At 41.0% G+C, this 102,431-nt stretch overlaps 3 protein-coding genes, 2 long non-coding RNA genes and 1 pseudogene across 26 annotated transcripts; 3 read left to right on the forward strand and 3 right to left on the reverse strand.

Annotated features, from left to right (window-relative positions):
* The first annotated feature begins 2,044 nt into the window (after positions 1-2,044).
* Positions 2,045-26,652, forward strand: Scyl3 (SCY1 like pseudokinase 3). 7 transcript variants are annotated; one of them, XR_005492254.2, is made up of 15 exons: positions 2,226-2,364; positions 5,923-6,137; positions 7,477-7,662; positions 9,685-9,798; positions 12,572-12,628; positions 13,557-13,659; positions 14,774-14,885; positions 17,216-17,293; positions 18,154-18,293; positions 19,496-19,680; positions 21,127-21,298; positions 22,331-22,489; positions 23,465-24,144; positions 24,889-25,260; positions 25,715-26,652. XR_005492254.2 is itself a non-coding variant. In NM_001191828.1 (14 exons), exons 2-14 carry the CDS (start codon positions 5,973-5,975, stop codon positions 24,943-24,945), a joined length of 2,208 nt encoding a protein of 735 aa, NP_001178757.1. In that variant the 5' UTR covers positions 2,045-2,364; positions 5,923-5,972; the 3' UTR covers positions 24,946-25,333. The 7 variants fall into 7 exon arrangements, 5 of the variants coding, with proteins under 5 accessions (NP_001178757.1, XP_008767883.2, XP_063128561.1 ...); NM_001191828.1 differs by lacking the exon at positions 25,715-26,652 and having other exon boundaries at positions 2,045-2,364; positions 24,889-25,333; XM_008769661.4 differs by having other exon boundaries at positions 23,513-24,144; positions 24,889-26,652.
* Positions 19,151-21,250, reverse strand: LOC120096301 (uncharacterized). Its single transcript, XR_005492603.2, has 2 exons — positions 21,110-21,250; positions 19,151-19,758 (listed from the first exon to the last, which is right to left on the reverse strand). It is a non-coding gene; the product is annotated as an uncharacterized LOC120096301 (long non-coding RNA).
* Positions 25,531-69,472, reverse strand: Firrm (FIGNL1 interacting regulator of recombination and mitosis). 9 transcript variants are annotated; one of them, XM_008769673.4, is made up of 24 exons: positions 69,255-69,464; positions 65,909-65,948; positions 64,886-64,974; positions 62,827-62,931; positions 61,954-62,094; positions 60,450-60,612; positions 58,783-58,867; positions 57,955-58,093; positions 55,138-55,218; positions 52,441-52,505; positions 48,423-48,571; positions 48,064-48,178; positions 45,805-45,991; positions 44,670-44,752; positions 44,030-44,081; positions 42,045-42,134; positions 36,847-37,032; positions 34,626-34,748; positions 32,733-32,828; positions 31,901-32,014; positions 29,983-30,087; positions 29,306-29,386; positions 26,898-26,984; positions 25,531-25,861 (listed from the first exon to the last, which is right to left on the reverse strand). In XM_008769673.4, exons 1-24 carry the CDS (start codon positions 69,462-69,464, stop codon positions 25,667-25,669), a joined length of 2,781 nt encoding a protein of 926 aa, XP_008767895.3. In that variant the 3' UTR covers positions 25,531-25,666. The 9 variants fall into 9 exon arrangements, 6 of the variants coding, with proteins under 6 accessions (XP_008767895.3, NP_001017493.1, XP_008767896.1 ...); NM_001017493.1 differs by having other exon boundaries at positions 26,862-26,984; positions 69,255-69,419; XM_008769674.4 differs by lacking the exon at positions 64,886-64,974 and having other exon boundaries at positions 26,862-26,984; positions 69,255-69,472.
* A 30-nt stretch (positions 69,473-69,502) lies between these two features.
* Positions 69,503-71,676, forward strand: Mettl18 (methyltransferase 18, RPL3 N3(tau)-histidine). Of its 2 annotated transcripts, none has more exons than XM_006250155.5 (2): positions 69,503-69,636; positions 70,352-71,676. In XM_006250155.5, exon 2 carries the CDS (start codon positions 70,540-70,542, stop codon positions 71,626-71,628), a length of 1,089 nt encoding a protein of 362 aa, XP_006250217.1. In that variant the 5' UTR covers positions 69,503-69,636; positions 70,352-70,539; the 3' UTR covers positions 71,629-71,676. The 2 variants fall into 2 exon arrangements, with proteins under 2 accessions (XP_006250217.1, NP_001020839.1); NM_001025668.1 differs by having other exon boundaries at positions 69,549-69,728.
* A 3,110-nt stretch (positions 71,677-74,786) lies between these two features.
* LOC102555981 (uncharacterized) lies at positions 74,787-90,655 on the reverse strand. Of its 7 annotated transcripts, XR_010057276.1 has the most exons (6): positions 90,524-90,655; positions 83,416-83,531; positions 81,903-81,993; positions 77,001-77,147; positions 75,205-75,307; positions 74,787-74,924 (listed from the first exon to the last, which is right to left on the reverse strand). It is a non-coding gene; the product is annotated as an uncharacterized LOC102555981 (long non-coding RNA). The 7 variants fall into 7 exon arrangements; XR_005492602.2 differs by lacking the exons at positions 74,787-74,924; positions 75,205-75,307; positions 77,001-77,147 and adding exons at positions 77,733-77,982; positions 81,706-81,835 and having other exon boundaries at positions 83,489-83,531; XR_010057275.1 differs by lacking the exons at positions 74,787-74,924; positions 75,205-75,307; positions 77,001-77,147 and adding exons at positions 77,733-77,982; positions 81,706-81,835.
* On the forward strand, positions 84,247-88,927 carry Ppid-ps19 (peptidylprolyl isomerase D, pseudogene 19; annotated as a pseudogene).
* Positions 90,656-102,431: the final 11,776 nt, after the last annotated feature.

The raw sequence follows: 102,431 nt of genomic DNA on the forward strand, positions 1-102,431 counted from the left end.
AGACTTCGTTTTAGTTTTGGCAGGTGGTGCCGTCTACACTCTGAGTCTTACAGCCTGGATGTTGCTTCCATCACGGAGTCAGCTGTGCTGAGGTCTGGGGTTGTTTTACAAGACCTAGACAACTCAACACCAACACATCCATTATTTTCCCCTAACCTGTCTCTTAAACTCTGAGGTGATTCATGCACAGCTGGGGGCTAAGAAGCATTTCACACTTGGATTGGCATCAGAAGGATTTAAATCAGAAACCCATTCTTCAGAGATAGATACTACAGCTAATGCCCTTCTCATGTCTAATGTAGACTAATAGTGCTTTTAAGGATGTTAAAAAGGGGGATTTTCATTGCTAAAATGAGTAACTTCAAAATAGGTCAAATAGACTGAAAGGTTGCAAGGTACCAGCCTTCCGTTCAAGTATAAGAATCTAGGGAGCCCAACATCTACACAAAGACTCATATGCAAGCAATCTGGTGGGGAGGGGCATTAGGAGATGGCTCAGTCAGTAAAGTGCTCGGAACCTGAGTCTGGTCCCCAGAATTTATGTTTAAAAATGCAGAGTGTTGGCAGAAGCCTGGAATCCTAGCACTGGAAAAGCAAAGGCGAGTAGATTCTGGGGCTCCCTGGACAGAGAGCCTAGATTAATCAGAGCTGCAAGCCAGTGAAAGAGCTTGTCTCCAGACCTCCATGAGGAAATCACCTGTGGTGGTACTTTGTCCTCCACACACTAAGTTTTGTCACCCAACTCCAGTCAGGACAGTTGAATCTGTATGTGCCAGTACAACACTGATCTCTTTCCTACAGAATCCAGTGTCCACTGGACAGAACAATCAGCATACCCTATTGAGGGGGAACTGTACAAGTTAATCTGTGGCCTCGAATATGTGGTCCTTAATCCCGAGATGTAAGAGATGGTTTATTTAGAGACTGCAGTGACACCAGAGGTAAATGAAGTGAATACATAGTGGGCAGGGAAAGTACTGAGGGTGTCTCTTCCAATCCTGTCTTACACATTCAGCAGGAAAGTCTCTTATCGTTAATTTTAGAGGAAAAGGTAACTATAGTGTTTGGGAAAATAGGATACAGGCTACCCAAGATCCCATCCACACCTGGATTTGGATTAGTATTCAAAGAATGGATGAGAATGCCAGCAAGCACTCAGGACTAAAGATACAGCACGATGGCGAGTCAGGAAAGCAATCATGTTCTCGGTAGATTTCAGGTGCTGCTTAAAGTGGCTCGATTTTACTCCTCCAGGAAAAAGAGAGCAAAACAAATTGACCAAGGCAATCCTGGTCTCATGCTGACTTGCCTTACAGAACATGGTAGCTGCTATTACTTTATCCGTGCCCACAGTCTCTACCAGGAAGGCGGAGGCTGCGACCTCCCACACGCAAACGGTTTGAACATTTAGTCTTTGACTATTGTATCGAAGGTAAACATGCGAGGAGAACAAGAAGTCAGCGGATATTGGAGCCGGTAACACTATCGCACGTGTAGCCTTCTCTTCCTCCTTTTCTCTCCCACACTCCCTTCCCCTCCTCTCACTCTTATCTCTCCTCTCCTCCCATCCCCATTTCTCCTCTTCACTTTCTTCCCTTCCGTCCGTCCTCTTCGGTCTTGAATGAGATTCCTTACTTTTCCGCTGAATTATGATTCCAGGTTTTCCATTTGAAACCTTAAGCATTAATTCTTAGTCTTAAGCGTCAATCATCAGGATTTCTGACAACTTCATCAGCAGTTAAAAATAAATAAATAAATAAATAAATAAATAAATAAATAAATAAATAAATAAATAAATAAATAAATAAATAAATAAATAAATAAAAATCTCGTGCAGCACAGCCAATTAAGGTGGCTAGGACGCTGAGGGAGAACCCGGAAAGTTCTGGCTCAGCCCCAAACTCCTCTCTCCCCGCCCCTTACTGTAGTACTTGTCTGAAGCCAGAGGCGGCCATTTTGGCTTCGGGCGGAAATGAACTCAAAAGTAGCCGGTTAAAAACCCAAACATTAAAACCAGGACGCCCCTGCAGTCGAGCTGGAAATACACGCGGAGGTTTCCCGGCAGCCAAAGCCGTCTGCCGGGAGCAGGCGTGAGGCGCAGGCTTCCCTGGCGCACACACCTCAACCCGGCACGCGCCCTCGCAGCACCTGTGCGGCCGCTCTAGCTCGGTTCCGGGTTCGCGCCTCGGTGGTGGCGTCGGAGGAACTGAAGGCCGGTCTGTTGACCCGCTTCCGGGCCCTTGTAGAGCTGCCTGAGCCCGGGCGTCCGGGGTGACTGTGGGTGGAGGAATCGTGGTCTGAGCGTCGGAGCCAGCCGCGGGCGAAGAGGGAGCGGAGCCGCCAGCCTCCTCCCGCCGCCCGCAGGTAACCGGGAGCCGTGCGGCCTGGGCGGCGGGGCGGGAAGGGAGCGGAGGCGCCCCTGGCAGGACAGCCCGGAGCGACCCATTGAACGCTGCCCCGGTTGGTTCGGGGTGCCCCCTCTGCCCGGCGTCTCGGGTGACCCCAGCCGGCGGAGGCCCGTGGAGAGCCAAGACGCCCGGCCTGGAGTCCATCAGGAAGGCGGTGGTGCAGGGTCCCAGGCAAGCGTCAGCCCTCAACCCCGGGGGCTTCATGTGCCCAAGGTTGTTTTTTTTGCTGAGTTCTGGGATCACTGTTACTGCTGATTTGAGGGACTGGTGAATTGAGCTGAGGTCAGACCTCGGAGTACTTTTAGTCCACAGAAACTAAATGTTTTGCTTGTCAGCCAGCACAGTGCGGTTGACTTCCTGACAGGGAACATACATGACTGAGACAGATCAAAGCACAGGGGTGCTAGTAAGATTTGTCACCCAATACCTAAGTGCCAACGAATAAATATCCTTAGGACTCTGGGGCAAGTCATAACCTTTGGCTCTTTGACGCTAAGGGAACTAGAACCGAAGAGAATCTCCCTGATAGAAGAACTAAGAGGGACATATTTTTCTCAGAGGATATGTGGTGTGTGGTTGAATACCTAGGCAAGGGTGCACCCAAACCACAGATGGTCCCTTCAGGAGCCTCGCCTGAAGCTAAAGAAATAAAAAGGATGGAGGGAAATAGATAAAAAAACGAAACAAACTATGGCGTATAGTCACCATATAGTCCTAGACTGTCGACTCGACGTTTCCTTATAGAAATTATAAATGCTGTGTTCACTAAAATGCCTGTGCTACGTTAGAATATCCTTTTCTACCGCTGTGTGACTTTCGGAGCTACCTGGAACTATTTCATATTTTCCTTCTTACTTCCCAAACCAAGAAAAATACTTGGGAGTTGGGAGTCTTATTTACATCCTGCATTTCAGTAAGTTTCTTTCCGCTCCATTCAGAAGTTTTTAAAGCACTGTTGATATCAGCCGTCCTACCTCTTAGATACCCGTGTGGGAAGAACCAGAGTGACTGCTTTCGGTGTTCTCGGATCCAGTCCTCAGCACCTTTCCCTACTGGATTGGGCACAGACCTCGATACAAGGCATCCCTTTCGCTTCAGGAGAAGTTGAGCCATCCCCTTTTTAAGGTGCTCTTTCTTAGGATCATAGGCAGCATATATCACTGTGAAAAAGGCCTGGTTTTCGTATCTTCCTAATATTTGTGTAACTCTAAAGGTATCACTGTATTTATAGCATTGAGTTAGGGTTAATAGGTAATTTAGGTCTAATTTAGGTCAATCTTCAGATAAGGACTCGTCCTGCTATTGGAAATAAGCTAGATGCTCACCGCCCTGGCCTCTGCCAGCAGATGCAAGGCTCTGCCAGCATAGCTCATGATTCTCAGTGACCGCAGTATCTCTTCAGGTCTAACGGAATTAAACTGATTTTTTTTCTGCCAAGAAGATACTTACCTGCTCTGTTTCTCCTTTATTGTTTATTAATTTTGAAAACGTCTATTTTGAAGTGAGCCAAGAACACAGGCTAGCTCCACAGACTTCAAAGTAGCCCTTCCCAATCTCATACCTATGGTCTCACTGGTGTTTCAAACAGGATTAGAGTAGAAGTGTCAGTTGGTTTCTAACAGTGTAGGTCCACTCAAGCCACGTCAGGGAAGCTGCAGACTCCAGGAAGGTTAGCAGTGGAAAAACTGGCTTAGAAGCCAGCCGCTCATGCCGCAAATGTGAGGCAGGTCTGAGGTGGAGGGTGCCTGTGTGTCTATAAAGCTGCTGTTCCCCCAGCCTGTACCTCTCATTACCCTGTTGACTGCTCACTTCCTTGGTGCCTGCCACGTGTTTGCTCCCGTGTGGCCTTCCTTTGCCATAGCCCCACCTCATGGTGCCCCCAACTTCAGGTGTGCTACCGATGATGAAGGAAAATGTTACCCAGTTCAGATTTGTGGAGGAAACAGTGGTCTGCCCCTTCATTCGGCTGTGGACACTGAAGACACTTAGTCTGTGACTTGACCGCTCTTCGGCCAGGGAGCAGGAGGAAGGCCCTCACTTCTCAGGGACCACTGCATCCATCCCCACCCACGGAGCCGAGCTGCCCTCTGTAGCTGCATGCACGGCTTTCTCTGTTGTTCCAGTAAGACGTGACTGTTTCTTATCACGGATGCCTGTTGGGTTTTTGGTATTGTTATTGATGTTATTAGCTTTTTATATGTTTTTTTAAAAACATTTATTTATTATATATAATAAATACAGCTTTCTGCCTGCATGTATGCCTGCAGGCCAGAAGAGGGCACCAGACCTGATTATAGATGGTTGTGAGCCACCATGTGGTTGCTGGGAATTGAACTCAAGACCTTTGGAAGAGCAGACAGTGCTCTTAACCTCTGAGCCATCTCTCCAACCCTTATATGTTTTTTATCTTTGGAATTACACTTAATTATACCATTCCCCTCTTTCCCTGTCCTCCTCGCCATTGCCTTCTCAAATTCATCGTCTCTTTTTCTTTAATTATTACATATGTGTGTGCTCCAAAATACATAAGTACAACCTGCCCAGTCTGTACAATGACCTGTGCGTGCGTGCCGGCATGCGAGCCTGCGTGCGTTTGTGCTCCCAGTGCTGACACCTGGTACTGGATAACCAGCTGGGCTCCTCCCTGCTTCTCAGCATTCTCCAGCCACCTGTGGTTCTTTGGCTGGGGGTGAGGTTGTGGGAGAGTTCACCCTTTTGAGTCAGCCTGTCCATCAGTGTCTCATTTGGGTGTTATTTAGGCAGCCATGTTGGTGAGACTGTCTTAGTCTCTAACTTTGTAGGAGCTACAGTCTCACAACAAACTTGTCGTTCCTCTGGCTTTTACCAGGCTGATCCCTGAGCCTCAGGTGCAGAAATTGTGTTGCAGATGGGACTGGGCACTGCATGGTCTCGTGTCCTCTGCATTTGGTTCTGTCACAGTTCTTCAGAGAGAGAACTTGAGCTTGGTGCATTCGCTAAAAAGCAAAATTCTTACCTGTATCTTCCTAGATTTTGAAAAAGCAGATATTCTGTATCTTTTCACCCTCATACCTTTCTGTTCCTCCTATAGTAACGTGTGTGCATATAGACACACTTCAGCTCAGTGACAGGCACATGTTTTTAGCAGTATTGCATAGATAGATGGTATCTGTAACTTTTCTTCCAAGGAAAATCCAAATGGAAAGATCTGTGTTGTGATTATGGGATTTGCATTTCTCTAAAGGCTACTTAACTTTAACGGAAAGCGTTTACAAGCCTTTATAGATATGCGTGTGATTGGGTCTAGGGAAGGAACTACACAACTAGTAACACAGTTTCTCTGGAGTTGTTGTTAATTAACAGGCATTCCTGATAACTGGCTGTCCATTTCCAGTTTGTTTTCTCAGACACAGTGGTGAGCACAGCGGGATTGAGGACCTGTTACTAGTCACTTCGGGGTAACTTGGCTTAGCCAGCCTGGCTTATATTGCAGGAGAGATTTACTGTCTCAGTATGTTTTCTGCTTTGTGCGTAGAGCTGTTTGGATTTGAGGAGGAGCAGCAGCACGGCCTCACGGCAGCAGGGATGGGATCAGAGAACAGCGCTTTAAAGAGCTACACACTGGGAGAGCCTCCATATACCCTACCATCTGGACTTGCCGTTTATCCCGCCGTACTGCAGGATGGGAAATGCGCTTCAGTGTTCGTGTACAAGCGAGAAAACGAAGACAAGGTTAACAAGGCTGCCAAGGTACCGTGCTGCGACTGTCCCAACAGCACCTTCAATGCAGGAGTAGTTTGTGACTCAGAGTTATATAAAAACAATTGTCCTGTCTCCACATACCTTCACCACAGCCAGAGACCTTTGCAAGGCTCTCTGTAATGTTTTTACTCACATTTGTATTGAGAAAGGCAGGCAGCCATTCCATATGGCTAATCTGGGAGAGACGAGGTTACTCCAGCTTAACAGAGATACTGCTCACTGTTGATATTTTAACTAACGTGTCGATGCGCTGACAATAAAGTATTTTAGGAATTTAATTATCTTCCTTGCCTCGAAACACCATAATGTCACAGCATTTTAAAAATATTTTTGTTTTTTGTGTCTGAATGCTTTGCCTGCCTGCGTGTCTCTGGTGCCAAGGGCCAGCAGAGGGCAGCAGACCCTGGAACTGGAGTGACAGGTGGTTCTTAACTGCCCTGTGGGTGCTGGAGTCAGACCCGGGTCCTCTGCTTGAGCAGTCTTACCTGCTGAGCCACTGAGCCCTCAAGCCCCTGTCCCAGCATTTTTAATTTGTGTGTTAGAGTGGACGGCACAGAATCCTGCCTCTCAATTGGATGTTTACCCTGCCTCTGGTTGTTGGCGAGAGACCTTACAGGATCCTTGACTTCTGGAGGCCTCCATTTTGGCTCCAGTCAGAAAGTCCTTCTTGGCCCCTGGTCACTGCTGCCTTTGGTTGAGATTGTCAGTGCAATCAGTTTGCTATTTGGTTCCATTTCAGGGGATATTGACAGCTTAGAAGAAAATGACTTGGGCTGATGATATGGCCCAGTCATGTAGTACTCAAATAACATGGTCTACCTCAGCATACACACATCAAAAAGGAAACGAGAAAAAGGAAAAATACCGTAGAAAAAACATGACCCCCATCTTGTAATAGTATTCAGTAAATTGGCCAGTTTTCTTAAAGAAAGCAAGGCCACATTTGGTAGTTCCTTGGATAACCTATTTTTCGTATTATCTAATTCACATCATCTTGAAAAGGTTTCTAGAGAGAAAACTATGGCTGTGTTTATGAATTAATCCTTCAGTATTTACTGTAGTAGGAACTGGTTTAACCGAGGTTAACCGAGAGCTTCAGGTTTAACCGAGAGCTGCTTTGATTGTGTCATGTCTGAGTCAGTATGAGCTCCTTTAGAAAAGTCAGTAGATGTAGAACGTCTCTTTTGTCCTTCCTGAAATCTGGGGGAGCATAGGGAGGATGAAAAGACCTTCAGGGAAAGCATAACTTCCATTACAGCGTGTGTGAGGCTGTAATTACTTGATTTCAGTCATTAACTTCAGCAACTCTTCTATTTGTGTTTTAAAGCACTTAAAGACACTCCGTCACCCTTGCTTGCTAAGGTTTTTATCTTGTACTGTGGAAGCAGATGGCATTCACCTCGTCACCGAGAGAGTGCAGCCTCTGGAAGTGGCCTTGGAAACCCTGTCTCCTGCTGAAGTCTGTGCTGGGATCTATGACATATTGCTGGCTCTCGTCTTCCTTCATGAGAGAGTGAGTGATCTGATTCTCCCTCACAGGCGTTGCTGGGAAGTGAAGCCACTGTCTGGGCAGTGGCGCTTGGATAGCACGGAGGGAACTGAGAAAGAAATGGGGAGGGATAAGAGGTGCCACAGGTGGTTTGTGGGATCAGTAACTAGTTCTGTGTCCCTGAGCAGTTCCTTACGTCATTGCATTTCACCTTACTGTCGTACTTCTTACTGCATTAAATAAAAACTGCACCGTCCCACACCGTCACTGGCTACTCTCTGGCCCCAGCGGTCTCACTGCTTCCGTGGCTAGCCAGCCCCCTGTACCGACCGCCCATCTCAAGGCTCTCTTGCTGTGGACTCTGCTCACATTCCCAGCATCCGCCCCCTGTGGTTATTGTCACAACTCCCAGTAACCTAGAAAAATCAAAACCCTAGAAGCTTGTAATTTGTCAATCAGATTATATCAGTAAATTCTCACTCCACAAAACGTCCACACAATGAACTCAGAGCCAATTGATACTGCTATAAACTGCCCACCTAGATAAGACGAATTGTCCTATAATTATCCGTCCCTTATAAGATGTTCATAGCTACCCGTGGCTATTTAAAGCCACACGGATTCTGGATGGTCTGTCTCTTCCTCCATCTTCCTTCCCTCTCCCTCCCTCCTATCTGTCCTGCCTCTGAAACCTCTCAGCCTGCCCTCCTCTTCTACTGTCCAATCAAGTACTTGTAAGAGAAAGCTTTGGCAATAATGTTACTATAGACCGAAGTTCCTGTTTGTTTTTAGAAGTTCTACTCCATTTTAGCTTTCAAAGGAAGAAATAACCATTCCTTAGGAAGGAACACTTTCCATTTGTGTGGCTGATCCAGGGGTGAGAGCTCACAACAGGGCCACTCAGCTTTGTGCTTGGCTCTGGTGACATCCGGGTGGAGGATGCTTCTGCTTCCTCGGGCTCTGTTGTCAGTATGGCTGAGTCACTGTTTTGTGGTGCTTACATTCTGAAGGCTTAGGTCTTCAGCAGTCATTGTTACACACACTGCCACCAGGCTTATCTTAACATCTCATGTCTGTCTGTCTGTCTGTCTCTTTCTCTCTCTCTCTCTCTCTCTTACTCTCATTCTAATAGATATTAATAGAAAAGCAACAAGATGAGAGGAGCAGGTTAAATATGTCCCATCCTTGGATCAGAGACAACCATGGTACTCAGTTTATTATTCCACTGCAAATATTTATATGTCTTTCTTTTTCATTCCCCTGAGTGGAAGCATATCATACAAACACTTGAGAGTTTTCTGTATAAAAATGCATACACACTGGATCTTGGGAGTAGCATATTTAGTGTACTTTTTGTTTACTAGAATGATTTCCAGTTTGAAAAAGAAACTTAGCCAGTCAAACTCTGTTCTCATTTTCTCTCTTCTCTGTATTTGACTCTACTATGGATGTTTGTTTGTTTTGTTTTGTTTTGTTTTGTTGTGTTGGTTTTTTTTATAATTTTAAACTTGATTGTTTTGTGGTCTGTGGGAAATTTCTGGTGGTTCTTAGTCATTCCATTTTCACCTTCTGATAGGTTTTCATTATTGCCTCCTGACTAGCAAGCTTTCAAAGTGGATCTGGGTATATGATGGATTCTAGACCACAGGGACTTTAGGAGAGAGGGCGACTTAATCTTTGGGGGCCAAGATACTTTTGTGTAAGGTGTTGGAAGCGAGGGGTCCAGGCTTTGAAGATTTGTGTATGTTTAAGAACATGTGTGGCTCCTGATCCCTATGAAGTGGGACTGACAGCATCTATGCGTTGGCTCTGATGTCTCCCTTGACCTGCCCGCCGGGCAGGGGAGCTAGCTGGAGCTCCCTGCTGTCTGCCTGTCCCGTTTTAACCTCGTCTGGTTTGTTCTTTTAAATGCTGCTCCATCTGCTTTGCTGCAGGTGCCAAGGATCACACTGATGTGCCTTCGGTGACCTGTATTTAATTGTTTAAATCCTTCAGATCTCGGGGTGCCAGTCTCCTTCCTGTTCTGTTTTTGTCTCTTCCCCCCAGGGACATCTGACACACAACAATGTCTGCTTATCGTCTGTTTTTGTGAGTGAGGATGGGCACTGGAAGCTCGGAGGCATGGAGACTGTTTGCAAAGTTTCTCAGGCCACACCAGAGGTGAGCCAGGTGGCAGCTCTCTTCCTCAGGGAGAATGCAATGGTGACTTGGGATGGGGTTCTTCCCCAGGTAATTTTCTGCACAGTTACCATGATTTTAGACTTGAAGACATGAACTGTTTGTTAATGCCCAAGTTCAGAAAGTTAAATTGTAATGGTTATTCGTCAAAGAAGTATGAGGTTCATGTGTTGTGGTAAAAAAAAAAAAAAAAGACTTCTTTTATCCCGCACTAGTGCTGGCACCATAGGGCCTCATGACATCTGGTAGACATCTTCATCTCAGTCAGCAAAGCCTCTCACCCGCTCTGCTCCATCCCATATCACACTGCCAATGGCTTCTCTCTGAGCCTGACAGCAATCTCTCTACCCGTCTAGTTCCCAAGGCAGGCTGCCACAATGCCAAGCATACACATCCCAATTCCGTGGCGACCCAGTGTGTCCAGCCACCACACACTGTCTTGAGCTCAATTAAATTGCTACATGAAAGAACACAGTAACCTCTGATCCAATTGATAAGATATAATTGCCTACCTAGATAAGACATAGTTTGCACATCTAGATACTCAAAATCCTGAACACATCCATCCCTTAAAAATAGTAATAACAACCTATAAATGTGCAGAGAGGAATCTTAACAGCCACCTCCATGATCTCTGGACTGCTCTCTCTCCTCTTGCTCCAGTCTCCTCCTCCTCTAAATCTTTTCTCCCGTCCATCCTTCCTTCTCGTCCAATGACAGGTCTCGTTCTGTCCTGTACCTGCCTTCACCTGCACAGTGACATCATCCTACATTCATGTATTCCCTTCTTAGGTCAGGAGCCTAAGGCTGAGACGTAGTGGTCTATTCAGACATGTAAGGAGCTGCCTGCCTCTCTTCTTTATAAGTACTTGTGTGTCTGACTTAGGCCTACTACTGGACTCAGCTGTCTGAGTCTCTCTTCCATTTGAGCAGTTAGGTGCCTTGTTTTTGTAGCTCTTCCTGGAGTGATACCTGTCTATTGTGAGGCCAGAGGTATTCATTGAACAATGCCTAGGGTGCTGTGTCAGTACACTGTGTTCTGTTGGGATTGTGGGTTGAGTTGTTGCTGCCAGGGTACTTCTATAATTGTCTGACAAGTCTATACACTCCCCCCCAGTGTACAAGCAACACTATTCATGGTTTGTTTCTTTTCACCATTTGTACTCTTTAAAAAAAAAAAAAAAAGCCGCCCCCTTCATAATGTCTCTGTGAAAGTATTGGCTCCCTGTCTTTTTAAAAAGGTATAGTGAGTGTGTGTGTGTGTGTGCGTGCACGTGCGTGTGTGCGTCTGGGCAGGTGCCTAGGGAAGCCAGAAGAGGATGTCAGATCCCTGCACCTGGAGCTCAGCAGCTATGAGTCAGCTTACCTGGGTGCCGGGAACTGAACCTGGGGTGTCTGGCAGATGAGGAAGCTCTCTTAGCTGGCCTCGCTGGGATGTCTTCATGGCTATTTCTACACTTAGGCTTGGTAATGGGCACCTGCACGAGCTGGTACCCCAACCCGATGCTGCCAGTTCTGTGAATATTCTCTCATTACTTCTGTCTGTTGCACACTTTCTGCTCTGAACTCACCTCAGATCTAATTAGCATGTAGTTCAGAGCATACATGCTTTACCATGGCATATGCACAACGCCCCTCACAATGCCTGCCCATGCTACCTCAGCTCGGGTTAACACCCACAGTTGCTGAGCTGCTGCTGCCTGTGCGGGGCAGCTCTGAGGCTCCCCTCTCTTCTCTGATGAGGTTCTGCTGCCAGACTGTCTTCTTCCTTCCCATTGTCCCCTAGAAAATGGACACGCGTGTAAGGTGGAGCCTAAGTCCCATCTCTGAACCCTTCCCTATCTCTAGACTTCGTGGCACTCAACACATTTATTAGAATCGTTAGCTTCTCTGCAGGTTATGAACACTGCTTGGAGACAGGGGAGCTATCGCGTTCGTTTCATAGTCCTTGTGCCTTTCCTAAATGCTTTTCAGAAGTCATCGTGGACAGGTGACCAGGTGTACTGTTCCCTGGTGTAGGTTTTATCTGACAGCCCACAGGAGCCTCAGATTTCATGTCTTGACAGCAGAACTTAGGATTCCCATGATGCAGTGTTAAGTTTGATCAGTGTGTGTTCTGTGATCAACAGTTAGCTTGCTTGCTCTTGTAAAACAGGCCCTCACTGTGTTGTCTACGTTGGTCTTGAACTTACAGGCTCAAGTAATCTTCCTGCTTCAGCGTCCTTACTAGGGAGCACTGCAGCATGCGCCACATCTGCCCAAAGCACCTTCTAGTCACTAATGTCTATGTGGGAAGGGAGTAGTCAGGAGCCTCTCACAAAGGGAGGAGGAGCTGAGCTTCATTCTTCTCCTCAGCCCCGTGCTGTGCTGGGAACCATGCTCACAGTGAACCAGAGAGGTGTGAACTTTGTGGAGTGACTCTAGCATCGATTGAAAGGTTTCACCTGGGGCTGGAGAGATGGCTCAGTGGTTGAGAGCACTGGCTGCTCTTCCGGAGGTCCTGAGTTCAATTCCCAGCAACCACATGGTGGCTCACAACCATCTGTAATGGGATCTGATGCCCTCCTCTGGTGTGTCTGAGGACAGCAATGGTGTACTCATACATAAAATAAATAAATCTTTAAAAAAAAAAAAGAAAGGTTTCACCTGCGGCTTCGCTGTCACTGCTTCTTACTTTTTTAAATTGAGCTAAGAGGTTAATTTACCAAATATGTATGTATATGAGTTATTTTTCTTAACTGTCTCTTCTGTCTAGTTTCTCAGGAGTATCCAGTCAGTAAGAGACCCAGCATCCATTCCTCCTGAGGAGATGGTAAGTAAAGGCCCCTTAGTGCAGCTGTAAGTCAGACTCAGTTGTGCAATGGATTTAACCTTTAGAAGGACAAACCTTACCATTTCCTCTGATACCTCGTGATGCCTCTAACATTGAAACTGCCTGAGATTAATTTTACTATCCCAGTAAAGGAACAGCTTACAGTTGTGTTTGTATGAAGCTGGAGTTGATGGTGTTAATAAGACGGGTGTTATTTTATGATAAACCATTGCTGCTTTTCTGGACACCATAATTATTGGGGGGCAGTGACCTCATCCTTTCCTGTCCGCTGTCCCAGTCACTTCCTTCCTAGCTAGTCTCTAGCTGACGTGGAAGAGTGCTTGTTAGTATCATGGTGAAGACCTTTTAGTAGTAAATTCAGAAGCATTGCCCCTTACAAGCCCTAAAATAAGTGCCAGCCTCCAGATTGTTGATGTTCTACAGGAAATGCAGGCCCAGCTAGAAACTTAAGGTTTGTAATCTCAGGATCAGCCAAATCTGTATCACTGGGCATGGAAGATTAAGAGGGAAAGCATTGTTTTATGACCTCTGTTGTCATCGTGTACATGTGTACCTATGTGTGTATATTAGACTGTGTAGAATACATTGTATTCTGGCTTATGGTCAACACATTTCTGAAAGCCACTAATGTGTATTATGATTTTTTCTCTTTGTTCATATACAGATTTTTTTAAGTCTTTGATAAGCCCATCAACTAGTAGTTCCAAGTCTCCCGTTTTGGAGCGAGACCTGCTATTTCATTGGCATGCAGTGTACACGTATTTGTCATACACTTTGAACTAATAATTCCTAAACCTGTGGAGTGTGGTGCTGTGAATTTAGGTTTGAGAATAAATGCAAACATGGGAGAATGTTAGAGACGCTTATAAAGCGGGGCCTCTCGTTCTAATAGTCTTTAATACATTAGTCTCCAGACTTCGCGGCCCTCCCAGAGTCCCACGGACACGCCCGCGATGCCTATGCCTTTGGAGCTTTGGTGGACAGCTTGCTCCCCATCTTTAATGAGCAGGGTGAGTTGGCGTCGAACTGCTACCTGCACAGACGAAGGAGGAAAGGCGTCCCTGACCCGCTCTGCGTGGGAATCCAAGGACTACAGTCTTTGGTGTGGTGGGAGAGCTGCTGCGTACCACGCAGACAGAGAGCAGCAGCAGAAGTGTGAACAACAAAGAGAGTTTTAAGTAGGAAGCACTTGGACCAGTGGCTGCCCCTGCGTATGTGGTTAGCTCCTGGCTCTGTTGCTGAGTTGTCTTGCTCTGAGTACAGGCCCTAGTGGCTGAGCTGCACATGTCCGAATAGTAGAGCAGGACTCTGCTTTTATTAAATTGACTTCAAAATCAGGCTTAAATTTTCTTTATGCTTTCAGAGCCATTCATGTTTTTCTATTATAATTTACTTCATGTTTTTTCTTACATGCCCTCTTAAGCCCAGGCTACTTAAAGACAGTTCTCTGCTCCCTTCAGTGTTCTGTAATTGCATGCTGGGCAGCCTCTATCAGCCTCTTGAGATGGACTCTAGGACATTGACCCTGCACCTGTGACGTCACTGCAGCCGGTGCCACGTTTGATCCTGTAGTAGCCTGTCTCATTCTGCTGACACTTCCTGCAGTGCCAGTATGACTTCTACCAGAATGTGCAGTATCTGCTGTTAGAAGTGCCTGTTGGCTGTCAACTTGAACCTTCCCTCCTAAATGTTTGAGAATTAAACCCTAAAACTTTAGGGCAGTGTTAGGTTTTGTTTTTTTGAACTAATACACCTATAATAGTGGCAAATGTGTAGATGAATTGGAAATACAGGCATTTAGTTAGCTCTCTTGAGAAGGGTCTACCCAAAAAGAACCTTTCAAGCCTTCCACCTTCTGAACCATCATTTTGGATCAGAGGTGTGTTAACAATCAGGAAATAGGAGTATATAGACGGGAGGCACTTGGGCTAATGTGGGCTGTGCCAACCAGACAGCTTGGCTACCTGCCAAGGCACTGGCCTAAAGGAGCAGAAGTCATGTAGCAACAGCCAGGGCTCTGTGTGCTTGGGCTTTTGCAGGTCGGTTTTTGCTCTCATCATCTCCAGCTAGAGAGGTCCGGAAGGAGGGAGCATGCCTGGGACTAACTGTAGCTCTGGGTTTCAGTTTCAGCGGACGTTCTCTCCAGCTTCCTACAGACCCTGCACTCAGCTCTGCTCAGTCCCACGCCAACATGTCGGCCAGCACTCAGCACCTTACTGTCCCATGATTTCTTCAGGTGAGGGCATCATGCGACATGCTACAGAGCGGGTTTCTATCACAGAAAGTTGTACAAATTCTTAGCTGTCAAGAGGAATTATATCTAGATTCATTAGGAATTTGATTATAAAGAAGCTCGCCTGTGTCAGGTAGTTTACAGTTCAGAGTTAACTGAGAAAGTAGATAAAGATAAACGCATCCTCGCCTTTCACTGCCCCTGCATTATGGGTATGTGTTCCCTGGGTTTGTCTTGGTGAGGAAGCAGGTTTGTTTGGTCTGGCAGTAGACAGCGCCCTTGTCTCACAGTATGTAGACCTTGTCAGAGGGAAGGGCACAGAGTCAACACTTTCCCGGCTTCACAGATGGTTTTGAACCTTCAAGGTTAGTTTTAATTACATTTTTCATTTCTGTAGCCACAGATCTTGTGCCCAGGTTAGTTCCATGTTTAAGTTTTATTAACAAAGCTAATGATGTTTCTTAAACAAAGTATCTTTATGTGTTTCTACTTGGAGACTTGGAAGGAATGAGAGCAAAAGGAAGAAGGCTACTGCTGCCCTAGGAAGATGAGGCACCTCAGAGGGGCCCGTGTGTGGGGTGCTGCTGAGTTAGTGCCTGTAGTTACCACAAGGACAGATGGCATTTGTGTTTCTGAGAAAATGTTTTGAACCTTTTCCAATCTAACAGGCTCCCCCCTCCACTTATTTCTTAAATTGGCAAATACAATTGTATATATTTATGTTTATGTCTTTCAGAAATTATCATTATTATTATTTTCTTGTATTTGTAGATGACCTTTAGAAATACTTTATTTCTCACGATATCATAGTCTGTATGAAGATAATTCATTATAGTAAATTGTTACCATTACAAGTAATGCAAGTTCTTTAAGAAATGTGTAATGGTGTAAAGGGAAGAAAGTCACCAAAGCCCATTCCAGGCCACACCTCAGACCATGCCTCTGTGTGGCACGAGGAGCAACAGGATGGAGCAGGCTAGCCTCCCTCCCTGAGGCAGCACAACTGCGTTCCATTACAGCCCGTGTGCATTAGCTCGCGGCAGGCCAGTGGTGAGACACTGCAGGCCGAGTGAGCGGCTTTGGGATGCACAGGTTCACTTCAATCTGACAGGAGTCTTTAAAGGGTTGTTTTTTTTTTGGGGGGGGGGGCTTAAAAAAATTGAAATTCTTTGACAAATGTTACAGCCTAGAACTATCAAAGGAGGAAAAAGATGTGAGCACATTAAATAAATGTAGACAATCTGTTTGTCACTTATGGCCATGAAATGTAAACAACTTGTCTCTTACAAGAAGTTTATGATTGTGACCACATGCATTTATAGCCCACGTATGCCCATTTGCACGAGAAATGTAAAGACATAAAGATATGGTATTAAACCATAAATGCAAAGAATTCATTGGAGCACATATTGCTGGTACACACCAGCATTTCAGGTATCACCCTAAAACAGCACACGACACAGGTCATCTCGACAAAAGCAGAAAAGTGCCTCACATAGTGCAAAGTGGTTTCGTGAGTTTCTTGTGCATTTTCCACTGTCTTTTAATCTATCCACCGGAGAAAAGTATGTGTTAATAGACTGTTTTCAGTAAAACTACTGATCAACAGCAGCCTAATGGAAATTAAGTTTTGACAAAGTTAAGAGTAACATGAATTTTTATGTGGAGGAAATCATGGAAGGCATGGCCTTAATGAGTTGTTCAGGAATCACGTGTAGTGGCCAGCATGAAAGAGCAAGCAGCACTTGTGCGTGCCATGTGGCCTACCGAGCTGTGTGCTTCATGCCAGGCCGTATAGCGGGGTTCATAGGGATACGGTAGGATACAGTAGGGATATGGTAGGACATGGTAGGCTGGGTGCCATGCTGTCTTAGAACAGAGTGGTTTACAGGTTTGGGACTGTCTGTGGACTCTTTAGAAACTGGCCTTGCCTAGGTGCAAAAGTCAGAAAAATGAGAAACACTGGTGGCTTCTATAGACATTCCATTTCCCAGGCCCTCTCTGGTGCTTTCACTTTACCACGGGGACTTGGGAATCAGCATCTTCTCGAAAGGGTAATGCCATGTCTCCCAGGGTAGTCACTTAACCAGTGTCCTGTGACAGTGAAAACATTGGAAAAGTGTGGTCTCTGCTCTGTTTCTGTCCTCTCACAGATGTATCAGGATTATTAAGGCAGTAAGCTCCTAGGTTTGCTCTGTTGTCTTTTCTCGTAAGCTATTTTGAATCTGTCATATGACTTAGGGGACATTTCTTTGTTGCACGTCTGTCAGTAGTGATGGCTTCAGTATTTAACATGCCTTTTAACTAGTTGTCCTACTTTTTTTCACATTTAGAAATGATTTTCTAGAAGTTGTAAATTTCTTGAAAAGCTTGACATTAAAGAGTGAAGATGAAAAGACTGAATTTTTCAAGTAAGTTCGGAAAAACACACAAATTCACTCCCTTGAGTCAAACCTATGTAGTCATGTGAGTGCTGTACCGGGTGAGTTAGATTTCTGAACTCAGTGGCTGTTGAACTTCCCCACATATTTTCTACTGTGCTTCAGAATACACTGTCCTAGTAATGCAGACACATCTACACTGGTAACTTAAACATACAGATGGGTGCCAGGTTTGCTTTGCTAGGAGGTGGGTAGAGAAAAGCTCTTCTGGACAGAAACAAGAGAGTGAATGCACCAAGGTAAGACCCACTGTGGTTTGTGTAGAAGATGGCAAGCACTTGATTCCTGCTGACAGGCAGATTTCAAAGCAAAGGTAAGTGGTCCTTGTATGACAGGCAGACTGTTGATGCTACTTGTAGACAGTGAGCTTCTTGCCTTGAAGCCACTGAGAGAGTGAATGGAACTGTGAGATGGCTGGACACCTCTTGCTGATCACTGTTTGTGGGGAGAGTTCGGTCTCATGGAGCTTGGATTGGTTAGTATGTCGTAGTTCTGTCACCAGCGAGGAGCTGATGTGAGAGCCGTGATGGACCAGTGAAGGAGATACGGAGATAAGACAGACAGACATGACAGAACGAGGGGAAGGGAAGGAGCACTTGGGAGATTAGCCAGTGGGTGGGAGAGGAAGAGGATGTTAGAGCAGTGGCCAAGGAAGGCTGAATGTTAACAGGAAGTGTGTAGCAAGGAACAGATGAAGCAGATGCACAGCAGACACCATCAGCCCAAATGTTTACAGCCTTCGCCAGGCTGTGGGAGAGCCAGAGTGAGAAAGCAAGCAGGTAACATCACCAGATGGGAGGCTAACGGCATCTGTCCTCATTTGTCCTTAGATTTCTGTTGGACCGAGTGAGCTGCCTGTCAGAAGAATTAATAGCTTCAAGATTGGTGCCTCTTCTGCTTAACCAGCTGGTGTTCGCTGAGCCAGTAGCTGTTAAGAGTTTTCTTCCCTATCTACTTGGACCTAAAAAAGGTGATTTTTTTTTCTAGTGTTAATAGTTATTAAGGAGTTTGGCAATTATTAATCCATTTTTTTGAGTGGGGTAATATTATAGTATCCTAAAGTTTAGCACTAAAGGCACAGAACAGTTACTCCTCCCTTACATGGTAGCTTTAACTCAGGCACCAAACCCACAGGTAAATATGGAACATCTTACATCTTCCTGGAGAACCATATTTACTACAGTAAGTGGTTTTACACACACACACAGCGTGGTACATACATGACCTTTGAATAGGTTAAGGCACATCTTAAGGTTATCTTTTCAGTGAATCCTTAGGCCTTTGCTTCCTAAGTTACTGAAAGCAAACCATGTGTTTTTAGTAAGTTTGAAAATCTCCAAGATGACTTTATTTTTTGGAACTATGGGCTGCTGCTTGTAGTGTTGGTTTTTCCTGAATGTGAAATGAAGCAGTTGCTTTGAAAGTTTGTCTTTAGGTGGTGGTAACATATCAGGTTAGAGAATGTAGTATTAATATACTAAGGAATTTAGAGTTAGGTTGGATCCTGTTTTGAGAATACATTTTCTTAAAATAAAATTTTAAGGAAAGATGTAGTTTCTGTGTATGAGTGTTATACTTGCATGTATGTACGTGCCTTATGTGCATGCCTGGTTTCCAGGGAAATCACAAGAGAACACTAATTCCCCGGGACTAGAGTTAGGGATGGTACTATGAGTACTGGGACCTAAACCCGGTCCTCTGCAGTCGGTGCAGGGCTCTTAACCAGTGAGCCATCTCTCCTGCCCTGCAGGAGAAAATGGTTTTCATTTTCTTAAATGATGTCACTCCTGCAGATATCATGGGTAATTATTTCAGTTTCGAATTGCATTTTATCTCTGGATTGAACATTTTTATTTTAGTAATGAATTTTCCTTATAGCTTTCCATCCTCACTGTGGATTTTAGAGAGAGAAGCCATGAATCACATCAGTGCTTGTTAAAGACTTGCCTTGTGGCAGACTCACTAAGCAGGAAAGGAGCAGGATGTAGAGAATGCTTGAGACAATAGAGTCTGGAAGTTATTTCAACCAGCAGAAGGAAATACCTTCAGATCGGGGCTTAAAATTTACAGATACATAAAATATGTATAAGGTTCTGGACTCAGTTGATGAATTATGTTCTTTACTCTTTTCACTGAACGCCTGTTCTGTCTGTACCCTCTGATTTGGGGTAGAGAATGCACCAGGAGAAACTCCTTGCTTGCTCTCGCCAGCGCTGTTCCAGTCACGAGTGATCCCTGTGCTTCTCCAGTTGTTCGAGGTCCACGAGGAGCATGTGCGGATGGTGTTACTGTCCCACATTGAGGCCTATGTGGAGCACTTTACTCAGGAACAGCTAAAGAAAGTCATCTTGCCACAGGTCAGAACCAAGTTGGCAGTGGGGGTGTGTCAATCCTTATAAAAGCAGGATGAGGAGAGACTGAGAAAGGTGCTGCCGCTGTAGGGAATGAAAGGACAAGGTTCTCAGATAACAACTCACAAAGATTTGAGACAGCAGGTGAATTTCAAAGTTACTAGAATGGGAAGGGCTGAAATGGTATTTTCAGTCCAGTCTTCTTGTCAAATGAAGTAACAGGTTTAGTCTTACTTAGTCTGTGAACAATTATGATTCTTGGAGGTAAATGAATGAGAAGACAAAAACAGGCCTAATCAGACTCCTTGCCATTCACTAGCAATTGTGGGGTGCTTGATCTTACATCAGTGAGAATCAGCCACAAATATATGACTGATTAGTTCAGTCATACTGAGAATTACTAGTAAAACTATGGCAGCTCAACGTTCTTGATATCAGGAGCCAGGTACCCTGGCCCTGCTAATCCAGCTTCTCTTCTGATACAGAACAAAACCTGCCCCAGTATCTTCTCCATGGTTCTCCTTGTTTAAGGTACTTTTGGTTGCATATAACTAAAATTCACACAAAGCCAGCTAAACACAAAAGGATAATAGCTAAAAAGTATAAATAATAAAAGGAAGTCAAACTACCTAACCTGGCAGTCAGTCAGGCTGGGTTGTGATTCTTTCACTGTTTCTTTGCATCTGTCTTACTTCTGACTCTGTGAACACAAGCTTCTCCTTGTTTTGGTGTTACATGACTGCATGTTCCATAACTTGCCATAAGGTTTACTGTTCTTTAAGCATCCAGACTAGTTCTGATTGCAGTTGGATGACTGGTGAGACCATAATTAACTCAGCCAGTGGGCAAGTGTTAACTACATTATATACAGATATCTTGTGGGCTCCTCCCATACATATAGCTGAGAATGAGTTTAGACCAGCCACAGAGAGCTCCAGTCCCTAGAATGATCTAAGGACGCCTTGCAGAGCAGTGTCACTCCTGAACTGTTATGTTCTATAATGAAGAAAGTATGAATACTTATACTTAAAATTGTCATTTGAAGCAGTTGGGAGTTGTAAGTTTCCAGTTATTCCAACGGGGCTCTATATTAAAACACATTTATGTGTGTACATACCTTCCACAGCTCATGTGTGGAGATAAAAGGACAACCCATGGGAGTTCTCTTTCCACTATGTGGGGGAATCCACATGGTTTTCAGGATTTTAAAGCAAGAGCGTTTACCCACTGAGCTAGCTTGCCAGTCCTGGTGTTTTCTTTTCTTAAATAGCCATCCGTGGTGGACTGGGAGGGATGGATATATTTCCTTAGAAGATCAGAGAGCCGCCACGTTAGAACTGTTTAGGAAAATGCCGTTCACTTGAACAAGCGTTGTATTATGACTGCAGGCCAGTTGGTCCTTCCCAGGATAAAGAGAATGGTTGTGTACACTCACCCCAATTCTGCTTGTAGGTACTGCTGGGCCTTCGTGATACCAGTGATTCCATTGTGGCGATCACTCTCCGGAGCCTGGCAGTGCTGGTGTCTTTACTTGGACCAGAAGTGGTTGTGGGAGGACAAAGAAGTAAGATCTTTAAGCGCACTGCTCCAAGCTTTACCAAAACTAGTGACCTTTCCCCTGAAGGTAAGATTAAAAATTATTAGGTTTTTGTATTATATAATACAGGTTTATGTTGAAGTTAATGGTCAAAAAGCACGAGGAAAGTTTAATTTCCTTTTCAAACTCATAGTAGGTACAAAGTGACCCTTAATGGCTCAGTGAGAATCCTTTTTTGTAAACCCACAAGACAGATAACTGTTTACATAGGATTATTTTAATAATGCTGTGCACAAGATTATTTTCATGTATTGCATATTAAAGATGTTTCTAGGTTAATGCATAAAAGCTACCTCACTTTTATACCTGCCTAGTATTTCACTGAATCGAATCTGCTGCTAGATTTTTAATCAGTATGTATTCTTACTACTGGGTAAAAGGTACTTCTGAAGTCTTTCTTTGGTTTGTTCCCACTGTATTCTATGTGGGAGGTAGCACAAGAATTTTGTATCAACAAAATTGCCTTTTTGCTACTTTGTATGACCTTGAATAGGACCATAATTTCATTACAGAATTCTGGGTCTCTAATGCAGTTCCTTGGCTTAGAGTGCTAGACCCTGAGAGCTGAGGTTGAAGAAGAGAGGTGCTGTAGAGAGCTGGAGCCTTATAATGACAGTTGGCTCCCCTTACCCTAGCTTTAAGGTAGGGAAAATATTCAGCTGTAATTTATACATCTTTCTGATCAATATACAACCTTGAGTGTAAGCTTTCTGGTAAATTGTTAATGTATAGTTTTGTGGTATTAAGTCATTAATATTGTTAGGCTTGTATTCTTACTAGCTTTTTATTCTTAAAAGGAAATTAGAATTGTGGTCTTACACTGCTACCAGAACAATTTTAAGGACCAAAATTTTATGTATGTATTGCTTCATAGTTCTGTCCCATCATCAAGTGGTGACAGAGCTGGTCTTTAACCTCTGGAGACAAGCAACCCATTTAATAGTGATTTTTTTGGTCAACTATTTAATAACGTTCTTTTATCTGTGCTACATACACCCATTCCCTTGACTGTTGCTCACCAATCATGTGCTAGATATAAGCACATTCCTCTTCCTTCAGGTTCCCCCATGCATGTTGTGTGCAGCCAGCAGAGTCGGATCTCGAAAGTCTTGGAGAACCCTTCCTCTAATGTATTCCCTAAATGGTTTTCTGGCAACATGTCCATCAATAGCAGGAAGCACATACAGGAAGAATATTACAGTACTCTTTTACAGACAGGTAAGAATTTCAACTGTGTTTCCCACTATTCCTGAGAGCTATTCCTGAGAGAATATTAAGCTTAAATTTTGAAAATCAAGTACACTTTGGAATTCCTTTTTCATCGTACCTCTCTAAATGGTTGGCTGTGTATCTAACCCTTCCACATAATAAATTAACATTACTTGAACTCATTTTTATATCAGAAACTTTGGTATTCTGATGCCGTCTGCACTGTAATACACCAAAAATGAAGAGTTCTACTAAGATGTTAATAAGACGTGTAGTAAAAAAATCACCTGTTAAGTAGGATGGGGAACTTGAGTAAACCTAAAATCTCCCAACACCTGATGACATTTGAGAAAATCTGTTTCAAACTTAATTTGGGGGCCAGACAGATGGTTCAGCAGTTAAAAGAATAAATTACTCTTGTAGGGGGACACAATTTTGGTCCCCAGCACTGGCCTCGAACTGCAGCTCCACAGCACCCAATTCTATGGCTTCTGTGGGCACTGTACCCACATGCACACTCACACATCACTAAAGATGACTCTTTGAACAGTAAGTGGGCTGGGGAGGTGGCTCGGGAGGTAAAAGGCTAGTTTTCAGTGTCTGGAACACACATAAAGTAGAACCAACTGCACACTTGTCTCTGCCTGTACACCTATACACCTGCACTATCCGTCATCTATGCACCAACCCCCACAGTAAATAGTTATAGAAGAGCTTACTTGAGCACACGTTTCTGGGTGTAATTACTACCAAGGATAAGACTGAATCTGTGTTTACTTAAGAGGCTTATGTCAACAGGTGTTTGGAGAGTTAGTCAAAGATCTAAACATGGTGTGCCTGAGTTAAGTGCTGGGTGTACGTGGAGAACGTATTTGGCATCTTACGTTCTACCTGACTTGCTAGTGTACACAGATATTTCCAATTAGACCTACTTATTGCTTGCCCTTAACATTTCGTGAGACTAATTCTTGCATATACTCATAGGTGATCAGTTTTCTCACACTATTAAATTCCCTATGAATGGACTCTCAGATGTGAAGAACACTTCAGAGGACAATGGAAGCTTCCCTGCAGGGTCTAATAAGCCTGAAGAGTGGCCTGACTGGAGTGAGCCTGAGGAGCCTGAGCACCAGACGACCAGTATTCACATATGGCCCCAAGAACCCGGTGACGTGGCAGAGACCCAGCACACAAGTCTGAGCGCACAGGAGTTGTCCTGGGATGACTGTGAGTCTAGCTTTGGCCCTGAAGTCAACACAGCAGCCAGAGCCTCTGCTCCCAGGCCTGTTACCTCAGGGGAACAGATGCCCACTGCAGCTTTGCTTCCTCTCACTGAAGAGTCAAAGCCTGTGCAATCCAGGCCTTCCTCAAAGACCAGTCATAGACAGCAAGAGGAAGTCAAAGCACCCCAAATGTCACAAGAAAGACCCCCACAAGTTCGATCAGAACTTGGTTTAGGAGAAGAGTTTACCATTCAAGTGAAAAAGAAACCAGCACAAGATCCTGAGTTAGACTGGTTTGCAGATATGGTCCCAGAAATTAAGCCTTCAGGTACTTTTCTTATCTTGCCTGAACTAAGGACAGAAGGGATGGTTCCTGACAAAGATACTGTCTCACCAGTGATGCAGTTTTCCTCAAAGTTTGCTGCAACAGAAATGACCGAGGTAAGTTCATTCTTTGTATTAAATGTGCTAGTCTCTGTCAGAAGTCCTAGCTAGCAATAAACAAGCAGTTTTATCAATGATAGAACAGAGTACAGAGCTGGCTAAAAATGATTAAAGTAAACCCAGAAACAATACAACCAGTCCCTAGAAAGGCCTGGTCTTTCATACATGACACTACCATGCTGTCATCTAGTGTTCATGGTCCAGACAAACAAAAAAACAAATTACCAAAATAAAATCTTGGGGTTGTAGGAAGGCTCCGTGGTTAATGGTACTGACTATTCTTTTAGAGGCCTGGTTTGATTGCCAGCTCTCTCATGATGCTTCCCATGAAATGGTCTTTAACTCCAGTTCCAGGAGATTCCATCCTTCTGACCTCTTCAGGCACCAGACACAAGTGAGGCATAGATATTCATGCACATCAGATTAAATAAATGCTTTTTAAAAATACAAACCCATTTTACATCTTCTGTGTTGTGCCTTGTATGTAACTGTCCTTGGCCACAGCAGACCACACCTGGGTCCACCTACTGCATGAGCAAGTCCTTGATAAAGGAGATGATTTCACTGTACTGCACAGTTACTGTTAACATCAGAACCAGTGCATCTTGCTTTTAACTTTTGGTTACAGCTTTATCTTTTCTTATCATAAGGCATTCTCTCTGCATCACTGTTAAATGCTTGGCTTTTCAGATGTACATATAATCTGCCTCAGAGAGCTAGTGTTGGTGTGTTCTGTTGCAGGGAGAGGCTGAAGGCTGGGAAGGAGAAGAGCTAGCCTGGGAAGATGACAACTGGTGACAATAAGGACGAACTTAGACTTCAGGAAGAATTCTAAAAGAATTAATACCTCAAAGGAAGCTGCATGGACATAAAACCCCAAAGCAGCTTGAGTTCCCCATGCCTGGAGCTCTTTTTTGCAGTCTGTGCCAACTCAAGCAGAGACCAAGCTCAGGTTGCTGACTAAGCCCTAGGTGGCAAAAGGCTCTCGGTGCCAGATTCCAGGAGAGAGTGCCTGTGCGCTGACTGCGGCCAGTTTCCATACAGGCAAATAGCTAAAGAAGTGCTTTTTTCCAGGACAATTCTGGAAGTAAAGAAATAAAAAAATTGAAGCTGGTAAGCTTAATTTTGTGCCATTTCTTTACAAGTAAAAGAGTAAGCTCTATTATGAAATAACAAACTGGGGGAAAAAAACTAGCTGTAAATTATAACTTCCAACTGCTAAGGCTTCTTAGGCAGCTTATTTGTTTACAGTTTGTCATCTGAGAAAAGAAAGGTCTCTCCCCTTTGGACCTGAGCAGTTACTGTTTCACCTGTATTACACTGTACCAAAGCTCTCAATGAGAAACACCCCACCCCATTGCTCTCTATGTCAAATAAAGATTATTTTCACATTTACAAAAGCTCTTTTATGTGCTATGAAAATATACAAGCATAATTTATATTCACAATTTCATTTACAAAAACATCCAGGTAAGGCATTTGAAGAGTCAAACCCAGTTCTGTCCGATACACAGTCTATTCAACCTCTAAGCACACAGCATTTTAGCTTCTCAATCCTTTCTTGCAGTGCCCCCAGTTCCGACAGCAGCCAGGCTGGAGCACGAGAATGTTTGAGTAAAGCCTCAGTTGTCTCCAAAGCCCTTGTTGCAGTCTGAAATGCTGATCTGTATTCTTCTTCAAGGAGCAACTCCTGGCGGGCTCTCTTTGTGCAAGGCTGGAAAATAAAGAAAACATGAGTCAAGTGCTGCATACTCCTTCTCAGAACAGCGGAGAGAGGCGGTAGTCACAGGGCCACAGAGGGCAGCCTCCCATTCTTATCCTTATCAGTAATGACCCTAACGTGCTAACTGCTTTCCATGTCCTAATGGAAACGTGGCAGACAAGCACAATCACCCTGTGTTAGGGTTCCCAATGATAAATGCCGTCTTGCCTAACAGCTATCCATGAATAGTCTTTAAAACGGCATAAGGAAATAAAATGTGAATTTCCTAATAAGTTCGTAATCACTGAGAACCATAATAGTTTTCAGTGTGCTTTTGGAGCTAGCGAAGGGAAACAGGCTCAAAACGTCTTGCATAGAGGGACAAGAGGAACTGAGGTGAAACCCAGACATGTCTAATAATTGGTTTTTCAAAGGGAAGTCACAATTTAAATTCACAGGGCTCACAAACACCATGATTTAAGGTGAACTTTATATACATTCAGGCCTACAGCTACATCTAAGAAAACATTCCTATTGCACTGTAAACCTACAACACTGCTTTTCTTATGGCCCTACAATTCCCAATTACCTATGTTCAAAACACAATTCTGAATGTATGTAGTGTCAAATTTCTGCCAATTAATAAGTACACGTGATATTTGAGAAAAGTGATTATAAGGCTAGTTGGACAATGAGATGAACTGAACAAACTGATATCTGTGGGTCAGAAAATGCATTTATGTCATCGTTGGTACAATATGCAATTACCAATAATAAAAGTATATTTGATATAAAGGTTACAACTATTTCTTGTAGTTCTTGTCTGTGTTGGTAACATTTCTGGGGAAGGGTATGATTTTTGGTTTTGGGTTTTTATGTACAACTAACATAAAGTGAGAATTTTACCTATCTATATTTGAAATTCAACATGAGGACAAGAATCAAACTAGTTTATTAGTAATGAGGGCAGATTCCCTTGTTTGACTAGTACATGCTTACAAGCAGCCCATACCTGAAAGGCCGACCCCTTTGCCTCTTCCAAAGTCACCTTAGCAACGGGTTCCCAGAAAGTGTCTGTCTTCTGTTCCCCACTGTTGTCCGCTGTGGCAGCCTCAGTTTCACCTACAGATTCTGTCTGCCAAAGAGCACCAAAGAACACTGACACATTGCATTCTCTACTAGAGACCAAGTGGTACGAAATACAGAAGATGAAAACATTGACTAGTTTATGTGTATGTCTGTAAATGCTAAGTGTCAAAACTGCTCTGGTTTAACCTACGACCAGGCAAATTCTAGGTTAGGTGGACTCATCTTAGTGTAGCCTAAATACAATTCCCTTAGAGCAGTGCTTCTCAACCTTCCTAACACTCCAACCTGTTAATACAGTTCCTCGTGTTGTGCTGACCCCCAACAATAACATTTCCTTACTACTTCATAACTGTAATTTTGGTACTGTTACAAATTGTATATATAAATATCTGATATGCAACACTCAAGTTGAGAACAACTACCTTAGATTCTTCACTACAGAAGAATTAGGAGTTGTCGTTGAAGAAAAAGTCTGTTTAACATTCACCTGACTGTACAGGGTATGATGCTGGCAAAACAACTACCAACAAATAAAGTCCTTAACTGTAACGTGTTTGGTAACAATGCATATAAGTTTTATACATTCTATAACTAGAACCCAGTTAAGTATGTGCTTAAGTATATTTACATTTTCTGTATTCTAAGTGTGGTTTGACAGGTCTGATTATTAGTATTTCACTTACTCCCTAGAGCTAACATCAGTTTTGATACCTATACTTAAATGTTTTCTGAATATATACATATATATGTGTATGTATGTATATATGAGATCCCTATACTTAGAATCTGATTTTACTGAACTGTAGAAGTACAACTAGGATACCCTTAATTCCAGCACTGAGGAGGCAGAGAGGAAGGAGGATCTGTGGGACCATGAAAGGCACCCTGCTTCCCAGCTGAGCAAAGGCTTGAAACCCCAGTGACCCTGAAAGGTGTTGTGCCTGACTCCCAAGAAACCAGGCCCCATCACTAGCCGCAGCCCTCCATAGATTTGTAGCTATCAGTCACATAAGGGCACCACCACAAGCCCCTCCACAGGTAGAGGACATAACCACAAGTATAAGCTCAAGACAGACCTCCATTATAATGAGGAACCTAAAGGCCTGGAGACTTAGACAATGACCTTTCCTTCCCAGACACTCCTCCCTGCAAAAGGTATTTAATCTCCGGGCCACACTGAGAAGTGGGGTACAGTTTTACTCATCCACTTTCTGCCATGACGATTAACGCCTTGAAACCATAGACTGCCTCTTTTCATTGGGTCTGCCATGGAGAGCCACAGAGAAGGCCTTTGCCTACAGAGCTGTCATCTAATAGATGGCCTCCCTGCACTCCCAGCCACCACCACCAAGCCTGCAGCCCACCACTGTCAAAACAAGAACTATCCCCATGCAACCAGCTAGACCTGCTTTTCTCCCTCAGCCCAGGGCTAGATATACTCGAGGGACCCCAAATCTGTTCTCAGCTCTTCCACAGCTTGTAGCGGTGCCTGGATGCCCAAGAGCCTGAGAACCAGACGGCCCTGGCCTTCTTGCAGGCCTGGGGACCCCCAAGCCAGCTCCGGCCGTGTCGCTCACTCGGGGACACAATTTCCCACCCCCGAGCACTGTCCTGCAGCTGTGGCTTCCTACCACCGGACAACTGCCCAGACAATGCCTCAGGTAAGCGAGGTCAAACTTCTGCATCCTGCCTCTTCAAGCAGCCGAGCCCTGCAGCAGAGCAGACTCGGAACCCCCACCTTAACCCTGCAGACATCATACTAAAATATAACAGAAACCAAGATCCTAGTTTTTGTAGTCAATTATGATCAACAATGTTAGGGATCCATGTTTTCATTTTACTGCCAAGGTAATCAAGGCTATTATGTCTCAAATGTAGAGGTACAGTGACTTAAAGTGATTTATTTCTTTGATGTATGCTCTTAACTGATTCATACAAATTCTGTTTCCTTCTACATTTATACAAAATGCTTCCGATTTCTTCCACAGATAATCACACTGTGGGGATGGGATCCAAATATGAGCATGGAGTCCATGTGACATCCCTAAGACGGTAATGTAAAATATTCTTAATATTTTTTATGCATGAATAAGGTTTTACTGCATGCTATTTTTTGTTTTTTCCTCACATGGGTGGTTCAAACTATCAGATTTTGGAGTACTTTGGATTAGGGATGTTTAGCCTCTGTGTATTAGCACTGTGCAAAACACCCTTTAGGTAAAGTCTGGGGTTATAGCTTAGTGGTAAAGCAATTATATGCAAAGCCCTAGTTCAAACCCTGGGACCAAGAAGAAAATGTTTAAGCTGAGGTGCTTACAAGTATATAATTTGAATACAACATCGACCTTCCATATAAATAATAAATACCTTCTCCAAAAAGGATACAACTTTGTTCTTGATTTCTTCAGAACCGAGACACTGTGAAACTATCTCTTCATGTTTTGTCCCCTATTAAAAGATCAGTAAATAGACGGATTATAGTTAAGTAACTTGGTAAGCCAACCAGTTTTAAAACTACCTTAACTGAAAACTCATTTATAAAGAAAGTAGTAACCAGGGATTCTCAAAGGCGATACAGTCAGTTTGACAGAGCCTGACATGTAATGTAATTGGGTGTCTATATACTTAGTTATGCAAGTTCTAATTACCTGAGTCACTCTTAAACCAAAGGCATGGCTGCACAAAACTGGGTCAGAGTAGAAGCATTTCCATTTCTTTTTTAAGGATTTGACCTTGAAAGAAGGAGGTCACTTTTCTAGAACTGAGCAAAGGGTTTTCACTTAAAGAACTAATCCCCCAGTATTGCTGAAGGCAGTGTCTGAGTCAGGCAGTTGACCCTGAATAATTAATCCTGGCTGATCAGAGAACCTTGGGAAAGCCACTTCTTTTCTCTAGACTCACGATAAGGCCTTGTAAACATGATTAATAATACCTCCTCAGCAGAAAACTTTACAACTGAGATATATAAGCAATTCAGTATTTTTAATGTTACAGAATATTAGAAATATTAAAATATAAAGATCAATATGACAAATTGGTCTTACCTCAGCAAACTGAGTAAATGCCTCCAAAGTGTGTTGCTCTAGTAACCAATTCCTGTTGACCATCAGGGAAGCAACAATGCAAGACAAGCTGGGCAGCACCTTGTCCTATGAAGAGACCAAACTTTGCTGGAGAAAAAACAACTTCAATATAGGATATTGTCAACTTTTGGGACACATTCTGTCCTATTTCCTTGCTTAAATCCTAATAACTTCCAATTTCCTTCAGGGTATAACCAGAGTTTACAATGAGCTGCAAAGCATCCCTGCCCATGGCTATACAAGATACCCTGAGCAATCGGGCATGGTCCTGCCTACAAGGCTTTGCCCTTGTTATCCGTTCCCTGCTCAGAACTCATCCACAGAGATTGCATGGCTTTCTCCTTCCCCTCTAGATCTGCACTCACTATCACTCCAGTGAGGGCTCCTCAACTTTATCCCCATTTGAAACTCTTCCCCCATACTGCCCACTCTTCTGCTTTATTTTTTCCCATAGCACTCATCACCAAAACACCTCACATATCTGGACTTTGCTGTCAATGCTTCAGGGGGCTGAAACTGGGTTTTAAGTTAACAAACCACCAGGAGTGAAAACAGTCCCCATAGCAGGTACTTATTTGAACCTGTGTTATGGCTTTCAGTGTGGCATACGCCCATGAATCTCAAACACTTCTTCAGGACTTGCCCTCACCCTGGCCAAGTCTATGAGGCACAGCTATTTCTGACAAGAGCATTTGCAGCTATGCATCATCTACAACCCTGCAGGAACAAACCAGACTCTCAAATAAACCTCTATAGTAAAGAGTACATATGTGCAAGAGCAGCATTCTAGGCTAAAATAGGATTGCAAATTTGAAACCAGCTGACGCTACCTCTTGAGAGCCTTTCCAACAGGAAGGATGACTGAAAATTCAGTGCAAGCTGATTCTGTCAGCTTCCAGCATCTGTATAAATCTCATGAAACAAGTTTACAGGATGGAAACATGATCTGGCATCATCTTCTTGTGAACAAGAAAGTCGACCTCAAGGGCTGGGGATTTAGCTCAGTGGTAGAGCGCTTACCTAGGAAGCGCAAGGCCCTGGGTTCGGTCCCCAGCTCCGAAAAAAAAAGAACCAAAAAAAAAAAAAAAAAGAAAGTCGACCTCATGGATTCTTTTCCATACGTACTGAAATATTATCTGTACTTTCGGAATACAGAAAAGGTTCTTACCAAGGAGCTCTTTTTACAGTCTCCCCTTTGAAGGTAAAGCAAAGCCAAGAATCTAGAAATACTGAGATTTTATTACAACATTAAGACAAAAGCTCCCAGTTTAGGAGAATCTATTTTTGTTAAAAGGTCTTAAAATTTGGTAGGAGTCTTTCCCTAGGCCACTAGAATACAATTTTGGAAGCAGAATACACATTTGTCAACTACACTTTGCAATATCGTTGTTCTCTTAAAATAAATGCTGTTTCGTGAACACATGAACACAGTAACTGTAATTACTGGATTCCCTCCCTAGACATGCCTAGTAAAGGGTGAGTGTCTTCTTCCTTTAGACACTGGGAACAATTACTCTACTTTAGAATATACTTGATAAATTATTTGTATGACAACTCATTTTTTAAAATAAAGTGACTTGAAATGTGGTTTTGACAACCACCCTTCCTATCAGAGAGGTTTTCTCCACAACTTAGTTATAAACTTAGATTTTAGAAACTAAAAACCTGTACCCATGTAGCTCAGCCACAGTCACAGCCCTCAAGGAGGCTGCAGCAGAGTTACCTCAGTCTCAGAGCAGGGCAGGCTATGCAGGGAGACCCTGCCTCCAACACATAACAAAACAAGACCAAAAGCTTAAAATTCCCTGATCACTGCAGAGATTTTTTTTTTTTTTTTTTTTTTTTAGATTTTTGTATTTTTGTTAAAAGAATGTATTACCCGGAGAGTTTGAGATATATAAAGTTTGCCCAGAGACGATAAAAAATCCAGCACTGCCAAAGAGACATGGTCGGGAGGCTCTAGTTTAATTACCAAGGTCAGGACATTTACAACCTGCAAAAAATGAAAACAGAGAGCTGTTATAAGCAGAACCACTGCCAGGGTGTGCTTGTGTGTGTGTGTGTGTGGGGGGGGGGGTTGGACGGACAAAATCCAGAACAGCCAACAGCAGGTCTACAAGCCTCAGCTGTGAAAGCTGAGTGAAAACATCAGATGAGAACTGTTAGCATTTCTTCTCACCAGTCTTTTGCCTCCAACACATGCGTGTTTTACCATTGAGTAGTCAAAATTGTGTGCAGTGGCTAACTAGCCAGGATATAGCCAAGCAGCAGGAACATAATGGAAGGAAGAAAGACATTAGGTGACAACCTTGATGAAAACAAGTGACACTGATCCATTCAGTTTATGAGGAAAACATTACAGAAGCTGGAGATGTAGTGTGGCTGGTAGAATGCTTGCCTAGTATGCACAAAACCCTAGATTCAGTACCCAGCACAGCATACAAAATTTGGGATGCTGCCACACTCTTCTAAAGATCAAGGCCAAGGGATGAGAAGTTAGTTCAGTGGCATCCTCTGCTTAATAATGAGTTTGAGGCCAGTCTGGGCTCCATAGAACTTAGTGTCATTAAAAAAAAAAAGTGGAAGGAAAGAAGTAGAGGAGGAAGGAAGAAAGGAAGGAGACAGAAAGAAAGGGAGAAAGGGGTTACAAGTAAACAAGATAGACCACAGCAGGTTCACAAACAGTAAGAAGTAAAGAACCACTGTCTTACCTGACTTATCAGCTGCAGATCTACAGTTTGGATGAAAAATGCCAACAGCTGAAGTAAAAGGCTAAATGCCTGTTGAACATGGGGTTGACTGATTATCTTCAATAAGAAACAAAAGTAATTTTGGTGAGAATTTAGAATTACGCAATGTAAGACTTTTTCATCAACTTGACACAAGCTAAAGTTATTTGGGGAACTGTAGAGGCCATTTTCTTGAAACACTATCAATGTGGGAGGCCCAGCTCTCCGTAGGTGGTCACACCCCTGGGCAGGAGGTCCTGAGTGCTGTAAGAAAGCAGGCTGAGCAAGTCATAAGGAGCAAACCAGTAAACATCACTCCTCCAAGGCCTCAGCTCGAAATCCCACTGGGTTCTTGTCCTTTCTTGCCCGGACTTTCCTGGATGGTGGGCTAAAAGATGTAAAATGAAATCTTTCCTCCTCAAGTTGCTTTTGGTCATGGTGCTTAATCACAACAGAAAGCCTCACTAAGACACAGAATAACTACAATACCAGTCAGTATTTTACTAAGCACTTACTATATACCAGCCAATGTATGTGGTTTATAATTACTACCTCACATCACATTTATGCTTTATATCAACAATAAGTGGTAGATAATATCATTCCCACCTTAATAAGAAAACAAAGAAAATATTTGCTCAAGATCACATGGATAAGAAACAGAGGAGCCATCCATCCAATCCAGGTGATTTAAAGTGGGTCTAATTACTGCCACTTACAATTTGTGTATCTGTTGGTGCTGGTAAAACCCCACCTCTTCAGTCAGTGCTTATGTTACACTACACTGAAGTCACATGCCAGCCCAGGTGTGCTGAATGGCCACTGAGCGATATAAATATCAGTAGCACCCTCTTGCGGAAGTGACACCACTGCAGGATGGTAATGTGACCATAAAGCCTGGTCTTGTTGCAGGGCTTAGGGTGTAGCTCAGTGGTGGAGCAAATAAAAGGCTCTCCAGGAAACCTGAACCCCCAAAAATGCCACTATTTGCAAAATAATTTCTACTATGTCCCCAAAAGTCTAGGTTTGGCTCTCAGCTCCCACTGGTTGCCAGATGTCACATGTTCAGCCAGAGAAAACATACATTGTATTCTGGTCTTTAGAATGAGAAATCTAAGTTTACAACAGTATGTAGGGGGTATGTTCTAATTTTAGCTTAATATAACTTGATTTCCTAGCTTTGTATTTCCTAGAGGAATACAAATTAGCTATATTTACTTGCTAGTCTCTTCACTTTTAAGTCAAATCACTCCTACCATCTGCATTGTTTTATTTAAAAAAACAAACAAACAAACAAACAAACAAACTCAAAATTACAGACAGACATTAATTCAACAGGGGAAAATACAAAACAAAACTCACTTTTTTAAAAGGGTCCAGCAAGTTCATAAATATAGGTAGATGAGCTGTGTCTAATAGTAAGGTCTAATATTAGTATTTTATCACACACTTCAAAACCAAACAAACAATGAAACCTGCCTGAGAGGGCCTGAGGAGACGGCCCAGCCTGTGAGCCGCCTGAGGCCTCATCTGTAACCAGCATTTGGGAGAAAGGGGTGACAAACATGGGATCCCTGGATCTCAATGCAGCTCCAGGTTTAGTGAGAGATCCTATTTCAGAAAATAAGGCGAGGCACAGTAAAGAAGACACCCAACGTTAGTTAGCCTCTAGCCTCCACACATGCCAAGAATGCACACATATCCTCCTTTCTCCCCACATACACATACAACAACTGCCCAAGAGAGAACACTTATGTGAATTCTAATCACAACTTTTACACATCACGTCAAGAAATTAGAAAATGTATTCTATAGGGAAACTGCAATATTCTCATCAGTAATTTACAGTTTTAGAGAAATGAGCGGCTTCCTTACTTGTTCCACGTTTATAAAAGCCCAAAGCTGACCCACAACTTCAGTAACCGCAGTTAGTTGTCTACTATCCAAAGCTTCTCCAGCAGAATTGCATACAGTAAGCAAAACGGAGAGTGCTGTGTTCTAGATGGGGGAAAAGAGGATAGCTTGAGTTTACAAATCTAAAGGACCAGGGACCCAATTATAAACACTGTCTGAGTTACTGATAGCATTGTATAAAAACTCACACAGATTATAAAGCTGTCATTTAAGATAGCAATAGTATTGGATTAGACTCTGTACATTCCATGTCCTGTCTCTCTCTTGCTGCAGCTTTTTTGGTTTTGTTTTGTTTATGTTGTTTTGTCAACTTGACATAAGCTAGAATTCTCTGGGAAGAGGAACCTCAATTAAAAACATGCCTCAAACATGCCTCCATCAGATTATGTGTGAACAAACATGTAGGGCATTTTCTGGACTGGTTATTGGTGGGAGGACCCCGCCCACTAGGAGTAGCCTATTAGGTGCCATATATGAATGAGCAAGTGGTCCTGACATAGATGAGAGCAGGCTAAATAAGTGACGGGGAGGAAGGCAATAAGAGCACTCCTCCATAGCTTCTGCTTTAGTCCTGCCTTGAATGCCTGCCCTGAAGTTCCTTTATAATGGACTCTAGCAAAAATAAACCCTTTCCTCCCCAAGTTGCTTCTGGTCATTGTGTCTGTCACAGCAGTAAAAACCTAACCCACGGTGAGCAGCTCACAATGCTCATCAATAGAAAGCTGTATGTTTTCACACTGTACACCCAGAAATCTGTAAGTCACTACATTTTTACTATTTCTGGTGTTTTACCATGAGATGCTACAAAAACGCTACATTCTGTAAGCCAATAAAGTACTTAAGAAATATACTGTCTAGAATTTAAACTGAAAACAACCTTTTTCCTGACTTATTCTTGCATGTACAACACACACTCAGATGTAAAGTGTGGGGCGCTGTGACCAGGATGAAGGCCACTGGGATCTTCTGGTCAGCTGTACTGTACTTCAATACCACACTCACGTTGCCATTGCCTTACAGCATCTCATTCAAGATTCACCTACTTCCCTTTACAAATAGATACATACGGGAGTTTTGGCAATTGTTTAAGGAGTTACACAATTTTAGAAAATCAGTGATTTTACCTAACACGCCTAAAATATTATTTATTATAAAAATGTAACACATATTGAAAGCCTGATTTGAGTTTGCTGAACAATTAGAAACTAGTGCACATTAATATAAATGCCACATTAGCCCACTCATGTGAAATAAAGATACACCATAAAAAGACAACAACTTCTTTGGTTTTATGTAAATGTCCTAAACTACCTTAATAATTATGGCCAGCGGCCATTTCACAACAGCACAGAAGAACAACTCAGTATGAAAACATACGCCCTGAGCAACTTTCAATCAAAATTTAAAAGAAAGCCTTCAAGTCCTTGAATGTATCTTTATCTATGTTAAGTCTTTGCATACTTACCATAAAGAGGTATTTATATACTGGTTACTGCTTAGCAAGAATACATATCTGTAACAATAGGTTTTAATTGTTTCCTGTTGTACCTATCCCTCACTGACAAAAACGAAACCTACTGCATAAGAGCACGCAAAGTGTATCTGTTGAATTAACGAAGTAAGCAAGTGAGGACTGAAGTGGAAAGTTCAACTGTATGTATACTATATCTATTCCATCTTAAAAATTCATATTTTCTACTTATAGATGAATCTCTGGTTGTGTTTTATAAGGAAGCAAACAGACAGATGCCTAGAGCCTCAGAACAGGTTTCTATAAAATGCATATTGTACTTTATCAAATAAAAGAATCATGTCTAAGCTGGTTATAATGGTACACACCTATCATCCAGCACTAAGGAGACTTAGGTTAAGATGCTGAGTTCAAAGCCATCCTGGGCTATGCAGTAATGAGATTCTGTCTAATGGGAAAGGAGTGAATCATATTTGCTTCATCTAGACAGGTGCTACCCACCTTAGTAAATGAAGGGCAGTCTTGCTTTCCAAATGTCTTACCCAATGGAAGATAACGTTCCCACTCAACAATACAACTTATGTTAATCGATATAATTTTCTCAAAGATCCTTTTATAAAGTACAGGGTTTTGAAAAAGAGCATATACACAGAGTGTAGCTAGTACTTAAAACAGTGCTCAGTAAAGTGCTTATCAATCAAACTACCTCACCAGAGAGTCAAGTTCTGCCAAGGTATGACTGCCGCTCAACCACTTCCTGCACTGTGCTGTGCATACTCCGGTCACTTCACATGTGACTTGCTTCCTGAGGTCAGCAGGTAATGCCTGGAAGGAAATATACTGCCACAAATGCAAGTTGTCTGCTTCTCTTGGAGAAAATTTCTGGATAAATTCCACCTGACATAAATTGAGGAAAAAAATAAGAAACTTCAGATTAATGGATAACTGAATATACAAGATCTAAATGTAACTTCAACATTTACACCAGGAGTGGTGGTGTGCACACACACTGAGGAGGGAGAGGCATAAGGACCTCTAAGTTTTAAGACTGCATAATCTACACAGTGAATTCCAGGGCAGCCAGGCAGGGCCACATACTGAGATCCTGTCTCAACCAACAATTTTATTTTTAAATATGCTTCTTAAATGCACAGGAAGATTATCACTGGGTACAACACTAACATAACACAAATGAGCGTGACTCTTTATTGCTGCTGTATTTGTTTCCAAAATGAAAAGTCATGTTTAAATGAAGTATGATACAAAAAGGATTATTAAATAATGTATTTCATTATTATTCACACTAGATATGTTATCTTCTTTCTACCCACTAAATCTGCTATATTACAAGTACTCAGCACCTTATATAATTAAATCAAACTAGTATCCCAGATGACAAAATTAATTCACCACTCTCCTGACTTTTATCTTATCTTACTGCATTTGAGAATATGAAGCCAAGATCATAGGTCCACTTTTCAAATGGATTAGCTGGCTCTGCTCTGCCTTAGAGGACACAGTAAATTAGTTTCCCAAAATGATTGTGTTTGGTAAATCTGTTCTTCCATTAAAATATAATCTATTTGTTGAAAATGCTATCTTTCTTCCATTGGATGGTTTTAGCTCCTATGTCAAAGATCAAGTGGCTATAGGTGTGTGGTTCATTTCTGGGTCTTCAATTCTGTTCCACTGATCTACCTGCCTGTCTCTGTACCAATACCTGGTTCAACTGGAGGTCAGCATGTAGACAAGAATGCAAATCAATCCATTCTTATCACCCTGTACAAAGCTTAAGTCCAAGTGGATCAAGGACCTCCACATCAAACCAGATACACCCAAAGTAATAGAAGAAAAACTGGGGAAAAGTCTCAAACAAATGGGCACTGGGGAAATTTTCCTGAACAAAACACCAATGGCTTATGCTCTAAGATCAAGAATCGACAAATGGGACCTCATAAAACTGCAAACTTTTGTAAAGCAAAAGACACTGTCATTAGGACAAAACAGCAATCAACAGATTGGGAAAAGATCTTTACCAATTCTACATCTGATATCCAAAATATACAAAGAACTCAAGTTAGACGCCAGAGAACCAAATCACCCTATTAAAAAATGGGGTACAAAGCTAAACAAATCATTCTCTGCTGAGTATTATCAAATGGCCAAAAAGCACCTAAAGAAATGTTCAACATCCTTAGTCATCAGGGAAATGCAAATCAAAACAACCCTGAGATTCCACCTCACACCAGTCAGAATGGTTAAGATCAAAAACTCAGGTGACAGCAGATGCTGGCGAGGATGTGGAGAAAGAGGAACACTCCTCGATTGTTGGTAGAATTGCAGACTGGTACAACCACTCTGGAAATCGGTCTGGAGGTTCCTCGGAAAATTGGACATTACACTACCTGAGGACCCAGCCATACCTCTCTTGGGCATATACCCAAAAGATGCTCCAACATACAACAAAGACATATGCTCCATTATGTTCATAGCAGCCTTATTTATAATAGCCAGAAGCTGGAAAGAACCCAGATGCCCTTCAACAGAGGAATGGATATAGAAAATGTGGTACATCTACACAATGGAGTGCTACTCAGCTATCAAAAACAATGACTTCATGAAATTCATAGGCAAATGGAATGAACTAGAAAATATCATCCTGAGTGAGGTAACCCAATTACAGAAAAACACACATGGCATGCACTCATTGATAAGTGGATATTAGCCCAAAAGCTCAAATTACCAAGATACAATCCACAGACTACATGAAGCTCAAGAAGAAGGAAGACCAAAATGCAGATGCTCCCACTCCTTCTTTTTTTTTTTTTTTTTTTTCTTTTTTCTGGAGCTGGGGACCAAACCCAGGGCCTTGTGCTTGCTAGGCAAGCGCTCTACCACTGAGCTAAATCCCCAACTCCTGCTCCCACTCCTTCTTAAAAGGTGGAAAATATTCATAGGACAGGATATGGAAGCAAAGTTTAGAGCAGCAACTCAAGGAATGGCCATTCAGAGCCTGACACATGTGGCCACATATATACAGTCACCAAACTAGATAAGATTGATGAAGCTAAAAAAAATGCATGCTGAAAGGGACCGGATATAGATATCTCCTGGGAGACATATCCAAAGCATGTCCAATACAGAGGTCAATGCTAGTAGCAAACCACCGAACTGAGAATAGGACACCCTTGGGGGGAATTAGAGGAAGGATTGAAAGAGTTGAGGAACTTACAACCCCATAAAAACAACAATGCCAACCAACCAGAGCTTCCAGGGACTAAACCACTATCAAAAGACTATACATGGACTGACCCAGGGCTCCAACTGCATATGTACCAGAGAATAGCCTTGTTGGGGCACCAGGGGAAGAAGCAGCCCTTGGGTCTTGCCAAGGTTGGACCCCCAGTGCAGAGGAATATGGGGAGGGCAATAAGGGGGATGTATTGGGGGAATACCCATATGGGGGAGGGGGAGGGAAGGGAACGGGGGCTTATGGACAGGAAACTGAGAAGGGGAATAATCTTTGAAATGTAAGTAAAGAAATATATAATAAAAAATTAAAAAAATACAGTCTAAGTGCTTACTGTTAGCAGAAAAGCAATACTGTTCTGTTAGAATAAATGTGAAGAGGGAATAAAAACAGAAACCCAACGTTCCAAACAATAATCTAAATGTTAGTTATTTAGTTAGATTTTGGTTGAAAAAATAATGTATGTAATTTTGCTAAGTTTATAGAACCCAACTAAAAAAGCACACTAGTGTATTTTGAAATAAGGTAATTCAATTTATATCTAAACTTCACTGAATATATGAAAACTCAAACATCAAAAACTAAACAAAAAAAATCCCTTCTAAGCCCAAAGCAATACAACTAACTTGACAGTCAGACCTTTGTATTGTATTATATATGAACTCTATTTCACTTGCAGCAAATTCTAACTGACAAAACAAGCAAGGGATTGTGTGGTCATCGGCTGTGACAGAAGACTGGTGGAAAAAATGGGTCCCTCAGGAGCTGAATGTCAATTATAATAATAAGTGCCTTCAGCAAAAAACTAAACTGTAAAACTAAACTTTATAGCAGTAAAGCCATGATTTGGTTGACTAGAGAAAGCAGTTCAAGAACCATTCTTCCTTAGAATAAAAGTTTAATGAATCAATGAATTAAAAAATAAATGACATCTAACAATGTCCAGGTTTTACAAAGACTGATCATTTAAGAGTTCAAGTGGTGGCACACACCTTTAACCCCACAGCAGAAAAGGAAAGTGGATCTCGGTGACTTTGAGGACAGCTAAGTCTATAAAGCTAAATTTGGGACATCTAGGGTTACACAAGAGAAACCCTGTCTTGAAAAACAAAACGACTCTACCCTAAGGCTGAAACACCATTTTAAATATTTAAAACTGACAGAGCTGACAATTAGAGCAGGAAGTGTGACGTGTAAGGAAACACTATGCAGAGAATTTAAATTCCTCCTTAAACTAAGAAGGAAACATACCTGTGGTCTTAACATGGAAAGGTGGTCCTTTTACCTTACATAGAAACAGTGACACAATGTGAGGTTACCTCTGTTTGTCCAGCTAAGCTAAGCTACAGCTAGCTGGGCAGAATCTACACTACGTTATGTTTACACTAGATTAGCCTGTAGGGCTGGCTGTCTTAATTAAGTCTCTAAGATGGGGAAATCCAGCTGACTATGGAAGGCACTCACTATTCCTGAGGCAGGGAATCCTAAACTGTGAGAAGAGTGGAAAGCTTGAGCTAAGACTAAGCAAGCAAGCATGTGTGCACTCATTTCTCTGACCCTGACATGAACGGGATATGACTAGCTGTCTGAGCTCCTGCCTTATCTTCCTGCAATGATAAACTTTTACCTGGAATTTCAGCCAAATCAATTCTCTTTTCCTTAATGTTGCTTTCTGTCAGTGTTTTATCACAGCAACAGAAGTGAAACTATAACACACAATTATTAATATGTTTAAATAAGGCATATTACTTTTCCCTCAATCAGGTAACAAGTAAATAAGAGGACTGAGTTATAGAATATATTCGACTTTTTCTCCCCATAGAAACAGAAACACATCTCAGCATGTGTCAGTTTTTAGTAAAACATATCCAATCTGATGTGTGCTAATGATGTATTACTGTTCTTACTCGGGATTCAAGCCAAGGCCAAAGGGCTTTACAGGCAAACTGTTTTCTATCTCGTGAGTTCCAAGCGTGACTCCATGTCAGAATCACGTTAAGTACTTAACAACAAAAGCAAATTGCAGAGCCTATTCAAACCCATCACTTGTGTTTGATCAGAATTCAGAAACTTCCTTTTAAACACACACAAACTGTGCCCATCTACCAGACTGTACAAGGGTGCTCAGGCCCAGGAGACAGGAATCTCAGCACGGTAAAGCTTGGTGACCTCACAACAATGAGCAACTGAGGCTCACCATACTTGTAATTCCCCTCACAGATCAAGTTTATTTACTCTGAAAAGCTAAGATGCATCATCCAAAGCATAACAGAATAAATAAATGAAACAAAGATACAAAGCTAGCTTAAAGATATTTAAAAAAAAAAAGTTATTCCAGGAAGACTGAATCAGATTATTTGTAACCTGAAGCAAGAATATCAAAATCTAGGGGTTGGGGATTTAGCTCAGTGGTAGAGCGCTTGCCTAGCAAATGCAAGGCCCTGGGTTTGGTCCCCAGCTCCGAAAATAAAAGGAGAAAAAAAAAAAAAAGAAAAAAAAAAAGATTATCAAAATCTGTACAGACCTAAAAGTAATTACCAAGGCACCAATGTTAACTTATGCTCCAGTTATAGTACATTTAAGCAGAACAAAGGGGAGGGTCTGAACCCTGTTCTCTCAGCTGACTGAAAACACTGGCACAGACGACAGACATCCTTGCCTGATGGGCTGGGGCCATGAAGAAAAAGAGACGCCTCAACAGCACAGACAGGTTGGTGAGCTGAACACATCTGCCAGGGCAAGACTTTATCTACAAAGGAGGAGAGAGAAGAGAATGATTTCAACCAAAGAGTCCATTTGTAAGACACAATTATATGCCAAAATATTAATGATTCTTTCTGAGAGACAGAATACAGCTAATTTAAATTTCTATTTAGGGCTACTCTTTAACTTTTTTGCTTCAAGGAAACTTGGTTGCTTTAATGAGAAGGGGCACTGTAACACTAAAACATCGCAATTACTGATTGTGATAGCTTGGTGTGTCCATGCTGCTATTGGAAACCAATTAGGTAACTTTTGAAGATGTAAGCACAGTCACGTACAGAGAAAGTTGAGTTAGCTTCTATAAAGTAACCCAGCCCTTAGGAGGGTCACCTTGTTTAAGGTCAGCCTAGACTAAGTAAGATAGCTTGGTCTCAGGGGTTGGGGATTTAGCTCAGTGGTAGAGCGTTTGCCTAGCAAGTGCAAGGCTCTGGGTTCGGTCCCCAGCTCCAGGGGGGGTGGGGGGGGGGAAGATAGCTTGGTCTCAAAAATACAAATTAAGAGGAACTGGAGTTGGCCCAGCAGTAAGAGTTTGGAGAGCACCCGAGTTTGGTTTCCAGCATCTAGATCAGGCCACTTGAAAACTGCCTGTAATTCAGTTTTGAGGGATCTGATACTTATAGCTTTGGTGGAAATCTGCATTTACCTCCCCATATATTCATAGACACATACAATCTAAAAAATAAGTAACAAAGACTTACGATATAAGGCATATGAGAGATCACTCTCTTGTGCCAGATATGTTAGGCTTTTCCACACCAGGTCGTGAGCTATAGAGATGTGAAAGTCTGCTGTTCAGGTTATGCTACTCATCGTTGGAATATATGATCATTAAAGGAAAATGCAGAAACATATGACACAGTAACTACTAAGAAACAAAGGGTGGATGGGCACAGAGATGACCATCTCAAAAGCAAGGGATAAAAGCAATGACAAAAGGTCATAAGCACTTCATATTTTTAAATTACGAACACATCTTATAATTTAAAAATAATCACCTTTAAAGATTAAAAAACAGGGCTGAAGAGAGATGGCTCAGAGGTTAAGAGCACTGGCTGCTCTTCCAGAGGTCCTGAGTTCAATTCCCAGCAACCGCATGGTGGCTCACAATCATCTGTAATGGATCTGATGCCCTCTTCTGGTGTGCATGAAGATATCGTACTCATATAAAATATATGTGTATATGTACTCATATACATACATCTTTTAAAAGAAGATAAAAACCAGGCTAGAGAGATGGCTCAGTGTTTAAGAGCACTCACTGTTCTTCCAGAGGTCCTGGGTTCAATTCCCAGCAACCACATGGTGGCTCACAACCATCTATAATGGAATCTGATGCCCTCTTCTGGTGTCTCTGAAGACAGCTACAGTGTACTCATATAGATATATCTTTAAAAAAGAAAAAAAAAAAAAAAAAAAAGATAAAAACTATTGAGTCCATGTATGCTTGTACTCGATGACAACCCTAATTTCTTTTCCTAAGAACACTGATCATAATCACTGAATCCCTTTCACACCATCCTGACTAAAATATAACGAATATATAGAGACCTCTCAAGTTATATTAGAAAGATGAGCACTTAGCCAGCAACACCACAGCATTTTCACTTTCACTGTATATTTTAAACATATTTTCAATTGAACTAGTCTTTTTTTCACCACAACAAAGAACAGAACTCTAAAAGTCTGAAAATGAGAAAATTTCTACACTTCACACACTGGGATTTTTTACATTTTTATACTAGCATTTGCATTAAATTAGCTGTTAATAATAATTAGCTTTTAATTTAGCTATTATTTCTACCATTTTTATTAACATCCAAAAATATATCTCCAAAGAAAACATACAAACTTAAGTGTTTCAGGCCATTTAACTCTACTTACCAGATGAGCCACTAATGTAACATGGTGTGCACCAAGCTCAGCAGTCCCATATCTGTGACATTAAAAAATGCACTGAGTTTCCAGTTAGGCAGAAGTGCAAGGAGACAGAAACACCCTGGTGAGGACATGTGAACTATTACACGTTCAGATAAAGGATCTGAAATGTCTTTTCTGAAATGCCTTATACCGGAAGTGTTTCAGATTTTAGATTTTACCATATTTTAGAGTATTTAAACTTATTTATCTTTTATAATTGACTATATACATAACTTGAAGGCAATATTTACTTAATATTACTAGTAGTCTTAGAAGCTAAATAGTTTCAAGGAATATAACTTTTCATTGTTATAACCATTTGTGCTCAAAGTTTTGGTTTTTAGACATATTGGACTTCAAATTAGGCATGTTCAAATTGGATACACCCATCACCAAAGAACATAATATAGAGAACTGTCCCAACACTTACTTTGTACATTAAAAAAAAAAAAACAAAGATACCTGTTTCCAAACTTAGTGACATGAAATCTAATCATTTTTTTTTTTTAAAAAAAAAAAAAAACAGCTTTTGTATGAACTTAAAATTATTTACTGTTGGTCACTACTACAACCCAATCCAATTCTGATAGGAGATTATTTTTACCGAGCAAGGAAGCACCACACATCCATCGCTAACAAAGAGGTACTCATATTAGTACTAAGCACAGCATTCAATAGAGCAGCATCCTAATGAAAAAAACATAAATTTCAATTTATTACTAGGTAGATGCTCATGAAACATAAATACTGTATTTCTCACACTAACTCAGAAAGCAGTATCATATTTACTAAGATCCTCAGTGGGAAACCTACACGCTCTATATGCAACTCTAGAAGAACTATGGGACTATTTCTTTATCTACTGAGGACCTAATATATGGTACTCATTGTGTTGAGCTGAGGGGAACAGAAGCTAGTCTTCAGTGTGTTAACGCAATCCCTGTAATATACAAAGACCATCGCTAAAAGCTTTCAAGCAATATGGCAGTTTTTCCTAAAATATTTTCAATCTTTTTACCAACTAATTCCATTAGAAATAAAACCATCGTTAACAGACCCAGCATTACATATTACTACTTACTTTTTATGAAAAGGAAACCACTATAAGTGGATTGAATGAACGATGTCCCCCATAGGTTTATACACTTTTATTTATACACTTGGTCTGCAGTTAGTGACACAGTCAAGAGAGGTTATGGCACTTTTAGGACATGAAGCCTTGCTGGAGAAAGGACGTTACTGGAGGGAGACACTGAGAGTTTACAGTTTTGCTCCTCTTTCAAAGAGCTTTGTTTCTTGTGTGTAGTTGAGATGCAATCTCTCAGCTTCCTGCTCTGGCCACCTAATGTCATAACTCCCACCACTATATGGACTGTCTGTATTAAGAGTACTTTAAACTTTTTAAAGTTTCCTTTTATTATAACAACAGAAACATAACTAGCACAACTAGCTCTTTTCAGATTCTCCACTTCTCACAGGATTTTCTTATACCTCCCTGTGTAAAATGCAAAATGTTTTATTAAGTATTTAGGGTAAATAGTAGACCTAGTATTATATGAATCAAGAATAACTATCTCTTAATGCACAGATGGACAAAAGGACAAAATGTACAAGTTGAGGTAAATGAGGTTTACAATAGTCATTAATTCTCATACATTCTCCTACATATCAAATATAATTTCGATTAAAAAAAAGAAGAAAGTGTAAACTGCACTTTATCAAGTTTGTAGCACACTTACCAGCTCAGGAAACAATGTGGGATGAAGAGAAGCCACAAATGTACACAAATGCACACAAATGCGCTGATACAGAGTGACAGGTACCTCGGCTTGTCCTTTACCCTTCACTCCTTGTAAATGAGCAGGCAGAGAGAGTTCACCAGAAAACTGCCCAAAATTATAGAAAATGGCTTTGAGTATGGACATCCTACAGGAAAATTAAGAACATGGATCCCAGCATTAACAGAAGTCAAGGAATAGTAGGTAAAACAATGTCATACACAGGGCTACTTTAGAGAATCAAAATGTCTAAAGATAAAAATCAGTAATAATTTGCATTAAAATGTTGAAAATAAAATATATTTACTGCCATAAAATCTTTCAAAAATTTTCTTGAAAAACTTTTCCAAAATGGGCATGTCATCACCTTGGAAGAGAACTGAAGACACAGAAGTAAATCCACACACGCTTATGGACACTTGACATTTGACAAAGAAGTCAAGAAGCCAAACTTATACAGTGGAAAAAAGAAAGTATCTTCAACAAATGGCATTGGTCTAAAACTGGATGTCTGCATAGAGAAGAATGCAAGTAGATCCCTATTTATCACTCTCCACAAAACTCAAGTCCAAGTGAATCAAAGACCTCAACACAAATCCATAAACCTGATAGGAGAGAGAGTGGGAGATAGCCTTGAATACACTGGCATAAGGGTCAATATACAAACACCAACAGCTTAAACACTAAAATCAACAATTAATAAATAGGACTGCATGAAACTGAAAAGCTTCCGTTAAAAAAAAAGGAAAAACCATCAAAGGTCAAAACAGCAGCCTACAGATTGGGAGATCTTCACCAACCTTATATCCGATATAGGGCCGATATGCAAATCTTTAAAGAATTCAAGAAACTAAACTTCAACTAACCAAATAACACAATTTTAAAAATGGGGTACAAATCTAAACAGAGAATTCTCAACAGAGGAGTCTCGAATGGCTGATAAGTACTTAAAGAAATGTTCAATGTCCTTAGCCATCACAGAAATGTAAATCAAAACAACTCTGACATTCTATCTTAGGCTAAGATCAAATATTCAAGTGACAGATCATGCTGGTGAGGATGTGGAGGAAGGGAAACACTCCTCCATTGCTGGTGGGAATACAAGCTTTTACAGTCACTTTAGAAATCAATTTAGTGTCTTCTCAGAAAATTGGAAATAGATCTACCTCAAGACCCAGCTACACCACTCCTGGACATACCCAAAGAATGTTCCCTGTACCACAAGGACACTTGCACAACTATGTTCATAGCAGCTTTATTCATAATAACTAGAAACTGAAAACAATGTAGATGTCCATCAACCAAAAAACGGAAAAAGGAAATGTGGCACAATTAGACAACGGAGTATTACTGAGCTATTAAAAACAATCACATCATGAAATTGTAGGCAAGTGGATATAACTTGATATGGCAAGGCTGGTTGATAAAGTGAAGTGAAAAGGAGGAGTAGATGGGAAGGGGGAAGGAGGACTGGGAGGAGGGAGGTGAAACCAGTCAGGCCAATTAATTAAAAGATCAATTTAGTCCCTTGCACAGGAGGGGTGTGTGAGTACAGTGTATCCTGTTAGTCCCTACTCCTGAGGAGCTACTGCTAAGTGGATGCCTTCCTTCTGACAGAGACAGAGACAGACTCAGTCTCCTTTAAAAGTGTGTCAGTCATATTCCACTTGACGGCCACACACACAAGACAATATGGATAACATAAACCGGCTTTAGTGGGTTATAAAAACACATGAGGACACAAAGTTGAGAATGAGTAGGAAAGTAGGGAAATTTATGGGTGATATGTGTAGGTAAACATGATCAAAATAAATTGTATGCATGTATGAAATTCTCAAGTAACAAAAATATTATATACATTTTTATTAAATAGAAGAATAGGGTATCGAGTTGATCAAACAGGTTGCAAAACTTACAAGTTTGAGCATTACTTCACTTTTTGGTCATCCCAGTTTGCATAGACCACCCAAGGGGAAGGATGAAGAATTAGGAGCACGGCAATAATCCGGGAAGTAACAACTTAGAAAGGGTGAAGACAAGTGGTGTTTCCAGGAGACACTCACTGTCTAGTGTCTATCACAGCTCTTTTGATGCCTCTTCCTGAGGAGGAGGAATTAAAGGCGCATACCACAACTGGCTAAAACTTAAATTCAAGGCCATTTCAAATGTTAAAGACCCCTAAGCCACTGGTATTATGATTAGATAAAAATAAAATGTTACCTAGTCATATCTTCTGTGCACCACAGGGTCTGTACATCCTCAGGCTGAGAGGGCAGCTTATCCACGACAACAACCAGGAGGAGGACTTGTGGGAGCTGCAGTTCATGGGGCAGATCTTTCCGGTAATGAAGTCATATATTAAGTTAAAACAAATGGGTAAACAACATATCCAAAATATTTTCAGCAGAAATTTGATAGTTTTATATACATAAAGTAGAGGTATGACTTAATGATGTTTCAATAAAAGTCAATAAATTTTAAATAAAATTTGTAACCCAAACAAGTGACTGCTTAAAGAAAACTAACAGTTTCTGACAAGCCATATTAGAGGAGATGATTTAGATCTGTTTGAAGCTTACCGAGTTTACTAGCCAGAACTGTCTGTACAAAAGACTGGGATTTGAGCAGCTGACTGAGGAGAGGGTCCAGTACCACAAGGAAAGTGCCTGCTATTTCCTCCTGCTGTACTTTGGAAATCTTGGCAGTATACAGACATGGAGGAAACTTGCTGGAAAGATGAAAAAGCTTATGCATTTAATAGCCATCTTCTAGATTTACATATGTGTATTACAAGCTCATGTCACAGTAGAACACCCTAAGAAAGCAAAGTACATATTTTACAGGAAAAATCTCAAAATACTGAATTGATAACAGAAAGATAGCAAGATCTAGAAAGTAAGTAACAGCTATAATTTTACAGAGAAAATATTTCCTAGTACTATTTTGAAGTATTTTAATACCATTTGGTGGTGGTGTCCTAGAAAACCACGTAAACATAAACAAACCAACTAGTAAAAATCTATGTAAAAAGATAGGACTGGGGTTGGGGATTTAGCTCAGTGGTAGAGCGCTTGCCTAGCAAGCTCAAGGCCCTGGGTTTGGTCCCCAGCTCCGAAAAAAAAAAAAGAAAAAAAAAAAAAAGAAAAGGAAAAAAAAAAGATAGGACTGATAAATTCTGGTTTAGTTACTTCTATGCAAAGTTGTCTTTAATAGCTCACACTCATAATCTCAACATTCAGGAGGCCAAAGCAGGAAGACTCTGAGGCCAGAGTACAGACTCTATATCAAACAAACCAAAGTAAATAAATTAATTTAACTAAAATAAGGTAAAATAGTTGTTTTAAAATAAGTAAATGCTGAATTTACTATAAAATCAATTCTTTTTCTTAGAAGCTAATGCTTTTTTTAAGAAAAAATAATATACAACTAAAGGGTTTAACAAGGTTTTCACAGAAATATCTCAGTAACGGAGTTTAAATTAAACTTCAACCAAAATCTATGTGAAATGAAATGTGTACTCAACATTTTTGTAATTACTTCATACTAATTATGGTAAAAATGTGGCAATTATAAGCAAACTGTCTAACACATAACATTATTTAAAAGAATGAACCCAACAAATATCTGAATTCTTTCTAGTGTTACAAAGAGAAGCACTTCTCACTGATAGTCAATTATCTGTGTCACTCTGTTCATCTGACCTCCTTAATCCTGTATTCCTTCCTCTGTGATAGGTAATTGGTTAACAAAACGTCTGATTGTCAAGATGAATGAATAAATGAGTAAAATACAGTTGGTGAAGTTAAGCAGACGTGAACTACAACTACTGAGCATCTAAATATGTTTTCAATCAAATGCTTTTGTGCACAATTTCACAACCGTCTAAATGTCTATGCAGCAGCATGCACTATGAAGAAAGTACTATTGTAATACTAAACAGAGTAAGAAAGCACTGCCCTTTACATGGTTTTACATTTTAATGAGGGGACAGAAAGTAAAAAAGTAAACTTGTGCAGCAGTCTCCCCATATATATATATATATTTATATAATTTTAGTTTCCTGAAGTCAACTGTCTAAAAAAACACTAAGTGAAAAGGAAAAACAAACAAAAAAAACAAATAAACAAACAAAAAACCCCAACAACACAGGGAGAAAACCCAAAAACAATTCTTGAGTTGTGTGCTGTTCTTAGTGACATGATGAAGTTTCACAACTGTCCTGCTCCACCCCAACTGTGATGAGACATCCCTTGTCCAGTATAGCTCTGCTGTGTATATTAGCCAGACTTCTCTAGGCTTCTCAGTTATCAGCTCACTGCTGATGTATGTGAGTACAAGTTTTCAAGGAACTTTTATATAGTAGCCTAAAACCATGTCACCATGATTTGTCAGTCACCTCACTTCACTATCTCACATCGAAAGGGTAACTACAGTAACGTAAAATATTTATGGACAGACAGACCAATTCATATAATTCTTACAATATACTATAGTGGTTCTCTTTTATTACATGCAAACTCTAGTGAAAGTATGTATGTATGTATGTATGTATGTATGTATGTATGTATGTGAAAACACAGTAGAGAAACCAGTACCACTTATCTTTCTGGTAACGACTGTAGGTATTTTAATCTATTCCTCATGAATTGTGGGGTCTACTATAACATACCAAATGTTAACTAAATGTTATAAAGAAAAAAATAATCAAGGAAAATTGTGAACCTTTATTCACCTGAATTCTTTTGAAGGCTTAGTGTTGAATAAGCGTAGCCCTTCTATCTCTCTCTGAACTCTGGCTGGCTGATTCAACTCGGCTGTTCTGGCTCAAGCTCTTCTCCAAGCTGACTGATTCAGTCTGTCTTCTCTCAGCTTCTGACTGAACTGCTCTACTTGGCCTCAAACTAACTCTAGCAATTTGTTCTAATCTTCTGGCTCCTTCTCATTCTCTGGCTTCAATTACCTCTGCCGACTGCACTGAACTGCATGAACTCATGAACAAACTCCACTGCACTGACTGCCCAATATCTGAAAAGACTGACTCCCTTTTCTTGCATGCTCTTAAATAGCTCCTCTCCTCAGAGTTGGGAATGGAGAGTTGGGTGTATTCTATCTCTGATTCTTTTGTCAAATCTTTCTCTGATTCTTCACTTTGACCCTCAATTACATGTCACTGGAATTAATGGTATATATGTAAAGAATTGCATCCAGAGGGATTAAAGATGTATACTAAGGGCATGTTACATTTCAGTCACAGACTTAGATCAGAACAACCATATTGCTGGACTAAAATTCCTCTACAGAAAATGAACAGGAAGTTCTCTGAAGAAGTTATTTGAAGATTGGAATGTAGTGAGAAATGAGAGCATATCTGGAAAAAGATGTAGAACTGAGGAGCTGGGGATTTAGCTCAGTGGTAGAGCGCTTACCTAGGAAGCCCTGGGTTCGGTCCCCAGCTCCGAAAAAAAGAACCCAAAAAAAAAAAAAAGATGTAGAACTGAGAACTATGCTTTGTTTTATACTGAAGCTATGATAAAACTTTATGGCCAACAAGATGGCTACGTGGATAAAGGTACCTGTATCTGGATCCAAGGACCTGCATTTGATCCCCAAGACCATATGGTGGAAAAAAAAGAGAGAACTACACTTCGAATTGCCCTCTGAACTCTATACATGCACACACACAACCCACATCACGGCATGTGCATACCCCGAGAGCAGCTCATAAAACTACCTTAAATATCATGAGGAAAGGCTCTTCTACTATCCCGTGCCCTTCTATTAAATCTTCCTGAGTCTCGGCAATGTCTTTTCATCTACCATTGTCTATCTGATTCTGCATTTCTTCCTCAGAGATAAATGTTCCTAGTAAAAACTTAAAAGGATAACGTTTAAAATACTATATCTAAAACATGAGTTTTTCTCATTAGTAAGATGAATTCCACAAATAAAAGAGTATCACCTCACAGCATTAACCTATACAAAGCTAAAAACAAAACAAGACAAACCCTTAAAGTTATGAAAACATTTAGGCATGTCAGTTTTTAAAGACTCCATTCTCTTATGAATCTCCACTAATATGTGTGTCACATTATTTTATATTATCCTACATGCCCTTCATAATCTGTTCAGTCTTTGTAACTCTGCTGACTTGATTTTAATTTGCCATTTGTCCTCCTGTCCATTGTGTTCTATCTGCTGCTAAAACTTCTCCAAATTAACTTTATAATTCCAAGTTAATTCTAGGCCTATCAAAATAGAATTATGCTGACACAAAATGTAGAAATACAATATACATATAATTGTGTGTGTGTGTATGTGTGTGTGTGTGTGTGTGTGCGCGCGCGCACTCATACAAAAATGCTTTGATAGTTATCACCATACCAATTATTTGTCACTTTAAGGAACTAGTTAAAAACAAGCAAAGTTTACATGGACTGTATCCTTCAAAAGTGTCCATCTCCCAGTATTTTAAACAAGCGGGTAAAACTTTACTGAAGCATTTAAATTCATTCAAATATTTTAGCTAAGATAAGCATTTATGTTTACATGAGTGGGTCACACTGTCCCACTTTAGGAACCATAAAGTCCCCTTTTTACCTGTATATCTGAAGATAAAGCTGGTGCAAGGTACGGCAGGAATCAGGCAGGAAAGGAAGAAATTCCTGAAATAAAGAAATTTTACTTACTCTGCTGTCACATGACTTAATTCATAACCCCCATAGATAAGATACAGAATAAAAACTTGGACATGCCACATTCAAATATAAAAAAGAGGCTTACAGACTGGTAAAACCATTCTGGAAATCAGTCTGGAGGTTCCTCAGAAAATTGGACATTGAACTACCTGAGGATCCAGCTATACCTCTCTTGGGCATATACCCACAAGATGCCCCAACATATAAAAAAGACACGTGCTCCACTATGTTCATAGCAGCCTTATTTATAATAGCCAGAAGCTGGAAAGAACCCAGATGCCCTTCAACAGAGGAATGGATACAGAAAATGTGGTACATCTACACAATGGAATATTACTCAGCTATCAAAAACAATGCCTTTATGAAATTCATAGACAAATGGTTGGAACTGGAAAATATCATCCTGAGTAAGGTAACCCAATTACAGAAAAACACACATGGTATGCACTCATTGATAAGTGGCTATTAGCTCAAATGCTTGAATTACCCTAGATGCATAGAACACATGAAACTCAAGACGGATGATCAAAATGTGAATGCTTCACTCCTTCTTTAAAAGGGGAACAAGAATACCCTTGGCAGGGAATAGAGAGGCAAAGATTAAAACAGACACAGAAGGAACACCCATTCAGAGCCTGCCCCACATGTGGCCCATACATATACAGCCACCCAATTAGACAAGATGGATGAAGCAAAGAAGGGCAGGCCAACAGGAGCCGGATGTAGATCTCTCCTGAGAGACACAGCCAGAATACAGCAAACACAGAGGCGAATGCCAGCAGCAAACTACTGAACTGAGAATAGGACCCCTGTTGAAGGAATCAGAGAAAGAAATGGAAGAGCTTGAAGAGGCTCGAGACCCCTTATGAACAATAATGCCAAGCAACCAGAGCTTCCAGGGACTAAGCCACTACCTAAAGACTATACATGGACTGACCCTGGACTCTGACCTCTAGGTAGCAATAAATATCCTAGTAAGAGCACCAGTGGAAGGGGAAGCCCTTGGTCCTGCTAAGACTGAACCCCCAGTGATCGTGACTGTTGCAGGGAGGGCGGCAATGGGGGGAAGATGGGGAGGGGAGCACCCATAAAGAAGGGGAGGGGGATGTTTGCCCGGAAACCAGGAAAGGGAATAACATTCGAAATGTAAATAATACTCAAGTTAATTAAAAAAAAAAAGATAAGGAAATGAACATTCTAAAAATTATAAGTCTGCATAAGATACTGAGCAGTGGTTAGTAGAATATGAACTTTCATTAAAAATTGTAATTTGTAAAAAAAAAAAAAAAAAAAAAAAAAAAAAAAAGGCTTACATGAGACAGAGCATGAGGCTACACATCTAGACATGACTGTTAGAGCCACTGTCAATTAGCAGCTGTCACTTACTGAGGCCTGTCTCTGTCTCTTCTGTCTAGTTTTGGCATTGCTTGGGGAGAAGGTTGTATTTGATTTTTGTTTTTGTTTTGTTTTGTTTTGTTTTTTTAAAGAGAGAAAGGTCATAAAGTTGGGTGGCCAGGGATGTAGCAGGATATCTAGAAGGAGGGGGATGTTGGAGGAGAAAAAAGATTTTTTTCAAAACTTTAGAAAAAAAAAAAAAAAAAAGGACAAAGGCCCTGGGTTCGGTCCCCAGCTCCGAAAAAAAAGAACAAAAAAAAAAAAAAAAAAAAAAAGGACAAAAAAAACCCCCAAAAAACAAAAAAACAGACACCAATGTGGGAGGGGACTTAGGAAGAAGTTCTGTAGAAAAGGAGTGTGAGGATAAGAAAAATTAATGGAGAGTGAAAATGAGCAGAATGCATTATGCACTGCATGAACCATCAAAGAATAAAATGAAATTAAAAATATTAACTTGGGTAGTAGCTTTTTAAAAATCACTAACATCTATCAGTAACAAAACTTCTTTCACTATTCGCTAATCTTCCCAATCTTAACTTATTTATACTATTTTCATAACTTCAAATATCATTATTCTGATAATATCCAAAGAGTGAGAGAGAGAGAGAGAGAGAGTGTGTGAGAGAGAGAATATGTGTGTGCGTGGTGCACACGTATGTGAAGGCTATAAACATTTAAAGTTGAACCTAACTCAGAAATGTGATAGAAAAATAGTATTTAAATATAAACTTATACTCTTCAAATTGACTTTAGTTTACAGAAATTTTTTAATTTATAGAAATAATTTTCAGAAAATTAAATTAAAATGCCAATGATGACTCCATTCTCTTATGAATACACTTTTGTATAAGTAACACAGAAACATAAATAATATTAAGCCATAAGACCTTCAAAATGAACTTCAAAAATACATTCAAAGGAACTGTGGCTAGCAGTCCTGGCACAGCATACTGTAAGCCCAGCCCTGGGAGACAGAGACCGGCAATTCCAGGAGCTCACTGGCAAAACACCAAAAAACAGCAAGCTATAGGTTCAATGAGATCTTGCCTCATAATACAAGGTGGAGAGAAACAGGAAACACACTCCATGTCAACTACTGACCTCTTCCACATGTGCACACACACGGAAGCCCACCCTGCCATACACAAAAGGACAGTTTAAAACTTAGTATTTTACATTTATGCATTATAAAAAAGAGCCTTACCTTAGTGTAGTGCAAAAGGGAGTTAGCAAAGAAACGACACAATTTCAGTGTTTTCTGAAATAATCTGTAGTCAGCATTATCCTATTCCAAAAGGAAATAAATATAATGTAAAATCACCTAAACCTGTAAATGAGACGTAGTTTTCTAAAACAACTTAGTAAACAAAGTGATTATAGAATTTTCCATGAAAACATGTTTGTTCTCTGCATTGTTTTGTTCCTACCAGTTAACAAGAAACATTTTACAGATTAAATTCTGCTTCATTAAAAAGGAACTGTAACTTATAATCTTACTGGTTTGAAAGTGAAATTTAAATAACATATTCTTTGCTATATGGGGATCAAATTAATCAAAAGATGAAGATGACTGATACATAAAAGATTAAAGAAAGATTAAAGAAAAAAAGGCAATGGGGATACAACTCCCAATGACTAACACTGAAAAATTACACCCCAACTATCTACCATACAGAATGAGAAGGGCTGAAGGCTACATGACGTGCAAAGCTTAAAAGGCATGCTGGACGGTACTGGTGAGCTAAGGAGGAAAGGGGGTAAGAAGGACAGTCTTTAACTGCTGTGGAAGCATAAAATAATGCTGTTCATTTATATCAGGAGTTTTACCTGTTAAAATTTTTTGACTAGCAGCTTTGTTTCTAGATCTATATACTATACTATCAAAATACTGCACCAAGTGGTAATGCAACGTTTTTTAACACAGCGAGCCAAGCATCCATCACAGAATGAAAAAAAATATTAATGGTATATTCATACATAATATTGTATAAAAAACAGGGCAAATGCATTGTCGTGACACAAAAAATTCTATGCATGGATAAAGAGTTTTAAATTAGCACCATAAGTTAAGTCAAACAAATTATCTTCAATTTTGAGAATTATTTCACATGAAAATAATTTACCTTATAATGTTAGCTGACTATGTTTGATTCTTTTTCTAATATGGAAAAATCCTAATTTAATCTAAAAATCTGAGTTGTTCATTAATCCACTTACATCTGACTTTCACAAACAGTTGGAAACAGTTTTCTGCAGTAAAAACTGTGTAAATGGAATTCTTTTATATTATTAACATGAACTGTTATACGGCGCACCCATCCCCTCCCCAGACTCACCTTGGCCTGTGGACTCCCATTCCCAACTCCTCACAGTCCCCAGCGGCATTTGGATGCATAGGAGTTTGGGAACCACAGTGTTTTCCCTCCAACCCCTTAGACCACATTTCACCTTCCCCAAAGCCACATTCCAACACCCCAGCAGCGAGGTGGAAAGGCGGGCCATGATTTAGGGTTAGGGTCTTTGAGGAAGTGATTATCTCATAATTGGGGTGCACACACACACACACACACACACACACACACACACACACACAGCTACTCTATTTAGGATCCAAACTTTTTTCTAGCTTGCCACTACAGGCTATACTATTCTTTGGGTTTTTTATCTCCTGGCCAGGAACCTAATTTTACTTTTGAAATACCAATTGGTGAGTCTGTGGCATCAAGCAAAGGAAATTAAAAGAGGGTTGACTGAGACTGAAGACAGGCCTACAGCAGTGCTTCTCAACCTTCCCAATGCTGTGACACTTTAACACAGTTCCTCATGCTGTGGTGACTTCAACCATAAAATTATTCCTTGCTACTTCATAATTGCAATGTGTACTGTTAAGAATCATAATCGTAATGTAAACATCTGTGCTTTCCATGGTTTCAGTTGACCCCTGTGAAAGGGTTACTTGACTCCTAAGTTGAGAAACACTGGTTTATATGCTAAGGTGAAATGGGGGACAAGTTCTATGCCATTAATACAGAATACTCAGTAAGTAAGTTCTTCCATCAGCACTGTTCTGGGAAATGAAAAGGGAGCAGGAAGTGGAAAAAACAAAAAGGAGACATGAAGGATCTAAAACGAGAAAGGAAAAAGATGAACAAGAAAAATGTGAACCTCTTTCTACAACTACCCTTCACTTCTGTATGTTTCAGAACTCCTCCTCAAAATTCTACATTCTTCTGCAATTCGTCCTTCTGATTATTCCTATTCTAGCAGCAGTTACCACCAGATTGGGGACTTCAATTAAATTTATACCTTTCTGTCTCCCACGGCTGGGGTGGGGATCTTCTGTCAGTTGTAGGTGTTACTGCCATTTGGAGAAGAAATGTTCAACTAATCTTCCCATAAAGTTACATTCTAGTTCCTGGATCCATTGATCCTGTAACTCAGGGATATTTACATAAACTTCAAATTACTCTAAAACAAAAGTCACTGTACATAATACTTTTATAGGAAGATGGTAATTTCCAAGAACCCTATTCTACATGTTTAGAACACAGTCTTATTTCATAATCATGACGCAAATTCAACACTGTAACTTCTTGAAATGAAATGTATCTATCAATTTTAAAAGAATAAACACACATGCGTGCACACAAACACAGGCACATACTGTTAAATGTTGAGATGCATTGGTGACAGAAGGGTTGATGTTTGTATTAGAAAGACTTTAAATAAATGTAAGACACAGAAACATTAACTTTGCTCTAGGGCAGAAAAGAAAAAGAGGATTTCTGAGGAGAATGCTCTGACTAAGAACATAAAGATGGTAGGCAGGTAATGCCATAGGAAATGAAAGGAAGTAATGTAATATAGTGCTCTGGGTAAATGGTAATTATGAGCTGGAAATAATTCTATATTTTTTAAACAAAAATAATTAAAACCCTAAACCGTGCTCTATATGTTCAAATAATATGCAATAACTGCCAAAACAATCTCTCCCCTTTGTAGTGTCACTGGACCACATTACCTGTGCAGCTGGCTCTGTTGTCTGCTCAGCTAACTGTAAACAAGAATGAAAGGAGAAAAGGATGTCTTCGCACAAGCTAGAAATGATCTCTTTGTGTTTCAACTGGCTCCTTATAACTGACTGGTGTTTGAGGCTCTGTCTAAGGATAAAAGAGATAAATAAAATCACTAGAAGTGATAAGTAATCACATCAATTCAGGCCCATAGAGCATTTCAACAACACAATATATTATATTAAACATGGTACAATTAAGAGGTGTCAACTTTAGCTTTGAAGTTACAGGCTTGAATGGGTTACAGTGACTTTCCATCCTTTACACATGATTAACAAAGTGGCTTCTTATTATTCCTATAGCCAAGGATGTCTCTTCTCACCCCTGCCTCAGCATCTAGTAGCTGTTGTAGGCACTCTCCCTATTAACCCTTATTTAAGTTCAAATTATGTGATAAGTAAAATTAGGGTTGAACAACACAACTGTACATAACAGAGATCACTGTCAGCTCAGAAATGCCATACTTGATATTGGTAATTATCTAACAACAGTAGCAAGGCACATGATTCAGGCAGACTCTGTTCACGGTCCGACGCTTCAGTAACCAGCTAACTAGCTACAACTCTAGGGCTTGTTGTTGTTGTTGTTTGCTTGTTTGTTTTTAAGAGAGCTGAACAGAGGAGATAGTGTGGATTGGAGCTACATGTATAATATCTGGATTATCACGCTGGAGAGCCATGAGTATTTTATACAACCACATAAAATTTTTCAAATGTAATCTAAAACCATTAACTATTTAGAATATAGAAAGTACAGTATGAAAAAATCTTACTTACTTAATAATAAACTTCCAAGTATTGGCATGAAATGCTTTGTCCATACTGGAGATAACAGAGCAGATATCCATTAACGAATGAATAACTACAAGAAAGGATAAAACGACTCAAGATAATCAACTGTCATATGAAATGACATTCTCTTATATTTAAATGGATCAAGTGAATGTCTCAATATGTGACTGAGTCCATGTACTAGTTTGAAAATAACTGGGTCAAATAATTACTAAAAATAAAAGTCATACTTTTAAGATTTCAAAAATAATGAAATATTGATTCTGCAATTTTTATCTTCCCAATGACAATTAAAACCAAAAAAGTTCAGTTGAATAAAAGTTATATCCTATTATAAAATGTTCACTGGAATAAAAGTTCTGCCCTACTATAGTTCAAATGATCTATAGATTCGATTCTAATTCTAAAACCTGACACTACTAAGAAAACCTAACAAGAACTGCAATCAATTTACTACAACCAATTTACACTTCTGGTTGCATTAGCTAGTTTGTAAAAATGGTTCCAACTGCCCTTCCTGCAGCCACACTGGCTCTAGGTATAGGTCTATGACTGATAAAAGAACAACAATCAAAGGAAATCTAGCCAAGATTTGGTGTGCTGGAACTTGTCCTCCCTTGCTATTCCTAAGAGCCCTAAAGCCATTATAGTGATTGAGTCTGTTAAAATGCTTATATCGTCACCACAAAGGCTTCTGCAAACAGCCAGAAGTGAGTGAAGTTCTCAGCTGCAAATACACAAGTGAGCCAGGTGTACAGAAATTACTACAGAGAATCCCGGCCTAAGTTGCAAGCACAGGTAGGTTACTTACAGAGCAAAAAGTACTGTTTTGTAAGTGCACAAAATCAACCTGTTCTCTTTACACTAAAGTTAGGAATAAAGTCTTTGATTGCCTATATTACTCCATTATTTTTAAGATCCTAGATCATAATGTATTACTGAGTGATGAAATCAATGACATAGGTTATAATCAGTAACTCTGCTTTGTGCTGTTATTTGTGAGACAGGGCTTTACTCTGAGGCTCAAGATTCAACTAGAACTTGCAAGCCCTACTGCTTTAGCTTCCCAATGCTGTGTAGGCCTGTGCTATAACACCAGGCTAATAACTGCGTTAGCAAGTCTGTACAACAAAATAGTAGAACAAAGCCTTGGGCTTAATTCTCAGGAAAGAAACACAAAAAGTTAATAAGGTAATATATGTTAAATTATATATCATTATAATACATGTGTCTGGGTATACATGTATATGCTCATAAGCCCATACATGCACATAAAATTCCAGAAAGAAATTTGAACTCTCTTTTTTTTTTCTTCTTTCTTTCTTCATGCTGTGGGTTAAGAAGTAAAATCTAAAGGTTTCCTCAGAATATAGAGTATCTTAAAGGGTACAGTTACACACATCCTTTATTTGCTAAATCTTTTGTGTGGTATTACCTATTGTATATTTTACCTGGATACTTAGATCTATAATGAAGTATAAAAACTAAAGTTTACAAATTTAAAAAACTAAAAATTTATCTAGGAAGATTTAGATTACTTTTATACATGAGCAAGACAGCATGTATCAATAGAAACATTAGCTTGATGATTTAACCAATTAATCAACTATAGCCATTAGGCACCCTACTGTAATCAACAATTCTTTGCTCACCTTCTACCATTGTCAAAATGCTATTCTCATCTTCTGAAGGGCCCAGGCAAACCATGTCCAGCAGTTCCATCAGCTGCTTCTGGAGAGAATAGGCCTCCTTGAAGAGAGTCTGGAGAAGGTCTGACACCAGGTGTAAGCGCCCAGAATACACAGATTCGCTATTCTGATCACAAAGTATGAAAAGGAGAGAAACAATTAGATCACAAACAGCTCAAAATTCAAATTTTCTTTAATCTAGACTATCAGAGACTGATACAAAATGTAAAAAGTGCACATTTTTTGTACCGAATCACCACACACAAGACTATGACCAATTTGTTATTTAACCAGCAAAACACTGTAGGTTGAAGTCCTTATGCAGGTGAAGGTAGACACATGATGAAACGAGGCCTGTCACTGGACGAGAAGGGAGGAGGGAACAAGTTTTAGAAGGAGAGGGAGAAGCAGAAAGGAGCAGAGGCAACACAGAGGCAGAGGTAAACAATCCTCGCCATGCATCTCTGCATAGATACAGGTTGTTGTGAGTATTTCTTAAGAGATGGATTTCTATAGGTCAATTATCTTATCTAGGTGGGCGGTTTCTATCGTTATCAACTGGTTATGAGGTTATTGTGTGGATGTATTGTGGACTGAGAATTTAACATATAAATCTGAGTGATAAATTACGGTTTATTGAGTCCTGATTTCACCAGGTAGTTGGGAGTTTATACCTTAGCTACCAGGGGGCGGTTGCTGGGAGTGTGGGCAGAGTCTGTGGCAGGAAGCCGAGATAGGTCAGCCACTGCTGGACTTCTAGAACCATGATTTTAGGTTAGTTCCATATGGCTCTCTGGTGATGGAACCAACACCAGAGAGCAACGCCTGGGTCAGAGAGTACCAGAGGGCAAGCATAGAGTGGTGACACACTGGAATTAGCCACCACTGAGATAAAGATACCCAATAGCGCCGTGTGGCCCTATAGTGCCGCACTAGTCTGGGATAAAAGATTAATTTTGATTTAATATTTACCACAACAAAACACTGATAGCAAAAATTGCCTTTGTCCTATAAACTCTAAGCCTTCAAACTTTAAAGGAATGTTAAGATGGACTAAGTTAAGTAACCTCCCACTGCTATCTAACAGAACAATTTCAAGATTCCTATGGTTAAACACAAATATTTACCATTTTTTTTTCTTCAGGAAGGAGAAATACAACTCAGAAAGCCACTTTTTAGTCACCCATTAAATTATGTGTGTCTTCTCTCTACAGAAAAGTCTATCCCAGTAACATCAACTAAAATGTAAAATCTTATGCATAAACACTACAGCCTTCAACTCATAGTAATCCTTCAGCTTCAATCTCCCAAGTACAACATGCATGTATGGGGTACCATCTCTGCTACCAAAAATAAAAAGTGGTATACATACAAACATATATATACATACATACATACATACATATATACATACATACACACACACACACCTACTGATTCCAGGCTATTTCAACTCTATATTACTCACCTTACAGTGTACAAATGTACTTTTAATAATATGCAGGATGAATGAGGGAAGACTGTGGATATTTCCTAGAATGATAGATTCCTGTGTGGCACAGACATGATGAACACATCCTGTAAGACTTCCTATGATCTGCACCATTGTCTAGAAATAAGGGAAAGTTGATTAAAGATACACTTTTGTATATGAAATAAAGGAATTAGACAGCATTCTAAGTGCTGGACCCATAGCACTGAAAAAACACTGTGCCTCTTTGTTTTCAGAGACCTTCACTCTCAGAACATCACTTAGAATACTGACCCAGTTCAGGGTTACCATCTTGATCTGTCTTCTTTTTTTTTTTTTTTTTTTTTTTTTTTTTCCTTTTTTTTTTTTTCGGAGCTGGGGACCGAACCCAGGGCCTTGCGCTCACTAGGCAAGCGCTCTACCGCTGAGCTAAATCCCCAACCCCTTGATCTGTCTTCTAAGATACCTAATGTAACATTTTATAAAAAATTCATAATTTCCATATGTATTTAAGTCCATAAATTTAATTCCAGCATTATGCCATTTCATAAATAATGTATGGACTGTCATTTTGTTTCTTGAAGGTATCACTCTTTAACCATGACTGGCCTCAACTCATAGTAATCTTTCAGCTTCAATCTCCCAAGTACATCATACATTCATCCTACTATCAAAAAAATAAATACAAAGTCACACACACACACACACACACACACACACACACACACACACACACACACACACACTTCCATTTTCTCTTTTCCAGACAGTATCTCCCTATATAACCCAGTCTGCTCTTGATCTCAAGCATCTCCTGCCTTAAGCACATCACACACCCAGCTCCATTCTCTTTCTAATACACGCACTTACTTGTAAAATGTTCCTTATGGTGATCTGGATTTCTAAATTTTGGCTGGAGAGTTCTCTGGCTTCACTAGTTAATTCACATATCATGCCATCAAACAACTGTATAGTCTGTGGAAACAAGTCAGCATATGAACAAGTAAAAGACATCATTAAAATAAAAATAAAGGTGACAGAATGGTCTGATTATTTGCAGTTATCCCTAATAACTAAGGATGTTGAACATTTCTTTAAGTGCTTCTCAGCCATTCAAGATCCCTGTTGTGAATTCTCTGTTTAGCTCTCTACCACATTTTTTAATTGAGTTATTTGGTTTTTCTGAAGTCTAACTTCTTGCATTCTTTAGACATGGATATTAACCCTCTATCAGATGTAGGGTTAGTGACGATCTTTTCCCAATCTCTAAGTTTCTGTTTTATCTTATTGACAAGTGTCCTTTGCCCAACAGAAGCTAAAGCTTTTCAGTTTCATGAGGATCTATTTATCAATTGTTGATCTTAGAGCCTGAGCCATTGGTGTTCTGCTCAGAAAAAATTTCCCCTGGGCCAATGTGTTCAAGGCTACTCTCTTCTATTAGATTCAGTGTATCTGGTTTTATGTTGAGTTCCTTGATTCACTTGGACTTGAACTTTGGGCAAGATGACAAATATGGATCCATTTGCAGTCTTCTACATGCAGACTGCCAGTGAGACCAGCGCCTTCAAAACTTTTGACCCAGAATTGTTCTTGTCTAAAAGAAAAGCAGGGACAAAAATGGAGCAGAGGCTGAAGGAAAGACCATCCAGTGACTGGGCCAATTTAGGATCCAGCCCATGGGCAGGTATCAAACCCTGACACTATTACTGATGCTATGTTGTGCTTACAGACAGGAGAGGCCCTACCAGCAGCTGACAGACAGAAGCAGATACTCACAGTCAACCTTTGGACTGAGGTTGGGGACCCCTATGGAAGAGTTAGGGGAAAGATTACCTCAGGAAAGGGGGATGGGGGAAGAGCACCATCTCAGAGGTGATGGGGAGCGGGGAGAACTCTGAGAGGAGGGGGGGGACTGGGACAGGGCAACATTTGGGATGTAAATAAATAATTAAAGAAAGAATGATCTGATTATTCATTAGTAAAACCTACCTACTATCATAGTTACTCACTGTTCCTAACTTAAAAGTAAACGTAAAAAGTGTTTCTACAATACAGTCCATAAACAATGCCTTGAGTTTGCTTTGCTTTTGATTTCTGTAGTATCAAATGTATTTAATATAAACAGAAAAAATCCATTCAAAGTTCATTTGGGGTAGCAAATGCAAGTACTAGTCTGTTAAATAAAAGACAACAACTTAAATCAACAAACACTCCAGTGGCATTTACAAGGGCATTTCTTGGTAGTGGCAATGAGTTTATACTGAATCTTGAATTAATTCTTTTATATACTTTGTTTGATTTTTTGTTTGTTTGTTTGTTTTGTTTGTTTTGAGACAGGGTCTATATGATCCCAGCTGTCCTGGAGCTCTCTAATGTAGACTAGGCTGGTCTTGAACTCAGATCTATCTACCTCTGCTTCTCAATTGCCAGGCTGTATTCACTTATATGTTGACTAGTTCACCTTTTGAAATATAAGAACCACTTTATAGTAGTAAACTCACAAATAAAAACATCAAGCATCTAGATTTATGTAGCTACTCAGTTATCCGGTCCCAAATTCCGCAATGAGCTGCTATACTACAGAACAGCTTTATATACAAAAAGCCTAGTTTTAATATACCCCTACTATTCTATGAAAAAATCTTAAATTAGTGCAAAGGTTGAACAATTTTTACTATTTATTTGTAACTCAAGTATGTTTGATATACTAGAAAAATAAGAGTTAAGAAAATTATAAATGGGGGTTGGGGATTTAGCTCAGCGGTAGAGCGCTTGCCTAGGAAGCGCACGGCCCTGGGTTCGGTTCCCAGCTCCGAAAAAAAGAACCAAAAAAAAAAAAAAAAAGAAAGAAAATTATAAATGGATTATATAAAGTTGAGATTAGATTTTAATAACTTCTATGATGTATAAATTAACATCAAAACTGTACCTTTGGTAAAATTTGGGAAAACAAAGTCTCTTCTAGTGTCAGGTGGTTCATATGAGGCAAAAACATTTCAACAATGATTTTCAAAATTCCTATAAAGCAAAATAGCATTTTGTAAAACTATCATGTCATGTCAGTTAGTAAGTCACTGCCCTTTATCAAATATGAGATTATGTAAGTAATGTCAACCTAAAGTTTTGAAGGCTTTGATACCATATTCCACAGAGAAACTATTAAGCATTTCAGTGTAAAAAGTATAGTCGGAAAAAAAAAAAAAGAAAACCAAAACAGCAACTGAAGACAAGCTAAAAAGTTACCCAACAGGATCTAACACAATTAAAATCTGTTTTTTAAGAAACATAAGTTTCTAAGATAGTAAAAATTCCAACTTTAACAATTATATAAACAGGCATGCAAAATGACTTGTAGTTTGGCAGTTCCCATCATAACTTTTCTCTGAAAGTTACTTTATCTGTGTACAGGTTTGTATGTGTGAGTGCAGGCACACATATGCCACAGCATGCAGAGACATCAGAAAACAATCAAGATTTCTTATAAGGAGGTCTTAAGAAAACAGATAAAGATGAGAGTAAACATTTTCCAAACGACAAATTTGTCATCTAGATCTAGAGTCCAGACAAAGAGTTTTTTCTAACTTGATAGTATTTTCTAAATGGCACTAAACAAGTTAAGAGGCTGGATGTTATAACAGACTGACATGGTATTGTTATCTTGGTCCTATCACAGCATAACATTGAAATTTTTATTGTGCTAATACATCATCAAAAATTGAATTTAAAACTTAAAAACACTGTAATAGGAAGGAATTGGCTCATTTCATGTAACAGGAAGTTACTGAAATTACATAAAGAAAAGATTAAAGTTGAAGGTAATAGAAATCTGTAAAGTCTACTGGCATACATATACACAATACCATATACACAATACCATATACGCAACATAATCCTACTTACGGATATGGCATACATATACACAATACCACATACACAACATAATCCTACTTACGGATATGTTCAATCCAACTTTCAGAACACTGATACATAGAGTAAAATATAAATTAAGGAATAAATCCAAAAAGAGTGCTTAAATTTACCGTTAATCCCTAAGAGACTGAATTATGCCCAAGTCTCTGGCTTTACCTTATAACTTAACATTTATCACATAAACAAGGATTTTGTAAAAATATTTTAAGGAAGAAATCCTTAAATTACTTAGGGTTAAGGAACTTTCAAACTCAGTTAAGTTATAAAATATGTATGACTGATAGGAAAAAAGTACTGAATAATCCCAAGTTCCAGTTTCAGAAAATCTCCTTCACACTTCTATTTGTATCTGCATTAACCCAATTGTTATTTACATATCTATCTTACCAACCTTACCAAGTAAATCTTCTGCTTGCACGCTGTTACATCTATATACCCAATAGGAGAGGTAATAATAAACATAGCAAAAATAAACTTGTATGTCACTGAGAATTATTAGAAATATGTTATTGTAAAAGAACTCTTATACGTCAAGAAAATGGATACTCATAAATAAAAATAAACCTCTTCTGAACTTTTACTTTGCATATTTTATAACTATAATCGAAAAAAAGTAACCCAAATTTTTCAGTTTAGGAAGGTAGAATCTGTCAACTGGATCAATTCCAGTTTAAATTCAGAAAGCTTGCTACTCCACAATTAGGAATAAGCATGAAAATATTCAGGCTGGACAATATATAAGATGAAAAATATGAAACTGTAAGTGATAAGATTGTGCTCTATCGCACTTTCCTTCCATGTGTCATGTAGAATGAAAGTAAACACTAGCATGCTGAAAATGACTTAGAGACACCTAGGCGTTTCTACTGAACACATATGTGCCAGTCACTACCTGCAGTGGTAAGGACGAAACCAAATTCCTGCCTCTGTACTTGACAGTGCAGTGAAATGGGGGATAGGCAAATACGTTCTTTTAAGGTTCAAATGGTCTCCAGAAAACTGTAAACAGCACCAAATGTAATAGAGTACTAGTCAGTTTTGTGTCAAACTGACAGAAGCTAGTCATTTGGAAGAAGGGACTCTTGAGAAAATGCCTCCATAAAATTTGACTATAGGCAAGTGTACAGTGCACTCCCCACTCCTTAATTGGAAATATCCTTTCTCAAACAATATATCCTAATTATAGTTTCCCCTCCCTCTACTTCTCCTAGTTCCTCCCCACAACCCCTCCATCAGGATCCTCCCTTTCTGTCAAAAACAAGCTTCTAAGAGATAACAAAATGTAAAATAAATTACAATAAGATAAAAAAATATCAAATTTGAACAAGGTAAACCAACAGAAGGAAAAGAGACCAAGAGAAAGCGTAAGAATCAGACCCACTTGTTCACACACTCTGGAGTCTCATAAAAACACTAAGCTGAAAGCTGTAATACAGAGAATCTGGTGTAGTTCTTGTGTATGCTGGGCTTGCTGCTTCAGTCTCTCTGAGTTCATGTGGGCTTTGCTCACTTGAAGTGCATCTTCTTGAGGACTGATGTGGAAGAGCCTAGCTCACTTTGGACAGTATTCACTAGGCTGGTGGTCTTGGGTGCTGTAAGACGACGACTGAGGAGCAAGCCAGTAAGCAATACTCCTCCACAGGTCTCTGCTTAAGTTCCTGTCCTGACTTCCTTTAATAATGCACTGTGATATGGACCCTCAGGTTGAAATAAACCCTTTTCTCCCCAAGATGATTTTGATCACAGTGTTTTAACAAAGCAATCAAAACTAAAAAAGTTAGGTTTCGGGGAACTACTTAAAACTAAGGGTTGTGAAAAAGGCTCCTCTAAGAAAGTAACTCTGAGGAAGACCAGAACGAGAGGCTGAAAGGCTGGGGAACATACTGGCCTGAGAACAAAGACCCGGAAGGAGATCATCTTGATGTATTTGTGGACTGAATGTAGCTAGTTAGGTATATAGGACCAGTCAGGTTCAAACTATAGGGAACCTTGAAGACAAATTCAGAGTGTTTTCTTAAAATTAAGCTACACATAGAGTAGGAGAAAAAAAGTGAATTTTTTTTAACTCTAAACTTTGTTAAGAATGGATTATAGAAGAACTGTGAAGAAACAAGAAAAATTTTCATACTACAGATTATAAAGATTAGAATCACGGTAGAGAACAGGTATATTCAAGGAGTAATTTAGAATCAGAAATAACTATGTTGGTTGCAAAAAGTGTTCAAGGTTTACTTACAGAAGAAAACCTGGAAATGAGATCTGAGTTTTCAGTAGGTAACAAGGTAAGGTAGAAATGGTACTTAAATGTAGTAATGGTGCCTGCAATATTGAAGAAAGGGAAAAATAATACCTACCTTCATTCACTCTAAGCCTAGCAGTCTAGGAGACACACATTACATAAATAAACATCCTCCTGTTCCCAGGAGAAAATTCCATAAAGACAACCTTTGGGGGGGCACACAAAAAACCCAGCACTGCAGACTCAGGTTTGCTGAAAACCCAAGACTAACCTGTTTTGTGGAGCAAGTACCAGGCCAGCCAGGGCTACTTAGCAAGACCCTATCTAAAAAGTAAAACAATCCCATATCCACACATGAAGCATTTAAAACAAAAACAAAAAACAAAACAAACAAAACCAAAAAAACAGGCATTAGCACCACGTTGGAACTTGTTAATGTCTAAGGAATGCCTTCAGTGTGGTAGAAATACTTAAGTTATACTGTGAAACACCATTCCACTAAGTAATTAATGGTCTTTTTAGTTTTTGGACGAGTGAATGTCTGTCTCTGTGTGTGCAATTTTATATAGAAGGTAGGATTAAAGACATAAAACTAAAATCACTTTTTAACATGAAGGGAGTCGACTTCCAAACAGAAAAGCATTACACTAATTATTCTTTGCACCTGACTCCACAAAATTACAACTCGATTAAAACCAGTATCTGAAAGCCTTCTAACTTAAAAGGGAAACCGGCTCGAAAAGGGAAAGCATTTTGTTTACAGAACATCCTTTGAAGATACGGCACCACAAAAAAAAAACCCTACAACTACATCTTGCAGTTCTCACACTTCATCCATTTACGAAGCACCTGCGCTGGACGCTCCCACACTTAGGCAAGTGAGGCCTAGGGGGAAACTTGGGCACACAGAAATAAACAAGTAAGGCATGAGAGCACCAATCATCTTCAAAAGCTCCAGTCGCAATCGCCCGACAATGCCAGGCGCACCTACGCCTCAACCCACGGTCGTCCTCGCTCCCTCCAGGGTCACTTAGTATAAGAGGGTTCGAGTACCGGCCACAGACCGCCCGTGACCGGGAAACCACCAGAAGGCTCGCGACACGCCCCCCTCAGCACCCTCCAAGGATATGAGGAGCCGGGGCAGCACCGAAGGCAGCTCCCGACGGCATATCTCCTCCGGCCAGCTGCTGAGTTCCTCCAGCATGACCCCATTCGTCGCCACCGCACCGTTCTGCGACATTCTTACGCCCCCGGAGACGAACGAATTCGCAAGACTCCCGCCACAGCTTAGAACGCCTTCCCAGAAGGCTTTGAGAGAGCTCCGCCCACACCAAACCATAGAGAGGAGGACTCTCGCCCCCAGCCCTCGGAGCCCTCTCTAGCTGTTGGAGGACTCATGTCGCTGGTGTTCACTGTGAGCTGAAGGCAAGCTTCGCCAGGAGTTCCTTATGCGGCTGGCTTCTTTCACCCTGACGTCTGACTTTTACCGTGCAGAGACCAGAAGTCCTCAGGTTTGATATCCTCAGTCCCGGGGGACTTTGAGACTACTCGTAATCTCAAGAGTGACTTGGGCTGTAGCCAGGATTGACTATTCCACTGTGAGGTGAGTTCGAGTGTAGGCATGATTTCACTGGCGCGCATGCTTCCGTTTGAACAGCTCCTGCCAAGTGAACAAAGATCGCACCGTCCAGAAAAGTGCAAATTAAAACGGGTCTGGCATATTGCCGGAAATGTTTTTATACAAGCGATTATACTTTCTATAGTCCTTAATTCATCCCTCCAGTCACATAAGATTTAGAACTACGTACACATAAATATTCCGTTTGGATGAGTTTGCACACACCAGATCACACCTGTGTGTGTGTTTGAAAATGGATGTCCCACTTACCCAAATAAGACCTTAAACTGTTTTGCGAGGCTGAGATGAAGATACGTCGGAAATTTAGAGTATAGTATTCCTGGGCACAACGCAGCTAAACGACCAAGTAGCTAGGCTGTCCTGTCTAAATATCTTGGACTTTATTGTTCTGGTGAAGGGGGTTGCTGCTATAGCTGTTCTTTTGTTTGTTTTTATGTCTTATCTTCTACTTTTAAATACTTAAGGCATCTGTGCACTTTTCTAAATCACACACACACACACACACACACACACACACACACACACATACACAGAGCCTATTTTTCTCTTTCTTTTAATCATTTTCTTTTTTTCCCCTCCCTTTCCAGGGCTAAATTGAAAAAGGAACAAAGGCATCTGAAACGTCTTTGGAACCCCCTCTGAATATATCTGGTGGTGTATAAGCAGCTAACAGACATTGGGCCCAGCAGAACTAATTGACTGTGTGGTCTCTTATGCTATTAAATTCTTTTTGGAAGTTGAAGCATCATCCTTTGATTAAAAACTGTGTGCAGGGATGGCCTTTCAATTCAATTTCAGTATAGAAGAAGATCTGGAAAATAAATTAACTTCCCTCGATGATGGAACTTGTGTGTTAAAAAGTCAGAAAGGAAAGGAGGACAAAAACCAGTCTACAGAACTGCCGGGCTTGCCTCAGGATCGCTTGTGGAAATGCTCCTCGCTGGGAAGTGCAGCTTCCTCTGAAGACACTGATAGCCCACCCAGTACCGCTGACAGGTCAGGTGTCCCAGAAGCATGTGAAAAACAGCCCTCCCTGAAACCTGCTAAAGAACACGTGATACCTAAAGATTGTGATCAGGTCTTAGAAAATAAGGTTTTGGAAATGCTGCCAGGTTCCCAGCATGTTAGCACAGCAGTAGTGAAAACCATCTCTTTGAAAGAGAAATTCCCTGGAGAAAACATAGTTTCACAAAGCTTTTCTTCTCATTCTGATCTGATTCCAGGTGTCTATGAAGGAGGCTTAAAAATCTGGGAATGTACCTTTGATCTCATGACTTATTTCACAAAGGCCAAAGTGAAATTTGCTGGACAGAAAGTGTTGGATCTTGGCTGTGGGTCTGGGTTGCTTGGGATAACTGCATCCAAAGGAGGGGCTAGAGAAGTTCATTTTCAAGATTATAACGGTTTGGTAATTGATGAAGTGACCTTACCTAATGTAGTTGCTAATGTCCCTTTGCAAGGTGACAGCAATGGCATAAATGAGCCAGCTGGGAAAAGACAAAGGAAGTCAGAAGTAGCCCAAGAAACATGTAAGTGTCGGTTGTTCTCTGGGGAGTGGGCTGAGTTTTGTAAGCTTGTATTAAGTGAAAAACTGTTTGTGAAATATGACCTCATTCTCACTTCAGAAACCATTTATAATCCAGATTATTACAGCACATTGCATGAGACACTCCTCAGACTATTGAGTAGGAACGGCCGGGTGCTTTTGGCCAGCAAAGCACATTACTTTGGTGTTGGTGGTGGTGTTCATCTCTTCCAGAAGTTTGTAGAAGAAAAGGGTGTGTTTGAGACTCGAACACTTGAGGTAATTGATGAAGGTCTCAAGAGGTTTCTGATGGAAATGACTTTTAAGTGCCCCAGTTAATATGCATATAACTCAATGGCATAATGAATTAAAAAGAATACCCCAGAACTTGTGACTGTTCAATTTCTATTTTACTGTTAGCTTTTTCTGAAAATATGGTGTTTGTATGTTTTTGCTTACTGAAATAATAAGCCAAGTATGGTAGTATCAGCCTTGTGTTTTCTATGTAAAACTACAAATTTCCCTGAGAATTTAAGGAGCCCTTGAATCACTCTGTGGGAAAAGTCTTTCCCCATCTTCATTCTATTTGTCCTCTCTACAGTCTCTAACACTCCATAAACATGTTCCCAGGGAATACTCCGACTCCTTACCAAGCTTATGAATCTCTCTGCAGTCTTTGTTAGTTCCTTGTCTCCCTGAAGCGCCTGGCTAGATCGTTAAGGACTTGTATCCCTGAATAATACTGACCTCAAGCATTTGGTCAAAGGCCTATGTTAACTCAGAAGACTTTATTGATTTGCATTATGTCAAAGTGTTAGCACACTAGGCAATTGGCTGCATTAAGTTAGATGGAGTGGTTTGTATATGCTTGGTCCAGGGAGTGGCACTATTAAAGGGTGTAGCCCTGTTGGAGTAAGTGTGTCACTGTGAGTGTGAGCTATAAAACCCTCATCCCAGCTGCCTGGATGTCAGTATTCTGCTAGCAGCCTTCAGATGAAGATGTAGAACTCTCAGCTCCTCCTGCACCATGCCTGCCTGGATGCTGCCATGTTACTTGCTTTGATGATAATGGACTGAACCTCTGAACCTGTGAGCCAGCCCCAATTACATGTTGTCCTTTATAAGACTTGCCTTGGTCATGGTGTCTGTTCACAGCAGTAAAACCCTAACTAAGACAATGAATAAGCAAAAATCTGTTACAGTGTGAACGTGACTGGGGATGCAGCTTGGTGGTAGAGCATTTGCTAGCGTGCAGAAGACCCTAAGCTCCATCCCAAAACCGCAACAACCACTAAAAGTGTACAGGTGGTAACGGAAGGAACAGTACTTGAAGTTACTCTCTCACCACTGTAAGCCAAGTATGAGACCCTGGGACCTTGATAGAAGGAAAAATGGGAAAAGATAATGTCAGATTCTGGGCTATAACATTCCCCCCAAGAAAGAAAGGGAGGATGAGAATGTACTGCTTTGGTCAAGTCTGGTACAAATATTTTCATCTCTTCCAAAATTGAGATCTGCTGTGTTGGGATAATTTTTTGTACACTGTGTGAAAGTGTGCCTCTATTCTCCCTCACCTGACTAAGGCTCCCTCTGATTGCTTTAGTAAAGAGCTGAATGGCCCACAGCTAGGCTGGAGAGGATAGGCTTGACTTCCCGTAGAGAAAGGAACTCTGGGAAGGAATCAGGTGCGAGGCATTGGCCAGCCACACAGAAAGGAAGAAACATAACCATGCCAGTACTGAGGACAGGTAATGGGCCAGGCAGCAGAGCCATGTGGCAGAACATAAATTAGTATAAATGGGTTAATTTAAGTTATATGAGCGAATTGGGAACAAACCAGCTATGCCCACACTTTCATAAATAATAAGTCTATATGTCATTACCTGGGAGCAGGTGCCTCAGAGCCAGTCTGGTGATACTGGCATGTTATCTAAACTCTCTTTCTTGGAGGACCCTAAATCACACTATATTTTGGACTTAATGTGATATTTATTGGAACCCTGATGACATGCTATTTTGTATAGTTTTTTGCTTAATTATAATCTTGTATGTTATCCCCTGTTTAATAGTGATTTGTTATTCCCAGTTGTGGAAGCTAACCTATTTGCAGCATTTATTATATACACAGCTGATAAAGAGTTACATAATATTATTTAATACTTACAATATCCGTAGATTAGGTTATAATAACTACCCTCACTTTAAAGGTAAGTTGAGACTCAGTTAAATTGTCCAGATCAAACTTTTTACCTTACATCATAATGTTTTGTTTATTTTGTGTGTAGGGGTCTTGCTATGTAACACAGACTAGCAATCAACTGACTTGCACAAGCTGTCCGCCTGCCTCATTCTTAGTGTTGGGTTTATAGGCAAGGGCTATAAGTAACTTGTCTTTTGAGTCAGAATCTTAAGTCCTGAAACCTCTTCAGTTTTCAGCATGGAGATGTATCAACCTATCAGTGCCTGTTTTGATCATAAATCTTGACGCTCTTATTCAGAAATGACAGTTAAACATCCTTACAAATCACATGTATGTGTATGTAATCATGTATGTTTTCCCAAATGTTTTGTTGCTGGGTGGGGGCCTTCCCCAGCACAGAGAGGAGAGAGAGGGTTCTTGCTGACAGGGCAGCCCTTCGGGGGAGATAAGGAGTTTGGGAGAGAAGTCAGGAGATGGTTAGGGGAATTTTGCACCTCTGACTTGCTAGCAATCAGGCCCCTGAAGTAGCTCTGACTCACCACCAGGCAGTTTCTGCTGCTCTGACTGACCAGCAAACAGGTGCTTCACAGAAGAAAACAGACTAACGATTAGCCAAACGGTAAGGAATATATGTTTGATTTTTCATTACACGCCCAGGGTTACAAGTTCAGTCACAATTAGAAAATATAAACAGAACAGAGTCTTCTTGTTGTGACCCTCTGGTTCAAATCTAAAGAATGTCTCCTCCAAAGCAAGCACATAATATTATGTGACAGCCTGCTTTTAGGCTGCAGTGCTTGCCGTTTGAAAGCATTCCAAACAGAAAAATCTGAACCCCCGTCTGGTTATGAATAGCAAATACTACTACCTACCTTCTTCTACTATAGGTTTCATCATCTACAATATTAAGTAGGAAAACTTCACTTTAGTTGGTCTATCTTATTTTCTGAATTTGATTCCTTCAAAAGTGTACCCTGTACGACCCCCTATCTTTAAACTGCATTTTAAGAGACCGCTAAGCCTATAATAAAAAAGAGATCTTGAATATGTAACCTATCTTTTCTGGCTACTCAGACACTGTCAGTTGTCTCTTTTTGCCCTGCATCAATTATATTGTTTGAGTTAGCTCAGGGGCAGAGACCCCAAGATGATCCCTGGAGCAATGGCCTCATCTAGCTCTGTGCTTATCTGTGCTTAATGATCTCCAGGGCATAAGGAAGACTTCCAAAGAGTGGCCAGATAGAATTTATTTTAGGATTTTCCTAAAAATACTCAGACATAATTTTTCTCAGGAAAAGACATAAATCGAATCATAATGCAAGACCAAAAGTCAGAGACAGAAAGACAGCAGTTGTAACAATCCCCTCAGCTTGGTTGGACCGTGTCAGGCTGGTTCATGACACTCGCTGTTGCCAGTGGGTGTGGCTGTGCCATTCTATGAAGAAAGTAAATCAAATACTTTGACTCTCATCAGATAAATCCACAGGTTTAAAAACATAGAAGTGTGCCAGATGCTTGAACAGACATATGGTTGTCAAAATGGCCACAGCTAACAAATCCAGAACACTCCCCACCCCAGACACAGACACACATGTGCTAAATAACAGAACAAAGTCTGTTTTCTGAGCCATGGCCGAGTTGGCTTAATTGTGGAGCTATAAAGCATTAGATGTTCCTTGATAATCAGTATTATAGTTTTTGAGACAAATATGTACCTGGAGTCTCCAGATAAATTAGACTCTTGGTGAGGGGTCATCCACGAGGCCTTTCTCAAAGGAACAGATGCTCGGCACATAATTTCAGCCCATGGAGAGAGGCCTCAACAAAAACATGACAACAAAAATGAACTGAGTGCTGGGAACTAGATTAATACAACCATTAAAGATTATACTGGTGGTAACAGCCCAAAGGACTTGCCCAAGACAGTAGGCTACAAAAAGAATTGAGATAGGAATTTTGATTATAAATCCAGTCCAAGAGAAGGATGCCTAGAAAGATTTATTAAGTATTATAGTTTAATCATTTAAGAAGATTTATATGTTCAGACAATGGGTTTTATACTCTGTCTTAATCAGGGTTTCTATTCCTGCACAAAACATCATGACCAAGAAGCAAGTTGGGGAGGAAAGGGTTTATTCAGCTTACATTTCCACATTGCTGTTCATCACCAAAGGAAGTCAGGACTGGAACTCAAGCAGGTCAGGAAGCAGGAGCTGATGCAGAGACCATGGAGGGTGCTGCTTACTGGCTTGCTTCCCCTGGCTTGCTCAGCTTGCTTTCTTATAGAACCCAAGACCACCAGCCCCGGGATGGCACCACCCACAAGGGGCCCTCCGCCCTGACACTAACTGAGAAAATGCCTTACAGCTGGGTCTCAGGAAAGCATTTCCTCAAGGGAGACTCCCTTCTCTGTGATAGCTCCAGCTTGTGTCAAGTTGACACACAAAACGAACCAGTATCAACATCAATTTCCTATAGGACACAAAAACCCACTAATGTGAACAATCATGGTGTATTAATTGAAATACAGCTTGGAATAGTAGCTCTGAAAATTTTTTTGGAAAGATAAGTCAAAGTTGGGTATCAAGGATCAACCACATTTCTTGTGTATGAGTAAAAAAAATCTTAAAGAATTCCTTTTTTAGATTTTTTTAAAGATTTATTTATTTATTATATATAAGCATGCTGTAGCTGTCTTCAGACACACCAGAAGAGGGCATCAGTTCTCATTACAGATGGTTGTGAGCCACCAGGAGGTTGCTGGGATTTGAACTCAGGACCTCTGGAAGAGCAGTGAGTGCTCTTAACCTCTGAGCCATCTCTCCAGCCCAGATTTTATTTTTATTACGAGCAAGCGAGTGAGTTAGCGAGTGAGTGAGTGTGTGTGTGTGTGTGTGTGTGTGTGTGTGTGTGTGTGTGTGTGTTTATGCACATGAGTGCAGTGCCCATGGAGTGGGAGTATAGCAGGAGCCCCAACGAAGGCATCAGAAAATGCCCTGGAGCTGGAGTTACAAGCAGTTGTGAACCACCCTACAGTGGGAGCTGGGAACCGAAATCTGGTCCTCTGCAAGAGCAGCAAGCACTCTTACCTGCTGAGAAGTCTCCTCCACCCCTCTCTAAGACTCCGTGTAATGTTTAGTTCCCATGCCTTCCCAGTTGGAGAGGAAGCTCTGCTCACTCTTGTTAAAACTTAGGTTTATAAATCTTAGTCCAGCATTTGGAGAAAAAGTCAGGACTGGAACTTAAGTTTTAGAATTCAGACTGCTCACTGCACCACACATCCACTACTCTTTGTCTCCTCATCCCTATGTCTTCCTTCCGAAATTTGGAATTGTGGGTTGCTAAAGATAAAGGAGAGAGCATCTCATGAATGTGTCTCTAATCCATCTGCTCCACATGTGTTTTGTCATTTTTGTTTGTTTCCTCTATGAGCCCATTCCAAAGATTAGACCATCTGTCGTAGACAGCGTTTTGTTTGGGGGTCAAGCCTTGGGGATGTGTCTATGCTCACCAAGAACTCTGTAGGGTTCTGTCACGATTCATCTTCACGGTCAACTGGATTCGGAATGCCCCGGGGAACACGCCTCTAGGCATGTCTGTGAGAATATTGCCAGAGACAAGAATGTGGTGGTGCCACCTCCTGAGTTCCGGTCCCAGACTGAATGATAAAAATAAAAGGAGAAGCTGAGTGAGTGCCGGCATCCTGCTTCCTAATCTGTCAGACATAAGGAGCCCTAGCCTCATCTGCCCACCACGTCGGACTCCTTACGTTTCACTGCAGTGGTGAATTATTCCTTCTTAAACCACGAACCAAAGTAAATCCTCTGAAGATGCTTCTGACAGGCACGTGTCACAGCACTTAACCAAAGTAACTGATGTTTGTGCGATAGCTAACACGTGCTAGAGGCTGTGGGGCAGGTAAGGTCCTGCTGCTCGACAGAGAATGAGCTTGGAGAGGAACAGGCTTATCTTTACTTTGTGCTTCTCTCTGACGGTTTCATCAGATGCTTAATAAGCACTTGAAAAGGAATATCCAGCAAAGTGTGACACCATGAGCCCAGTGCTTTGCCAGAATACCCAGACCTGTTCCAGCAGCCTTGTGTTTGCTGGCTTGAGGACTTTTCTTTGGGTAAAAGCACAGGCCTTGCCCTCATGACTTGGGTGATGAGAAGAGCAGCTCAGCAGAGAAGTTGCCCTACATTCTAAAAGAATCCAGAGACACAACTTCTAGAAGTTTCCATGAACTCGAGTCTGGGTTTATTTTACATAGCATGAAAGCCTATAGAATCTGAAGGGGGAAGATACTATACATCTAGAAATTTGGTTGGCTCCCGGCACACCCCATTCCCATTATCAAGAATCTTCAGCAGACGGCTCATTGTTCACAGACGTGTTGCTGTTTCCTGGGCTTTCCACAAACCGAACTGAACTTCCTGTTTCCTTCGCTGAACTCGAACTCCTTCAGGATTTTCATGAGTACAAGTTGCTAACCCCTGGGAAATACAGAGGGACATGTTTCTGGGAAGGGTGGTGCAGATGTTTAAACACCTCCATTTTGCTTCCTTTAACAGGAAATGCATCTGTGCTTGGGTATTAACATTAAAATAGCCACATTCTCAACTGCTTTTCACTTTCCCTACACGGGAAATGATATCTTATTCTATAACCTCCCTCCCTCAAACTTCAAAATGTTATCTTCACCCTAAAATACTTCCATATAACGAGAAAAAGTTAGGTCAGATTTAAAATTATCACACCATTTTGTCCCCTTAAATTATCTGCTATCATGAGTATTATGTAGAAGTTTTAGTCTATTAGATCAAATGAAGCAAGTCCAAGAAGCTACATTTAAATACTTTCCTCATAATTGTTCCAGAACAAGCCAGCTACTTTATCTTACATAATGCCTACATTTCATTTTTCTAGAGGACTTTAGGAAGAATTAAGTTCCCTCGTCCCTAGGAGCCACATGGCCTAGGCACTATTCCCTTTGTAACCAAACAATTCTAGCTCACTCTGACACCTACACACATCCTCATACTAACAAGAATTCACTGAGCATTACCTGTATGTATGTATGTAAAATGGACAATGTCTAGTCTCAATTATGCCAATTAATATTTCTTTCCTGTAAGAGACGATTGCTGCCGTGCTGTATACTAAGTCAGCCTACTTCCAGTTCTGCTGCCTTTCTCCTGGGCCTTTTATAAAAGCAGAATAATAAACCAGACATGTCCCCAGTGATATCTGTAGTCTGAGTGTCATGTATTACTGTGACATGTGCATTTCCTTTGCTAATCCATGGAGTTTGGCAAGTCTTGTTTATAAAGGGTGACATGTTTGGCAAGGGAAAACAGAACAGTAGATGACTGACAGCTTTGGATTCAAGCATCTCCATAAAAGGGGAAATACACAGAGCCAAAGACCAAACAAGCTAGATAAGAAAGAAAGGAAGGGGAAGAGATGAGGAATGATAGAAGCAGATTTGGTTTTATTAATTAAAATTAATATTGAATATTGAGTCTTTAAACAAACAAAGCAGAGTAGCAGAGAATGCTGGTAAAGGTAAGATGGCTTCCCCCAAGGTAGAAAAGCCAGGGAACCAAGAGCTTGTCTGGAGTTCACACAATAGTTGAACTTTTAAACAAGAAGTAAGTTGGAATCTCCAATGACAATTAAATGAGGGACTTAGCAAGATCCTTCAAGAAGCACTGAAGACAGCCAGCCCTTGCTGCACCCCTTGGATAACACCTCAGTGGGAGTTTTGTATTATAGACCTTTACACCTAAATTTCTATGCCTAGGATAACCTAAATGCCAATTGGCCCAAGTCAGGCCCCATATAGGTTGTCCCAGTGTTCTAATTTTACATTCTAGCATTCTCAAGAGCACACTGTGAATCTGGGAATAGAGCTCAATGGATAGAGGACTTGACTTGTAAGATTGAAACCTGAGGTTCAATCCTCGGGACTAAAATGTAGAATATACTGGTTATCCTCTGCAAATTTAGGTCAAACTTGTAGCTGTCTTGGGACCTTATGTTTTTGTATAATGAGTCATGATTGTTTTAAAGAAAAAGTTACCTACTAAGCACCGACTCCTCCTGTATTAGATACTGAGCTTAAAGCTGGAATAGAAACATAAATATATTTCTGCGTTTGGGAAGAGCTACTGTCTGGTTAGGTATGGCAACACAGTCATGAAGCATTTAATGAGGATATTTCATATATTATGTTTCATATATTATGTTTGAGCTCCACAGCCAACTTGACAGGATTTAGACTCACGTGAGAGACACATTTCTGGGGATGTAGGTAAGAAATACCAGCTAAAGAGATAAAGAATCGATTGTGGGCAGAACCATCCCAGGGGACAGGGCCCTGGACTGAAGAAAACAAAAGATTAAGGGGCTAATTGGCCCCGTTCATCTTTATGCTTCCTGGCTTAGATGTAACATGAACAGCTGTCTCGTGCTTTGGCCACCACAGCTAGAGACTGCACCATTATACTCTCCCCAACACGATGCACTGAATGCTCTCAGAAGGAAACAGAATGAAGCATTGTTCTTTAAGTTACTTCTGCCTGTTGTTATGTCACAGCAGTGAGAGACCTAACTAAAATAGTCTGCAAGTCTCTGATAGAGCCATCTTGTTGAGCTAAAGAGTAAAAGCAGGTAATGACATGGTCAGGAAAGACATCTGAGGAGGAAGGGGAAAATAATTCCCAGTGTAATCATCTGGGCATGACCACATGAGCAGAGTTTTGTACAGAAATAGAAATTGGAATGTTTATTACAAAGCTAGAATATCTTTCCTCTTTTCTTTTTACTCAGGATTTCCAGGAATTATGTTCAACAGTGAAGATACAGGTGTCTCTACTAAGGCAGGGCTGCTTTATGAGGAATGAGAGGCTGACTCGTTCAATCTCATACTTGGAACATTAAGTAGATACTCTTCTTCCCTTTTAAATTAGGGCTCCCATCATCCCACTGCCAACCCCAAAGGCCAGCGATTTTATTTCATCAAGGAAGATGACTAAGTTCCTGGCACATACATATACAAGCAAACAACTAACATGAACGGAAGAGTCACAAACAATGGCGGTGTTGGGACATTTCTAAAACAGAGAGAGGGGAGGAGACACGGTAGAGACAACAGTTGTTCTCATGCAGAGGTTTTCATGAGACTGAGACAGGAGTCAGGGTGGATATCGAGAGACTGGCCAGCAGGCAAAGTGCTGATCTCTGAAACATGTTAATTCATTAGTTCATTGAGTATTTTATGAACCCCCGCTATCAGAGAAGCATTTTTCTGGGTGCTAGGATAGAAGAGGAGATTTTGCATTTGGAATAGGCTTCAAGGCGATTCAGTGGTCCTGGATTGTGGGGAACACTCTAGGTAACCAAGCACCAGGCCACTGGGTACTAGGACCTCCATCAGATTTAAAGGTGGCTCAGTGATTAACACTAGCCTTCCAACCTGCAATCATGGTACTAGGAAGATATAGACAAGAGGATCCAAGTTCAAGGTTATCTTCAGCTATACAATGAGTTTGAGGCTCCACTGACATGGAAGATGGACCATCTAAAAGGGGTGTTCATCAAATAAATATCTTCAAAATCCCATCTTAACATTTTAAAACGCAAGTTCAACAGGCATTTTTACCTGTCGTTCATTTTATTAAAAAAATAATTGAAGCTGGACATAGTGGTACACACCTTTAATCCCAGTCCTGGGGAGGCAGAGGAAGGCAGATCTACAGATCTCTGTGAGTTGAAGGCCAATCTGGTCTACATAATGGGCTCCAAGACAGCCAGGACTACACAGTGAGGCCCTTTCTCAAAAAATATAAAAAATAAAAAATGTTGTTGCTTCAGAATTTCATACACATATATGACGTGTTTTGATCAAATTCCTCCTTTTTATTCCTATCGTGTTTCATCTCTCTCTCTCTCTCTCTCTCTCTCTCTCTCTCTCTCTCTCTCTCTCTCTCTGTTGTGCTGTTGTGTATTTAAGTCACTGAATTTACTTAAGTGTTACCTATATGTGTAGGGAAGTAGGGCCATCTCCGAGGGCATAGATAGCCTCTCAGAGGCCACATTTTAAAAGAAAACTGATTGTCCCTCCCCCAGTAGCCATCACTTGTCAATAGCTCCTGGGTGGAGATGGAACTTCCTAAGTCATTTCCTATTTATGCTCAGGTTCTGGCTGTCCTCACCTTATGCAGTTCTTATACATGCTGTCACCGATTCTTTTTCTTCAAATGTGCAATGGCCCTGTTGTTGAAGACACCACAACCTTTGGCTCTTAAATTTTTCTGCCTCCTCTTCCAGAATAAGCCCTGAGTCCTGTCATGGAAAAGGTGTGATGTCGATGTTCCATTGATAGCAGATCATCTCAAAGTCTCTTACTTACTCTCTGCATATTGACTAGTTGTGGATCTCTGCATCCATTGCCATCTCCTCCAAAAAGAAGCTTCTCTGATGAAGTTGTAGTAATCTATGGACTTAATAATAAAAACTTAGGGGGCAGTTTGCTAGTTACTGTGTCCATTTAGCACAATAATCAAATTGGGTTCTGTCCCAGGGCTCTTGGTATAGCCAGTCATTGAGATTTAACCCTGTCAATGATACCAGGCAGGAGTTTTATCTTGTGGAACATGTTAGCATTCTGTCTAAGCTCCACCCCACAGTTACCTGGCTGTTATGCCTGACACTAGGAGCTGCTTGCCCCCTCCTTACTCTCTTGCTCTCTTGTTCTGTTTTGCTCTTCCCTTACCCCTCTCTCCTCATTCCCTCCCCCTCTTCTATCTACATGCTCATGGCTGACCTCTACTCCTCTACTTTTCTTCTTCTTCTTCTTCTTCTTCTTCTTCTTCTTCTTCTTCTTCTTCTTCTTCTTCTTCTTCTTCTTCTTCTTCTTCTCCCTCTCCCTCCCCCTCCCCCTCTCCCTCCCCCTCTCCCTCTCCCTCTCTCTCTTCTTCTTCTCCTCCTCTCTGTCTGTCTCTGTCTCTGTCTCTGTCTCTCTGTCTCTCTGTCTCTCTCTCTCTCTTTCTCTCTCTCTCTGCTGCTACTAACCTCTTAACTCCCCTCCCCAGGCCCAAAAATAAACTCTATTCTATACTATACCAGTGTGTGGCTTGTCCCTCACGGGGAAGGGATGCCTCAACATGGGCTCATGGAGGCACCCTCTTTCCCCATACTTCACCACACCTCCATAGAACATATCCCCTCCTCTTTATCTTCATATAAACACATCAGAACACGCATTAAATCTTCACACTCTGAAAACGATTGGTTACTCCTGTAACATTTGTGCCAATAAGGCATATCTTACCAAGTCAGTTACTACTGTAGCTTACGTAGTTAGCAGTGGGGTAAGACTATTGTTACTCTTCTACCCCAGTAGTACGCATAGAACCTTACAGCATTATGAAAGCTAACTAGGAGAGATAGATGAAGGAAGCTTCCAGACTGGTACCAACTTGGTTTCTCCATTCCTTCCTATGACTCAAGTACGAGCTGTCTTCAGCAATATGATCTTACTTTCAAGTTCTGAAGGGTAACCAAGAGCAATTTACAATAGCCTATACTGTTGCCTGGAAGACGTTCCTTTCTTATAGGGTAACAACATTTAAATTCCTTTTATATATGTAGACATTTTAGAAAGCGACTGTGGGAGTAGGTTCCTGCAAGGCATTCTCATAGCATTAGTTATTCCTCTATATCCCTCCACATCCCTCTCTCCTCTACCCTGCTCACCCATCCCCCACCACGTTTAATCCTCCCTGCTGTGGTTTTTCCCTTTCCTCTTCATGCCACCTGTATTCTACCCCCCTTCCGTTTAACTTCCCCAGCCGTGACACCTTAATAGTTTAGGGTTTCAGATGAGCTCATTCAGAATAGCCATTTCACCTCAATCCATTTACCAGTACAATTTCATTTTTCTTTACGCCCAAATAATATTCCACTGTGTTGATGCACCACATCTTCATTATCTACCTATCAGTTGATGGACGTCTCGGTCATTTCCAATTCCTGGCCACTGTGAATAGGGAAGAAAGGAACATAGACACATATCTCTGTAGTAGGAATGTGGAGTCCTCTAAGAATGGGCCCATAGGTAGTGTAGACAGATCAAATGGTAGAAATACTATGTGTAGCTTTTTGAGGAAGCTCTGCACTGATTTTTATGGCAGCCGTACCAGATTGTACTTCTACCAGATTGTAACAGGGCGTACATCTTCCCCTTTCCCCACATCCATGCCAGAATTTATTGTCAGAAAAAAATAATTCTTAACTACTGTGACTAGGGAAAGTAAGACAAAAATCTCAAATTCGTTTTGTGTTTTTCTGGTGACTAAGAGCGTTGAACAACATTTTAAAAAGTGTTTTCTGAGCTGTCTGTATCTTTGTTGTTCTTGTTGCTGCTGCTGCTGCTGCTGCTGCTGCTGCTGCTGCTGCTGCTGCTGCTGCTGCTGTTCTTGTTTTTATAATTCTATGTTTAGTTCCATGTCTCAATTTTAACTTGGGTTATTTGTTTTTGCAGCAGTATTTTGATTTCTTTGTGCATTCTAGACAACCGTCAATCAGATATACAGCTAGTAAAAAATGTTTCCCTTTGCTGTGCAGATTCTTTTTTAGTTTTATGAAGTCCCATGCTACTTGGGTGGGCATCAGAACATCCTCTCCTGTATAAGTAAAGCTGAGTCATGTTCCACACTCTCTCCTCTACCAGATCCAGGCTCTCAGGCCTTATGTTGATGTCCTTGATCTATTTTGGATTGACTTTTCTGCAACTCAAAGAGATAATGATAAGGAGAGATAAGGAACTAATTTTCTTTTCGTCCTTTCTTCCTTCCTATCTAAGATTTATTGATTTACTGTGTTTGTGCCATCCTGCCTGCATGTATGCATGCAGGCCAGAAGAGGGCACCAGATCTCATTAGAGATTGGTTGTGAGCCACCATGTGGTTGGTGGGAATTGAACCCACCACTACTGGAAGAACAATCAGTGCTCTTAACCGCTGAGCCATCTCTCCACAGCCCCCTAATTTAATTTTCTGTGAGTAACTAACTATCCAGTTTGACCAGCACCATTTGTTGAAAAGGCTGTCCTTACGAATTTTGGGGCTTAATCCTCTTCCATTAACCAATGTGTTTGTTTTTATGTCATGATGTTTTTATTACTATAGCCTCATAGCATTGCTTGAAATAGGGGGTAGTGGTGCCATCTGCGGTGTTTTCAATAGTTAGGGTTGTTTTCCCTACCCCGAGTCTTTTGTCTTTCCATAGTAACTTTAAGGCTTTTTTTTTTTTTTTTTTTCAATTTCTGGGAAGAAACACATTGAGATTTTGGAGGAGTCTGCACTATTGTTTTCAGTAATATGACCATTCTTGCCTACTAATCGTACCACTTCATGAGCATGGGAGGTCTTTCCATTTTCTGCAATTTATTTTTTCAGTGACTTAACATTTTCATCGCACAGGCCTTTTGCTTCCTTTGTTACATCTATTCCAAGAAATATTTGAGGCAAATATTTTGAGGCATCTGTAAATGGGACTTCTCAAAAGCTTATACGGTGGACAGGAATGGATCCAAACTGAAGGGGTGGTCTGGGAGGTCCCGGAGGAGCCAGGAGATCTCGAGAGTGTGGCAGCGGATGCTGACCAGTAGCTCAGGGAAATGAGATCAATCACAGAGGATTGGTTATGGAGTGGAAGGAGCCAAGCCTAGCAGAGGGCAGGGAGAGATGTCCGAGACAAGAGGGACGAGGGTGGGCTAAGGGTTATGGAGAAGGAGGCCTAACTGATAGGCAGGGAGGGACCATGCAGACAGCTGGAGGGAGGTGGAGGAGGGCTAAGGAGCTGAAGGAGCAGGCCTAGCTAGAGGTTTAGGGAAGGGTAATCCTAATCCTTAGATGGATTTTTGGAGTAGGAAGGAGGGGGCTGAGAGGATGGTTCAGGGAAAGGGGGGTCCTGCAGGAGTAAGGCAGCTTTTGGTTTAGGAAAAGAGTCCATCTATCTGGTGTCACAGGGGAAGGAAATCCTAGAGGAATCTGGTAGGTTTACAGGAAGGAGAGGCAGACCTACTTGGTGGAACAAGTGAGGCGAGTTCAGAAAAACTTTTGGGTCTGGAAGGAGTAGCCCTGGCTGATAGCTCAGGGTTGTGGTAGGAAGCCTCAGAGGACCTTGGTGAGCTCTAAGAGTGAGAAGGAGCTGATGTAGCTGGAGAAATGGGAGAAGGGAATGCCCAAGGACCCTGGCGAGCCTGTAGAGGAGGAAGGTGCAGGCCTTTTTGTAAGGCTCGAAGTGAGTCTTACCTACTGGGAGACTCCCCCCAATTAACCCCCAAGTGAGACTGAGAATGGAGTTTGATGCAAACCTAAGAGGTTTACTTCTCTGGTGTCGGGCTTGACCTTCAATCAACCCCTCATGGCAAGTGACTAGAAGGCAACCCCTGAATGGCTGTAACAAGCAGTTTTTATACTTTTTAGGGGTACAGGTTACATCAGCAAAGTTACAGTTTAAACTTATTGGCTAAGCATATTGACCTTTGAATCTATGGGCTAACAAGCATCTGACATGCATTCGAAGTCTATCTGGGACCAGAGCATCAGGTGACTACATTCTGAGGTTTTTTTTCAAGAATGTCCCTGCTTCTCCCGAGAACTGTGGGCGGAGAATGGTACTTGGCCTAGTATTGACCCGAGGCGGGAAGCTGGTACTTGGCCTACTCTTGACCTGAGGCAGTGGGTGTAAAGCTGGCAAAAGCCCTTAGGGTCCTTCACAGGAACTCCATAACCTACCTACTTTCTACCAGGCCAAGCCTCTTAATAGCTCTTACACTTCAGTAAGAACTAGGGTCCTTCATTTTAAGCCTTGGTATTATTTTTTGAACAGTCTAACTCAGCTTAGTCTCTTTCTTTCTTGTGCCATGGCCCTGTGTGGGTGCCAGAGCACAGCTGACAGGAGTCAGTTTCTCCTTTTTGTCGTGTGGACTATTTTACCCCCCCCCCCTTACAGTTACTGAGATTTTACAGACATCTAGGACTTTATCCTTAAAGACTTCACTTGCAATTCATGCTTCCCTTTTGTTCCCATATTTGACTGAAACAGCATTGTGAAGACTGTTACTGCCAATTTTTAGTCAATTGCTTCCTTCGTTTGTCTCTCTCTAATCAAGAACTGCGCCTGGTCACCCTAAGTGCCAATCATGCAACACAGATCACGACGATGACAGTTTTCCTAATGTCACTTGCATCCACCTCTCTCCTGACTAAAATGTCCAACACCTTCCCAGTTTCAAAGATTGTAATTTCCAAAGTGAGTGTGCAAGGCATTTCATGAGATTTGGGAAGAAAATTCTTAGCCATACGTGTGTGTTAGCATTTTAAAATCTAAAACATTTGATATGGGGCTAATGGCTTGTTTGCCTCGAATGGTGTATGATGCACTGTAAATTTAGTGAAATCTCATGGTATTCGACCTCTAAGATCGTCTTTATTTATGAAGCCCCAGAATGGTAAGGACACAGCTATGGGTAAGGGGGCTCCCGATGTCTTCATAAGGAAATGATACAAGTGGGGACCTGATGGAAGACTTTCTGAGGGACATTTTGGGAAGGACTTACTACTTGGTATTGTGGCTTCTCCAAAGTGGCCTTGGAACAGGAGATGATGAAACACCCGAGGAAAAAAAATCAAGATTTCGAAACATCACTCTTTTCCCCAAATGTTTTCTATGGCAGCTATCTCAAGAATAAACTTCATATATTTTGTCTTCATTTAAAACTTGCCTTGATTTAAGCCAAGCTACCATTCCTATTCTTCTTTAAGAATAGTTAGAGAGATCCTGTCTCAAAAACCAACCAAGCAAATAAAATAAAATAAAATGAATACCATGACTGGTAATGTAGAGGTGTGGTAGAGTTTGAGCCTCTCTCACACACGAGGCACTTGTGTCCTGCTTTCTAGCGCCTGCAGTGAAGATGTCCCACCCATCCCCAGCAGCCAAGCCCTCCAATTCCAAGAACCAACAAGACTTTGACATGGACATCAGCAGGGAGCGAGTTGGACGAACTGTTTTAGAATTGTTTGCAGATATTGTTCCCAAAACTGCGGAAAATTTTCGTGCATGGTGTACAGGAGAAAAGGGCACTGGATCCACAGCTGGGAAACCTCTGCATTAAAGGATGTCCTTTCCACCGAATTATTAAGAAATTTATGATTCGGGGTGGCAACTTCTCAAATCAGAATGGGACAGGTGGAGAGAGTATTTATGGTGAAAAGTTTGAAGATGAGAATTTTCACTATAAGCGTGATCGGGAGGGTTTACAGAGCATGGCAAATGCAGGCCCCAATACAAATGGTTCTCGGCTCTTTATCACAACATCTCAAACTCCTCATGTGGATGGGAAACGTGTGGTATTTGGTCAAGTAATAAAAGGGCTGGGGTGTGTCAAGGATGCTTGAAAATGGAGAAGTGAATGGTGAAGAACCTGCCAAACTGTGTGTTATTGCAGAATGTGGAGAATTGAAGGAAGGAAGGGGATGACTGAGGAATATTCCCCAAAGATGGCTCTGGTAATAGTCACCCAGATTTCCCTGAGGATGCAGAAGTAGACTTAAAAGATGTAGATACAATTATATTAATATCTGAAGACTTACAACACATTGGAAATACTTTTTTCAAGTCTCAGAACTGGGAGATGGCTATCAAAAAATATACGAAGGTTTAGGGGTTGGGGATTTAGCTCAGTGGTAGAGCGCTTGCCTAGCAAGCGCAAGGCCCTGGGTTCGGTCCCCAGCTCCGAAAAAAAGGAAAAAGAAAAAAAATACGAAGGTTTTAAGGTACGTGGATAGTTCAAAGGCTGTTATTGAGAAAGCAGATCTATCCAGACTGCAGCCTATAGCCTTAAGTTGTGTGCTGAATATTGGTGGTTGTAAATTGAAGATGTCAAATTGGCAGGGGGCAATTGACAGTTGCTTGGAGGCTCTTGAAACGGACCCTTCAAATACTAAAGCACTGTATGGAAAAGCACAAGGATGGCAAGGATTAAAAGAATATGAACAAGCATTGGTTGATCTCAAGAAGGCGCATGAGAGAGCCCAGGAGATAAAGCTATCCTGGCAGAATTGCTTAAAGCCAAACAAATAATAAAGGCACAGAAAGATAAAGAGAAGGCAGGGAATGCAAAGATGTTTGCTTAATAAGGATTGAACTTTCCTTAACTATTATACATTGATTATATAAAGGACAATGTATATTACTGTCTACATGACCCCTGATGTGTTTCCTTTGATCTTTGTCATTGTGTACATAGCAGTGCTGACATAGGTCCCTTCTTAATAAAGTGTTACAAAATACACACAAAAAAAATAGCATGACTACTACAGTCTTATCCCCTCCCCTGCACTGATTAATTATCTTTATAGTATATAGAATCTATCAGCCAAAACCAGCATACTTATTTACAATGTAATGGAGCAGTTTGATTCCCCTCCCTCCCTCCCTCCCTCCCTCCCTCCCTCCCTCCCTCCCTCCCTCCCTCCTTCCTCCCTTCCTTCCTTCCTTTCTCTCTTCCTTTCAAATAGTGGGTATGGAGTTGAATACAATCTTGAACATGCCAGGCAAATGCTCCATCCCCAGACCAAGCCTCTAACCCCAGTGTTTTAACATGTTTTCCAGGATAGCAGCTATAAATCAAGACTGTCTTAGACAAGGAGGCTAAGTGGTCCCTGTTTATAGTGGTCAATGCCTTCCAGGAAATTTTAAGATCTTCAAGGTTAGAACCATGTGTTTTAAATTCTCCCATTAGTTGGGTGCTTTTTAAAGTAGCGGCTTAGTAAATACTGACAGATGGTTTAATCCATGTGTAGAAATATTTTGGACTACCAGGTCATATGTTATATCTGTCATCAAATTCTGTTCCAAAGCCAGTGAGGCCTTAAGAGATATGAAAGCTACTGAGTGGATTTGAGATGCCTTTTGTTCATGCCTTATGTGGGGTTCTCTTCACCAGGCTCTATTTCCAGGGGACCATGGAGTAGCCATAGATGGTTAGGACCAACAGACACAAAAAAATCACAACGCAGAGGTTCTGCGCATGATTCTTCTCCGGGTCTTCATGATGCAGAGGCTCTACGCACCTTCTCTAGGTCTTAGGCCTGCCAGCTTAGTCAGTTACGTCTAGGATACACCTTCGAAGTCCACCTTCCACTGTCATTTGCCAGGAGACATTTCCTGTCCTGAAAGAAAGGAAGTCTGCTCCTTCCTCATGCAGTTTCTGTGCTGATGTTTTAAGCTCAGTCACATTTCAATCCCTTGCTGGGTGCCAACAGTGGGTTCGGTGGGCGCATTTAAAATGTCCTTAGACAGATGAAAATGTATTTGTTACCCAAAACTCAAATTTAACTGGTTTTTATATTTTCAACTCTGATAAGCCTACTTTTAATATGGCCTTATTTCCTCACATAAATTCTTTCTGGTGGCTATGAACTAACCAACTATACTTATTTACACTAGTGCAATGTTTTGCTTGATTTCTAGAAGTTAACTGCTAGAAGGAGAATACTCAAGAAGCCAGAAGTCAGAGTACAGTCAGATTGGAAATAAAATGATGTCCCATGCGGGAAAACCCTTCTCTTAATGAAGGCTTGGTAAAAACCTGTTATCCATCATTAGGTAGCAAACTGCAGTGTACTTCTGAACTGCCAAGAGGGCCTGAGATTCATGAGTGTGTGGAAGAAATGGGTGAGATAAATGAAAGGAGAGACAGATGGTATCAAGTGCTGTAAGTTAGCCAAGCTACACAAACACCCCTGGACTTGGCAAGGGAGAGGTCAATGGGGATGTTGATACAAAGAGTTTTGGTGGAGCGACCAGAATGAAAGCACAAAGGGATTATGTTCAAAAGAATCTGGGGGTGGGGAACCAAGAAATAGAAAACACAGGTAATTTACTAGTGTAAGCGATTTTTTTCCCTGAAAATAAGATTTACTAAAATGTAAGAGAGAATAAAACTTAGGATCTTACCTGCTGATGGACAATCCTGCAGAAAGGATAGGGTTAGAGGAAAAATGAGAGGAAAATGGCCAGAGCCACGGTCCGGAATAGCAGGATTGTTTCCAGAGCTTAAGTAGGAGAGCTGGGCTCAGAAGGGTAATTATGAAGTGCATGGTATGGGGCTGATAAGGAAGCCCAGTTCGAGCCAGAAGGAGCATGTTTTCTTGTGTCTGTTTCCTCAGAGATACAGGATACAGGGTCATCACTTAAGTATGAGGGAGTGGAGAGAACCGTGGGGACCTGAGGAGACAAAAGATGGTCTGAAGCAGTATCCTTAAAATGTAGGCCAACCACCAGGCAGCATCAAGAAGGGTACTCGACACGGGTGCGTTTTTTTTTTTTTTAATCAAAATCTTAAATGTTCGATTTTGCCAATAAAGACTTGGGAGGCAGATGCTGGGAGAAAGCCTGCTAGCTCAGAGAGGCAGAGAAATCATCCAGATGACCTTCCTCCTTCTCCCTGCCAGTCTGAAAACAAACAAACAAAAAAAGACCCTCAAATTGAATGACCCGCCCCTCTACTTCCTTTGTGCCTCTCTATCTGTCCTCCTGACTTCCTCTTACTCTCTCTTTTTTCCCCCTATGTTCACTCCTTGTCAACTGGTTGCTTGCTCTGCCTCTTGACCTATGGTTGACTTGATTCAATCCTGTTTACAATAAACAGAAAAGCTCTTGGATTAAAGGTGTGTGCTAGGACTGAGCCACGCCACAACTAGAAACAGGTTTTACTAGTAAACAACACAATTTCGGGCTGTGGTCAAATATCTTGCAACACTTGTAATTATGAATTTGAAAGGAGCAGGGATCTGTAGGTCTGTTTTCCCCCCTTCCAACTATGACTGTAAGGGAGAAGACCCAGAGGAGGAGGAGCTTGGGATTTAAACAGGGCTGATATTTAGCCAAGAGATTACTGACCAGAAGGTGGGATTACCGAAAGACTATACATGGACTGACCCAGGGCTCCGACTGCACATGTAGCAGAGAATAGCCTTGTTGGGGCATCAGGGGAAGGGAAGCCCTTGGTCCTGCCAAGGTTGGACCCCCAGTGCAGGGGAATATGGGGGGGTGCAATAAGGGGGATGTATAGCATATACAGCCACCCAATTAGACAAGATGGTTGAAGCAAAGAAGTACCGACCGACAGGAGCTGGATGTAGATCTCTCCTGAGAGACACAGCCAGAATACAGCAAATACAGAGGCGAATGCCAGCAGCAAACCACTGAACTGAGAACAGGACCCCCGTTGAAGGAATCAGAGAAAGAACTGGAAGAGCTTGAAGGGGCTCGAGACCCCATATGTACAACAATGCCAAGCAACCAGAGCTTCCAGGGACTAAGCCACTACCTAAAGACTATACATGGACTGACCCTGGACTCTGACCTCATAGGTAGCAATGAATATCCTAGTAAGAGCACCAGTGGAAGGGGAAGCCCTGGGTCCTGCTAAGACTGAACCCCCAGTGAACTAGACTGTTGGGGGGAGGGCGGCAATGGGGGGAGGGTAGGGAGGGGCACACCCATAAGGAAGGGGAGGGGGATGTTTGCCCGGAAACCAAAGAGTTATTATTAAGTATTAAATAAATTAAAAAAAAAGGGGGGGGGATGTATAGGGAGGATACCCGTATGGGGGAGGGGGAGGGAAGGGAATGAGGGCTTATGGACAGGAAACTGGGAAGGGGAATAGCCTTTGAAATGTAAGTAAAGAAATACATCTAATAAAAAATTTTAGAAAAAGAAGGTAGGATTGCAATGGGTAGTGCTTACTCCCGATTACGTTGATTTCTCAGGGCGGGGAGGAGGCTGAAAGCTCAGACCCTGAGTGTTGACACTTGGGATGTTCACATTAAGTGTTCAAGACCAGAAGTGGGGGGCAAAAATCAATCAAACAAACGGCACCAATGTATGGCACTTCTAACCGAGTTTACACACGCTTTGGTCATGCGTGATAGCCTCTCACAAGAGAAGAGGCCTTTCTCTATCCAATGTCCACTCATTAGTGCTGCCCATCTCGCTGCTGTGTTCTGACTTGCATCAAGACAAAAAGTCATTTGGCTCTTGCTAGAGGGAATTTTTTTTAATGCCACTATTCAGTGTTTTGGGCTTTCCTGTATGAGAGAATTACTGCTTCCTTGGTTTTGAATGTTGATGAGAAGAGACATAAGACCAGCTCTCTGTGGACTTTCGAATATTTCCAAGCATTGATTAACCCTTTAGCATGCTCACCAAACTGCTTCTGTGCACAAGGTCGAGGCCGACAGAAATACGCAACACATTTTTCCTGACACTGAAGGCCTTCAGATCTTACAGGGTAAGGAGCAAATGCTAGAATGTGCTTTATCTGCATAAAGAACAACAGAAACACGTGTCCAGCTAAATGTTTAGAGTAGGCTCCTCAGACTTTGGCCTTGCGCTATAGAAGCTGCTGACTGGAGGTAAAAGGAGGTGGTCCTGGAGGTACTCTTGCAAGGAAGGTGGTTTGACAAGGCAAGGCTGAAAGACTAGGAGGCAGGCGTCGCCTCAGCCTTGTCGGGACAGTGTCCGTGTAAGCAGAGGCTTAAATCAAATCACAAAGCCTTAAGAAATTACCAAGGGATTTTACCTTTATCCTCTAGACAACTGAAAACTGGTTACAATTTTTAGCGAAAGAGTTTAATGGGAGACCGGACAGTCCCCATGGGCCTTGCTTGTTGTAGCAGAATGTTGTTAGAGAACGCCATAGTGTGAAAAGGGGCTGGGCATCAATATCTGTATGATGTTAATTGCGTGATTTTTTTAAACATTTGACTCCAATTTTTCATTGTTAACAGTGCTATGGTAAGCTGTTTTGTATGTTAACCTTTATGCTTTCCCGATATTATGCTGGTGAAACTGATAGGTATAAGATTATTTTCCATTTGTCTATGATGTCAAATCAATGCCCCCAGAATATATATGAATTACACGCATATACATTGATGTATTGGAATATTTATTTTCCAGAAACATTTATAGGATGATCTTCTAGCACAGTTTTGCTTCTTTTGGAAGGGAGCTGTTTTCTAGTGTATGTTCCTATGATGGGGGACAGTGTTGAATTTTTTTCATGTATGCGTATGGATGGTTTAGATTTATTTATGTATTTGTTTGCTTTGGTTTGGGATCAACTTTTCAGCCATTTGTTTTGTCATGGGGAGCGTTCATTGCTTTAGGATAGGAGAGGGTGTTTGTACATCTGTGTGCATGTGTATATTAGATAATTTTCTGTTTTTTTTTTCATTTTCTTTTCAACATTTTTGTGGAAATTCTTGACATAAATTAAATTCCAAACTCAGTATTTTAAATCTTCTAGTTTGTGGTAACAAGGTGTTAGGTTTTAAATGTCTCACTAAAAGGTTAGAAAAATCACAATGCCTGTTTCCTAATTTTTTTTTCAAATAGGCCCGGAATTAATTTTAGTGTGCAACGTGAGGAGGGACCCTAACTTAATCCTCTGCTCACCTCTCCAGTGGTTGATGAGGTATCTGAATTGTCCCTAGGCCTGCACTTCCGTGGGTGATGCTATCGTCTCCACACTTGCCCTACTGTGGCCCTCCTACCCCATTGCTCTGTTCTGTCACACAGGCTGCAATGGCTTTACCTCACACACCTCTCTAAGGCAACTCTGACCTCGCAGATGCATCTTTTTTCCTTTTTCCTTTCCACCTCTTTTCTGGAGAGTTCGTTATCCACTATACAGTCAGGCTTATTCCTCACCACCCCAATTGTTTTCTATACCATTTTTTTTTTCTATGTAGACATCACATTGAATGTGCAGATTGCTTTGACAAGAGATGAGATACCTAGAATATTAAATATACTAATTCAGCCTAATGGCATAACTACCATTTTTCTTCCTTTTTTAAACAATGACATGTTATTCATACTTCTTTTAGTTAACTGATGTCAGTGGGAATTCCCTGAAAGCCAGGGCCGTACCAAAAGTACAAAACCAGCAACCAATTAGACCACGTTGTTTAGTACATAGGGACTATTTACAGAATTACCCCAAATTCTTCCCTACTAAAAACATACACAAAGTTTAGATTTACTAGAGTTATTTTCATTTCACCAGGGATCCGTCTGTTTTGTAGTTTAAAAGCATGACTCACAATCTGGTGTGCATTCTGTCACATTACCACATGTCCACTGTCAAGAGATTCATCAGGTAAATATCTCCTAAATATTGGACAAAGAAAGCAAATTATTCAAAATTCTCTCTGCGAAAGACCTGGCATATCTACTTTGATATGCTTTACTTTCTTTATGAAACTGTGAACCCATTCACAAATGACATAGTCCATTCAGCCTGTTGCCTTTAGGGCACAAAAAGGTAAACACAATCATGCATTGCTCCTGCCTAGCACACAGAGAGTTAATCATCCAATGCCAGCAATAGTTTAAATCAAGTACAATAAATCATGCAGCCATAAAACTTGGTAGTTACTAAATTTTAAAATGGATCTCAAATATTACACCAGAAACACTTTGAGCATAGATTATTTTTAATGATCTGAGCCCTTGTTTGTTTACTTGCAAAATGTCACAGTTAAATCATAATTTCAAGATAGACAGACAGACAGATAGATAGATGAAAAAAAGAAAGTCAAGAATGGAAAAATAAAACAAAATAAATAGCAAAATAATAACCTTATCCCTTATTATCCTGCTTTTCCGTTCATATAATATGTTTAGGATTTGAGAGCTTTCAGAAAAGAAATATATACGTGATGGAAATCACAAAAAGGAACTAGGGCTTACTCACCACATTTACCGCCATGCTTCCAATGGTGGTGTGAATTACAGTGGTGTCTTACTCCTAGTTTTTCTTGGTATCTTTCTGCTTCTCAGTTTCTCCGTACGTTCCACAGATGCCTGGCTGTCCTTAAGTGGCTCCTATTGTTCCTCAAGTGTGAAAGCTAATGAATACCCCACCCAGTGTATTTTCAAACTAATAATTTCGGGTAAGGCGAACAGCTCTTTTGGATGTTTCCCTTCTGTGGAAAGCCCACCTTCTCTTGGTTTTATGACCCTTCCCTTCTCCAGTTTCCACCCGAGGAAGCGCCCTCAGAGTGCCGTGAGCCTTTTGTGTAGCTGCTCTGACTGTCTAACTGGACCTAGCATTAGTTAGATCATAAAACTAAACTCACAAGCTTACTGTGAGTATTCAGTGAAATTTCAGGCTAAATATGTGCTAAGTCCAGCCTTGGGTGGAGAAGAGATGCTCAGGAAATGTTTCTTGAACAGATAGCGTCACCAGAGAGTCTTAATTCATTAACGGTTAGCCACAATCTCCTTTTGTTTTCATCTTCAAGAAAAGAAGCAAATAAATAGTATCAGTTGATGGTTTGCAAAGCAACTTCCAATCTGCAGTCTAACACGATGAATGAATGTAAGCATTGTGAGATTTCCTATGACAGAAGTGGATTCAGAGATGGAACGGGAGCCCAGAAACTTCCCTGTCCGTATACACCACCCTGCTCTTGTCCCAGCACAGCTGATATGTTGCACAGAGACTGTTGTGGGGCCAGACAGTGTTCTACCTTGGGTTTCTTTAGCAAACACGATCATATTTAGATACTACCAATTTCATATGAGTTAATGTCTCAGATAACATCAGTTGATCCAGGAACCACACTATGGTGTCTATGGAAAAAGAAGGCAGAAAATATTGACAAAGGGAACATTCACTGTTTTGAGGTTGGAGCGGTGTACATGTGTGAACATGCATGTGCCCACATGTGTGTGTAATAGATTTTTTTTCTGCTTTTCATTTGCTCTTCAACTTTGTCTATGAGAATTCTAGGCATAAATTAAGTTCAAAACTCAGTGTTTTAAAACTTCTAATTTATGGTGACAAGGTATTATGTTTAGCATGTCTCACCCCAAAGTAATTTCCAAGAATTAATTTCTCTTGCCCGACATTTCCGCAGTGGTTATTCTGAAAAGGGATTCTACTTGAAAATGACCAACTCTTGTTTTCAATTCAGAGTACTTCCTGTGTCTGTTCCCACCATGGTGTATAAAAGCGAATGGTGAAGTTTCCCTGAGTCATGCCCGTAGTGGACAAATTTGGCCATTTCAAGAACAGAAGGTCAAGAGGCAACTATAGCAGACAAAGGATTCCACTAATACCCTTTTTCTTACTGAAGACTGTTGTCTGATTGCTATGGAAATTATCACCTGAAAGCAAGCCCCCACATCTAGACCTGTCAGTTCAACAATGGTTTTCTTGCTATCAGCAGCAATGATTAATTCCAAGAAATTGATTAGAACTTGGATTTTCTAAAGATTTCAAGTTTGCTGTGCTGAATGGGAAGCAGTTTTTAAAGGTGGTTAGTTACAAAGCAGTAAGACATCAAAAAAATGTTCCACATAAAAACACCAGTATCTTTGATCCCATGCTAAACTTTCAAGTCAATAATTGCTACCAGTTTCTAGGCACATATCCAATGTCTCGGCTGTTCATTGTTGTTGGGATCAATGTCAGGATGAACATTGAAATCCTCATCTCTCCGGTTCGTTTATGTCTGCTGTCAGGTGGTATCGCCCTGGCAAATCACAAGCCTCTCACTTGTCCGTCTACCCACCATGGGCAACTGAGAACACACTGAAGAGAATAGCTGGACACCAGATGCTGTGGTAGAATAAAACAGCGCATATACTATTGCGCCCGTCCTCAACGTAGTGTTCTTTCTTCTAGAGAAACATGGCATGCAAAATTCTCTTTCGCTCTGTGTGTCTCTATTTTGTCTCTGTCTCTGTATCACAGAGAGAGAGAGAGAGAGAGAGAGAGAGAGAGAGAGAGAGAGAGACAGAGACAGAGACAGAGACAGAGACACAGAGACACAGAGAGGGGGGAGGGAGAGAGAGAGAGACAGAGAGAGAGAGAGAGAGAGAGAGAGAGAGAGAGAGAGCTTTCTTTAAAGAACACCTGTCACTTCACAACTTATAGTTTCTAATTTCATGATTTATTTGACATTTGAATTGGGCTTCTGTCTCATAACTCTACTCAAAGTACTTACTGAAAAGACCATTATATTCCCAAACCCCACAGTTATTCTGGACTTGCATTATGGAGACAGTCAGGAGTCAATGACTGCTTCCTTGGAGCCCTCTCTTCCTTGGTCTTCTGTGGCGATGTCTCTGGTTTCCCTGTTTGCTTCAGCAGCTGCTCAATCTTTGGCTTTTCATTATTACTGCACTACCTCTCTAAATGCACCCCTAGATTCTAGGACTTCTTTGCGTTAGTGCCTGTGCATGCCAGGATGCATGCTACCATGGAGCTGTATTCTCTGGCCCTTCTTATCTCTATCTACTTAGACGCACATCTTCACCCCTGGCTTCATCCACAATGTGTGTATAAATAACGCTCAAATTAACATCTTTCCCTTTATCCTTCTACCTAGCATAACTAATATACATCACTTGATGGAAATCCTGCTTACATTTAGAAAATCTTGTTTAGCTACAGAAGGACTTGATGAGATCTCTACATGGAGATCCGATAGGCCTCTCAGAATTAACTTTATAATTCAAGCTTGTAGTTCTTTTTCTTGCTCTTTGCTTCTATCTCCATGTATAGTTACCATTTGTTCAGGCACAAGCGTAGGGGGCGTTTTCATACTTTCATATTCATATATATGATTAGTAAGGCATCAATTTGAGTTCTACCTGTAAAATTATATGTATGTGCCACTTGAATTCATGTATATGACTACAATGCTAGTTCAAGCTCCTTGAGCCTATGGAAATAATCCACAATGTATTTAACTCCCTTTTCCTATATTAATTCTCCAGAACTAATCCTTTTTGTTTTGCATTATTTCACTGAAACACAGTCTCACTCTGTATCCCTGACTGGCCCAGGATTTGCTATTTAGCCCAGACTGGCTTCAACTTTACCATGATGTTCCTGCCTTTTCACGGAGTGATAGATTGATTACAAGAGGCAGGTGTCCCCACGACTAGCCATAACTGTCTCTCAAAAATGTAAATAAGGGTTGAGAGATGGCTCAGCAGCTTAGAGCATGTGTTGTTCTCTCAGAGGACTCAGGTTTGAACCATAGCACTTGGCTCACAACCGTCTATACCTTTAGATCCAGGGAACCTGAACCCTTCTGTTGACCTCTAAGGGCACCAGGCATGCATGAAGCGTGCACACACATGTCTTATCTAATATTCTGGAGATAAGAACCAATTTCTTATTATGGCCTATAAAGGACTATATTATCAGGACCTGCTTATAATTCAAGTCTCAACATATACCATTCCTTCCCCTTCTGGCTCATGGCAATGTAAGCAACTAACATTCTCTTTGTCCCTTGAATGAACCAATGTGCTCACCTAAGGACATTTATACTTGTGATTCACCCTAAACGTTCTCTCCCCACATCTTTGTATACAAACTGTTCTTGATGCATATTTGTTTAATGACTAAATGAAAGACTTTTCTGCTGCTCTATCCAAAGTGTACCACAGGTCTTATCAGCTAGCCCCTTTCTTCCTCTCCTAGTCTTATTTCATTACTCAATTCCTTCTTTGCCTTCTTGACTTTGACCATGCGCTGACCCCGTTTTCTGTATCTGGATTTGTGCAGTTTATTGATCTCTTCCTTGTATCTTTCTCTGGTGAATTTCTACTTGACTCATTTAGAAAGTTCAGAGGTCTCCATGTCTTCCTGGAAGTAGAAGTTTCCAGAACTGTCAATAATAAGAAAAGTGTTGGTGGCTTTTAGTGAGACAATGGTGCGATGATTTCTAATGAAGCCTGTTTGAAGTCAATTGCCATAGCAATCCAAAATAGTTGTAGTGACTAACAAAGTCATAAAAGTGAGGAGGTTAGGCTGTGCAAGGTGTTTCCTATGCACACTGATGAGTTTGGGTTCCTCGCCCCTCTGCCCTTGTGCCCCTCAGCCCCTCCTGGCATAAGTTTCCTGAGGAGACATCATGTCCAGGAATTGGTCTCTAGTCAGCAATCTTCAAAAGACCGTTTCTAAGACAGCGCCAGACATCTAATTAGTTGATGAGTGAGCAGACAGGAATGTAATTAATGCCATCAGATCATCTTGAAGTCTGACCATGCCCAGGCTAATGAGTAGGAGCTTGTTTTTCTATAAACAAGGGGAAAATATTAAACATCTGTGAATGCACAAATACTACGCCGAAACTTCCATTTCGGGAAAAGTAACTCAGAAGGTGAAATGTGTTTAAGGACGAAGAATGTGAGGTAAAGCTGGGGGCGTGGTGGCACAGGCCTTTAATCCCAGCACTCAAGAGGCAGAGACAGATGGATCCCTGTGAGTTTGAGGCTAGCCTGGTCTACATAGTGAATTCCAGGACAGCCAGGGCTACATAGTGAGACCCTGCCTCAAATACTAAAAACGAAGAATTGGAGTCAAGAAAACTACGTGCACACTCTTGAGGAAAGAAGGGTTAACTATAGCTCTGGAAGGAATGCTGGCCTGAGAAGGCTGGCAGCCAGCAGCAGACATGGGAAGTGTAAGCAAGAAGATGGTGCATTGGACTCTTACTTATGTGAGTGCATGTGGCTGACACAAAACCCAGGCTGGCTTTTATGGGCTCTGCCCACACGTTCTTCGTGTATCTGCAATCTCACAAACCTTTTATAATTTTTTAATCTAAATTCCAAAGGCAAATTAGAATCTTTCTTCTTTAGCTTGTATATCCTTTGATAAGTGTTAACAGGCACGAACAACAGGGCAAAAAGATAATAACCGTATCTATCACCCCAGAAGTTTTCATGTGCTGATTTCTTAATCCAGCCTCCCTTTCCAGCGTATTCTCTAACCCTCATCATCTGCCAAGACACCACATTCTGCTTTTGTCACTATAAGTTAGATTTTAGCTTTCCGGAATTTCAACAGAAATGGGTTCTGTTGAAGGATGTTTGATTACACTGTGAATCCCAAGATTGTGTTGTTTACTGAAGAAGAAAAAAAAAAAAACCCTGTTTCTTGTTGTCCTGTGGTTCAGCCTTAGCACACACTAATCCCTCTGGCTGGGGGATACAGGGACTTCCTTAGGATGCCCCTTTAATATCAAACAATGAAGGTAAAGTTAGTTTGTAGAAGGAAGCATCTACATTCGAAAGTGATGTCTAATTGAATGGCAGACGAAGTGACAAGTCAGAGAAAGATTTGACAGACTAAGAGATGCCCGACTCTTGCAAGAACAGAACGGAAAGAGAGGCACTCAAGAGAGCAGCACAGAGAAAGAAAAGGAGAGAGGACAGTTTTACTAGGACAGTGGTACAGAGACAGGTCGTAGAGAGAACAAGCTTGACACGGGTGAAGACAGAACAAGCCAAAGAATGAGAAGGAGCCAAAAGATTTTAGAACAGACTACCAAAGTCAGTACGAGGCCAAGCCGAGGAACTCGGTCAAAAGCCAGTTTGAATCAGTCAGCTTGGAGACAGAACAGCTCAGTGGAAACATCCAACAGAGTTCAGAGAGAGCTAGAAGAGTGAGTTTATTCAGCTATAAATCTCAGGGGCTGAAAACATCCTAGGCCTAGAGAAGATCGTACGGAGGCTGGAAGCTTCCGGGACTAGGCCTAGGTTAGCGGAGGCAGGAAGCCTCCGAGATGACAATAAGATCAGGCGAATCCTTTTACAGGGTTCGTTCAGTTTGGGTTCCTTTTTGTCTGACTGTTGAGTTGGCATCCGATGGAAGGTTTCCATTATGGGGTGAAAACAGTAGAAATGAGGTCAAACCGAATGCTTTACAGGAGATAGGCAAAGCTCTTTTGCGAGGGGAGGGGTGCGCGCTTCACTAGTAGAAGAGTTCAAACTGCTGGCTTAGGAAAGGGGAAAGTAGACTCCTCTCACTTTCCTAATACTTTCCATTACTCAGTTTCTAAAGAAAAAGGTCTTCCTTCTCGGGAGTCAGCATCATGGCCTTGTCCTTGGTGAGCTAACTGATTTGTTTTGCTCAGGAGCAACTGAGTCACTTACCGTCTTGTACAGATGTGCTGACGTCATGGTTTGGTCTGCCCCTCATGATGATGGCGAGATGCTGCCGAGTGTTCAAACAGCCGGGAAAGCTTGCAAGATGGGGTTGAAGGTACCCACAGCAGGCCAAATGGACAAGGGGGCAAGTCAACCCTGTGTTATAATCTCAGACAAAATACTTCAACTGATACACACGGTAGATTTGACACCGGGATGAAGGTGGCAAAGGGGATGGATAGTTTGAAGGCAGACGCGTTAGGCTTTTTACTTCACATTATTCACACACTTGATGTGTGTAGGTTCAAGTGAGAATTTGAGCTTTTAGCAAAAGTGACTTCAAGTTCTAGAATAACAGCCTAGCCAAATGCTATAACTCCCATGTCAGGGGTGTTCTCCACAATAAAGCTAATGAGTGGCTACTCACATATTTCATAGCTGCATGAACTCCAAAACTTGTATTTTTTTTTTGATAGATTTTCAGACATGGGCAGATTCTAGGTGCTTTCCACATCTGTCATTTGTACATTCGTCTTAAACCTGACTATTCTTTTCTTTTCTTTTCTTTTCTTTTTTTTCGGAGCTGGGGACCGAACCCAGGGCCTTGCGCTTCCTAGGCAAGTGCTCTACCACTGAGCTAAATCCCCAACCCCAAACCTGACTATTCTAAGTGCTGCTTTCTCTTCTCTCTCACTGTAAGTATGCTTAAGAGCAACTAATAGCAGTCTGGATGTTATGTTATAATCCTCTACAATGATCTGTAGCCGCTATTTACAAGACAATACAGACTTGATAATGATGGGAAGGGATGTCTTAAAACAACCTACCGGTAAAAAGCCCACAGAAACCATTGTGCCACTAAATACAATGCAGATTGGTTAGGATCCAAACTGAC

Source organism: Rattus norvegicus, chromosome 13 (assembly GCF_036323735.1).
Source record: "Rattus norvegicus strain BN/NHsdMcwi chromosome 13, GRCr8, whole genome shotgun sequence".
Lineage (NCBI taxonomy): Eukaryota > Metazoa > Chordata > Mammalia > Rodentia > Muridae > Rattus > Rattus norvegicus.

Bases quoted from the DNA above. Each gene is read 5' to 3' on its own strand.
- Firrm (XM_008769673.4), bottom strand. From the start codon at position 69,464: ATGGTTTGGTGTGGGCGGAGCTCTCTCAAAGCCTTCTGGGAAGGCGTT. The intron at 48,572-52,440 runs GTAAAAAGGGGA...TCATCTTTCCAG, and splicing joins CTTTATCTTCAGATATACAG to CAAGTTTCCTCCATGTCTGT. The intron at 25,862-26,897 runs GTGACTTTGGAA...TTTATTTTCCAG, and splicing joins TCTGGGAACCCGTTGCTAAG to CCTTGCACAAAGAGAGCCCG.
- Mettl18 (XM_006250155.5), top strand. From the start codon at position 70,540: ATGGCCTTTCAATTCAATTTCAGTATAGAAGAAGATCTGGAAAATAAA.
- Scyl3 (NM_001191828.1), top strand. From the start codon at position 5,973: ATGGGATCAGAGAACAGCGCTTTAAAGAGCTACACACTGGGAGAGCCT. The intron at 19,681-21,126 runs GTCAGAACCAAG...TTCTGCTTGTAG, and splicing joins AGAAAGTCATCTTGCCACAG to GTACTGCTGGGCCTTCGTGA. The intron at 24,145-24,888 runs GTAAGTTCATTC...GTTCTGTTGCAG, and splicing joins CTGCAACAGAAATGACCGAG to GGAGAGGCTGAAGGCTGGGA.